Here is a 144,179-nt window from a genome sequence, read left to right on the forward strand (position 1 = left end):
GTACGGCCCAGTACATCACTGGGGCAAAGCTCCCTGCCATCCAGGACCTCTATACCAGGCGGTGTCAGAGGAAGGCCCTCAAAATTGTCAAAGACTCCAGTCACCCTAGTCATAGACTGTTCTCTCTGCTACCGCACGGCAAGCGGTACCGGAGTGCCAAGTCTAGGTCCAAAAGACTTCTCAACAGCTTCTACCCCCAAGCCATAAGACTCCTGAACAGCTAATCATGGCTACCCGGACTATTTGCACTGCCCCCCCACCCCATCCTTTTTACGCTGCTGCTACTCTGTTAAGTATTTATGCATAGTCACTTTAACTCTACCCACATGTACATATTACCTCAACTAGCCGGTGCCCCCGCACATTGACTATGCAACGGTACCCCCCTGTATATATAGCCTCCCTACTGTCACTTTATTCTATTGTATATATAGCCTCCCTACTGTCACTTTATTTTTTACTTCTGCTCTTTTTTTTCTCAACACTTTTTTGTTGTTGTTTTATTCTTACTTTTTTGTTTAAAATAAATGCACTGTTGGTTAAGGGCTGTAAGTAAGCATTTCACTGTAATGTCTGCACCTGTTGTATTCGGCGCATGTGACCAATAAAATTTGATTTGATTTGATTTGATTTGAACAGGAAGCCAGAGGCTAGCACTGGAGTATTATTATAATTTTTTTTGTTTCTAGTCAAGATTCTATCAGCCGTATTTTGTACTAGCTGAAGCTGATTTAGTGCCTTATCCAGGTAGCCGGAGAGTAGAGCATTGCAGTAGTCTAATCCTGAAGTGACAAAAGCATGGATTAGCATTTCTGTATCATTTTTGTACAAAACGTTTCTGATGTTTGCAATGTTACAAAGACTGAAGAAATCTGCTCTTTAAATATTTTGTATACGTTCGTCAAAAGAGATCTGGGTCCAGAGTCATGCCGAGGTCACAGTTTTATTTGAGACAAGTTCACATCCTTTGAGATTCATTGTCAGATCCGACAACAGATCTCTTCGTTTTTTGGGACCTAAAACCAGCATCTCTGTTTTGTCTGAGTTTAAAAGTAAACATTTGCTGCTATCCACTTCTTTATGTCTGAAACACAGGATTACAGGGTAGTCAATTGTGTTGCATCACCATGTTTCATGGAAATCTACAGCTAGCTGTGTGTCGTCTGCATAGCAATGAAAGTTGACATTGTGTTTCCAGATTACATCACCAAGAGGATGCATATACTGTATATTGAGAACAATAGTGGTCCTAAAACCCTGAGGAACACCGAAACGTACCTTTGATTTATCAGACGACAAACCATCCACATAAACTAACTGATATCATTCTGAAAGATAAGATCTAAACCAGGCAAGAACTTGTCTGTGTAGACCAATTAGGGTTTCCAATCTCTCCAAAATAATGTAGTGATCGAAGGCGGCACTGAGGATCTAGGAGCACGAGGACAGACGCAGAGCCTATGTCTGGTCCCTAGTGCGGTCTTAGTACTATGATAAGGTCTAAAACCAGACTGGAGTGTTTTGCATATATAATTTTTCTTCAGGAAGGCAGTGAGCTGCTGAGAAACAGCTTTTTGTAAACATTTTGAGAGGAATGGGAGATTCGATATAGGCTGATAGTTTTATAAATGTTCAGGATCAAGGTTAGGCTTTTTCAGGAGAGGCTTTATTACTGCCACTTTTAGTTTGGTACATAGGGAGGCATTTATAATGTTCAAGCGCAGGACGTAGCTCTTTCAGTGGTTTAGTTGGAATAGGTTCCAGTAGACAGCTGGAGGGTTGAGAGGCCATTACTATTTTTTATTGATTACATTTTTTCTTTTTTGGGGGGGGGGGTTGATCAGCTTAATATTGCAGATAGATTGTAAGTTCCATCAATGTAATTGTTTGCATCACTTCCACTCCCCCATGTTTTTTATATATATATTCCCCTTTATTACTTTCCTAACCCGCCACCCTTTCCCTACTTGGGCTAAACTAGTGAACAACAATGCTTAGGCCTCTACTTCCAGCTTATACTTACTATCTATATTTTATGGACACATTTTATATATTTATTTATTTATTTTCTCCTGAACTTCTTCTACTCTCAACCTCTCCGATCATTTTCATGATTTCCATCCGGATTGCTTCTATATGCCATATCTTTCTAACTGTGCTCTTTCCCAAAAGCTCCCAACATACAACCTATATACTTATTATGGACACAGTATGCTTACATTATTAGTTATCTTGTTATTATTTTGTTGTTAGTTGTTATTAGTCCCATTCTTCAACTCCATTCAACACCTCCCATCTATCTCTTAACACCATCCATATAGGATTTCTATTTGATGTTTTACAAAAATTCTGAACCTTTCTATTCTCATTGTTTCAACAGATTGTGAATTCAAAATAAACATTTTTGCTAAAAGTATTATAATATTATTGATCGATTGACTATGACTTTTCAGATCACCCAGTAATGCTATCTGCAAAGTTAGCTCCAGGTAAATATTGCAATCCTTTAGCCATTCCTGGACCTTTGTCCAAAAACAAGCTACAAATGGATAGTACCAAAACAAATGATCTAATGATTCTGTCTCTTCGCAGCAAAATCTGCAGAGCTGGGAAGATTGTATCCCCCATATAAATAACATTCTATTGGTAGCAAGAATTTTATATAATAATTTAAATTGAAAGATTCTAATTTTTGAATCCGGTGTCATTTTGCGTATCAGTTCATAAACACTATGCCATGGGATCGGTACGTCAAAAATCTCTTCCCAACTATTTTGCAATCTATATGGGACGGCTGTCAATCCTTTGGTCCTTAAATGAAACTGATATACTTTTTTATTTATCACAGTTTTCCTTAACCAATTATGTTCTTTAATGCAAGGACGACAGACAAGTTCCTTACTTTCTCTCCCTTCCACTTTCCTCTTCCATTTTTGCGGTAAGGCTGCAATTATTTGGTTGTAATTTTGGGTCGAGCAGACATTTCCATATGTTTTTGTTAGCTGCATGTGCGACATAACTCCACCAGTCCTACTGATGATATCATTTACGAAGATTATACCTTTTTTAAACATTTTGTCAATTCTTTTTTTTTTTTATCAATTAGTATATTTGAGTTTAACCACAATATTTGTTGCATTAGGCCATTTACTATTTTAATGAATGTGTCGAGACGCAGGATAAAAACACTCAAGTGTCTCCACTGCTTCTGGCACCTTCTGGACAATGCTTATCCTACATTAACCAGGATGACGGATAATGATTTCACCGCTCGTTGTCCGTTTTCTGTGTTTTCAAGTAAGATGAAATTGACAGATATCGTCCTTTTTCATTCTCCGTTCTTTCACTTCAGATATCGGAAAGCAAGCACTATCAAGGTAGCCGGGGAAAAGGGAGGGTGCTGACGAACTGGGTGCATTTGATTTTGTTCCTAGTGCAGTTAACGTTAGCTAGCTAACATTAGTGTAGCTAGCTAGCCACACAGTCTCAGGTGAGTGTAATTTGTGTTCGTGGCCAAATCATCACAACGTTTTGTGGCTAGACAAGCTAGCTAGCTAAAGTTATTGCATCTAGCTAGCTAGTGTAACAGTGTTGCTTCCGTCCCTCTCCTCGCCCCTACCTGGGCTTGAACCAGGGACCCTCTGCACACATCGACAACAGTCACCCTCGAAGCAACGTTACCCGTCGCTCCACAAAAGCCGCGGCCCTTGCAGAGCAAGGGAAACAACTACTTCAAGGTCTCAGAGCGAGTGACATCACCGATTGAAACGCTACTAGTGCGCACCGCTAACTAGCTAGCCATTTCACACCGGTTACACCCACCCCCCTTTTGACCTCCTCCTTTTCCGCAGCAACCAGTGATCCGGGTCAACAGCATCAATGTAACAGTGTTACTTCTGTCCCTCTTCTCGCCCCTACCTGGGCTTGAACCAGGAACCCTCTGCACACATCGACAACAGTCATCCTCGAAGCACTGTTACCCTTCGCTCCACAAAAGCCGCAGCCCTTGCAGAGCAAGGGAAACAACTACTTCAAGGTCTCAGAGCGAGTGACGTCACCGATTGAAACGCTACTAGTGCGCACCGCTAACTAGCTAGCCATTTCACACCGGTAACACTAGCTGGCTAGCTACACATTCTCAGGTGAGTGTATTTGTGTTCGTGGCCAAATGATCACAACTGTTTGTGGCTAGACAAGCTACCTACATAGTTGAGTGACTCGATAATGGTAATGTAGCCAGCTAACGTTAACCTAGTGGCTGTTAACATAACATAATTCTCTAGCTAGCATTTGAGGCTAGCTAGCTAACCACTTGATATTGTATGTGTTTGATTAGTTGGATACGATTCCATTTATTCCATTCCAGCCATTACTATGAGCCGGTCCTCCCCAATTAAGGTGCCACCAACCTCCTGTGGGTACAGCCATCACAGATAAGACACAGGTAGAGGAGGAACTTTGAGATGGGGGAGAGTCTTAGAGTCGGACTTTCTAAGTCTGTGCTTACTGTTACTGTTTCTGTTTTGTCTTTCCAAACAGCCTACCTGTCTATGAATCTGGAGACACTGGAGCAGAACCAACATGAGTTAGTCAAGGTAAGCCAGTCTGAACCGGCCGAAACCGGTCCACACAGGCTACACCCGTCTAGACCATCTTACAAAACCTTATTACACTAAAACATAAAAACTCCACAACGTTTAATTCCCATCAGTCCTCTCCTCTCAGCTTCAGGACCACCAATTGGACAGGAAGTGTCACATGGTCCAGCATGATGGACAGCTGGTGGTGAATAAAGCCACTACTTTGAGAGAGTTGAGAAAGTGGGAAGAGGTGTGTGTGTATGTGTGAGGTAAGGGAGGAGCATGTGTTTCCCGATGTGCTCTGTTACAGGTTACAGCCTTCAGGTACATACAGTGGGGAAAAAAAGTATTTAGTCAGCCACCAATTGTGCAAGTTCTCCCACTTAAAAAGATGAGAGAGGCCTGTAAATTTCATCATAGGTACAACTATGACAGACAAATTGAGAAACAAAAATCCAGAAAATCACATTGTAGGATTTTTAATGAATTTATTTGCAAATGATGGTGGAAGAAAAGTATTTGGTCACCTACAAACAAGCAAAATTTCTGGCTCTCACAGACCTGTAACTTCTTCTTTAAGAGGCTCCTCTGTCCTCCACTCGTTACCTGTATTAATGGCACCTGTTTGAACTTGTTATCAGTATAAAAGACACCTGTCCACAACCTCAAACAGTCACACTCCAAACTCCACTATGGCCAAGACCAAAGAGCTGTCAAAGGACACCAGAAACAAAATTGTAGACCTGCACCAGGCTGGGAAGACTGAATCTGCAATAGGTAAGCAGCTTGGTTTGAAGAAATCAACTGTGGGAGCAATTATTAGGAAATGGAAGACATACAACACCACTGATAATCTCCCTCGATCTGGGGCTCCACGCAAGATCTCACCCCGTGGGGTCAAAATGATCACAAGAACGGTGAGCAAAAATCCCAGAACCACACGGGGGGACCTAGTGAATGACCTGCAGAGAGCTGGAACCAAAGTAACAAAGCCTACCATCAGTAACACACTATGCCGCCAGGGACTCAAATCCTGCAGTGCCAGACATTTCCCCCTGCTTAAGCCAGTACATGTCCAGGCCCGTCTGAAGTTTGCTAGAGTGCATTTGGATGATCCAAAAGAGGATTGGGAGAATGTCATATGGTCAGATGAAACCAAAATATAACTTTTTGGTAAAAACTCAACTCGTCGTGTTTGGAGGACAAAGAATGCTGAGTTGCATCCAAAGAACACCATACCTACTGTGAAGCATGGGGGTGGAAACGTCATGCTTTGGGGCTGTTTTTCTGCAAAGGGACCAGGACGACTGATCCGTGTAAAGGAAAGAATGAATGGGGCCATGTATCGTGAGATTTTGAGTGAAAACCTCCTTCCATCAGCAAGGGCATTGAAGATGAAACGTGGCTGGGTCTTTCAGCATGACAATGATCCCAAACACACCGCCCGGGCAACGAAGGAGTGGCTTCGTAAGAAGCATTTCAAGGTCCTGGAGTGGCCTAGCCAGTCTCCAGATCTCAACCCCATAGAAAATCTTTGGAGGGAGTTGAAAGTCTGTGTTGCCCAGCGACAGCCCCAAAACATCACTGCTCTAGAGGAGATCTGCATGGAGGAATGGGCCAAAATACCAGCAACAGTGTGTGAAAAACTTGTGAGGACATACAGAAAACGTTTGACCTGTGTCATTGCCAACAAAGGGTATATAACAAAGTATTGAGAAACTTTTGTTATTGACCAAATACTTATTTTCCACCATAATCTGCAAATAAATTCATAAAAAATCCTACAATGTGATTTTCTGGATTTTTTTTCCTCATTTTGTCTGTTATAGTTGAAGTGTACCTATGATGACAATTACAGGCCTCTCTCATCTTTTTAAGTGGGAGAACTTGCACAATTGGTGGCTGACTAAATACTTTTTTCCCCCACTGTAACCTGTGTGTGTGTGTGTGTGTGTGGGGGGGAGGTGAGGAGGCAGACTGTGTCATACCCACTGTCCTCTCTGAAGGGGTTAGTGTGTGAGGACTCTAACCTGCTGCGGCTGAGGCTGCTCCCTCTGAGGAAGAACATCCCGGAAATCATGACCTTCCTCTCCTTTGACCAGGACACACATCTCTACCTCCACATACACTAAATATGTGGACACCCCTTCAAATTAGGGGATTCGGCTATTTCAGCCACACCCGTTGCTGACAGGTGTATAGAATCGAGCTAGAATGGCCTTACTGAAGAGCTCAGTAACTTTCAACGTGGCACCGTCATAGGATGCCACCTTTCCAACAAGTCAGTTCGTCAAATTTCTGCCCTATTAGAGCCGCCCCGGTTAACTGTAAGCGCTGTTATTGTAAAGTGGAAACATCTAGGAGTAACAATGGCTCAGCCGCGAAGTGGTAGGCCACACAAACCCACAGAACGGGACCGCCGAGTGCTGAAGCGCGTAGTGCGTAAAAATAATCTGTCCTCGGTTGCAACTGCCTCTGGAAGCAACGTCCGCACAATAACTGTCAGTCGGGAGCTTCATGAAATGGGTCTCCATGGCCGAGCAGCTGCACACAAGCCTAAAATCACCATGTGCAATGCCAAGCGTTGGCTGTAGTGGTGTAAAGCTCATCGCCATAGGACTCTGAAGCAGTGGAAACGCGTTCTCTGGAGCGATGAATCACGCTTCACCATCTGGCAGTCCGACGGACGAATCTGGGTTTGGCAGATGCCAGGAGAAGGCTAACTGCCCCAATAAATAGTGCCAACTGTAAAGTTTGGTGGAGGTTAAATAATGGTCTAGGGCTGTTTTTCATGGTTTGGGCTATGCCCCTTAGTTCCAGTGAAGGGAAATCTTAACGCTGCAGCATACAATGACATTCTAGATGATTCTATGCTTCCAACTTTGTGGCAACAGTTTGGGGAAGGCCCTTTCCTGTTTCAGCATGACAATGCCCCCGTGCATAAAGCGAGGTCCATACAGAAATGGTTTGTGGAGATTGGTGTGGAAGAACTTGACTGGCATGCACAGAGCCCTGACCTTAACCCCATCAAACACATTTGGGATGAATTTAAACACCGACTGCGAGCCAGGCCTAATCACCCAACATCAGTGTCCGACCTCACTAATGCAATTGTGGCTGAATGGAAGCAAGTCCCTGCAGCAATGTTCCAACATCTAGTGGAAAGCCTTCCCAGAAGAGTGGAGGCTGTTATAGCAGCAAGGGGGGGACCAACTCCATATTAATGGCTATGATTTTGGAATTAGATGTTCGACGAGCAGGTGTCCACATACTTTTGGTGATTTAGTGTATGTGAGTGTGACTGTGTGTGTGTGTGTGTGTGTGTGTGTGTGTGTGTGTGTGTGTGTGTGTGTGTGTAAGTTGTCAAGTGCAAGTGCCGGTTAAGCGTATTTATTTTTAAAGTATTATTATTTTGGGGGGGAGTCGAGGTGAGGAGGAGGATTATTTAAGATACTGTTTGAGAGGAAGATCAGTTCTGTCTTGTCGAGGTTGAGCTTGATGTGGTGGGCAGACATCCAAGTTCAGATATCTGCCAGGCACGCAGAGATGCATGTCGCCACCTGGGTGTCAGGAAGGGGGAAGGAGAAAAGTAGTTTAGTGTCATCCGCATAGCAATGATTAGAGAGACCATGTAAGGATATGACGGAGCCGAGTGTCTTGGTGTATAGAGAGAAGAGGAGAGGGCCTAAAACCAGTAGTGAGAGTACGAGGTGCAGACACAGATCCTCTCCACGTCACCTGGTAGGAGCGGCCTGCCAGGTAGGATGCAATCCAAGTGTGCATAGCCTGAGACGCCCAACCCTGAGAGGGTGGAGGGGAGAATCTGATGGTTCATGGTGTCAAAGGCAGTGTGAACTGCTGACTGCTCATAATTTGCAGATAGTTGTTGACACATCAACCAGGATCAAGGGGCAGGGCAATTTTTGACTTGTTTTGGTAATCAGTGGCTGTATTGGAGGGGGAGTGGTTTCACCTCTCCTAGGCAATCAGCAATTAGTACAGGGAGGTGTGCTCTTCACCTGTGCTAGGCAATTAGCAATTATTGTTAGTTATTCAGTCTCCTCCGGTTTCTCAGCGGCAGCTGTAAGCGGCGGTCGTGTCAGTCGCGGTTTTGTCCCAAAACTAAGTCTGTCGCCGAAACATTTTACATTTACATTTACATTTTAGTCATTTAGCAGACGCTCTTATCCAGAGCGACTTACAGGAGCAATTAGGGTTAAGTGCCTTGCTCAAGGGCACATTTACGTCATTTAGCAGACGCTCTTAACCAGAGCGACTCACAAATTGGTGCATTCACCCTATAGGCAGTGGGATAACCACTTTACAATTTTTTTTGGGGGGGGGGGGGGTAGAAGGATTACTTTATCCTATCCCAGGTATTCCTTAAAGAGGTGGGGTTTCAAATGTCTCCGGAAGGTGGTGAGTGACTCCGCTGTCCTGGCGTCGTGAGGGAGCTTGTTCCACCATTGGGGTGCCAGAGCAGCGAACAGTTTTGACTGGGCTGAGCGGGAACTATGCTTCCGCAGAGGAAGGGGAGCCAGCAGGCCAGAGGTGGATGAACGCAATGCCCTCGTTTGGGTGTAGGGACTGATCAAAGCCCGAAGGTACAGAGGTGCCGTTCCCCTCACTGCTCCATAGGCAAGCACCATGGTCTTGTAGCGGATGCGAGCTACAACTGGAAGCCAGTGGAGTGTGTGGAGGAGGGGGGTGACGTGAGAAAACTTGGGAAGGTTGAACACCAGATGGGCTGCGGCATTCTGGATGAGTTGTAGGGGTTTAATGGCACAGGCAGGGAGGCCAGCCAACAGCGAGTTGCAGTAGTCCAGACGGGAGATGACAAGTGCCTGGATTAGGACCTGTGCCGCTTCCTGTGTAAGGCAGGGTCGTACTCTCCGAATGTTGTAGAGCATGAACCTGCAGGATCGGGTCACCGCCTTGATGTTAGCGGAGAACGACAGGGTGTTGTCCAGGGTCACACCAAGGCTCTTCGCACTCTGGGAGGAGGACACAACGGAGTTGTCAACCGTGATGGCGAGATCATGGAACGGGCAGTCCTTCCCCGGGAGGAAGAGCAGCTCCGTCTTGCCAGGGTTCAGCTTGAGGTGGTGATCCGTCATCCATACTGATATGTCTGCCAGACATGCAGAGATGCGATTCGCCACCTGGTTATCAGAAGGGGGAAAGGAGAAGATTAGTTGTGTATCGTCAGCGTAGCAATGATAGGAGAGGCCATGTGAGGATATGACAGAGCCAAGTGACTTGGTGTATAGGGAGAAAAGGAGAGGGCCTAGAACTGACCCCTGGGGGACACCAGTGGTGAGAGCACGTGGTGCGGAGACAGCTTCTCGCCACGCCACTTGGTAGGAGCGACCGGTCAGGTAGGACGCAATCCAGGAGTGAGCCGCGCCGGAGATGCCCAGCTCGGAGAGGGTGGAGAGGAGGATCTGATGGTTCACAGTATCAAAGAAACAAAGACTGTTCTGCAGAGTTAACTGAGGAAGGAAAGAGAAGGGAGGCTCCACACCACTCTCACACTTGAGTATCTTACGTAGTTATTTTCTGATTATCTCATTTTGCTCTTTTGTAGCTTTGTCAACTATGTGTGTGTTTTCTATAGCTGTTCGCACCTCTCCACTTTAGGCTTTACAGACGCTCCACACTCCTTGGCTGCAACCCTTCTAATTTAGTGTACCCTGCGCGCACAACCGATGTGGAATTCCGGGTCTCTGGCAGCGTTTGGAACTGCCAATCTATGGTCAAGAAAGCTGAGTTCATCTCAGCCTATGCTGCCCTTCAGAACTGCCCCTCTTTTTGGCCGTGACGGAGACATGGATCACCCCAGAGAACACTGCTACTCCAGCTGCTCTTTCTTCTTCTGACTATGTTTTCTCTCATAGTCCGAGAGCATCTGGTCGTCGCGGTGGTGGCACATGGCTACTCATTTCTCCTAAGTGGAGATTTTCTATTTTCTCCCTCTCTCACCTGTTCGTCTCCTCATTTGAATTCCATGCTGTCACTGTCACTTGTCCACATATTATTGTAATCTATCGCCCGCCAGGTGCCCTTGGAGAGTTTCTCAATGAGCTTGACACCTTGATAAGCTCATTTCCCGACGATGGCTCACCGCTCTTCGTACTTCAAAAGAGACTTCAACCTCTCGACGTCTGCCTTCGATTCATTTCTTTCCAACTCTCTCTTTCCCCTCCTTGTCTCTTTTGATCTCACCCTTTTCCCAATCCCCTCCAACTCACAAGGCAGGCAATACGCTTAACCTCATCTTTACTAGAGGCTGCTCGCCTACTAATCTCACTGCAACCCCCATCCAGGTCTCTGATCACTAATTTGTTTCCTTTTCTGTCTCCCTTTCCGCCAACCCTAACCACTCAGCCCCTACCCAGATGTTCATGTGCCGTCGTAATCTTCGCTCTCTCTCTCCCACTACTCTCTTCTCTTCTATCCTGTTATCTTTCCCTTCTGCTAAATCCTTCTCCCTTCTGTCTCCTGATTCTGCCTCTCCTCCCTTTCCACATCCTATGACTCGCACTGTCCCCTTTCCTCCCGGCCGGCTCGGCCCTCCCCTCCCCTCCTGCTCTGTGGCTGAGTGACTCATTGCGAGCTTGCAGAACATGGCTACGGGCAGCTGAACGAAAATGGAGGAGAACTAAACTTCTGGAGGACCTATCATCCTTTCACTCCCTCCTCTTTACCTTCTCTTCCTCTGTATCCGCTGCTAAAGAACTTTCTACCACTCTAAATTTCAAGCTTCTGCCTCTAACCATAGGAAACTCCTTTCCACCTTCTCCTCCCTCCTTAATCCTCCACCCCCTCCCTCCTCCCTCTCTGCGGACAACTTTGTCAACCACTTTTTTCTTTAAAGGTTGACGACATCCTCTACTCATTCACTCAGCCTATTGAGTCCACTGGTCTCACTCACACAGAACTACCCTACGCCTTGACCTCTTTCTCCCCTCTCTCAGGGAGGTGACCAGGAAGCTGATGGTCAATCTGACAGAACTTCAGTTCCTCTGTGGAGATTGGAGAATCTTCCAGAAGGACAACTATCTCTGCAGCACTCCACCAATCAGGCCTTTTATGGTAGAGTCGTCAGATGGAAGCCACTCCTCAGTAAAAGGCACATGACAGCCTGCATAGAATTTGCCAAAAGGCACCTAAAGACTCTCAGACCATGAGAAACAAGATTCTCTGGTCTGATGAAACCAAGATTGAACTCTTTGGCCTGAATGCCAAGCGTCACGTCTGGAGGAAACCTGTCACCATCCCTATGGTGAAGCATGGTGGTGGCAGCATCATGCTGTGGGGATGTTTTTCAGCGGCAGGGACTGGGAGACTAGTCATGATCGAGGGAAAGATGAACGGAGCAAAGTACAGAGAGATCCTTGAAAACCTGCTCCAGAGCGCACAGGACCTCAGACTGGGGCGAAGGTTCACCTTCCAACAGGACAACGACCCTAAGCACACAGCCAAGACAACGCAGGAGAGGCTTCGGGACAAGTCTTTGAATGTCCTTGAGTGGCCCCGCCAGAGCCAGGACTTGAACCCGTTCGAACATGTGCAGCGACGCTCCCCATCCAACCTGACAGAGCTTGAGAAGATCTGCAGAGAAGAATGAGAGAAACTCCCCAAATACAGGTGTGCCAAGCTTGTAGTGTCAAACCCAAGAAGACTCGAGGCTGTAACTTCTGCCTATGGTGATTCAACAAAGTACTGAGTAAAGGGTCTGAATACTTATGTAAATGTGATATTTCAGTTTTTAATTTTTTATACATTTGCAAAATTTTAAAAAACCTATTTTTGCTTCGTCATTATGGGTTATTGTGTGTAGATTGATGAGGGGGAAAAAACAAAGTAATCAACTTTAGAATAAGGCTGTAACGTAACAAAATGTGGAAAAAGTCAAGGGTTCTGAATACTTTCCGAATGCACTGTGTACTGAACAACAAATAGAATCGCAACAAGTGTTTGTCCCATTTTTTTATGAGCTAAAATAAAAGATCCCAGAAATTTTCCATATGCGCAAAAAGCTTATTTCTCTCAAATTTTGTGCACAAATTTCTTTACATCCCTGTTGGTGAGCATTTCTCCTTTGCCAAGATAATCCATCCACCTGACAGGTGTGGCATATCAAGAAGCTGATTAAACAGCATGATCATTACACAGGTGCAACTTGTGCTGGGGACAATAAAAGGCCACTCTAAAATGTGTAGTTTTGTCACACAACACAATGTCACAGAGGGAGCATGCAATTGGCATGCTGACTGCAGGAATGTCCACCAGAGCTGTTGCCAGAGAATTGGATGTTCATTTCTCTTCGTCGTTTTAGAGAATTTGGCAGTATGTCCAACCGGCCTCACAACCGCAGACCACATGTAACCACGCCAGCCCAGCACTTCCACATTTGGCTTCTTCACCTGCGGGATCGTCCGAGACCAGCTACCTGGACAGCTGATGAAACTGTGGGTTTTCACAACCAAAGAATGTCTGCACAAACTGCCAGAAACCGTCTCAGAAAAGCTCATCTGCATGCTCATCGTCCTCACCAGGGTCTTGACCTGACTGCAGTTCTGTGTCGTAACCGACGTCAGTGGGCAAATGCTCACCTTCGATGGCCACTGGCACGCTGGAGAAGTGTGCTCTTCACGGATGAATCCCGGTTTCAACTGTACTGGGCAGATGGCAGACAGCGTGTATGGTGTCGGGCGGGCGAGCGGTTTGCTGATGTCAACGGCCGGTTGGACGTGTAGGTGGCAGGTAGCGTTGCGGTTACGAGCGTTGGGCGAGTAACCGATAGGTCGTTGGTTTGAATCCCCGTGCCAACTAGGTGAAAAATCTGTTGATGTGCCCTTGAGCAAGGCACTTAACCCTAATTGCTCCTGTAAGTCTCTCTGGATAAGAGTGTCTGCTAAATGACAAAAATGTCAACAGCATGCCCCGCGGTGGGGTTACGGTATGGGCAGGTATAAGCTACGGACAACAAACACAATTGCATTTCATCGATGGCAATTTGAATGCACAGAGATACCGTGACAAGACCTTGAGGCACATTGTCATTCCATTCATCCTCCACCATCGCCTCATGTTTCAGCATGATAATGCACGGCCCCATGTTGCAAGGATCTTTACACAATTCCTGGAAGCTGAAAATGTCCTAGTTCTTCCACAGCCTGCATACTCACCAGACATGTCACCCATTGAGCATGATTGGGATGCTCTGGATTGACGTGTTCAAGCCAATATCCAGCAACTTCGCACAGCCTGCTGCCCGCAGGAGTGGGACAACATTCCACAGGCCACAATCAACAGCCTGATCAACTCTACGCGAAGGACATGCATAGCTATATTCATGTGAAATCCATAGATTATGGCCTAAGTAATATATTTCAATTGAATGATTTCCTTATATGAACTGTAACTCAGTAAAATCTTTGAAAGTGTTGCATGTTGCGTTTATATTTTTGTTCAGTGTATGTAGCCTACAAATGAAAAAACTTAAACACCACAGTGTTAAAATCCATTAAATAAACACCATCACAAACATCATTATTAATTCGTTAAGGGCTGTCTTAAGGAACATTATGAATTTCAGAAAATGCATTTCAAAAGAACAGAATGGCATATTTCGAGTTTAAATATATTACTGAGCTGTTGTGTTGCGAGTGCAAGTGCAGGGAGCGCATGGAATCACGTTAATTCTGCCCAAAAGTTATATTTTGAAGTAAACTTCAAGGGTCATGCTTCAAACATATTACTTTGAAAAGAAAAGGTAGGTTTAGGCTATACTCATGTCATATTATCACACTAACAGCTACCAGAGACTATAGGAACTGATATTAATGATACTAATGCTACTAGATGAGGACTATCCAGATGTGTTGTGGTCATGGCTCACATCAACACCATTATCCCAGAAACCCTAGACCCACTCCAATTTGCACCTGTTGTATTCGGCGCATGTTTGCCAATAAAATTTGATTTGATTTGATCTGAGAGGAGACCGTTATAGCTACAGCGATCAAGAACATAGTTGATATTTATATTACTGGCATCCTTGTTTTCTGTATCCTCTGTTTAGTGATTCTAACTTAAATTGTGGTTCAGATTTTCTCTGCAATTGCTGATTCAACACCCTTGTGTGTTTCAGGGGTGAAGACAAGTGTGAGGTATTCTTCAAGACTGTCACACTGCTGAGGAAAAACCTGAAGACAGACAATGTACCTTCAGGTACAGTGCCACCCTATTCACAAACACATTCAGTATAAGATCAGCAGAAGATTATTGGTGAGAAGAGGAATGATGAACCTTGCAATTGGATGTGAGTAATGACAAACGACTATTCAAGCCTATAGAGATGGTATGACAAAATACTATTCAAGCCTATAGAGATGGTATGACAAAAGACTGTTCAAGCCTATGAGATGGTATGATCGCTGTAATGGGCCTGGCTACCTACTGTATCTCCAGGTTTAATTCATGTTCTGTTTCAGTTTGCTATAGTGATAGCTAAGGCATGTCTACTGAGAAATAGACAGTCCGTGCTGTGTTTGAATGTCTCTGGATATTTCTACTTACTCAAGATGTAGCAAAGTCTTGTGACATCATCTCTTGCACCCAAACTGCTACTGAGCTCACAGATATACGCTTCTATGTAATAACCCAGGAATGTTTTACACTGTATCTGAGTCTGATCAGGCTCAGCGGTGGTGGACTGGCCGGCATTCATTGAGCTGTCTCTGACCAATGTGGGGGCTATGACCCCGGCCTCCTGGAGGGGGTTTTGCACTCCCAGTGGGGCTGATTATATTGGCTCTACACAGTCTGCAGATTGTTGAGCATTTTCTGTGTAATTCCACTGCTCTCTCCAGTTTTGTGAGTGTCGGTTCTTTGTTTCAATGGAGATCATGTACATTTACCATCTAACTCAGGTACACTGTATTCTTGAGTGACTTGCAAGTCCTCTCAGTCTTCTAACCCAGGGTTTCCCAAACTCGGTCCTGTGTAGTGCTAGGGCAAAAAACAAAACGTGGACCAAGGGGGGCCCCAGGACCGAGTTTGGGAAACAATGCTTTAACCTGTTCATTTGCCCTGTACAGTCAGTGAGCTTTAAGAAGAGGGAGTCTGTGGAGGCTGAGATGTCACTGTCAGTGGTGGAGCCGTGGCTAATCAGGTGAGCTCCATCTCTCGTCGCCATGTAATTACTGTGTATCAAAAATGGCTTGTTTATTCATGTCTAACACAATTATCTAAGTTTCTTCTAATGAAAGGACAGAAAATTAAGAACGGGAATGCACACATTGCATGGCCACATTAAGCTACTTTCATCGCTCTATATCTTTATTGTCTTTGGTTTTGTTCAGTATTTCATCTGTGTAGTTAAGGATCTTTTGTTTGTTTCCTGAACTTCCTGTATTATGTCACCTGTTAGGATGACCTCAGCTCAGGCCTGTGGGTGGCTTCTCTCTCCAAGGCTGCGTGGTGTATGAGCTGGACTTTAACGGCCTTCCCTCTGGTAATTCCATCTAGTCATAATGGGGGAATGAATAGCTGTGAATGTGTGTTTACAACAATCTGATCCCCACATCTCTTTCCTTCACCTCTTCACTCACAGGTGTGAAGGGCAAAGTGCAGCGCAACCTATTCAAGATAATCACAGTCAAACACAAATTACTTCATCCAGGCCCCAGCCTGCCAGGTCCAAACTGACTGGGTGTAGATGTGATTAGGGCTATGGCGGTCACGAAATTTTGTTAGATGGTGATTGTCAAGCAAATAACTGCCGGTCTCACAGTCATTTACCGTTAATTATAATTCCCTTCTCCTTGAGTGCTGCGTGCTCCAAAGCACATCTCACTCACATGGCTCTCCATCACATGACTGGGTCTTTCTGACAGGCTACAAGTGAAGACAGACACATCTGGGATGCAACTGTGTGCGTCCTTATCCAATTCTGAGGTGCATATTGAAGATATCGGAAGAACTGTCCACATTTACTTTTCGTCAGCCAACAAGATGAGTAGGCCTAACGAACAGCAAAAGCACTAGCCTATTTCAATCTACTATCCCCCATAGTACAAAAGTTGACCTATTCTATTCTGTGCAATAAATAAATATTCCAAACATAGTCTGGGACAGTTGTGGGATGCGATAGATCCCAAATCAATACAAATTCTCGCATCAAAAAACTGTTTTACGCGATGAGGCTGACGCAACAGATCAGAACGTTTAGCTTAAAATGTTGATGAACTATTAGGCTATTTCTTCACATTATAAGCGCAGCAATGTGCACACGGCAGTAGGCTATAAGCGTGAATGTTCCATTAACGGGAAAACACCATTATCAAAAGTGACCTCAAATGCGATTATGCATGTAATGCTTTTATTATGAAGGTGCATTTTTATGGTGAAAATTATCTTCCCCAAACTTGAAACTCACGCGTTGCTATGTATGCCAGTTAGGCTTTACACCCCTTGTAAAGCGGATTAATGTGCTTCATTTTAAGAAGTTATTTGGCCACTTTAGATGTGATACAAACCTTATCAAAACATATAGGCCTATGGGCTAGGCTACATGAGGTGTGCAACTATGTTTCGAAAAAGTAGCCAAAAAAAAGGCTTTGTTTCTGGCCTTACGCTGGGCATCATTCACAAGTGATATATAATTCACAAGTGATAGACTAATAGTGTCACCCATCAGACTATTCTTGATTTAATCATTACATATACGAAATAATATATGTGTGAAATTTTGTTTTGATTTAGAATGGAACGTTATCATGCACCTGTCTCGAAACAGGGGCAGGGGAAAAAATACATGTCATCTCTGCACTTAAATAGCAAATGGAGGACGCTTTTCCCATGGTTCATTTTCATGCCAGCCAGGTAGGCTATGCTCCTGTTGTAAAGAGAAGCAATGTGCTTAATATTAGGAAAGTTGAGAAATAAATATAGTAGGCCCAGCCTATAGAAAGCTGATGGGATCCTCCTCTTTTTAATAGCCATCACTCTGTTTTCTCATGCAATTGCATAGCCTATAGAAATGTTGTGCAACATGAGCTCATGGGCAATCATGAAGTGTTTGATTCGATTTTCGAATACATTTGCATTGATGTCAGAGTGATTAGAGGGACAATAGAGTGCTGAGTACCAGACAGTTAGCAAGTTTGGTAGGCTACTAATGACCATCAGCAGCAACAGATCTTGGAGAAGCCTAATTACCGTGACTAAACGGCCACGAGGAATTCGACTGCCTTCATGACTTATGACCGCCAGTGTGCCGGTAATATGTTCACCACAACAGCCCTAGATGTGATTAGGGAGTAGACTTAATCAAACAGCTCTAAATTAGACATCAGAACACAACTCACAAAAGGAGACACAAACATGACTAGTGAGAATGTTTTGGGTATCTCCATTGTTCCCTACCATCTAAAATGGTTTAGTCGCTGTCTTTATTATTGGTCAATAAAAACAACATATTCAAGTAAACTGTACAATAATTTCCTAGGTAGAAATCCAGATGTAGGATGATTAACCCAGTATCACAGATTATTGTGAAATAGACACAAATTGCTTATTGGAAATGCATGACAGGACACGAAAAGGTAGTTTTTTTTTCATGTGCAGTACACGATTTTGTATACAGTGCATTTCAATCACAGATAAAGACAGTAGGTATCTTAACCCATGAAAAATAAAGCAGGTTAGGGGGAATAGACACCAATTTACAGGTAACTGCCAAAATAAAGGAAACAACAACATACAGTGGCTTGCGAAAGTATTCACCCCCCTTGGCATTTTTCCTATTTTGTCGCCTTACATCCTGGAATTAAAATGGATTTTGGGGGGGGGTTGTATCATTTGATTTACACAACATGCCTACCACTTTGAAGATGCTAAATATTTTTTATTGTGAAACAAAGAAGAAATAAGACAAAACAACAGAAAACTTGAGCGTACATAACTATTCACCCCCCCCCCCCCCCCCCCATCTCTGATCTCGCAGATTTTTTTGCATGATATCTACTTTGTTGCCAAATAGCATTTTATTTTCTGAGAGTAAATAGAGGCAAATATATTGATAAAGGTAATCACGCCAGGGTAAGCCTACACGTAACACAGACCTTAGTTGTGGTGCTTGTAAAATCCCTAAAGGGAATATGACTGGAAAACCAATATTGTAACCTGGGGGCATGCTGAGGGGGGCGTTACTTCTGCGTTGTTACCATTTGTAAAAGGGGTCTTTCTCAACCACATTGCAGTTTCCTGCTAGATCTCACAACATATCAACTAACAATGTGTGTGCAGTGCGACTGCAAGATAGTTTGACTGGAACAGACCTCTCTCTCTTTCTCACTGTCAGCTGACTGCCTCCTGCCCTACTACTCACCATGTGTGACAGACAAGCAGAGGGGAGCTTTCACACGCAGGCCTCCAGCAGAATATCATCCACCATCAGAGCAGCCAATATCAGAAAAGTGTTTTGTTAATATTGTGGATATTACCAATTGATACTGAATGTAATAAAAACCTGGGGTAAAATGAGAATGAAACTTGAATAAAAAAATGGTGGATTTGTACTTGTGGTTTTGCACTTGCATGCATATTGAACACAGAGGTTCACTATTTAGACATTAAGGCACTGAGGCTTCTTCAGCGAGCAGCAAGCAAGCCAGATGGTGAGTCCTTCTGTGGTAAAGGTCTTCTCAGAAAACTGAAGCAGCACATGCTAACGACTTATTTTCCTACACTCGCCGCAAGGATAGAGCCACACAACGGCAGAATGTTTCCTCCAGACAGCATCTGCCACCAGCTCATTACACACTGCTCTGATGATACAGTGGCTGTGTGTGTGTTTGAGTATGCATTTTAAGGGCTTTCGATGGGGCCCATGTCATGTGACCAGTGATGTTGTGGTCAGAAAATGTATCAGTAAACACTGATCACCATTCGTGGGGAATAAAGTAATGCTCTCTATATTTCCAATTCATTTTTCAGCAATAGGTGGGTAACCGCTCTCTCAAAATACACTGAACAAGCATATAAACACAACATGCAACAATTTCAAAGGTTTTACTGAGTTACAGTTCATATAAGGAAATCAGTCAATTTAAATTAATTAGGCCCTAATCTATGGATTTCACATGACTGGGAATACAGATATGTGTCTGTTGGTCACAGATACCTTTAAAAAAAAAGGTAGGGGCGTGGATCAGAAAACCAGTCAGTATCTGGTGTGACCACCATTTGCCTCATGCATCGCGACACATCTCCTTAGCATAAAGTTCATCAGTCTATTGATTGTGGCCTGTGGAATGTTGTCCCACTCCTCTTCAATGGCTGTGCAACGTTGCTGGATATTGGCGGGAACTGGAAGATGCTGTCATACACGTCGTTCCAGAGCATCCCAAACATGCTCAATGGGTGACATGTCTGGAGAGTATGCAGGCCATGGAAGAACTGGGACATTTTCAGCTTCCAGGAATTGTGTACAGATCCTTGCGACATGGGGCCGTGCATTGTCATGCTGAAACATGAGGTGATGGTGGCGGATGAATGGCTTGACAATGGGCCTCAGGATCTTGTCACGGTATCTCTTTGCATTCAAATTGCCATTGATAAAATACAATTGTGTTCATTGTCCGTAGCTTATGCCTGCCCATACCATAACCCCACCGCCACCATGGGCACTCTGTTCACAACGTTGACATCAGCAAACACGACGCCATACACGCTGTCTGCCATCTGCCCGGTACAGTTGAAACAGGGATTCATCCGTGAAGAGCACACTTCTCCATCGTGCCAGTGGCCATCGAAGATTAGCATTTGTGTGATGTGTCTGATATACAGTACATGAATAAAAATGTATTCACCCTGGACATGCATTTATTATTTTATACCTTTTTAATCATAAGCTCTAAGTGTTGTCTTCATGTTTTAAGTTACCACAGAAGTGTGAAGACCAACATGACAAGCATGCTTTGAAAAAGTTATTGTTTTGTAATCTAACAATAAAAAAAAAGAAAATTAGTTGTTTATACCAAAGGTTGGAATCGGTTCGTGGAACAGAACAGAAAACCAGAAAATAACAAAATGATTTGAGGAACAGAACCCAAACCGAAAACGAAAGTGATCTATACTGTTCCGGAACAGAACCTTTATTTTAAAATCATGGGAACCTAAAAAAAAATCCAGTCCCACAGAAATCGCAACAAAGCGCCTATGCAAAGCCCTCACTCTGTCACTCAGAAACTCATTTCAGCTCTGCCTGCCAGCTGGAAATCTTTGCCAGTGGGTGTGTGTGTGTGTAGGCTACCTGCCCCTCCCCTCTGAAGCATAGGTTACTGTAGCCTACTGACGACGATACAAGCGTAAATCAGAAATTACGAAGGGATGTTTACTTAGAGAAGAATAGATTGACTTTTTAATGATAGTTAAGGATACTATAGTTATCACAATTCACATAGGATTTATTAACTACAAAAAGGTACGTTTTAATACTAGTGCTGCTCTGCACACACAAGCTTGTTAGCTAACGTTTGCTCTGGTCCAATGTTAAACCAACTCAGAAGTTCAAAGACATTCAAAGTTCCTTCATAGAAGCGGCTTCTCCGTAGGTATGATTCTGTGGACCTAATTCAGATAATGCATGTCGTAACAAGATGCCTAGCACTTCAAGGCAAGCTTCCTCCATCCTCTCTCCTCACCCTCAAAATGTCAATTGCATCTCGCACCCTACCCTGTGACTGGCAGCACATTGTGTGTGTTTGTCTCTCATTATGATAAACCATGCTTTTACGGCAAAATACAATTAACTCTTAACGACTTTCCTATACAGATTAAATCGCTTACCCGCTCCACAGCAAGCTGCTCTATCCGCACTGATTGGTAAAGTAATTTAATGTCGAGCTAAATGTCAAAAAATATATATCTCAGAGGTTTAAAAAGGAACAGAAAGGAACAATATAAACTAGTACTTATTTGGGGGTTTGGGGAACCGGTTCAGAAATTTATTTTGCTGGCCGGCACAGTAGAACGGAACGAAAAAAATAATGGTTATATTCAGAACAAAACGATTGGAAAATACATTTGGTTCCAACCCTTGGTTCATACAAAACTTTATTGCATTTGGTCATCCCCAAAATGTGGCCTTTATAGTTGCATCCTTCCTCAGGGAACTGTGTGGATAGCTGACAACAGGGTGGCAGGTTTGTTGATGTGCTGCTCTAGAGTTCCATAGCCTAGCACACTCAACTGGGGATAGGGACATGTTCGTTTTTATAAAAGTCTGGGAGACTTTTACAGGGAGGAGAGAGCATGAGTTTTGGAGTGAGTACTATAAATCCAATCCAACCAGTGGCCCTGGATAATATGCTATGTCGTCACATAGGCAGACTGCCATAGTGAAGGAGGTTTACATACAGCGCATTCGGAAAGTATTCAGACCCCTTCCCTTTGTCTACATTTTGTTACATTACAGCCTTATTCTAAAATTGATTAAATATACTTTTTTTCTCATCAATGTGCTCACAATACCCCATAATGCCAAAGTGAAAACAGGTTTTTAGAAATTTTAGCAAATGTATTAAAAATAAGAAACAGAAATACCTTATTTACATAAGTATACAGACCTTTTGCTATGAGACTTGAAATTTTGCTCAGGTGCATCCTGTTTCCATTGATCATCCTTGAGATGTTTCTACAACTTGATTGGAGTCCACCTGTGTTAAATCCATTGATTGGACATGATTTGGAAAGGCACATACCTGTCTATATAAGGTCCCACAGTTGACAGTGCATGTCAGAGCAAAAACCAAGCCATGAGGTCGAAGGAATTGTCCGCAGAGCTCCGAGACAGGATTGTGTTGAGGCACAGATCTGGGGAAGGGTACCAGAAAATGTCTGCAGCATTGAAGGTCCCCAAGAACACAGTGGCCTCTATCATTCTTAAATGGAAGAAGTTTGGAACCACCAAGACTCTTCCTAGAGCTGTCCGCCCGGCCAAACTGAGCAATCGGGGGAGAAGGGCCTTGGTCAGGGAGGTAACCAAGAACCTGATGGTCACTCTGACAGAGCTCCGGAGTTCCTCTGTGGAGATGGGAGAACCTTCCAGAAGGACAACCATCTCTGCAGCACTCCACCAATCAGGCCTTTATGGTAGAGTGGCCAGACGGAAGCCACTCCTCAGTAAAAGGCACATGATAGCACGCTTGTAGTTTGCCAAAAGGCACCTAAAGGACTCTCAGACCATGAGAAACAAGATTTTCTGGTCTGATGAAACCAAGATTGAACTCTTTGGCCTGAATGCCAAGCGTCACGACTGGAGGAAACCTGGCACCATCCCTATCGTGAAGCATGTTGGTGGCAGCATCATGCTGTGGGGATGTTTTTCAGCGGCAGGGACTGGGAGACTAGTCAGGATCAGAGGGTAGTGCGTACGGCCCAGTACATCACTGGGGCAAAGCTCCCTGCCATCCAGGACCTCTATACCAGGCGGTGTCAGAGGAAGGCCCTCAAAATTGTCAAAGACTCCAGCCACCCTAGTCATAGACTGTTCTCTCTGCTGCCGCACGGCAAGCGGTACCGGAGTGCCAAGTCTAGGTCCAAAAGACTTCTCAACAGCTTCTACCCCCAAGCCATAAGACTCCTGAACAGCTAATCATGGCTACCCGGACTATTTGCACTGCCCCCCCACCCCATCCTTTTTACGCTGCTGCTACTCTGTTAAGTATTTATGCATAGTCACTTTAACTCTACCCACATGTACATATTACCTCAACTACCTCAACTAGCCGGTGCCCCCGCACATTGACTCTGCAACGGTACCCCCCTGTATATATAGCCTCCCTACTGTCACTTTATTTTACTGTATATATAGCCTCCCTACTGTCACTTTATTTTACTTCTGCTCTTTTTTTCTCAACACTTTTTTTGTTGTTGTTTTATTCTTACTTTTTTTGTTTAAAATAAATGCACTGTTGGTTAAGGGCTGTAAGTAAGCATTTCACTGTAATGTCTGCACCTGTTGTATTCGGCGCATGTGACCAATAAAATTTGATTTGATTTGATTTGATTTGATCTAGGGAAATATGAACGGAGCAAAGTACAGAGAGATCCTTGATGAAAACCTGCTCCAGAGCGCTCAGAACCTCAGACTGGGGCGAAGGTTCACCTTCTCACAGGACATCGACCCTAAGCACACAGCCAAGACAACGCAGGAGTGGCTTAGGGACAAGTCTCTGAATGTCCTTGAGTGGCCCAGCCAGAGCCCGGACTTGAACCCGATCGAACATCTCTGGAGAGACCTGAAAATAGCTGTGCAGCGACGCTCCCTATCCAACCTTACAGAGCTTGAGAGGATCTGCAGAGAATAATGGGAGAAACTCCCCAAATACAGGTGTGCCAAGCTTGTAGCGTCATATTCAAGAAGATTCGAGGCTGTAATCACTGCTAAAGGTGCTTCAACAAAGTACTGAGTAAAGGGTCTGAATAAATTTGTTATTTCAGGTTTATTTTTATACATTTGCAAACAATACTGTTTTTGCTTTGTAATTATGGGGTATTATGTGTAGATTGATGAGGGGAAAAAACTATTTAATCCATTTTAGAATAAGGCTGTAACGTAACAAAATGAGGAAAAAGTCAAGGGGTCTGAATACTTTCCGAATGCACTGCAGTGCAGCAAGTATACTATCATGGGTATAGCTTACTTCTCTGTGCTCTGGAGAGATCGCTGGTTGTTGGTCAGAAGGCTCTGGAGGTCCTTGGACCATTCTTTCTTTGTAGCACCTGGAGAGAGATGAATAGAGTTAGCGAGTGTGCTAGAAAGAGAGAGAGCCCTCTCCCCTGACCTGCCACTCGCCCAGGGCCTCCTGCCAAACCCTCTAATCACAGTCTTTTTGACAGAGAGTTACTAAGGAGTAGACAGGTGTATGGTGCATAGGGGTTCTTTACTCCTTATGAGTGGAATATTAGTACTCTTGATATAGATCATGCAATGTAAAGGAAAACAATAATATCACAGAGTGCTCCATGTTCCTGCTGGTAGCAAGCCTCAATCTGCATGCAGAGAAATGTCCTGCCTTGTAGTATGGTTGCATCTATCTCCACCAGGCTCTATGAAATCAGATGACAAACCTGCAGAGATTAACAAAATAAAATAGTTACTTTATTTAGGGTTCAGTTTGCCTACTTCACGTTCATGTCTGTAAATGACAACAATAGAGCTGATTAAAAGTATGCATGCCATTTTGTGATATAAGCTACGACAAATTACGTGGGATAAATAGGAATTTATAGCTAAGCTATTATTTATATTATGGCACAACGTCTCAGTAACAATTGCTAAGGCAAACAGCACATTCCACTATTGTGGCTAATACTTATTTTTCTAGCTTGACATATGTGACTTATTCCATCATGAAAACATCATGCTCCTCCTGCATTGTTTCTGACACATGCCACGATCCTGCTTGCTTTACATCTGACAGATATAGCTAACATAGCTAGCTAGCTAAGTGTAAAACAGAATTTGTCTGTAAAACGCAGCTTGCAAACTCACCAACTCGACTTTATCAGATGTAGCCAAGCTAGCTAGCGTGACACTCACTCAGTAACGTTAGCTTACCATGCTTTTCTGGCCAACTCGACATTCCTCTCGCCAATCCCGGTCGACTCCTCCTTGCCTACTCCCGTCTCTCAGTCTTCTTCAAGGTTCAAAACTATATGGCTGTAGTCCGGTGCCTCGTTATAATGTTCTATTTGTTATTTGTGTGTGTTTATATGGTGTGTGTGCGGCACAGCAGCATATCATCTATTTAATCTCCAATTTCCAATGTCGAAGAAAAAAAAGTGACATATATGATATTGATACATATACACACAATATACATTATTGTTTGGGGGGTGCTAATGTGAAACGTTGAACACTTATGTCACACTGAACGCACCCCAGGCACATGCAATCGAGCAATGCGCCGTGGCATTGATCAACCAATTGTGTGTTAGATACCACCCACATACTTTTGCTTGACACCCCCTCATTATCATATTGGAGGAAGACTACAGAAATAAATAAATGAATAAATAAAAGTGAATAAAATGAAAGAAAGTGGGTGGTTATTATGTATCTATTTATGTGTGCATGCATTCATAATTGTATTTGTGAGCATTTTTTAATGTACATATTTATATATGCATTTATTTATTGATGCATTTATCTATTTATGTGTGCATATATTTATTCATTTATTTCTAATTATGGCAGGTTTGGTCCTCCATATATCTTGGACCCCAAGAGAGATTTTAGTCTCACTCTTGGATATAGTAACTTGAAATTAAATGTACACTACACTTCATATACTGACTATGAGGGTTCCATGTAATAATGTGCTGCATGTATGGTTGACCGTTTCTATATTGACAAAAATAAAGAGTAATTAATACAACAGGCTAATGAGCTCTGATAAGGGCACACATAGTCCAACTGTACTTCACCTGGAAGAGCAACTATAACAGCTATCAAGAGCATACAGAAATCATAGTTTATATGCCTTTTGGTTCACATTATATCTTACACCGACCCCAAACCGGCCACGTTGGTTGTGAAAGCGTTGCAAAAGAATTTAACCAGTACATGTTAATAAGTCGTTTTAACCACACTGCTCGCGAGCATCTGCTTTACCGAGCAGATGTTTGACGCTTCGGCTTAAATTGCAAACTCCACGATCCAAACTCCATAGAAAGATGTCTGGCGGCCAGTTTGGGGTCCGTATTATGGGCAATCTGATTAGTTTGGTAATTCTGCCATCTGGTGATATGTTGTGGTATATGCATGGATGTCCTACACATCACTGAGCGATCCTTGAGTTTGATGATTGTTCAAAGTGGGACCAAGTACAGATGTCGTATCCTAATTGTATCACTCTGTTGTCCCAGAGGATATTCCTGTGCTGCAGGAAATTCAAATGAGCCTCGTGATTTACATAAATTCACTGAAAACCCAGAGTTATCCTTCTCTCTCTCAAACTCTAAAGCACCAGACAGGACAAATGTCCTACTACTGCAACATTCAAATATAAAAAATGTATCTGAAATGCAGCCATACACATCAACAACCTTTGTTTTATATAGCTTAATAACACAAGATAGATATTGGTCTCTACTACGATATACAAGTGTATCCAAAATGCAGCCGTAGGCTACACCTAAACTATAGCCTATCAGAACTAATTTCCTGTTAGAAATGATGAACATTTTCGAGAATAATCAAATCCTCCTGCTGCAGGATTATTTTACTCCTGCGAAGAAACTGGTCAAATTAAGATCTGACATCTGCATCATTGTCAGTATATAGTCATACTGTACTCCTACAAAGGTGTATACAATTATTGTTTTCTATTCCCTGCCATATAGACTTTACCATCTGTACTGTTATCTGTACTGTGCTACTTTGAAACCATACAATCATCTATCAAAAGAATCCAAACAAAATGTATTAAATATACAAGCAATCGTATATTTGTACTTTACTTTTCCGCTATAGTTCTCTTACCCTAACCGAATTAAGCCGACAGAGGTAGTGTCCTGTTTAGACAGTGGTTGCATTATATTTACTGATGAATAACAAGGATCCCATGGGGCATAAGAAAACTGAGATATTGTTCCGAAATTTAAAAAATACTGTCTTTGGATTGTTTGCCCTTTGAATGACTATTAATGAGCGAAGTAGGTAGACATCATCTTCCTGTTGGAAAAACCGTCTGCTCACGTCAATGACAATTTGAAGTCCTGAGAGAAAGATAAGTGCAAGCATGCTTAAAGGGTACTCCAAACAAATATCATGAATTTAAATGGTTGGCATTTAATGAACTTCAAAATAATAAAACCATGAGGATGGTTACTTTATCATTGTTTAGATGTTATCAACATAGAAATATGTGCCTATCAGATTGAGTTTGTTCTGGATGTTATTTGTCTGGCATTTTTATCTGTCATGTTTGTGTTTGAGTGTGTGAAACCTATAACCCACCCCTAGTACCCAATACAATTATGTGGGGATCAAAATAGACTAATCAAAACAAGCCATGTGAAAAATATTGCAACTTTATTCATTTCATTAATACGTAACAGTATTCACTTTACATAAAATATGAGCTATGAACTGAGTATCTCAACACTTGAAAATAAAACATTATTAAAATACAGCTTTAGTTTGATGCAAGAATCGACCTACAAAACATTATGGAGCGGGATGTAGACTCTCTTGGTAGATAAAAGGGTCTGCAGTTTACCATGAGGTAATCTACACTGAGTATACAAAACATTAAGGACACCTGCTCTTTCCAGGTGAAAGCTATGATCCCTTATTGATGTCACTTGTTAAATCCACTTCAATCAATGTAGATGAAGGGGAGGAGGCAGGTTAAAGAAGGATTTTTAAGCTTTGAGACAATTGAGACTTGAATTGTGTATGTGTGCCATTCAGAGGGTGAATGGGCAAAACAAAATACATAAGTGCCTTTGAACGGGGTATGGTAGTAGGTGCCAGGCACACTGGTTTGTGTCAAGAACTGCAACGCTGCTATGTTTTTCTTGCTCAACAGTTTCCCGTGTGTATCAAGAATGGTCCACCACCCAAAGGACACCCAGTCAACTTGACACAACTGTGGGAAGCATTGGAGTCAACATGGGCCAGCATCCCTGTGGAACGCTTTCGACACCTTGTAGAGTCCATGGCCCGACAAATTGAGGCTGTTCTGAGGGGAAAAGGAAGGAGGTGCAACTCAATATTAGGAAGGTGTTCTTAATGTTTGGTATACTCAGTGTATTGTGTAGTGATAAAGAGGAGGAAAAGGAGGAAAAGCTAAAGAAATCGGCAAAACAATCCAATGTACAAAAAAGAATGTGGTAATGCCCCACATTCTTGATAAAAAGCTGTTCCATTGAGTTCAGAACTTCAGAGTGAGGTTTGTCTAAACATTACAAACTTTAAAAGCCTCCTCATCCCCAGCAAGCCTAATTAACATATTTAATAATATTATCCTATGTACTGAAAACATGTTGCAACATTTCCTCTGCAGTGGTTTTATTATAGTTTCAACTGTGTGTGAAATATTGCAACACAAAATCAAGTAATGACAAAAACATACCAATCTACAAGAGCATATTATCATGTTTTACAAAAGTTTTGCATTGACATTTGCAGTATCACATTATGTAAAGTGTGTCAAGTTGTTTTAAAGTTTAAAAAATTCATCATAGTATGTAGGCCAACACTTTTCTGAAAATGTACATGATTCTTGATGTGGAATTATGGAATTGAATAATGGATTGATAATCAATATTGAAGTGCAATTGAATCAACATCATTAGTTCCAATGTGCAGCTGGTTCCATATGTTTTAATGCATATGGTGTGTTGTAACCATGACTATGTACAGCGGAGTGTTTGTCAGGGTTGGGGTCAATTCGAATTGAAGTCAGTCAATTCAGGAAGTAAATAAAAGTTCCAATTCAATAATAAATTGACCCCAACCCTGTTGTCTGTAGAACCTTACAGATGATGAGAATATAACCTTAGGTAGTCAAAGGCAGTATGAAATAGTCTGATGTTTAATAAAAAATATATAAAAGTATATTTTTCAGGCCATACAAGTAAACCACAAAAGAGATTGAGCAGTTGAATTTGTTTCAAGCAATTCTGCTGTCATATTATGCAACCTGTACATCCTTTTAATGCCTATTTCACAACTTAAAGGGATAGTTTACCCTAATTACATATAGTAATTGTGCCACACATGCTAAAAAGTTAGCATTTGAAGACAGTGGCCAGGTAAACAAAGCCAAAGCATAGATTGCTGTCTTAACTTGTCCATAGACTACTTACAGGGTAATAAAATACATTTACTTTTGTAATTTGGGTGAACTATCCCTTTAATGCATTCACTTTGCTATTCATTCCAATACTCTTGAGGTTTACACATGTGGCCAGTGCATGTTCCCCTCACTATGGTAAACAAATAAAAGCCATGTATATGGACAAGCTGCCATAAGGTCAGATAATTTCCTTTTCACAGGGCGCAAACCTATCACAAGAGAAGAAGCTCAGGGCTCAATTTTCGGCTGGAGCTACGGCAGCATAAGTGCCAAACGCACTATTTCAGTATGTAAAAATGTCCACCCCATGTGCCAGGTTCAGCAATGTATCAGTCTAATATCAGCTCGCTTGCGCTGTGGCAATATTTGAGGTGTGCCCTTGAAAACAAGCACAAAAGTGACAATTTCATGCAGCGCATATCGGGAGATTTAAGACCAATGAAAAGAAGGTCTTAGCGGTAACGCGGTTGGTAATGGCAAGGATTTTGTGAGCGGAAGTGCAACCTATCCAGTGCCTTTATGCTCATGGAACAAGAGAGGAGATGTGCTTTTTGTGCAGGTAATTGTATTATTTGGTTTCATTTTATTAAAAACTGTGCATATAGCCTCCCCTCCTCTCAATGAAGGCTGTTTTTTTTGTCCTGCCCAATGCGTTCGCCAAGTAACCAAGTCAATCAATAAAGGGTTTGGCTCATGAAACTGCTTTGAAATAAATCTTAACCACCAAAGCTTAATTAAAAATTCAAGTTTGGGCGCAGCAAAACAGTAAGTGGCCTCCCCTTTTTATATATGTATTGTGTAGGCCTATTATATTTTAGCCAGCTTCCGTTTTGGACGTGCTTAAAAAACCCTCCATATAGGCTACATGTGTCCATCTGCCCATCATGAAACGAGAGATGAGTTGATGCTGGTGACCATTTAGAACTTATTTTCCTATAACAATTGCTTGTTTTCTGTTTCATATGATTAAAAACCAAGCCCTCCTGTAGGCTACCCTTAAAGGGAAACGTCACAATTTTTCCAACTTCATATTCATAATCTCAAGCATCACTGTAGCTAATTTATAATGAAGGCTGGTTCAACAGCAATCCATAGTCTTTTTTGTCCTGTCAATTTTAATGATATCATGCTTCTGACCTCAAGCTATTTAGACATATAGTTGTTAAAAAAAAATTATTTGATAAAAAACCAAACTTATTAAAATGATTCACCGGCCTGGCTTTAGGATGAGAACGTTCAGCTCGCATGCAATGGAATTTAGGAGCCGTCTGCTATTTCTGGAGAAGTGTGAATGCGATCTGTAAAATGGTTCCGTTATGTTTATAAAACATATTTGGGAGCAGTATAACGGTGAGTGGACATTCTCTTTATATCGGATCTTTGTCCAGCTTCTGTGCCTTAATATTATATGCCGAAGGGGAGCAATTATGGTGCCTAACTGTATTTAGACATAGCCTACTTAAAACACCTTGTTGTTTTGTTTTGATTAGAATTTGATTAGAATTATTCACTCTCTTTTTAGGCCTTATCAATAGTGAATTTTATCTTGCTCATTGACAACCTTTGGCATGTCCATGGCTCAGCCATAATGACATTTACAGTAGGCCTAGCTCCTATATCAGTGTGAATGCTATGTTTAACAAAATATGTCCATATTTAAGCAATACAATTACTTAGAACAATGTGGACTGCCAACATGTTCAACGTATTTAGCAAAGTTATTTTGTTTCTGTAGGCTATTTAACAAACTAGGCTATAGCGGACAAACATTCAAATTGGCATTGATGACAATGCACAACATAAAAGACTGTAAATACACAACTTGAAGCAACCACATATTTAGCAATGGAGCACGTTCTGATTGGCCAGTGAGGGGTCAAGCCTCCAAATTATTTATTAATCAAAATCCAGCCCTTTCGCGCTACTGCGCCCATATTTCCTGCAGTGAAAATGTCTCGTTATGATTTTATTTTGTGACAGAGGACTAACTAGTGTAAAATGCTCTTCACTCTCAATTCTCTTTTACATGACTGACTGTGAGTGACTAAAAGAGTATGTATCCTCCATTCCATTAAAACTAAGCTGTGTTGGTAATGCTTGAGATAATGTAATGCTTAACTTGGCGTTACATGCTCAGATTTCAGGTTAGGATTCTGGCCTGTAATGTTAAGCCTGCCACAGTCACATCAGAATTCAAATCCCCCATATCTTCCTGAAACTATTCAAGCCCTATAATCACAACCACAGGCCTCTGACCAGGGATGCTAACGTGGTACTTTATTTCTCTCAAAAACCCAGACGCACGCCCACAGCACTCGTAGAACGTGCTTGATTTGATTAATTAGTTTGTTCAAGCATAGATGTTACTCGCTTGCGCCTGAGAGGCTGGGTTGTCGAGCACCACATGCCACGTTCGCTTTCGGGAAACTCACCCCAGATAAACTATATACCGGTACTGTACAGTCTCTCACATGCTCGGAATGTACGTGATTGCTTTATCCCATATTAGCAACTAGCAATATTGTACATTTCACTTTATTTACTGAGGGTCCTGGATTAGAGCCCCATTTGATCTGGCAGTCCTTTATAATATACAGCTCCTGTTTAAGTGAGGCCCTGTCTTCCCATTGTTCTTCCACCAAGCCATTTATTTTAATTGGTTTCACACAGTGGTCATACAAACCAGTCTGGAAACTACAGACTACACAAGAGCCTATCAACAACAAAGTCTTACATTACTTAGTTGGTTCCGTTGCACAAACAAATACTGCACAAGGCGATTACATCTAGATTCCTACTGTGCCAGGAGCCTTGCCTTCAATAAACCAATGGTTTTGGTTTTTAAACAAGAATGGTCTTGTAATATTGGGAATCAGCCATGGCCTGAGGCACTGAGCTCCTCTCTGCCATCTTTGTTTGTCTAAGCAACGTAGATTCATACTGCATGCACACCCACACAACGGGCGTCTATATTCTGTAGTCTTTGGCCAAGAGTTTGGTGTGCATGGTGTGTTTCTGGGACACTGCCATGAGGTCTCCAGAAGCGGTATTCCAGCTTGCAAGCGATCTGGGCCTTCTTCCTCCTACCCCCACTCTACAGTCTACCTCTCTGCACTGATCTTATAGCGCAGCACAAAGTATGCGAGGAGGCGGAGGCTCACAAAGAACATGCCGAGCACTATGAAGTCAAGGTACAGTTTGGCATCTTCCACGTCAAGCTCTTTCAAGATGGCCTCCGACTTCTGGAAGTGGCAGGTTTCATCCTTGTCGCAGTGGAGGTCCTCCCGGTCCAGGCCGTAGATGGAGAGGATGACACCTTCAAAGCCATACCTACAAAATAATAGGAACTGCTTTATGGTGCTGCTAAAGAGGACGAACAGTAGGGGGGAGTGGGGTAAGTTGAGCCATTTTTTACATTCAGCATCCCTACGTAAATGGAAATACACTGAACAAAAATATAAAAACGCAACATGTAAAGTGTTGGTCCCATGTTTCATGAGCTGAAATAAAAGATCATAGAAATGTTCCATACGCACAAAAAGCTTATTTCTCTCAAATTTTGTGCACAAATAGTTTACATCCCTGTTAGTGAGCATTTCTCCTTTGCCAATATAATCCATCCACCTGACTGGTGTGGCATATCAAGGAGCTAATTAAACAGTATGATCATTACACAGGTGCACCTTGTGCCTAAGGACAATAAAAGGCCACTCTAAAACGTGCAGTTTTGTCACACAACACAATGCCACAAATGTCTTCAAGTTTTGAGGGAGCATGCAATTGGCATGCTGACTGCAGAAATGTCCACCAGAGCTGTTGCCAGATAATTTACCATTCATTTCTCTACCATAAGCCACCTCCAATTTTATTTTAGAGAATTTGGCAGTATGTCTAACTGGCCTCACAACAGCAGACCACGTGTATGGCGTCGTGTGGGCGAGCGGTTTGCTAATGTCAACGTTGTGAACAGAGTGCCGCATGGTGGCGGTGGGGTTATGGTATGGGCAGGCATAAACTACGGACAACAAACACAATTGTATTTTATCAATGGCAATTTGAATGCACAGAAATACCATGACAAGATCCTGAGGCCCATTGTGAGGCCCATTTTTTTTAAGGTATCTGTGACCAACAGATGCATATCTATAATCCCAGTCATGTGAAATCCATAGATTAGGGCCTAATTTGACTGATTTCCTCATATGAACTGTAACTCAGTAAAATCTTTGAAATTGTTGCATGTTGCGTTTATATTTTTTGCTCAGTATATATAATTATTTCTAAGAAAGATATCTACATATATTTCAGGATGTAGGAAATAATCAGAATTAATGTAAACATAACAGTTTTTAAAACATAGCTTGTCCAAAAAAAGTGGTCACTTGGCACAACTTACCCCGGGTATGGGGTAAGTTGAGCATAGGGTCAGGGTAAGTTGAGCCGCCTTGTGGTAAATTGGTGATGGTGTCCTGTGGGTGATGGTGCTGGTAGGTCAAAGTTGAATTCATGGAATGAGGGTGTGGTATATTGTATATATCTTAAATGTATGCCTACAGTCAGATATACAGTAGATCTCTCTGTTCCCTTCCATACCCATCCATTTCTTGACCAGTTGTCTGAGAAAGGGATGTTGTTTCTAAGTGCCAATTTGTAGGCAAGTTCTCTGAGGCTACTAAGGCTACTAAGCCCATGAAACACTACACCCATGAAACACTACACCCATGAAACACTACACCCATGAAACACTAAGCCCATGAAACACTACACCCATGAAACACTAAGCCCATGAAACACTAAGCCCATGAAACTGGTCCACGAGATTCGTGATATGTTTAAGAAGCTCAGACTCCATGTCATCAGACAAGACCTTGTGTGCCTCTGCTCCTCTATCATAGACACTCTTTCGCACAGATGCATGTTCGGTTTCTTTTTTTTCAATGTACCTCTTCAGTGTCATTCAGTAAATTTTTTCATCCCTTGCTGCTGCTCGAATGGACTTCTTCACTTCTCTCACTTCCTTGGCTGCTCTCTCAAGAACCTCAATTGGGACTAGACCCCTGCTTGTTTTATATTTGTATACACGGCGCATGATGATGTCTGCTCTATAACAATAAAAATGCACTATCTTGAATTCATATGCATGACACATTGCAAAAATACTATGCATAAAACAGATTTTTGGGGGGGCTCAATTTATCCCATGGCAATTAGCTCAACATACCCCAAGGCAAACATTTTGACTATATTAGCCCACACAGTTACAAGGATGCACTTTCATGCTAGGTTTAGGACCTCACATTGTAGCTTATAGAGACCCCAACTGATGTATAAAACAATCTTAAAACTATTTACTTCGGTTTAGATACAAGCATCATGAAACCTATAACACAATCAATTCATTTGAATTTGTGAAAATCTGTTTTTTGGACCTAACTTGCTTGCCACTTTTTCCATATTGTTTCTTCCTTCACATACTTAATGAAATGATTACCACTTCCTAAATATTTGGTCACATTATTAATTTTGTGTATGGTTTCCTAGAAACAAGGAGTGGCTCAATTAACCCTTTGGCTCAACATACCCCACTTTCCCCTGCAAGTGCTGAATACATGGTACCTTCTCAGTATTAGGGGCAGGTCACATGGTCAGGAAGAAGTCAGGGCCCTTGTATGTCTGAAAAGTATCTGAAAAACTATTTACCTGACATATGAAATGTATGACATCCACTGAAGATACCACGGAATTGTGTCAAAACTGACGAAGAAGCCAGAGAAAAGTAGTACGGGTATGGCAGTCACCGGACCTACAAACGTGGCAACCTGAGACATGGACAAGTGCAACATACTGCGGTTAATAGTGTCTGCTTAGAATAAAATTGGGTACCATTCAGAGAAACATATAATTATATTAATATACTATAGGTGGGTACTGTGTAAATACAATGTGGTTGGTGTGATTGTGCCAGGAAATATAGTAAAAAATGTATAAATATTTGTTTAATTAATTTTAAAAAGTTGTATTTACAGATACAAGGTATAAATGTAGATGGGGGGACAGATGAAAGGAATACAGCAGAGAGAGTGAGAGGTGGAACAGGGGATTGAAACACTGCCTCCAAGGGCACATGTGGTACGGGGCGGCACTACCCTTAGACCAGCCCCAAGCACAAAATATATTTTTTATGAGCAAATAATATCAATACTCAGCCGGAATTTGCTAATAATAACAATACTCAGCCGGAATGGTCACAATAGAGTTTATTTGCAATTCTCAAGCTGCAAACAATAGGTATAGCAGTTGTTATCGTGTGTTAGTATTGAGAGAATGGAGGACGTACCTGTAGTGAGGTGGAAGCCGCTCCTATCAGCAGGCCCAGAGACTGGGCGACAAGAGAGGTTAGGACTCCCAGGGCCAAGAAAAGTATGAAACGCACAGCATCAGGTGGCTGGGACGTCATCCAGTAGACGATGCTGCAGTAGGCGACTGGGAACACTATCTGTGAAGAAAAATAAGAAAAGACTTGATTGTCCATTTGTGGACACAGAAATTGTCCTGTCAGCTTTTTTTCTCTCGACCCCCAACACACGCATGTACGGTTCCACACAAGCCCAACCACACAGTGACAGATTGGAAGGACAGTGTCAGAGCAGCACCCCCAGGGTCGTGTAGGTGGTTAAGTGCCTTGCTGAAGGGCACAACAGCAGGATAAGCTGTTGTTATCTAGGATTGTGATATGGCCACATCACATTCCTCATGTTCAGCCAACAATATCTCACCATGGAAAACACATTGAGTATCATTAAAACATCAAACTAAAACACTTTTCTTCATGTGGAGAATCAAAACCAAGCGTTTTGTGCTTTGAAATAATCCTTTTGTATTGTTGAAAAAAGCCAAATTAGGTTCAATACAATACAAATTCAATACAATAAATGAAAACATGCAGTAAACCTTTGTCACTTTTAATTTAGAGCACAGGGCGATGTCTGGTGACACGTAAAGCCTTCTTATGTAATGTTATTGTGGAATTTGTCTAAATCTGACGGACAGAATTGCTTTTTGACCTCGATGCTAAAGCCACTTTCAGCTCCAATAACATTCTTCAGTTACAATACCTTTGCTCTTTTCAGTGAATGCTAGAACCGTAATGTTTTTTTTCTTTTTTTTCTCGCAACTTTTTTACATTTTGATGAAATACCAATTTACAGATTTTTTGGGACACGACACACTACTAAAAATGACCCTCCAGAGTTCTATGTGACATTGTAATTACCTGGAAGGGGAGGTCCGCCATAGTCTTGGCCAGATAGTAAGCCTTCAGGCTGTACCAGTAGTTCAAGTGCTCTCTTAGGAACACTCCCATCTCCAAAGGGACTGCATTAGAGAGACAGAGAAAACAGCGTCATAGTAATCAGAAACAATGCCAAGGTAAATCTCAGCACAGTCTACTCCTAACATACTGTATGCAATGGCTTACGACTGTTGTAAATTCATGCACTAAAACAATGCATGCAGATGTCTGTCAGTAAGAAGAGCTGAGAACACTTACAGGTCAGAACAGTAGGCATGAGAGCAGCAAACATGAGGAAGAGCATGGAGAAGAAGAGGAAGCCGGAGTTGCTGAGCACTTTCTTGGCATCGTTGCCAATGCCCAGGTAGAGCAGGCCAATCAGAATCCCAATCCCAATGTGAGAGGAGATTCTTAGGTGAGTCAGCACCTGTAGGGCCAGAACAGGAGAAGAAGAGAAATAATGTTTTGTTGATATATTTTCCTATCCATTGTGCTTCTGCATCTGCATTGCTTGCTCTTTGGGGTTTTATGCTGGGTATCTGTAAAGCACGTTGTGACAACTGCTGATGTAAAAAGGGCTTTATAAAATACATTTGATTGAGAGGAAGCGGAAGGATGGCGTAGAGGAGTAGATGAGAAGGGGAAATGGAGTGGTTATGATAGTGGAGGATGAGCAAAGTATGGTATGAATAGATGTCTTTTTTATTTCTGTTATGATGTTCTCATACCAATTTGTTGAATTTAGTTTTTTCCTCTGTTATCCTTTTGATATGCCTTGAATCTTATTAAAGTGTTTGGGGTTCATTACGTAACATTTGGCTATTTTAAAAAGGAAGCTGTTGCAGTACAAAGTCTGTCTTACCGTATCTCTAATGATGCATTGAAACGTCCTTTTGAACAGGATGCAGAACTGAGTCAGACAACTGGCCGAGAAACCGTGGCAGCCCTCACCGGAAGAGGAGTCCTGAGAGGATTGGAGAGGGTTGGAGAGAGATAGAGAGAGAGAAAAACAGTGACTGAACAACCTGACGTGGTAAGGCCTCTCAACATCTCTTTCCTGAAACATTGAAATGAAATGCTTTGACTCTGAAAATATAACTTCAATAAGATTCTTCATTTCAACCCACTGAGAGCTGTAGGAATACACTAATCCCCCTTTTACCTCCTCAGAAGATTTGTGCCACAGGAAGGGGTTGAGGGGTCCATTGTTCATGTCTGTCTTGTAGACCTGCTCACATTTCCTCTCCTGCACAGCGTTCACCAGACGAGCCGTCTGATCTCCGTACTGCCCAGACGCCACCTCCATCACTGGGATCAAATGGAGAGAGAGGTACGCATGTCACAGAAACCCCAGTGAATATTGCATGAGGAACCATCTGTAAAAGTTATTCTGAGAAAATGAATTTTCAGTTGAACTAATAGATAGAATAGTTTCTAGAACACTTTATACCAAAGTATACTAAAATAACTTTCAGGGACAGTTATTCTAAGAAGATAAGGCAGATTCCCGAATACACTGATATACATGTGTAAATAAGGTGATTATAACAATGATGAAAACACATTTGACTTGTTTCTCATTAAACTGGTAGGAGTTTCTCACCAAAGTCTGCAGGGTTGTGGTACGTTGGGCAGTTGAGCCCCAGCTCTCTAAGGTAGGGGACCAGGTTAGCCACTTTCCCTCTGTAGATACACTGGCCCTGGCTAAGGACATACAGCTAGGGAGGGAAACACAGGGGCACGAAGCAATCAGGATACAGTACATTCATTTTGCAGACCATTCATTTAGTTATTAAAATAACTTAGTTCAATTCAGTTAGCATTGGAATCATTGGCATTAGGGGCAAAGCAACAAGTAAAGACGACCCTGTAGTTGCGCTCTTTTAGGTAAGTCACACTAGGTACTGTATATACATTTACATTTACCAAGCACACATAGTTTGTATTTAGGTATATACCAAGCACACATAGTTTGTTTTTACTTTGTTAAACAACTACATTAGCCTGTTGATGTGTTAACTTGTTGGGGACCATGCATAAGTATTACGCCACATGTCTAGCTAGCTACATATCTAATTTCCAACCGTGATCCTGTGGTATCATTGTGCCTTTCATAGATTCCCATGCATTACGCTAGCCTGAATCCCAGATCTGTTTATGTTGTCACGCCAATGACGTAGGTGTTGGTAAGACAACTCAAACAGATCTGCGACTCAGGTTGGAGGCTGACCTTGTTGAAGAGCTCAAAGAGCTTGGCGCTGGGCTGGTGGATGGTGCAGATGACGGTGCGGCCACCATGCGCCAGGGCCTTCAGCAGAGACAACACCTGGAAGCAGGAGGAACTGTCCAGGCCACTGCAAAACAGGGTATAGCGGCCAGGGTTAGCGTATAGGGGACAATGTCAAAGCGAAGAATAGATTGGCTTTTGCACACCTACAGTAACATCATAGATCTTCAATGCGGAGGAGAAGCAAACAAGTGAAGTGAACTGGTAGAAGGACTCCAGCACATTGCATAAACTTGCACTATTTGGCACGTTTATGACAAAGCAACAAACACTCTCTCGTGTCCATGTCTTTCTTGAAGAACTGTTTCTTGGGGTAAAACGTTATCGACAACTAATGTGAGTTGGTACAGAATCCTGTAAAGTCCTTTCCATGAACAGCGTTTGGTGGTTACCCCTCATCTTTTTTTCTACAACTGTTTCAAGGAGCCTGCAATCAACAAGTGCTCAGAGTGGGCACTAAGGGGGCTTTTCACAATGACTAACGTTAGCTACTTCTTTAACATGTGGGTTTTTTGCACACCTTCACCTTCACGTTCGTTCTTGTATGTGATCTAATGGTCCCATCACTGGACACTGATATGAATCAGTCAGTGATTTTGACCAGGTGAGAAGACTCTTTGGATTGAGAGTGTATTACAGTGCAGTTAAGCAGTCGGAGGTGGCTAAGAGACAGGATAAAGAGGCAGATGAAGTGTCCGTCTTAGAAGGCATCAAGAGGATTGGGCATCAGGAGGAAATCCCCTTAAGAGACGCTACACGCTGCTGCTCTCAGAAACTATGACGTCATTCCAGTTTCAGACCATGGTCAATTCGAATTGAAGCCAGTCAATTCAGGAAGGAATTTGAACACTTTTAAATAAACAGTTTCTCCTTTTTGATTTATTAAAAAGTAATATAAAAAAATAAGATATATTCTCAAACATTGAATTGGAATTTCAGTTTACTACATGAATTGGCTGACTTCAATTCACATTGACACATCTCTAACTCAATCACAGTGTACAATGGACCCTAAAAACGACATTGAGCATTAAATAACAAGAGCACTTCAGAACGTTTATAGTAAGGTTAGCAAATGTGGTAGCTTTACAGTACTCTACTGTTTATTGACTTTCCGTCTTCCCTATCTCAGTCCCATATGTTGTCAGTTTGACTTTAGAAGATACCATTTCAGACGCTTGGAATATTTATGGTGCCTATAGAAAGTCTACAACCCCCTTGGATTTCTTTACATTTTATTGTGTTACAAAGTGGGATTAAAATGGATTTAACCCCCTAGAGTCGATGTCCCCATAAAAATCCATCAGTTTAAGCTAGAGATATCAGTTTTTTTGCATTGGATGCATCTCAATCCACCGCAATGTCGAACTTGCGGTTAAAGGTGACAGAGCTAGAGCAGTGTTTGTCAGACCATGAGGCATCCCGAAAATCCTCTATATTATGACCCCTCTATGGAAAGATGAGACTCTCACGAACACGATGGTGTTCTCCGATTTGCTCAAGGCCCCCCCCCCCAAAGTGTCAAATCAAATCAAATCAAATTGTATTTGTCACATACACGTGTTTAGCAGATGTTATAGCGGGTATAGCGAAATGCTTGTGCTTCTAGCTCCGACAGTGCAGTAATATCTAACAAGTAGTATCTAACAATTTCACAACATATACCTAATGCACACAAAACTAGTAAGGAATGCGATTTAAGAATACATATATGGACAAGCAATGACAGAGCGGCATGGACTAAGATACAGTAGAATATTATAGAATATAATGCAGTATATACATATGAGATGAGTAGTGCAAGATATGTAAACATTATTAAAGTGACTAGTGTTCCATTTCTTAACGTGGCCAGTGATTTCAGTAGGCAGCAGCAGCCTCTAATGTGCTAGTGATGGCTATTTAACAGTCTGATGGCCTTGAGATAGAAGCGGTTTTTCATTCTCTCGGTCCCAGCTTTGATGCACATGTACTGACCTCGCCTTCTGGATGATAGTGGGGTGAACAGGCAGTGGCTTGGGTGGTTGATGTCCTTGATGATCTTTTTGGCCTTCCTGTGACATCGGGTGCTGTATGTGTCTTGGAGGCCGGGTAGTTTGCCCCCGGTAATACATTCGGCAGACCGCACCACCCTCTGGAGAGCCCTGCGGTTGCGGGCGGTGCAGTTGCCGTACCAGGCGATGATACAGCCCGACAGGATGCTCTCAATTGTGCATCTGTAAAAGTTTGTGAGGGTTTTAGGAGCTAAGCCAAATTTCTTCAGCCTCCTGAGTTTGAAGAGGCTCTGTTGCGCCTTCTTCACCACACTGTCTGCTTGGGTGGACCATTTCAGTTTGTCGGTGATGTGTACGCCAAGGAACTTGAAGCTTTCCACCTTCTCCACTGCGGTCCCGTCGATGAGGATAGGGGGGTGCACGCTCTGCTGTTTCCTGAAGTCCACGATCATCTCCTTTTTTTTGTTGACGTTGAGTGAGAGGTTATTTTCCTGGCACCACACTCCCAGAGCCCTCACCTCCTCCCTGTAGGCGGTCTCGTCATTGTTGGTAATCAAGCCTACTACTGTTGTGTCGTCTGCAAACTTGATGATTGAGTTGGAGGCGTGCTTGGCCACGCAGTCATGGGTGAACAGGGAGTACAGGAAGGGGCTGAGCACGAACCCTTGTGGGGCCCCAGTGTTGAGGATCAGCGAAGTGGAGATGTTGTTTCCTACCTTCACCACCTGGGGGCGGCCCGTCAGGAAGTCCAGGACCCAGTTGCACAGGGCGGGGTTCAGACCCTCGAGCTTAATGATGAGCTTGGAGGGTACTATGGTGTTGAATGCTGAGCTATAGTCAATGAACAGCATTCTTACATAGGTATTCCTCTTGTCCAGATGGGATAGGGTAGTGTGCAGTGTGATGGCGATTGCATTGTCTGTGGATCTATTGGGGCGGTAAGCAAATTGAAGTGGGTCTAGGGTGACAGGTAAGGTAGAGGTGATATGATCCTTGACTAGTCTCTCAAAGCACTTCATGATGACAGAGGTGAGTGCTACAGGGCGATAGTCATTTAGTTCAGTTACCTTTGCTTTCTTGGGTACAGGGACTCATCTGAAGTCGGTACAGCCGATCTGCCAACTTCTGTTTGTAGCGTCCGAAACAGTTTGGACTACACACTAACATGACCCATCTGTAGAAAGGTTTTGCTCTAGGGCGCCCACAGGCCTCACAAGACTCGTCTGAAGGTCCCCCGGTACCAGTTGAAAAATTGAATGGAAGTACAGTGCATTCGGAAAGTATTCAGACCCATTGACTTTTTCCATATTTTGTTCCGTTACAGCCATATTCTAAAATGGATTAGATAAAAAACAGAAATACCTTATTTACATAAGTATTAAAACCCTTTGCTATGAGACTCGAAATTGAGCTCAGGTGCATCCAGTTTCCATTGATCATCCTTGAGATGTTTCTACAACTTGATTGGAGTCCACCTGTGGTAAATTCAATTGATTGGACATGATTTGGAAAGGCACACACCTGTCTATACAGTGGGGGAAAAAAGTATTTAGTCAGCCACCAATTGTGCAAGTTCCCCACTTAAAAAGATGAGAGAGGCCTGTAATTTTCATCATAGGTACACGTCAACTATGACAGACAAAATGAGATTTTTTTTCTCCAGAAAATCACATTGTAGGATTTTTAATGAATTTATTTGCAAATTATGGTGGAAAATAAGTATTTGGTCAATAACAAAAGTTTCTCAATACTTTGTTATATACCCTTTGTTGGCAATGACACAGGTCAAACGTTTTCTGTAAGTCTTCACAAGGTTTTCACACACTGTTGCTGGTATTTTGGCCCATTCCTCCATGCAGATCTCCTCTAGAGCAGTGATGTTTTGGGGATGTCGCTGGGCAACACGGACTTTCAACTCCCTCCAAAGATTTTCTATGGGGTTGAGATCTGGAGACTGGCTAGGCCACTCCAGGACCTTGAAATGCTTCTTACGAAGCCACTCCTTCGTTGCCCGGGCGGTGTGTTTGGGATCATTGTCATGCTGAAAGACCCAGCCACGTTTCATCTTCAATGCCCTTGCTGATGGAAGGAGGTTTTCACTCAAAATCTCACGATACATGGCCCCATTCATTCTTTCCTATACACGGATCAGTCGTCCTGGTCCCTTTGCAGAAAAACAGCCCCAAAGCATGATGTTTCCACCCCCATGCTTCACAGTAGGTATGGTGTTCTTTGGATGCAACTCAGCATTCTTTGTCCTCCAAACACGACGAGTTGAATTTTTACCAAAAAGTTATATTTTGGTTTCATCTGACCATATGACATTCTCCCAATCCTCTTCTGGATCATCCAAATGCACTCTAGCAAACTTCAGACGGGCCTGGACATGTACTGGCTTAAGCAGGGGGACACGTCTTGCACTGCAGGATTTGAGTCCCTGGCGGCGTAGTGTGTTACTGATGGTAGGCTTTGTTACTTTGGTCCCAGCTCTCTGCAGGTCATTCACTAGTTCCCCCCGTGTGGTTCTGGGATTTTTGCTCACCGTTCTTGTGATCATTTTGACCCCACGGGGTGAGATCTTGCGTGGAGCCCCAGATCGAGGGAGATTATCAGTGGTCTTGTATGTCTTCCATTTCCTAATAATTGCTCCCACAGTTGATTTCTTCAAACCAAGCTGCTTACCTATTGCAGATTCAGTCTTCCCAGCCTGGTGCAGGTCTACAATTTTGTTTCTGGTGTCCTTTGACAGCTCTTTGGTCTTGGCCATAGTGGAGTTTGGAGTGTGACTGTTTGAGGTTGTGGACAGGTGTCTTTTATACTGATAACAAGTTCAAACAGGTGCCATTAATACAGGTAACGAGTGGAGGACAGAGGAGCCTCTTAAAGAAGAAGTTACAGGTCTGTGAGAGCCAGAAATCTTGCTTGTTTGTAGGTGACCAAATACTTATTTTCCACCATCATTTGCAAATAAATTCATTAAAAATCCTACAATGTGATTTTCTGGAAATGTTTTCTCTCAATTTGTCTGTCATAGTTGACGTGTACCTATGATGAAAATTACAGGCCTCTCTCATCTTTTTAAGTGGGAGAACTTGCACAATTGGTGGCTGACTAAATACATTTTTCCCCCACTGTATATTCAATGTCTGATTTGTTATTGTTACCCAACAGCCAATCACTGCCCTTCTTTATGAGGCTTTCGAAATGCTCCCTGGTCTTTGTAGTTGAATCTGTGCTTGAAATGCAATACTTGACTGATGGACCTTACAGATGTTGTATGTATGGGGGACAGAGGAAGGGGTATTCATATTAATTTTTTACTTCTTAACTATTTTAGGCAATTTTTTGATATTGAATTTTTATTAATTTGTAAAAATGTGTAGAATGTTCTTTTCACTTTGACATTATGGAGTATTTTGTGAAGATCAATGACAAAATTACAATTAAATCTATTTCAAATCGCACTTTGTAACGCAACAAAATGTGAAAAAGTTCCAGGGGGTGTAGAGTTTTTATAGTCACTCTATAAACTCAATCCCAGACAACAAATACAACAACAAATGTACTTTACTCTACGGTCATTTTCACCCTCGATTTATCACAGTGCCAAGAGACAGATTAGTGTGAGCTTCAGGAGTAGGCTAATCCCTACAGATGGTAGAAATCTAAACCAAAGGGAGACAAACGGCTGCTTTTTGGTCATTAAGGACATTGGGAGTCATTTGTGTCCCCTGGTGAGACTCAAGTCTTTCCTAACCAGAAGCCAACTGGGAGAGACGATATTCAATTGCATCCTCTGTTCCAAAAGAGGATAGGTTAACCTTGGAACTTTTCTTTCAGATTTCTTTGGGGGGGGCGGACACAAGCACACACAAAATGGAACACAACAACACATACACTCAACAACGACGTCGTATTGCCTGTACATCTCATGAAAGAATAGTATTGATTCTAAATATGGACTGTACAGTGTGCTTAGACCGTGGCACGTTATAATCCATTGTCATGTCAGGACTTTCCTTGCCACTGACACACATGCATGTGTTCTATACGATGTGCAATTGGAGCTTCTGACCTGGTGGGTTCGTCAAAGAACATGATGGGAGGGTTGTTGACAAGCTCCAGGGCGATGGCCAGCCTTTTCCTCTGCCCCCCTGAAAGATGTGACGTTCGGGTTTTCGCACACTCAAGCAGGCCCAGGGCCGTCAGGATCTCCCTCACCTAAAAACAACACAGGAGGGTTACAAACACCTATAACCACATCCCTCCCTCTCAGCAACTTGACGTATACGTCTACATTAATTACAGATCTAGGGTCAATGCTAACTAGAGTTAGCGCTATGACTGGAAGTCTATGGGTATCTACTAGCATACTAGCAGATACCCATAGACTTCCAGTCATTGTGCTAACACTAGTTAGCATTGGCTAGCAAAATTACGTCTAACTTCCTTCATACTGGACACAGAGACATAAAAATAGTATCCACTAGTTCATCTGACTCTGGGGAAGTAGATAAAGGGCTTCATTTTCAAAATCCCGAACTATCCCTTTAAGCATAAGGGGGAGGAAATAATATCTGACCCTGTATCAGTGGTTAGTAGCAACCTCTACATACTTACTCCTTCCCAGCCACCCTCATAATATCACTTTACATCCATTCTAGCCTGTTTAAAGCCAGTACTGACTGCACTAGTGGCAACACTCCAGTGCTGAAATAGTAACTGGTACTGATTTCCAGTTCAAGGGTCAGGGAACATGCAGGAGATTAAGGTAAGGGAAGAATTTGAAGCCGTTCCCATGCAACTCTCTTACTATGTCTCTCTTGCCCTCATCCTTTTCCTGGAGCTTCAGATTAGCAGACACCTAGGAGACAGAGAGGAAGATTTAGTTCACACTACGGTTGCGTCCCAAATAAGAGAAACGAAGCCTACGTGTGCAGGTGCATAGAATCTTTCATGTCTCAGAAGCAACCATGTAGAGAGAAGATGTATCTTACCAATGTGAAGAAAGCCCCAGTTTAGGAGGGCACAATGTTACATAGAAATGCATTGTGTAGAACAGACATCATGTGGAATAATGAATTATGACGGCTCTAATACATAGTATTTTTATCTGCAGCTTTACAACCGTTTCACCTCTTTAACCTATTGTTTACTTCCGGAGCATGAATTTCCATTGTGTATGCACTGTAATGTGTTTGATCTATTGACCTGCCCTCTTGGCCAGGTCTCCTTTGTAAAAGAGGTCTTCTGACCTCAATGGGACCTCCTAGAGAAATAAAGGTTACATTGATTAGTTTTTTATTACCATCATGGCTTCCTGTACTGTGAGGTGAGGCAGAAGCATGTCATCCTGCATGATGTAGCACGAGACCTTCCTGAAAGAGCGCAGGTCACGAGGCTGCCCATTGATCAAGATCTCCCCGTTCATCCCTGTCTCCCTACAGACAGAGGGCAAAGCCATACCTGGGTTACGCATTTGATCCATATGATAGAATTGATTTATTTCTGGGTTTAAAGAGAAATGAACAATTGAAATAGAAACAATAGAGAACAGATAAGACATTAATGTAAACAACATGAACAACATGTATTTCCAAAGTGGTCATCAATTGGAAGACGACTAACCGGTTCAAAACATGAAAACATACAATAGAAATTGAATATATACAGAAATACATTGTTAAATGATTGCAAATGAACTTGGCGCTTGGCGTCACCCTGCGAGAATCACAGCCAGGTAATGGCAACCTGCAGCAAGGCATTTTGAAATGACAACTTTTTCATGCCCAGAACTGTAGGTGTGGCGTGATTCTTGTTAGTATAAGTTACTCGTCTATCAGCGACCTTGTACACCTCTTGGTTGTTAAGTGTCGGGCCTGTGGCTCACCTGTAGCCGGCCAGAATATTCATCAGGGTAGATTTCCCAGCTCCTGAGGGACCCATGATGGCCACCAGGCCGCCACTGGTGAATTTCCCAGAGATCCCTTTCAGCAGGGTCTTGTAACCTGAGAGCCGAGTACAAAAGAAAGCAGAACCATATAAAACGCTCCATCAGCCTCACAATGGCATTTCAGGCTTTCAGCTTCACACAGTACCTGCTTAAACCTGTCTCCAAACCATGCATTCTCTCCCCCTCAGATAAAACCCTCTTTGTGTTTCGGGTTAAAAGGAGGTATTTGTATTTTAATGTGTTTTCTGACTGAATGTACCCATCTGGTTGGGTGTCTATTACATTGTAATCTCCTCATGCTCACCTTTCAGACGCCAGAACATGCTTGTATTTGCACATGGTGTGAATCAAATCAACCCACAATGTGGGAGTAAAATGTTTTGGGGTGCTTATTGTGAAGCACTTTGAGCTGCATTTATAAAATATGCTTTATAAATAAAGTTATCCTTATACATTTTAGAATTCATTCACATTTTACATGAGCTATTCTGTTTGAACACCACATTTGTGTAAACGGTGAACACACTGTTGTTCCAGCCCAGAACCACCACACCCGATTCATGACCTCGATGATTTGCATCCGGTGTGTTAGAGCTGGGCTAGAACAGAAATGTGCAACCCAGTGACCAAAGTCTCAGTACTAGAGTTGAGAAACACTGTCTCACTCTAAATCTTAATCTATCGTATATGATAACACTGTAAATAAAATGGAAATGAAATCATCGCCTTGCCATAAGCACGCAGAAAGGAGTGGAATGGCCTATAGTAACCTGCGATTTACCTAATGGACACAGCTATCTGGACGCTAATCCAGTTGATCGCAGTGGCTGCCAGTTTAATTGGATTTTCTGGCATAATCCTTCAGAGCGATACACAAATACCTCCAACCTTTTCTGTCCTATTTTAATGGAACCCTAGTGTTCCCTGCTAGGAGGAGAGGATGCACTTTAGTAACCTCTCCCTTGTGTAAGCCATGCAGTGGTTGCACAGACAGTAATTGCCTGGGTCAGGAAGGGCATGTTCATAACTTCTTCATTTCACGGCTTAATTCCCATACGGGTGAAGCATTGATTGATGATATAAATGCACTAGGATGTGGATCGGGGGGAAAAAATCACTAAACACAAAACAAATCTTGCAGTATGTTATATGTCTAGTTGGTGTTGAATCCCACTATAATGGTAACTACACTCTTCAACAGACAAGTGAAAAGTTATGCAAACCCTGTGTCACTATACTCATGTGATGAGTAACCTTTTGTCTGAGACTAAAGCTAATGCTTAGTCTTTAGCTCAGCAGGCTAACATTGTTTGAGTCGTGACAATTGTCTGCATGTTACAGCAAGAAAACTGAACAAACATGTGAGAAACAAATTCAAGTTCCATCGATCTATCCTAGTCTGAAAGGGAGAACAACTGAGTTGGAGGTAAACAAATCATCATGTATTTACAAAATCAATTCCATTCAATTATTTGAGTCCAAAGCATGACAACATGGAACGTCATAGTTGTCGGTGTCCATATTTGCATGGTATTGTCAGTAGCTGAGTGTAGATGCGGTGTGGAAATCAAGCGCAGGAAACACGGGCGTTCGTGAACAGACTTTAGTAAATGAAGTCAGCACCAAACAGGCGAACAGCCAACGACGCGGAGCAGGGCGCGTAGGATGACCCCGATGGAACTCGGTCAGCAGGGACAGGTCTAATATGTCCCTCCTCGGCACCCAGCACCGCTCCTCCGGGCCGTACCCCTCCCACTCCACGAGATATTGGAGACCCCCCATCCGGCGTCTCGAATCAAGGATGGACCTCACAGTGTACGCCGGAGCCCCCTCGATGTCCAACGGGGGCGGAGGAGTCTCCTCTATCTCATAGTCCTGGAGTGGACCAGCCACCACCGGCCTGAGGAGAGACACATGGAACGAGGGGTTAATATTCCTGTAATCAATAGGCAGTTCTAACCTGTAACACACCTCGTTCAACCTCCTCAGGACTTTGAATGGCCCCACAAACCGCCGACCCAGCTTCCGGCAGGGCAGGCGGAGGGGCAGGTTTCTGGTCGAGAGCCAGACTCGATCTCCAGGTGCGTATACAGGCCCCTCACTGCGGTGGAGATCGGCGCTCGTCTTATGCCGACGGATGGCCCGCTGCAGATGAACGTGGGCAGCGTTCCATGTCTCCTCCGAGCGCCGCACCCACTCATCCACCGCAGGGGCCTCGATCTGGCTCTCGTGCCAAGGTGCCAGAACCGGCTGGTACCCTAACACACACTGGAAAGGGGTTAGTTGGGTGGAGGAGTGGCGGAGAGAGTTCTGTGCCATCTCGGCCCACGGAACGTATCTCGCCCACTCCTCCGGCCGGCCCTGGCAATAAGACCTCAGAAACCTACCCACATCCTGGTTGACACGTTCAACCTGCCCATTACTCTCCGGGTGGTAACCCGAGGTAAGGCTCACCGAAACCCCCAACCGTTCCATAAAGGCTCTCCACACTCTGGAGGTGAACTGGGGGCCTCGATCAGACACTATATCCTCGGGTACCCCGTAATGCCGGAAGACATGGGTAAACAGAGCCTCAGCGGTCTGTAGGGCAGTAGGGAGACCCGGCATGGGAAGGAGACGACAGGCCTTCGAGAACCGATCCACAACGACCAGGATGGTAGTATTCCCCTGTGAGGGGGGAAGGTCTGTAACAAAGTCCACCGAGAGGTGGGACCAGGGTCGTTGTGGAACGGGCAGGGGTTGTAGCTTACCCCTGGGCAAATGTCTGGGTGCCTTACACTGTGCACACACCGAACAGGAGGAGACATAAACCCTCACATCCCTGGCTAACGTTGGCCACCAGTACTTAGTGCTAAGGCAGTGAACTGTCCGGCCGATACCTGGATGTCCAGAGGAGGGGGACGTATGAGCCCAATAAATGAGGCGATCGCGTACCTCGAGCGGAACGTACGTCCGACCCACTGGACACTGTGGAGGACTTGGGTCGGTGCGTAACGCCCGCTCGATCTCTGCATCGACCTCCCATACCACCGGTGCCACCAGACAAGACTTTGGTAGTATGGGAGTGGGCTCAACGGACCTCTCCTCCGTGTCATACCGCCGAGACAGGGCATCTGCCTTCCCGTTCTGGGACCCAGGGATGTAAGTGATTTTAAACACAAACCGGGCTAGAAACATAGTCCAGCGGGCCTGGCGAGGATTCAGTCTCCTAGCTGCCCGGATGTACTCCAGGTTACGGTGGTCCGTCAAAATGAGGAAAGGGTGTTGAGCCCCCTCAAGCCAATGCCTCCACACCTTTAGGGCCTGTACCACGGCTAACAGCTCCCTGTCCCCTACATCATAATTCCGCTCCGCCGGACTGAGCTTCTTAGAATAAAAAGCACAGGGGCGGAGCTTAGGTGGTGTGCCAGACCGTTGTGAGAGGACGGCCCCAATACCGGCCTCGGACGCGTCTACCTCCACCTGGAATGGTAAAGCGGGATCCGGATGCGCCAACACCGGCGCCGAGGTAAACAGGTCCTTCAGTCTCCCAAAAGCCCTGTCCACCTCAGCTGACCACCGCAAGCGCACCGGATCCCCCTTCAACAGAGACGTTATGGGAGCTGCCACCTGTCCAAAACCCCGGATAAACCTCCGGTAATAATTCGCAAAACCCAAGAACTGTTGCACCTCTTTCACAGTGGTTGGGGTTTGCCAATTACGCACAGCTGACACCCGGTCAACCTCCATCTTCACCCCTGACGCAGACAACTGATAACCCAAAAAGGAGACCGACTTCTGAAAGAACAGGCATTTCTCTGCCTTGACATATAGGTCATGCTCCAACAGTCTCCTCAACACTCGGCGCACCAGGGCTACATGCTCAGCTCGGGTAGAACTGTACACCAGAATATCGTCTATGTACACGACTACTCCCTGCCCCTGCATGTCCCGGAAAATCTCATCTACAAAGGATTGGAAGACTGAGGGAGCATTCATTAACCCATATGGCATGACGAGATACTCGTAATGACCGGAGGTCGTGCTAAATGCTGTCTTCCATTCATCGCCCTCTCTAATGCGCACCAAGTTATATGCGCTCCTGAGATCAAATTTTGTGAAGAACTGAGCACCGTGTAATGACTCCGTCATAGTCGCAATCAGAGGAAGTGGATAACTGTACTTCACCGTAATCTGATTGAGACCGCGGTAATCAATACACGGGCGCAAACCTCCATCTTTTTTCTTCACAAAAAAGAAGCTTGAGGAAGCGGGTGAAGTGGAGGCCCGTATGTATCCCTGTCTCAGAGACTCAGCGATGTAAGTTTCCATCGCCTTCCTCTCCTCTTGAGACAAGGGATACACATGGCTCCGCGGGAGTGCCGCTCCTAACTGGAGATCTATCGCACAATCCCCCCGTCTATGAGGCGGCAGCTGCGCCGCCCTTGTCTTACTAAACACCAGTGTCAAATCCTCATACTCGGGGGGAATATGCAGTGCGGACATTTGATTTGGACTCTCCACCGAGGTCGCCCCTATGGAAACACCCAGACATAGCCCCTCACACTGAACAGACCACCCTTTAAGAGCTTTCTCTCGCCACGAAATAGTAGGATCATGGGTAATCAACCAGGGAAGTCCCAGCACCACCGGATACGCAGGAGAGTCAATCAGATAGAGCTGAATCGTCTCCTCATGACCCCCCTGCGTCTTCATCCTAAGGGGCGCTGTAACTTCCCTAATTAACCCAGATTAACCCAGATCCTAACGGACGGCTATCTAGGGCATGTACAGGGAAAGGCTTATCAACGGGAAGGAGAGGAATCCCTAACTCTACACAGAACTGGCGATCTACAAAATTCCCAGCGGCGCCTGAATCCACTAGCGCCTTATGCTGGGAACGAGGTGCAACCTGTGGAAAACAAACAGGCAAGGTTATGTGAACGACAGAAAGCTCTGGGTAAGTAGGACGCCTACTCACCTGGGAGGACTCCCCAATGCGTGGCCTGCCTTCACCTCCACCGGGGGACCTTCCCCAACACCTAGCCGCGGTGTGCCCTCCACGGCCACAGTTGGTGCAGGGAACGGCCCCCCTCGGGTTCCTACTCCTCCGTTCTCTAGCGCCAGCACCTCCGAGCTCCATAGGGCTCGGCTCGGAGGTGCCGGAAGGTGGAATGGGCAACCCCCACCCGGGACGTCCACGGGTGGCGAGCAGGGTGTCCAGCCGAATGGCCATGTCGACCAGTTGGTCAAACGACAACGTGGTATCCCTGCACGCCAACTCTCTCTGGACGTCCTCCCGGAGGCTGCAGCGGAAGTGGTCTATGAGGGCCCGCTCATTCCACCCTGCATCTGCCGCTAGAGTCCGGAACTCCAAAGCAAAATCCTGTGCGCTCCTCATCCCCTGTCGGAGGTAGAATAGACGCTCCCCCGCCGCCTTCCCTTCTGGTGGATGGTCAAACACGGCACGGAAGCGGCGGGAGAACTCCGCGTAGGTAATAGTAGCGGCGTCTATTCTCCTCCATTCGGCGTTGGCCCACTCCAACGCCTTGCCGGTGAGACAGGAGATGAGGGCGGAGACGCTCTCGTGTCCCGAGGGCGCCGGGTGTACGGTGGCGAGGTAGAGCTCCACTTGCAGCAGGAACCCTTGACACCCGGCAGCGGAGCCGTCGTACGCCCTCGGGAGCGAGAGCCGAATCCCGCTGGGTTCCGGAAGGGGGACAGGAGGACTGACCGATGGGGATGGTCCGGTAGGTGGGGGCGTGGGTACCCCGCTGCTTTCCCATCGGTGGAGAGTGTTCATCACCCGATCCAGGGCGTGACCGATCTAGTTGATCCTGTCCTCCTGCCCACGCAGACGGTCCTCCATGATGTCCGTTGGCGTGGTTGCTCCTGCTGATTCCATGGGTGAGATGTGTGATTCTGTCAGTAGCTGAGTGTAGATGCGGTGTGGAAATCAAGCGCAGGAAACACGGGCGTTCGTGAACAGACTTTAGTAAATGAAGTCAGCACCAAACAGGCGAACAGCCAACCCAACCGGGAGGCAAAATACAAATTACGCACAAAATACAACGTGCGTAAAAGGCAATAGCGCACACAGTGCGGGCTCTCGAAAACAACAAAACACGAGAGTAATAACGAGAGCAACAGCTAGACAATAACCAATCACACATAACACCTGACCCAACACACGATAACTAAATAGGAAACCAAATCAAACACTAACAAGGGACAGGTGTACAAACAGACAAAACCAAACAAACATGAAACATCGAACGGTGGTAGCTAGTACTCCGGGGACGACGACCGCCGAAGCCTGCCCGAACAAGGAGGAGGAGCAGCCTCGGCCGAAACCGTGACAGGTATCGGACAGAAATTGTCAAAAATACTTGTAAGCCCCTCAGAATCAAACGAACCTGGTAAAAACAAGGCAGGTAACCAAATTCTGCAAAGACTTGTATTACACCCAATGAGCACATGTAAACAATAGGATGAATCACAGTTCATTGGATTGCATTCACTGAAAGACCAATGTTCTTGCCCTTTGGCAAGATAATGACAGAGTAGGTTATACAGAAAAGTCGAAATCACACACTCTGCATAAAATCTGAGCTTTGGAAGAGGATAACAAGTATTTATTATCAATTTAATATGAGTTGAACAATTTGGGTCAACAGGTTTTAGGGTGGGAATGTTTTGGCAGATAAATAAGTGGGTTGGATTATCTTAATACATACTCCCTTGAAGTTCAGCTAAGTAAATTATCCATAAACAAATAAATAAATAAATGCAATAAAGTTGCATTAAGTGCTTTCCAACTGACCTGTACGGTTCAAATATATATTTCAAATGTGTGTGGGGGAAATTAAAGATGGTCTAAAAAGAGGTGAAAGAGTTCATATTTAATGCATTAGACGAGTCGTAACGAGACGAGTCGTAACGCCAAGAGTCATTCCACTAACTTAGAGCCATGATATTTCAAGAGCAAGAAACGGTCAGCCAGGATTTGATTAAAAACTTTTGAATTTCTTTTAATTGACCGTACAGCAATTGCTAAGTTAGGCCTACTCAATAAATACAAGCTACAGTTCCTTTTTAGTTTTTTGCTTCCTGTATCATAACAGCACTCCGAAAGTGGACTTGGCGGTAGAAAATGCTGTTTGTTATCAAAGGTACAGTGGGGAAAAAAAGTATTTAGTCAGCCACAAATTGTGCAAGTTCTCCCACTTAAAAAGATGAGAGAGGCCTGTAATTTTCATCATAGGTACACGTCAACTATGACAGACAAAATGAGAAAATAAAATCCAGAAAATCACATTGTAGGATTTTTAATGAATTTATTTGCAAATTATGGTGGAAAATAAGTATTTGGTCAATAACAAAAGTTTCTCAATACTTTGTTATATACCCTTTGTTGGCAATGACACAGGTCAAACATTTTCTGTAAGTCTTCACAAGGTTTTCACACACTGTTGCTGGTATTTTGGCCCATTCCTCCATGCAGATCTCCTCTAGAGCAGTGATGTTTTGGGGCTGTCGCTGGGCAACACGGACTTTCAACTCCCTCCAAAGATTTTCTATGGGGTTGAGATCTGGAGACTGGCTAGGCCACTCCAGGACCTTGAAATGCTTCTTACGAAGCCACTCCTTCTTTGCCCGGGCGGTGTGTTTGGGATCATTGTCATGCTGAAAGACCCAGCCACGTTTCATCTTCAATGCCCTTGCTGATGGAAGGAGTTTTTTTTTCTCTCAATTTGTCTGTCATAGTTGACGTGTACCTATGATGAAAATTACAGGTCTCTCTCATCTTTTTAAGTGGGAGAACTTGCACAATTGGTGGCTGACTAAATAATTTTTTTCCCCACTGTATGTGTTACTCATAACAAAACATGAAATGCATACATGTAGTAGCAGATCAAAATAGTTAGGACAAAAGTCAAAGTGACAGTAGGATGTAGAAGTGGGTCAAAAGGTGTTCCAAAACAATGTGGCAAATGAACCCAACCGATTCTAGTTTAGCATGAGTGTTCCTGTGTAGTGGGGTAATATTTATTATATGCATATTATATATCCTTCACATGCGACCAGTAATAAGACTATGTAATTAATATGTCTATAAAATGAATTGTCAGTGTCCATGAAGATAATTTAGCAATATGCAAGCAGGACTATTGTTGCGCTAAAGTAATAGGCAATCAAGAAAGGTCTGAGAATGGAATTCTAAATACAAGTGTATTTAATTACCTTGTAAAATGAATGAAATCCCATACAAGGCATAAAGCTTAAGTTACAAGGCAATACTGACATTAACAAGGCATTTAATATCTAGGCATGATCAGACAGTGAGAGAGAGAGAGAAGTCATGCCCCAAGAGTCCCTGGAGAGGAGACAGAAAGAGAGTTTCTCACCACACTAGGTCAGGAACAAAGAAAGAGAAAGAAAATGAATCTAAGACCCTTTTATAAGCATCTGACTTGTTTGGATTCTAAATCTGAGTTGTTGACCAACAGTATTACAGTAAAGTTAACCTACAATCAGATATCAGACCCTGTGTCACCTACAGGATGTTATCACAACAGAACCTCTGCTACCCAAAGGTGTGAGACAATGGAAGTTGGAGAGATAATGCAGCATTCCTAAGACAACACAAAGGAAATCCTTGCATACAGTGTAAAGAGTCACTTTGGTGGCTGGACCACCCTACACCTACAAATGCAGGCACACAGTACATGTTGGTGCTGAGTGAGTTATTGATGCCAGACCAGTCATGGTGCTCTTCATCTTTTCCTTTAATCTGATCAGTTCCATGTTTCGTCTGAAGAAGGATTACATCTTGGGGTGTATTCATTAGTGTACACTGTAGCAAAATGTTTTTCAATCCATTTGGTTCATAATGAATACACCCCTAACAAAACTGCACTGCCCTTTTCCATCAAGGGATGCTTGTTTCTTTTTCTGTTCTGTCAAATCTCCCTAATTGAAAATATCAATGAAAACATTCCACGATGGAATATGAAATATGCTATATTGCAGGGTTTAAAATAGAAATGTCACTATAGTGGCATGTATTTTATTCTATGCATTGCCTGACAGCAGCAAAACAGACATACATTTCAGCTCCAATAAAGCAAAATAGTAAAGAGAGTTCTCCCATATATCCAACGGCCAGACTGTTACATAAAGTGCATTTGGAAAGTATTCAGACCCCTTGACTTTTTCCACATTTTGTTATGTTACAGCCTTATTCTATAATGGATAACATTGTTTTTTTCCCTCATCGATCTACACACAATACCCCATAATGACAAAGCAAAAAAAGGTTTTTAGAAATGTTTGCACATTTATTTAAAATAAAAAATGGAAATATGACATAAATATTCAGACCATTTACTCAGTACTTTGTTGAAGCACCTTTGGCAGCGATTACAGCCTCAAGTATTCTTGGGTATGACACTACAAGCTTGGCACACCTGTATTTGGGGAGTTTCTCCCATTCTTCTCTGCAGATCCTCTCAAGCTCTGTCAGGTTGGATGGGGAGCGTCGTTGCACAGCTATATTCAGGTCTCTCCAGAGATGTTCGATCGGGTTAAAGTCTGGGCTCTGGCTGGCCACTCAAGGACATTCAGAGACTTGTCCCGAAGCCACTCCTGTGTTGTCTTGGCTGTGTGCTTAGGGTTGATGTCCTGTTGGAAGGTGAACCTTCACCCCAGTCTAAGGTCCTGAGCACTCTGGAGCAGGTTATCATCAAGGATCGCTCTGTACTTTGCTCCATTAATCTTTCCCTCAATCCTGACTAGTCTCCCAGTCCCTGCCGCTGAAAAACATCCCCACAGCATGATGCTACCACCACCATGCTTCACCGTAGGGATGGTGCCAGGTTTCCTCCAGACGTGACGTGTGGCATTCAGGCCAAAGTGTTCAATCTTGGTTTCATCAGACCAGAGAATCTTTAGGTGCCTTTTGGTAAACTCCAAACGGGCTGTCATGTGTCTTTTACTGAGGAATGGCTTCTGTCTGGCCACTCTACCATAAAGACCTGATTGGTGGAGTGCTGCAGAGATGGTTGTCCTTCTGGAAGGTTGTTCCATCTCCACAGAGGAACTCTGGAGCTCTGTCAGAGTGACCATCGGGTTCTTGGTCACCTCCCTGACCAAGGCCCTTCTCCCCCGATTGCTCAGTTTGGCAGGGCGGCCAGCTCTAGGAAGAGTCTTGGTGGTTCCAAACTTCTTCCATTTAAGAATGATGGAGGCAACTGTCTTTTTGGGGATCTTCAATGCTGCAGACATTTTTTTGTACCCTTCCCCAGATCTGTGCCTCAACACAATCCTGTCTCGGAACTCTACAGACAATTCCTTCGACCTCATGGCTTGGTTTTGCTCAGACATGCACTGTCAACTGTGGGACCTTATATAGACAGGTGTGTGCCTTTCCAAATCATGTCCAATCAATTGAATATACCACAGGTGGACTCCAATCAAGTTGTAGAAACATCTCAAGGATGATCAATGGAAACAGGATGCACCTGAGCTCAATTTCGAGTCTCATAGCAAAGGGTCTGAATACTCATGTAAATAAGGTATTTCTGTTTGTTATTTTTCATACATTTGCAAAAGTTTATAAAAACCTGTTTTCACTTTGTCATTATGGGGTATTGTGTGTTGATTGATGAGATATTTTATTTATTTAAATCCATTATAGAATATAATGTGGAAAAAGTCAAGTGGTTCGAATACTTTCCAAATGCTCTGTAGGATCAGGTCCCCCCGTCCTATTTATTGTGATCTGAAAGGCAAAACTGATTCTAGATCAGTAGGCTACTCCTACTCTGAGAGACTTTAAGAATATGGGCCATCAAGGGGATGCTGCTGCACTGCCTAAGTCACAGCACATCATGGTCAGGGTGATGTGTCTGTCGCCTCCAGTCACGGATGATAGAATACACCGGAAGAGCAGCTCAGCAGCCAAAAACCTTCTTCAGAAAATCTACAAAATCAGAGCTAGTTATAAAAGACAAGTGCGAGTTCAAAGACAAGTGTGACTCTCTCACTCACCATCTCTCTCTTTCTCTTACTGCCTGAGTGCTATAATGAGGTATTAATTTCACACTCATCTAACTGTAGATCTGAACACCTTGCTAAAGTCGCCAGGATATCGCAGGGATCCTCAGTGGCACAAATCTGAGAGTAATCCAACCCTGGGCCCCAAGCGCAGGTAGATGCTGACATCTCTTAGTGACAGTTACTCAGTTGTACTACCCTGTTATAAATCTTTCCCATGATCCTGAAAGATCGTTGAAAACCCTATTGAGATTGTAACCAGGGCAGAGCTCTTTTTCTTTTCAACCAAAGCTGACATAAAAAGAGTCTGTGACTCAGTTGTGTGAATTCTATTAAAAACCAGGGAGCAGACCCCTTACACAAACATTTCTAAAAAAGCTATATAGAGCCATGCCAACAAACAAAAGCTTACAGTGGCCTAATGCTTGAATATTAGTCCTCTGATGTGCTTTAAAAATGGGGAGTAAAACATTTAGTAATGCTCGCTCATGCACACGCACACACACAGGCACAGACATGCATGCAAGCTAGCACACACACTTTCATCACCACCAATACTATTTGGCGTAAACGGCAGAGTAACGGCATGTCTGTATGTCTGGAGGGTTCAGCCTAGGTGAAATGCATCAGGTCTTTTAAGCGCTAACTGACACGTCATCTAAAGGATTTCCAGGGTGATAGTCATGCCTCGTCATCCTCTCAGTCAGACAGATGGTCAGTCAGCAAAGACAAAGTCAGGTCACAGCCATGCACTAAACTGTAGGTCTGAGTCTAGTTAATAGGACATTTAATATTTATGTTTTGTAGTAAAAAAAATAAAGCAAGATACGTTTTTTCAATGGCATCCTCTGGTGTGAATCATGTGATTTTAACCAATTAGTAGGCAATTAGTAGGCATTGACTACTCATAATTGGTTGAAATCACATGATGCACACCAGATGATGCCTTTGGAAAAATGTATCTTCCTCTATCTTTTGACTACAAACATAGAAACGCGCCATTTTCACATACTCTACGTTGTTGATGTTGGTGTAGTGCTGGAGATTATGAATATTAAGGTTGAAAATGTGTGTAATTTCCCTTTTAAGCCATCATCACAACTATGCAAATACAGTGGGGAGAACAAGTATTTGATACACTGCCGATTTTGCAGGTTTTCCTACTTACAAAGCATGTAGAGGTCTGTAATTTTTATCATAGGTACACTTCAACTGTGAGAGACGGAATCTAAAACAAAAATCCAGAAAATCATATTGTATGATTTTTAAGTAATTAATTTGCATTTTATTGCATGACATAAGTATTTGATACATCAGAAAAGCAGAACTTAATATTTGGTACAGAAACCTTTGTTTGCAATTACAGAGATCATACGTTTCCTGTAGGTCTTGACCAGGTTTGCACACACTGCAGCAGGGATTTTGGCCCACTCCTCCATACAGATCCTTCAGGTTTCGGGGCTGTCACTGGGCAATACGGACTTTCAGCTCCCTCCAAAGATTTTCTATTGGGTTCAGGTCTGGAGACTGTCTAGGCCACTCCAGGACCTTGAGATGCTTCTTACGGAGCCACTCCTTAGTTGCCCTGGCTGTGTGTTTCGGGTCGTTGTCATGCTGGAAGACCCAGCCACAACCCATCTTCAGTGCTCTTACTGAGGGAAGGAGGTTGTTGGCCAAGATCTTGCGATACATGGCCCCATCCATCCTCCCCTCAATACGGTGCAGTCGTCCTGTCCCCTTTGCAGAAAAGAATCCCCAAAGAATGATGTTTCCACCTCCATGCTTCACGGTTGGGATGGTGTTCTTGGGGTTGTACTCATCCTTCTTCTTCCTCCAAACAGTTTAGACCAAAAAGTTTAGACCAAAAAGCTCTATTTTTGTCTCATCAGACCACATGACCTTCTCCCATTCCTCCTCTGGATCATCCAGATGGTCATTGGCAAACTTCAGACGGGCCTGGACATGCGCTGGCTTGAGCAGGGGGACCTTGCGTGCGCTGCAGGATTTTAATCCATGACGGCGTAGTGTGTTACTAATGGTTTTCTTTGAGACTGTGGTCCCAGCTCTCTTCAGGTCATTGACCAGGTCCTGCCGTGTAGTTCTGGGCTGATCCCTCACCTTCCTCATGATCATTGATGCCCCACGAGGTGAGATCTTGCATGGAGCCCCAGACCGAGGGTGATTGACTGTCATCTTGAACTTCTTCCATTTTCTAATAATTGCGCCAACAGTTGTTACCTTCTCACCAAGCTGCTTGCCTATTGTCCTGTAGCCCATCCCAGCCTTGTGCAGGTCTACAATTGTATCCCTGATGTCCTTACACAGCTCTCTGGTCTTGGCCATTGTGGAGAGGTTGGAGTCTGTTTGATTGAGTGTGTGGACAGGTGTCTTTTATACAGGTAACGAGTTCAAACAGGTGCAGTTAATACAGGTAATGAGTGGAGAACAGGAGGGCTTCTTAAAGAAAAACTAACAGGTCTGTGAGAGCCGGAATTCTTACTGGTTGGTAGGTGATCAAATACTTATGTCATGCAATAAAATGCAAATTAATTACTTAAAAATCATACAATGTGATTTTCTGGATTTTTGTTTTAGATTCTGTCTCTCACAGTTGAAGTGTACCTATGATAAACAATTACAGACCTCTACATGCTTTGTAAGTAGGAAAACCTGCAAAATCGGCAGTGTATCAAATACTTGTTCTCCCCACTGTAAATGCATGTTCTAAATAAAGTGGCGTAATGAATTGAAATGTGGTTGAGGTCAATTTGACATCTAAAATTAACATTATAGGTGTATTATTATTAGTGAATTTTATGATGCACACAGCTCCATCGGTCAATTAAGAATTGAAGCATTAGACATATTTGTTACTGTAAAAAACTCACTAGCCATTACTCTTTTAAGAGATGAAAGGCAGCTCACGCAGCATCCTTTTTAGTTTGTATCTTCGTGAGTACAAAGCCCATGGCATCCTGCTGTGTTATCATCAGCCCCACCCCCACTGCATCTGGGTTACTTTAGTTTGCTGACCGATGGTAACCAGCTGAGAGCAGCTCAGACTCTCTTAGTTGATGTGTTTTTTTTTTATGTAGAATACATGTGCGTCACTGCATCTTACTGTAGGCTGCCTTTTAATGATTAGGTTACATGTTAGATTAGATTACATGTTTGTATTCTCTGTACTTCTTTATCTTAATGTTGTTTGTATGTTTTTCTGATCTAGTCTACGCTTCGAGAAGGAGACAGACGGACAGACGTACAGACAGACAGACAGACAGATGCCAATGACCATCCAGATGGAGACTGCTAATGAAGACAACAGTGCTTTGCTGTGATGGGAAGAGGGCCTCTCCAGTGAAGACATGCCAGAGTAACTAGCCAGCTGTGCAGTTGCGTCAACACGGATTCACAGAAACACTACCACCAGCACCCAATCCCAAACATAAAGCAACCTCGCTAACGACTCTCTCTCTCTCGGGTCTTGTGGGAGAGCAATCACTTACCCAGAGGGAGTAAGGATGTGGTATTCAAAAGGCTAACAAGTAATAGCTTACTTGGTTTACAGTAATTTGTATGATGGCACGTCTTTGAAGCAATAGCCTTCCATCCCACTCAACATCAAACCAGACTTTTATAATGGTTGGTGATTCTTAAAATACTCAGTGGGATTGGAGTGTTGTCAGGCAGCTGATTCCTCTAAAAGGTGATTTGAGGTCCCTAACTGGAGCTGATACTTGTTATGTGTTATCTGAACACTAAATGGTAAAAGCTTCACTGAACCGCAAAATAAGATCCCTGCTAAATCAATCCGATCTAGCGGCTATTTCTGCCTACAAATATGCAAATCCGCATTTATATATGATAATCCACCAGACATAACAATCATTATGTCTAATTTAATAAATGTTGTATTTAATTTTAAGGCAGCAAAATGTGAAGACTGTGCAAAAGGTGTGTAGACTTTCACTATGCACTGTAGATTGCAGTTTTCTGTAGTGCAGAGGAAATTAAAAACAATTTTTTAAGTTGGAAAGGTTGGTACAGAATTGTAACAATTGACCTACTGTTGATTGTTTTAATATTCTTCGAAACTGGTGCAGGGAATGCAGGGAAACTGAAATCTGTTTTACCTCATTTTTACCAGCATGTCACGTTTGCATCTAGAGGTGACAAAACTCTTGATCACCTTTACTACACACATAGAAACGCATACAAGGCTCTCCCTCACCCTCCCTTTGACAAATCTGACCATAACTCTATCCTCCTTTTTCCTGCTTACAAGCAAAAACTCAAAAAGGAAGTACTAGTGATCCGTATTGAGCGCAAGTGGTCTGATGAAGCGGCTGCTAAGCTACAGAACTGTTTCGCTAGCACAGACTGGAATATGTTCTGGGATTCATCCAATAACATTGCCACATCAGTCACCGGCTTCATTTATAAGTGCATCGATGTCGTCGTCCCCACAGTGACGTACGTACAGTACATATCCCAACCAGAAGCCATGGATTACAAGCAACATCCGCACTGAGCTAAAGGCTAGAGCTGCCGCTTTCAAGGAGCGGGACACTAATCCGGACACTTATAAAAAATACCTCTACGACCTCCGATGAGCCATCAAACAGTTCCTCGGTGTACACATCACTAAGGACATGGTCCACACACCAACACAGTCGTGAAGAAGGCACAACAATACCTCTTCCCCCTCAGGAGGCTGAAAATATTTGGCATGGGCCCTCAGATCCTCAAAAAGCTCTACAGCTGCACCATTGAGAGCATCTTGACTGGCTGCATTGCCGCTTGGTATGACAACTGCTTGGCATCCGACTGCAAGGCGCTACAGAGGGTAGTGCGTACGGCCCAGTAAACCACTGGGGCAGAGCTCCCTGCCATCCAGGACCTCTATACCAGGTGGTGTCAGAGGAAGGCCCTAAAAATTGTCAAAGACTCCAGCCACCCAAGTCATAGACTGTTCTCTCTGCTGCCGCATGGCAAGCAGTACCGATACAGTAAATCTGGAACCAACAGGACCCTGAACAGCTTCTACACCCCCACGCTATAAGACTGCTAAATAGTTCAAGTGGCAACATGTAACTTTTTGGGCAACCCGACCAAACTCACATAGAAATATGAGTTATAGATCTATCATTCTACTTGATAGCAAGTCTAAGAAGCGTTAGATCTGTTCTATGTGCGCTATTTCTATGCTTCCCGTTTTTTTTGCGTCTTTTACTTTCGGTTTTGTACACCAGTTTCAGACAGCTGAAACAATAATATTTTTGGTTATGGGAAATATATTCAACAGCGGCTTAGATGGTACAATGATTCTCTACACTATACTAGCTTATTTTGTCACATAAATTGAAATTAGGCGAACTATTAGAGTTTTAGCAACCAGGAAATGGCGGAGTGATTTCTGCATAGTGCAACTTTAACCAAATAGCTACCCGGACTATCTGCATTGACCCCCCTTTACACTCTTTTGACTCATAACATACGCTGCTGCTACTACTGCTTATTATCTATCCTTTTGCCTAGTCATTTTACCCCTACCTATATGTAAATATCTACCTTAATTACCTCGTACCCCTGCACATCGACTCAGAACTGGTACCCCGTGTATATAGCCAAGTTATCCTTACTCATTGTGTATTTATTCCTCGTGTTACTATCTTTCTATTATTGTTCTATTTTTCTCTCTGCATTGATGGGAAGGGCCTGTAAGCATTTTACTGTTAGTCTACACCTGTTGTTTACGAAGGATGTGACAAATAAAATGTGATTTGATAAATACGATTCCTGAGAAACGCCTATAATGCACCCACCTTTCTTTCTCCACCATGGTCCCTCGGGAACTGAATAGCAGACATCTTTGAATTCAATGTTAACTGCTGGTCGACGTGGCAGGTAGGAAAAACGTTGGGCTTCAGTTAGACTGTTCTCCACTTTCTTGAGATGCCCGTGTAATAATGGAGTCTGTTGACTGCTCACATGATTGGATACCACCTCATCGATAGATACACATACAGTCCTGGGGTCCAGCATCAGATCAGGAGGCCCATTGGTGTTCTGGTGATGATGGAGAGAGAGGTAAAACAGGTGGTTTGGGGTATAAAATGATTTAATTAGCAAAAAGTTAGCAAACAAAGTGGGGTAGGTTACACCATTAAAACTGGGAATTGAAAAAATGGCAGCCTCGCCACTTGTTTTGATATACAGAGTTGAGGGATGAGACTAAGAAAATGTAACCAATGCTTGTGATGCAAGGAATGACAGTCTATGACATCCAAATGATAGGTTCAAACATTTGAGGCTATACATTGTTGTTTACGATCTTGATATTCGTAAACAATGGAGTAAAAAAAACATATACTTTGGGTTATGATAGACCAAGACAGTTGTGCTGAGCCTGAGGCTTTTATAAGTTATGTTCTTCAAGAATCAAGGTCAATAATTGTAATTTGACCACTGAAAAGATCCCAGACTGTAGACAACAATCAAACTTGAACACAATAAAGATATTTTATAACACAATGAATTGATATGACACACTGTGCATGTACATTTTCGATAATTTCACCTTTCAGAATATGATTTAGACAAAGTGCATATTGGCATAGGCTACTGCAGGCTACTAGGCTACTGCAGGCTACTAGGCTACTGCAGGCTACTAGGCTACTGCAGGCTACTAGGCTACTGCAGGCTACTAGGCTACTGCAGGCTACTACAGAGTCACCTAATCTGTTTCTATCTATATGCAGAATGGCGGGGTTACTATCGGACAAAGCTTACTCTGCGCACAAAGAAAAACAACAGCTATGCAATAATTAGCCTGATACTGATGAACTACATGGTATGTGTTAACTACATATGCAAATTGATTAATTCAATATTGATTATTGAAGAAAGACGGCAGTCATTCAATCTATGGTTCATTCACAAAAAAATGCTGGGTTGTTTGGTTGACCCAACTGCTGGGTTGCAGGCGTTGGGTCACTTTGTTGGGTTGTTTTCTTTAAAAAGAGCAAGGTTGGGTTGTTGATGCCGGGTTATTGCGATATGTACAATAGCTTCCATGAGGCTTACATTAGTGTATGAGTTCGCTAAAGGCCTATACAAATCACACTGTTGGGATAGATACCACCTTATTATAATATGTAATAAATAATCGTAATATTCTAGAAGAATGTGTAAAATGATAAACATTTTAAGGAACATTTTGTATTTGCTGTATGTAAACTTAACATGGTAAACAGGAATGACATTTACTCTCACGGGTGGCCATTAATAAGCTCTATCTGAAAGCCACACGCTAATAAGCCACACCTCCTGAAAATAACCTAGGGATTACATTTTTTTTTAAACAGCTGCTAGGTCAACCCAGTATGAAAGTAAAAGATACCCAACTGATGGTTAAATTAACCCATGTTTGGGTAATCCCAACAACCCAACATGTTGGCTTATTCACACAACCCAACTGGCTGGGTCAAAATAACCCAGCATGTGTTTGTCCAATATTTACCCAGTGCTGGGTTACCAAATAACCCAAATTGGGTTGTTTTTAACCCAGCATTTATGGCCATCAGATTAAACAAAACTGCCTAAATGAAAAACTTGCAGATTTATATTATCATGTTGCCTAATAAATCAGCAAATATTGTTATCCTTATTGTAATTACCATGATTTGAAAACGCAAAACCTCTATTAAAGTATTTCCCACATAGTATTAACGCAATCATAATGCATTTCAATCATTTGGAGAGGGGTTATCACAGTTCATCTTCTCATCTAGGCTGCCTATTATGATGAACAATTTTGGACATTATGATGAACAAGCAGAACTGATAACAAAATGCTGATCAGACATTTAAAGAAATGCACTGAAAGAAATGCACAACTTGCCATGCCGTCATTGTAAATAAACATTTGTTCTTAATCAACTTGCCTGGTTAAATAAAAGGATCAATATTATCACAATACATTGACACAATCACATTTTCATTTTTAATGAATAAGTGAGTTGTCTTACCATTATGATGGAGTTAGTGACAGTGGCGTTATTTACAGAATAGGCTGCCATAAGACATGCCATTCCCCCTCCAAACTTTTTTCAATAAATGGACAAAAATATCCCACCTAAAAACCTGCACACGTCTGTTGCATCGCCGCTTTGTGTGCGCTGAGCTCCTAAAAAAGGTGTTCACTCTTCCTAGTTATGTTCTCTCCCGCGTGTCTTGCTGCCCTGTGCCAGGACGAAATCAGTAGCCTATTCCTTAGAAGCGCACAACCAGCCACCGTGTTAAGAATGTGACGTCACAGACCGGAACGGCGGCGACTGGAAGTCTACGGGTGGAAGGAGCAACCGTGCACAAAGATGCTCGCCTCTCTCCAGGTTACTGTTCAAGGAATGTGGAATAGACTGTGCCCAGTGGGGTAGGCCAATCAACAGATGGCCACTCAATGTTGTTGATATCAAATCACTCGACCAATTATCAATAGGCCTACTAAACTCTGCCTCAAGAGAACGGAGTTGAACGTTCCTCAGCTACTAAGGAAAATGTGATAACTGCGCAAGATGGGGAAGGGAAATTGTTATAAAAAAAACATATAAATTATGGTTTTGATGATATTCCCATGTAATATCACATAGGAAAGGATAACCCTAAGACTATAGGTAACATTCATGTTGTGTTCTCTTGTGATAGGCTATATAATATATTTTTCATGGACAAAAATGTTATTTGTTATTATGGGGAACAGGGCTCCCAGGTCAGTCAACAGGTTTAGAATTGAGGACAGTAATCTTAACACTCCCTCTTGTGGATAGTTGTGCAAACAACCATCTCAGCAATCATGTTTGCCTAGTGTTCATTAATATTTATACCAGGGACTGCAACTATACTAAACAAACATATAAACGCAACATGCAACAATTCAAACTAGTTACAGTTCATATAAGGAAATCAGTAAATTGAAATAAATTCATTAGGCCCTAATCTATTGATTTCACATGACTGGGCAGAGGCACAGCCATGGGTTGGCCTGCGAGGGCATATGCCCACCCACTTGGGAGACTGGCCCACCCACTGGGGAGCAAGGCCCAGCCAATCAGAATACGTTTTTCCCCACAAAAGGGCTATATTACAGACAGAAATAGTCCTCAGTTTTATCAGCTGTCCGGGTGGCTGGTCTCAGACGATCCCACAGGTGAAGATGCAGGATGTGGAGGTCCTGGGCTGGTGTGGTTACACGTGGTCTGCAGTTGTGAGGCCGGTTGGATGTACTGCCAAATTCTCTAAAACGATGTTGGAGGCGGCTTATGGTAGAGAAATGAACATTCAATTCTCTGGCAACAGCTCTGGTGGACATTCCTGCTGACAGCATGCCAATTGCAAGCTCCCTCAAAACTTGAGACATCTGTCACATTGTGTTGTGCGACAAAACTGCACTTTTTAGAGTGGCCTTTTATTGTCCCCAGCACAAGGTGCACCTGTGTAATGATCATGCTGTTTATTCATCTTCTTGATATGCCACACCTGTTAGGTGGATGGATTATCTTGGCAAAGGAGAAATGCTCACTAACAGGGATGTAAACAGATTTGTGCGCAACATTTGAGAGAAATAAGCTTTTTGTGCATATGGAAAATGTCTGGGATCTTTCATTTCAGCTCATGAAACATGGGACCAACACTTTACATGTTGCGTTATATTTTTGTTCAGGGATGGAACATAATTATAATATTGTTAATCTTAATGCTTATAATATTTATTTTTTTAACAAGCGGTCTTTGTATTTAGCAAAAACTGTTCATAATGTAGATTTTAATTCAGAATGAAAATTCTAAGTCAAATATTAGGAGTAACCACAATGTCAGGGATGTGTAGGCTGCTAATACAGTTGTAAAGGGCCTATTTTGTAGCAGTGCTCTACCCCTCACTGGGGGGGCTGTGCATGTGGAAGAGGCAGCCAGTCATGGGCCTCTGCTGCTGATGCTACTGCTGCCTGCGATGGGTCCTGAATAGTACATTTCTGCTGACAAGGCTGTGCATAGTTCTCCACAGCTACACCTGTTTATTGTTATGTTGAAATCTGCAGTGACTCTCAGATATGAACGTGAAACTATCCTAAGAACTGGTGATAGAATAAAGAGGGACTACCATGAGACAGATTTGGGACTATTCATATTTAGTATAAATCCTATCTTATTTCACTTATGCTCCATATCCAAATATGGGTTTTGCAAGCTAGGTGACATAAAGCAAATGAAAGCTAATCAGGTATTTTGGCTCAAATGTCCAACAACAGAAAAAGAGGTGTAGTGATCATCAGCAAACATTGGATCTACAAAAGACAAAACTAACACTGTATCATTTCTCCCTATTTGGTATAGAGATTTTATTTTATTCTGGGAAAACAAAAATGCTTGAACACAAAATAGCCTACAGTACAAGTCAAATTGATCACAGCAGTATTGATCAAATTGATAACAGTCTTTAGGTCCTCCTCTTCACAACCATTGTAGCCTGTGTATTTTGTCATGTCTTGAGTCTCACACTCATTCAAGATGATGAAGAAAATGAAGAATTAAAAAGAGGATGATAGGTGTTGATGCCAAAGACTGTGTAGGCCCTACATTATTAAATACCTAAAACAGATGCTCATAAGCACAAGTATCATAGGATGGTGATTGCAATTAGCAAACAAATATACCCATTGTTACATGGGCAAAATATATCTTGCCAGCCCAACCTGGTGAAGGCTGGCCATTGTTTACTGGAGGAATAACAGAGGCTATACAGTTAATTATATTGGGTTAAATGGTACTTTAAATGACTAAATGGTGAACCCATCATTATCTGATGTATTGGTGAAGAAACAAAATGTTCTCATGGTATTTCACAGAAAACTTTGATTTTGAATAAATGACTGGGTGTGAAAGATGTGTGAAACCCCAATGAATGCACAATCAAAGGTTCTGAACATAAGATAGGGGGCATTACAAGTGTTATCAGTTTATAGTGTTGTACTAAGGCTCTATTCAATCATCTGCTTTAGCCGACATACGCATAGTGTTTGTTTTGACGGTGTAGGTGGAATTGCGGTCAAATCCACAATTGGCTCCGGTTTTAGTGGCTCCAGGTAATAATACTAAAGCGGACATACATTGCCATTGGCTGCACGGAGTCACATGAACAGAAATCCCATGCAGCCTTGTTTACAAATTCGAACACTGGAATGTGAGATGTAATCTACACCTCGATTAGGATGATAGAAATCCTCATTATTTTCTGTAATTTATTTCACTTTGAGCGTAATTATTTATATATAGCCTACACTTGTACTGGACTTATAACGCGAGTGGGGCGGGTGTGGCTTCGTGACATTGATCACAAGAGCAGCTGCTCACCGATTTCACCACTCCAACACCACCAAAACATCCACTATGCGTGTGTCTGTATCACCGGTTAACGCTTGTTCTGATTGAATTCAGGCCCTAGACAGATAGTAAAAACTGTGTGTATTACTTTCATTTAATGTTTGCACTAACATAATGATTCACAGCACCAGATACCAGTAGCGGTGCTGGTATTCCCCCCGTCTTATTGCATTGTTTCCTGTTAATTCATATACTTTGCGACCGTGATATATAGGCCTAAAAGCCAAGACAATAAGAAGACAGTGGCAGAATAAATTCAACCACACCTTTGTTTTATCACAAAACCGGATAGCAACTTCTATCTGGTGAAGTCCACGACACATATTGCATGTAACAGACAGTTACATGACCTACAGCATGGTTAAGCAAGTTAATGTTTCCGAAATTTTTGGACCATTAAACAACTATTGATTTAGAACCACAGTTACCGCAAGTCGCAAAGAAAACAGGAGCTACCTCCACTTTTCCAGCACCATTTCATCAACTTCAACATCATCAAATCGCCTCTGCTTAGTCTAATACAGTGACAACTAAAAGATACCAACAACTATTTAGTAAAATCAAAATTAGCTAAATATGATGTGGCTGTCCATGTTTCTGATTTCTGTTTGCGCATGTGTGTATGCGCGTCTTCCTGCAAGTAGAAAAACATGTTGACTCACCCTACCTGTAGAGAAATGCCAATACCATCCTCCTGTCTTTCATGTTGACAAAACGGTCTATCACTCTGTCATACAGTACACGCCTTCTACATCTAGCTACTGTACATATTGAACTTCCATCCTCTCAGGCCAGGGGCACAACAATGTATGAATTAATGGTTGGATCAGAATCGCCATTATAATCATTGGCCAGTATGGAGAATTAAGTAAAACCACAAGTCCACATCTCCATCCATGGCTAATTTAGGAAAGGGCCAACACAACTAGATGCAACAATTTAAGTTGTTTCTGTTAATGATGTATGCTCTCAAAGCGATTTGATAGGAGAGACGCCAAATCCAAGCTGGCTTCCCTTGACACTTTTTTCCCGCCAGGACCATTCACAGTTGAGCTAGCTCTGTTTAGCTCAATGATGATTGGCAATTATTTTATACTTTTTTTGTCAAGGGAGGCCAAATGCTCGCTGGCTTCCGTTGCATTCAAAGCTACAGGTGGCAACAATGTCATACTCGTTTCAGACCAGACAGTATCAGATAGATGGCCTACACGTAGAGAGACAGAGGGGCCGCTGTTTCGCTCGCTCAGATGCTTTCTCCTGTGAGATACATTCAGCCTCTCGCGAATTGAGGGAAAATTATAAAACACAGAGAGACAAAATATACTTTTAAAAAATTTATTTATGTATTTTTTGATACAGTTTTTGGAGAAGCCTGGCTTACCTTGGCGACCATGAATACAAGCCACTGCCAGATACCAGACCATCCATGACAATTAAGTTAAAACATTTTACTGTAGGGCTAAATCAGGGTCACACAGAATGTTTCTTGGTAGTCTTAAACAAATCTACTTTGAAACAAAATTATACACCTTACACACATGGTTATGGGCTTGAAAGTAAAGAAGACACCTGTACCAAGTCAGATATAGAGTTTAAATGTATTCCATTTTGAGTTTGCATCCCAATATCACACTTTATAAACATCACAGAAGTCTGAAATATAACAAAACCGTTTGACATATACTGAACAAAAATATAAACGCAACATGTAAAGTGTTGATCCCATGTTTCATGAGCTGAAATCAAATATCCCAGAAATGTTCCATACGCACAAAAAGCTTATTTCTCAAAAATGTTGTGCACACATTTATTTACATCCCTGTTGGTGAGCATTTTGTCCAACCGGCCTCAAAACCGCAGACCACATGTAACTACGCCAGCCCAGGACCTCCACATCCGGCTTCTTTACCTGCAGGATCGTCTGAGACCAGCCACCCGGAGAGCTGATGAAACAGGAGCATTTCTGTCTGTAATAAAGCCCTTTGTGGGGAAAAACTCATTCTGATTGGCTGGGCCTGGCTCCCCAGTGGGTGGGCCTATGCCCTCCCAGGCCCACCCATGGCTGTGCCCCTGCCCAGTCATGTGAAATCCATAGATTAGGGCCTAATTTATTTATTTTAATTGACTGATTTCCTATGAACTGTAACTCAGTAAAATTGTTGAAATTGTTGCATGTTGCATTTACATTTTTGTTCAGTATAAAAACACCGGATTTTCAGCGTAAAATAAAGAAACAAATGTTTATTAATTATGAAATTATGAAACATATTAATAACTTTCCACCCATGAGGCCACTAGGTCATTTGACTGCAGGAAAGGGCTACTGGATGCCCTTGACACTATTTGCCCCAGCTCCACTGCTCTGAGTACATGCAACAGTGGAAGGGTTAGGCCGGGTCAGGTGCCTCATCCCCTCCCCACAAGTCAGTGGGCCAGGCTCTCTCTCTCGCTGAGTGTTATTGGTGATTATTGTTGATTCCGTTAACTCCCATAACTCCTCCCCTTGGGAGGTGAAATTATGTATATAATGCAGCCTCAACGGAGGCAGGCACAGTGCCTGAGGAGTCAGGGGTTTATTGAAGAAACAGAATGAGGAGACTGGGTTTGGCCATGCTAGTTCTGCTGCTGCTGACAGCAGTGCAAGGTATTGTACACTTCAAGATTAACAGAGTGGCATCACTCACAATACAAGAACTCAACATGTTGGTTATGAAGGGGCACTTCCATTCATTCCAGTGAAGTTTTGAAAATACATCTTTGTTCTATTTTTCTTACAGCTGATGACACAGAGGTTCAGGGCTGGACCTGTGGCTACAGAGGGGCTTGCCGCAAGTACTGCTATGCCCAGGAGTACATGGTTGGCTACCATGGCTGCCCACACAGATTAAGGTACTATAGTGTGTGTCATGATGCAGACCTGTATCAAGCATATTTCTAAAATACTTTCAAAAACTTGGTGTGTGTGATTTAGGAGTTTGCACATTTGGGACTACTCTATTGGTTCAATTGTACCAGCTGAGCCAAATCAAGGACAACTCAAGTATTTCATAAATATTTTTGACCCAGGTCTGGAATAATGCCGGAAAATGGATAAAGCATCATATTAAAGGATTGAAAAATCAAGTATAACATGTGACTCTAACCCCTCATTATGCAGATGCTGTGCGTTGCGATTCTAACCTGACATGATATATGACTGCAGGAGATCAATATAAACAATCTGGAGCCAAATTCTGTGTCCTTTTCAAAAACGTAAAAATATGTGACCTTTCTTTTATCAGAGTGCATTTGGGAACTAGGAATATTAACCTATACTTTAACCGCTATGAGGATCCCATTTCATATCAAAATAGTGAACATATAATGCATCTCTGCCTAGTATTGTCTTTAATTGGATTAGAGAAGTCAAAGCAGCTCTAGTTTGATGGTTGTAACGCCATGCCCGGCATTGTGGAGTTCCAGGACAATAACAATTCACTGACCCAGATTCTGTCTGGCAGCCCTATGCATACGATTAAAATAACTTTCAAGTTTGTTGTTCATAGATATTACTGGTGTGAAGGAAATGTTTGAAGCTTTTTCCTTGTGAACTCTTATATTTGTGACAATACATTTGATTCATTGTATTTCGTTCATTATCTGACTGTATTAGTTAAAATACAATAAAATACTTTTTACTGTTCATACAGTTTGTTTCATAGTGTGATTGTAATATAATTTCGTTGTAACAGAATGCTTCAATACATAATGCAGCTGCTGAGCAAGAATTGTCATTAGGACAAATGAAAACAATGCTGTCACACTTGTTGGGCTCTATTTGCTTTTGAACTTGGTAGTGTAACAGTACAGTAACACAGCATTATTTTTGTGAAAAGAATGAGCACAATATTGAGTAGCTTTCTGTATATAAATATAAACACAGAATATATTGGTTTTCCTATCAACAGTCTAGGTCAAAACACTGAGAAGAGGACAACTTTTGGGTTTTTCATACCCAAATGTAACATTTTGAAATCTTATTTTTGCAATAAATGTTTGGTCAACAAGAAACCGCAAAAAATACACAGTATGCCACAATAATGCGAGGGTCAACTATAATAATATGATAATAATAATATGCCATTTAGCAGACGCTTTTATCCAAAGCGACTTACAGTCATGCGTGCATACATTTTTGTGTATGGGTGGTCCCGGGGATCGAACCCACTACCTTAGCGTTACAAGCGCCGTGCTCTACCAGCTGAGCTACAGAGGACCACATGATTTTAAGTTAAGTTTGAATGGCTGTGTCAAGCTTTGTGCTCAGGGCAGGGGCATTTGTCATGAAAGTCTGGTCGAGGCATTTTGTCACACTGACTTCGGGACATGTTGTCACATGTGAAACCTATTGAAGCCTCTTCCCTGCATATCAATTGCATGCGACTGAAGGCTCACCTTTAGCTAATGTGAAAACTCTTACTCTCTCTCTCTCTCACACACACACATCTCTCTCTCTCACACACACACACACATCTCTCTCTCTCTCTCTCACACACACACACACACAGATTTATGAATTAAGGCCTAACATGTTCTTAAAGGCCAGTATGTATTTACAGTGGTGTGAAAAAGTGTTTGCCCCCTTCCTGATTTCTTATTTGTTTGCATGTTTGTCACACTTAAATGTTTCAGATCATCAAACACATTTAAATATTAGTCAAAGATAACACAAGTAAACACAAAATGCAGTTTTGAAATGAAGGTTGTTATTATGAAGGGAAAACAAAATCCAAACCTACATGGCCCTGTGTGAAAAAGTGTTTGCCCCCCCCTGTTATAACACAACTCAACTGTGGTTTATCACACCTGAGTTCAATTCCTCTAGCCACACCCAGGCCTGATTACTGCCTCACCTGTTCTCAATCAAGGAATCACTTAAATAGGACCTGCCTGACAAAGTGAAGTAGACCAAAAGATCCTCAAAAGCTAGACATCATGCCGAGATCCAAAGAAATTCAGGAACAAATGAGAAAGAAAGTAATTGAGATCCATCAGTCTGGAAAAGGTTATAAAGCCATTTCAAAAGCTTTGGGACTCCAGCGAACCACAGGGAGAGCCATTATCCACAAATGGCGAAAACATGGAACAGTGGTGAACCTTCCCAGGAGTGGCCGGCCGACCAAAATTACCCCAAGAGCGCAGCGACGACTCATCCAAGAGGTCACAAAAGACCCCACAACAACATCCAAAGAGCTGCAGGCCTCACTTGCCTCAGTTAAAGTCAGTGTTCATAATAATATAATAATATAATAATAATAATAATAATAATATGCCATTTAGCAGACGCTTTTATCCAAAGCGACTTACAGTAATGCGTGCATAATTTTTTTTTGTGTATGGGTGGTCCCGGGGACTCCACCATAAGAAAGAGAGTGGGCAAAAATGGCCTGCATGGCAGAGTTCCAAGACGAAAACCACTGCTGAGCAAAAATAACATTAATGCTCGTCTCATTTTTGCCAGAAAACATCTTGATGATCCCCAATACCTTTGGCAAAATACTCTGTGGACTGACGAGACAAAAGTTGAACTTTTTGGAAGGTGTGTGTCCCATTACATCTGGCGTAAAAGTAACACTGCATTTCAGAAAAAGAACATCATACCAACAGTAAAATATGGTGGTGGTAGTGTGATGGTCAGGGCCTGTTTTGCTGCTTCAGGACCTGGAAGACTTGCTGTGATAAATGGAACCATGAATTCTGCTGTCTACCAAAAAATCCTGAAGGAGAATGTCCGGCCATCCGTTCGTGACCACAAGCTGAAGTGAACTTGGGTTCTGCAGCAGGACAATGATCCAAAACACACCAGCAAGTCCACCTCTGAATGGCTGAAGAAAAACAAAATGAAGACTTTGGAGTGGCCTAGTCAAAGTCCTGACCTGAATCCTATTGAGATGCTATGGCATGACCTTAAAAAGGCAGTTCATTCTCAAAAACCCTCCAATGTGGCTGAATTACAACAATTCTGCAAAGATGAGTGGGCCAAAATTCCTCCACAGCGCTGTAAAAGACTCATTGCAAGTTATCGCAAACGCTTGATTGCAGTTGTTGCTGCTAAGGGTGGCCCAACCAGTTATTAGGTTGTAGGGGGCAATCACTTTTTCACACAGGGCCATGTGGGTTTGGATTTTGTTTTCCCTTAATAATAATAACAACCTTCATTTCAAAACTGCATTTTGTGTTTACTTGTGTTATCTTTGACTAATATTTAAATTGGTTTGATGATCTGAAACATTTAAGTGTGACAAACAAATCATGAAGGGGGCAAACACTTTTTCACACTACTGTATTTTAATCATTTTGTTGTTTTACAACATACCCTACAGAAATGTAGGCTATACACGTGCTCGCTCACACTCCACACACACACACACCACAAACACACAGCTTTTTAAATTATTCATGTTTTGTTCTAATATGTTTTAATAAAGAAACGTTGACATTGTCATTTATTATCGTGTTCATTTTTAAGGACTTACCACAATAAAGTGTAATTATCTCCAATAAGCAGTGAAATTAGATATACTTGCAATCATGTAGTTCAGCTTTTTTTTAGAATATTCTTACTTCAAATAGTATCAAGTGATGAGTAATGCTTGAACTGTTGGCACTAAAAGCACAGATAACATTGTGACAGCTTGCCCCATACCCACTACATGGCAAGTTGCCACAACTGCTCAGAGTGTATTCTATCAGTAATAACTTAATTTTGCAATAACTTATGAGAAAAGTAAAAGTGCTAAATCTTAGGTAAGACCTTGATCTATTCATCAATATTTAAATTGGTCTTAATTGATATACCAATGCTAAGAAATCTACACTTAAGTGAAAAGTGTGACAACATGCCCCGATCTCCCTTAAATTAGGCCTCAGGTGAAATCATTGTCAAAAGCACAAGAGATACTGTTGCATGTGGGTCTAGATGGGTTGATCATATAGAAATATCAAACTCCAAAGCAATTGCCTGTCTATGGCGCAGGAACCACTGACTCGCTGCCTTTTTCTATATCAAGACACCTGCTGGTAACTCAACTGTTTAGGACAGCTCATGAGGTCTCCTATATATCTGTCGACTAGGTGGGACTCAACTTGCATAGCTTTTATTTTCGCCAATTGCCAAAACATTGAAAATATTCCATTGTCTCTGTCTGGTCCACATTGGGTAGACATCAATAGAAAAATAGGAAATTACTATGAAATAATAAAATATTTCAGTTGTGTATATTACTTCGTTTTTATTTGATGACTTTGTTATTTTTCATTCCTTAAAGTCATCATCTCATCTCTGCTCAGGCAGTAGCAGCCAAACATCCAGACAATGTTCTCTGTGCTCCTGATACTGTACTGTCTTTAGTCATCCTATTTACACTGAACAAAAATATAAACGCTACATGTAAAGTGTTGGTCCCATGTTTCATGATCTGAAATAAAAGATCCCAAACATTTTCCATACGCGCTAAAAGCTTATTTCTCTCAAATTGTGTGCACAAATTTGTTTACATCCCTATTAATGAGCATGTCTCTGTTGCCAAGATAATCCATCCACCTGATAGGTGTGGCATATCAAGAAGCTGATGAAACAGCATGATCATTACACAGGTACACCTTTTTCTAAGGACAATAAAAGGCCACTCTAAAATGTGCAGTTTTGTCACACAACACAATACCACAGATGTCTCAAGTTTTGAGGGAGCGTGCAATTGGCATGCTGACTGCAGGAATGTCCACCAGAGCTGTTGCCAGAAAATGTAATGTTAATTTCTCTACCATAAACTGCCTCAAACGTCATTTTAGAGAATTTGGCAGTACGTCCAACCGCAAACCATGTGTATGGCGTTGTGTGGGCGAGCGGTTTGCTGATGTCAACATTGTGAACAGAGTGCCCCATGGTGGCGATGGGGTTATTTTACATTTACATTTTAGTCATTTAGCAGACGCTCTTATCCAGAGCGACTTACAGTTAGTGAGTGCAAACATTTTTTCATACTGGCCCCCCGTGGGAAACGAACCCACAACCCTGGCGTTGCAAGCGCCATGCTCTACCAACAGGAATCAGGACTAATAAAGCCAATGCAACAGCCTGGGCCTAGCACATGGATGGGCATTCATAACATTCTATTGTAGGCTGATGTGGTTGGCTACACCCCAGTAAGCACGAGCAGACATCTTTTGGACTTCTTTCTTTGGTCCTGTCCAGACGTCTTTTTTTTGTGTTTTACAAACGGTAGGCTTACCACATAGATGGGCATTCATAAAATTACATTTCAGGCAACACTGCAGACTACACCTCAGGAAGCACGGGCTGATGCCTTTTGGACTTCTTTTTTTTGGTGCAGTCCGGACTGGCCTTGATTTCCACATCCACGGACATAGGTTTTTCGTCCGGTCCAAATCTGAACCAATCATAGACGTCTGTGTTTGGTTCAAATTTTGTCTGGTCTGGACCAGCCTTGATTTGGCCCTAACATAGACATCTATAAATTATGTATTTTCAACTTATATTCAAACCAAAAATGAGCTTGATTTCAACATCAGGAAAATACATATTTTCAAGGTCTGGAAAATACGTATTTCCAACTTTCATTCAGAACCAAAAATGAGCATGATTTCAACGTCCGGAAAATACGGATTTTTCAACGTCTTGGAAAATATGTACACTAGCCTTTAAAGTCCTCCAGAAGATAGTGGATCCGTCAAGACAGGTAAATAGCGACCACTAGCGGCTGGCTGGATAACAACATACTGCAAACTCCGATAACTCAACGTTTCTACCGAGAAAATGGGCGCCTCAGACAATGTCCTCAATGTGCTAGCTAGCTTCGTAGATGTTCGTCGCCATTTTTTCCCCGCTCCTACAACAACCTCATGTGTCTTCTTACGTCTGCCGGGTTATGGTATGGGCAGGCATAAGCTATGAACAATGAACACAATTGTATTTTATCGATGGCAATTTAAATGCAGTGATACCATAATAATAATAATAATAATATGCCATTTAGCAGACGCTTTTATCCAAAGCGACTTACAGTCGTGCGTGCATACATTTTTGTGTATGGGTGGTCCCGGGGATCGAACCCACTACCTTGGCGTTACAAGCGCCGTGCTCTACCAGCTGAGCTACAGAGGACCACGACCACCATGACGACATCCTGAGGCCCATTGTCGTGCCATTCATCCGCTTCCATGACCTCATGTTTCAGCATGGTCAATGCACAGCCCCATGTCACAAGGATCTGTACACAATTCCTGGAAGCTGAAAATGTCCCAGTTCTTCCATGGCCTTGTCACGATCGTCGAACAGAGATGAGGACCAAGGCGCAGCGTTGCAGGCAAACATACTCTTTATTAGAGACACGATCAAAAACAACAAAACGAAAACGTGACAGTTCACGGTCTAACACAACCGACTAGAAACAAGATCCCACAAACTCTGTGGGGAAACAGGCTGCTAAAGTATGGTTCTCAATCAGAGACAACAAGCAACAGCTGAATCCCGTTGCCTCTGATTGAGAACCACACTGGCCAACATAGAACAACAATACTAGAAAGTGAAACCTAGAACAAAACACATAGACTTTACACACCCTGGCTCAACATATTAGAGTCCCCAGAGCCAGGGCGTGACAGTACCACCCCCTAAAGGCGCGGACTCCGACCGCGCCCACCAAATACCACAGGGGAGGGACCGGGTGGGCACTCCGCTTAGGCGGCGGATCCGGCTCCGGGCCTGATCCCCGCTCCCTCTCCAACCCCCCAAAGTACCCCTGGTCCGGTCTGGCCCCGCTGGCCGGAGCTGGACTGCACACTGGTGGAGCGGATTGCTCTAGCTCCGGCGTGAAGCATCTGACCGGTGCCGGACCAGCCACCGGTGGAACAGGCACGGGCCGTGCCGGACTGACGACGCACACCACTGGCTTGGTGTGGGGAGCAGGAGCGGGCCGAGCCGGGCTGACGAAACGCACCACTGACTTGGTGCGGGGAGCAGGAGCGGGCCGGACCGGGCTGACGAAGCGCACCACTGACTTGGTGCGGGGAGCAGGAACGGGCCGTGCCGGGCTGACGAAGCGCACCACTGACTTGGTGCGGGGAGCAGGAACGGGCCGAGCTGGGCTGACGAAACGCACCACTGAATTGGTGCGGGGAGCAGGAATGGGCCGGACCGGGCTGACGACGCGCACCACTGACTTGGTGCGGGAGCAGGAACGGGCCGGACAGGGCTGACGACGCGCACCACTGACTTGGTGCGGGGAGCAGGAATGGGCCGGACAGGGCTGACGAAACGCACCACTGACTTGGTGCGGGGAGCAGGAATGGGCCGGACTGGGCTGGCGACGCGCACCACAGACTTGGTGCGGGGAGCAGGAACAGGCCGGGCCGAGCTGGCGATGCGCACCGTAGACTTGGTGCGAGTGGCAGGAACAGGCCGGACCGTACTGGGAACACACACCACTGGCCCTACGTGGGGATCAGGAACAGGCCGGACCGGACTGGCAACACACGCCAGTACCTCTCGCCGTGCCTCTACATCCTCCTTCCCCCTGGTGACCAGTGACTCCCGTAACCTGGCGGCCTCCTGCTGCCCCGTCGTCCACGGCGTTAGCCCCCCCCTAAAAAATTTATGGGCTTCACTCCTACCCGTGGACCAGGTCTCCATGCTTCTCGCCAGCCTTTCGCCCTTCTGCCTCCACGTCAAGCCCCTCTCTTCCTCACATGGCTTGACCCAGTCGAGGAGGCGAAGGAGATCCGCTAGAGATCTCTCAGGCGATGGCTCCTGGACTTGCTGCTTGGTCCAGTCTTGGTGGGATCTTCTGTCACGATCGTCGAACAGAGATGAGGACCAAGGCGCAGCGTTGCAGGCAAACATACTCTTTATTAGAGGCACGATCAAAAACAACAAAACGAAAACGTGACAGTTCACGGTCTAACACAACCGACTAGAAACAAGATCCCACAAACTCTGTGGGGAAACAGGCTGCTAAAGTATGGTTCTCAATCAGAGACAACAAGCAACAGCTGAATCCCGTTGCCTCTGATTGAGAACCACACTGGCCAACATAGAACAACAATACTAGAAAGTGAAACCTAGAACAAAACACATAGACTTTACACACCCTGGCTCAACATATTAGAGTCCCCAGAGCCAGGGCGTGACAGGCCTGCATACTCACCAGACGTCACCCATTGAGCATGTTTGGGATGCTCTGGATCGACGTGTACGACAGCTTGTTCCAGTTCTCGCCAATATCCAGCAACTTTGCATAGCCATTGAAGAGGAGTGGGACAACATTCTACAGGCCACAATCAACAGCCTGATCAACTCTATGCGATGGAGATGTGTCGCACTGCATGAGGCAAATGGTGGTCACTCCAGATCCTACTGGTTTTCTGATCCACGCCCCTACTTTTTTTAAAAGCTATCTGTGACCAACAGATGCATATCTGTATTCTCACTCGTGAAATCCATAGATTAGGGCCTAATTAATTGATTTCAATTGACTGATTTCCTTATATGAACTGTATCTCAGTAAAATCTTTGAAATTATTGCATGTTGCATTTCTATGTTTGTTCAGTATAGCTAGGCTAGCCTGCCTAAGTATAGTGCAGAGCTGTCTGACTAAATCATTTGACTAGTTCTTCGAAGTATGGAAGACATACTTTCACAAACTGTCTCTGTCCCTCTCTTCTTGTCCTTGTGTTGTGTACATTCCTCTATCATGCAGTCTCTGTGTATCTAACCTAACAAGTTAATTGCTTTGCCACATTTTTTGCAGTATTACTTTAGTGCCTTGATGCAAACAGGAATATGTTTTAAAGTCACAATTGGCCTCATGACAAAAATCTCTGAGCAGTTTCCTTCCTGTCCGTCAACTGAGTTAGGCAACTTTGTAGTGACATACCATCCAAAGTGTAATTAATAACTTCTCCATGCTCAAAGGGATATTCAATGTCTGTTTTTTGTTTACCGATCTACCAATAGATGCCATTCTTTGCGAGGCATTGGAAAACCTCCTAGGTCTTTGTGGTTTAATCTGTGTTTGATATTCACTGCTCGACAGAGGGACCTTACAGATAATTGTAGGCCAGTGACACAAAATCTAAATGTAATCAATTTTTAAATTCAGGCTGTAACACAACAAAATGTGGAAAAGTCAAGGGGTGTGAATACTTTCTGAAGGCACTGTATATCATGTGAATTAAGCCTTGTGAAATCAGTCATAAGCACAAAAGATAAGCCTACAGTTGCATGTACAGTGGGGAAAAAAAGTATTTAGTCAGCCACCAATTGTACATGTTCTCCCACTTAAAAAGATGAGAGAGGCCTGTCATTTTCATCATAGGTACACGTCAACTATGACAGACAAAATGAGAAAAAAAATTCCAGAAAATCACATTGTAGGATTTTTAATGAATTTATTTGCAAATTATGGTGGAAAATAAGTATTTGGTCAATAACAAAAGTTTCTCAATACTTTGTTATATACCCTTTGTTGGCAATGACACAGGTCAATCGTTTTCTATAAGTCTTCACAAGGTTTTCACACACTGTTGCTGGTATTTTGGCCCATTCCTCCATGCAGATCTCCTCTAGAGCAGTGATGTTTGGGGCTGTCGCTGGGCAACACGGACTTTCAACTCCCTCCAAATATTTTCTATGGGGTTGAGATCTGGAGACTGGCTAGACCACTCCAGGACCTTGAAATGCTTCTTACGAAGCCACTCCTTCGTTGCCCGGGCGGTGTGTTTGGGATCATTGTCATGCTGAAAGACCCAGCCACGTTTCATCTTCAATGCCCTTGCTGATGGAAGGAGGTTTTCACTCAAAATCTCACGATACATGGCCGCATTCATTCTTTCCTTTACACGGATCAGTCGTGCTGGTCCCTTTGCAGAAAAACAGCCCCAATGCATGATGTTTCCACCCCCATGCTTCACAGTAGGTATGGTGTTCTTTATATGCAACTCAGCATTCTTTGTCCTCCAAACACGACGAGTTGAGTTTTTACCAAAAAGTTATATTTTGGTTTCATCTGACCATATGACATTCTCCCAATCCTCTTCTGGATCATCCAAATGGACTCTAGCAAACTTCAGACAGGCCTGGACATGTACTGGCTTAAGCAGGGGGACACGTCTGTTACTGCAGGATTTGAGTCCCTGGCGGCGTAGTGTGTTACTGATGGTAGGCTTTGTTACTTTGGTCCCAGCTCTCTGCAGGTCATTCACTAGGTCCCCCGTGTGGTTCTGGGATTTTTGCTCACCGTTGTTGTGATCATTTTGACCCCACGGGGTGAGATCTTGCGTGGAGCCCCAGATCGAGGGAGATTATAAGTGGTCTTGTATGTCTTCCATTTCCTAATAATTGCTCCCACAGTTGATTTCTTCAAACCAAGCTGCTTACCTATTACAGATTCAGTCTTCCCAGCCTGGTGCAGGTCTACAATTTTGTTTCTGGTGTCCTTTGACAGCTCTTTGGTCTTGGCCATAGTGGAGTTTGGAGTGTGACTGTTTGAGGTTGTGGACAGGTGTCTTTTATACTGATAACAAGTTCAAACAGGTGCCATTAATACAGGTAACGAGTGGAGGACAGAGGAGCCTCTTAAAGAAGAAGTTACAGGTCTGTGAGAGCCAGAAATCTTGCTTGTTTGGAGGTGACCAAATACTTATTTTCCAGCATAATTTGCGAATAAATTCATAAAAAATCCTACAATATGATTTTCTGGATTTTTTTGTCTCAATTTGTCTGTCATAGTTGACGTGTACCTATGATGAAAATTACAGGCCTCTCTCATCTTTTTAAGTGGGAGAACTTGCACAATTGGTGGCTGACTAAATACTTTTTTATCCCCACTGTAGGTCTAGATTATTTATGGGTTGATCATATAGAAATATCAAAACAATCTTTCAACGACTCCAAAGCAATTGCCTGTCTATGGCGCAGGAACCACTGACTCGCTGCCTTTTTCTATATCAAGACACCTGCTGGTAACTCAACTGTTTAGGACAGCTCATGAGGTCTCCTAAATATCTGTTGACTAGGTGGGACTCGACTTAAGAGGCTTCATGCATACCCATAAGAGTAGAAGTAAAATATCTCTATTCTCAGCACTTAGGACCACTTTTCTACTCTGAGACGCTTTGTGGATACAGGCCCAGATCAGCACTTCTATTAATTGAGACACAGACCAAAAGAGTAGACAATGTAAAAATGCCTTCTAACTTTATTTTTTAAACTAATATGAAGAACAGGCACGTACAATAAGGTTGCTAAAGCCAAACATCTACGGACAAAAACAGCGAAGTCTCTGTAGCACTCACTTTTAAAGTCATACTACAGAGAAATAAACTTTATCCAGGAAACCTTTACAATATAAATAAAGTCTCAAAAATGTTTGCTTGTGTGTGTATTCAATATTCTGTGAGACTGGAAATTGAAAACCAATGGTCATGCACTCCTGAGTGAGGATAACTGATCAATACTATTTCATTTTCAAATCGTTTACAAAACATGTACATCAAAACAATTATCCCTGCTTTAAAGCTGAGCAGCGAAAGGTGAAACAGTGCCACTGGTCACCCCCAGGCCATTTATTGTTTTTGAAAAGGAGGAGATGAGCATCCAGCAACATAAAAAAATATATACAAATAAAGTACATACAGTACATACTCTGTGGGTCTTCTCTGCGTGCAATGATGTTCAATATCTTGAGGGGATTTATTTTATTTTAAGTAACGTCTTTGTTGTAATATCGCAAAAGGAAGTGGCAGTTTAACCAAAACGGATTCCAACTTTAAAGAAATACTTCCAACAAACCATGTACTGAAGAGAGGCATGGTGACGAATACCAAATGTGTTGATACAGTCCCTTTTCAGATCGTTTATTTTGCCCTTTAAAGCCTTATGGTAACTACAGTGGCTTGCGAAAGTATTCACCCCCCTTGGCAATTTTCCTATTTTGTTGCCTTACAACCTGGAATAAAAATGGATTTTTTGGGGGTTTGTATCATTTGATTTACACAACATGCCTACCACTTTGAAGATGCAAAATATTTTTTTATTGCGAAACAAACAAGAAATAAGACAAAAAAACAGAAAACTTGAGCGTGCATAACTATTCACCCCCCCAAAGTCAATACTTTGTAGAGCCACCTTTTGCAGCAATTACAGCTGCAAGTCTCTTGGGGTATGTCTCTATAAGTTTGGCACATCTAGCCACTGGGATTTTTGCCCATTCTTCAAGGCAAAACTGCTCCAGCTCCTTCAAGTTGGATGGGTTCCGCTGATGTACAGCAATCTTTAAGTCATACCACAGATTCTCAATTGGATTGAGGTCTGGGCTTTGACTAGGCCATTCAAGACATTTAAATGTTTCCCCTTAAACCACTCGAGTGTTGCTTTAGCAGTATGCTTAGGGTCATTGTCCTGCTAGAAGGTGAACCTCCGTCCCAGTCTCAAATATCTGGAAGACTGAAACAGGTTTCCCTCAAGAATTTCCCTTTATTTAGCACCATCCATCATTCCTTCAATTCTGACCAGTTTCCCCGTCCCTGCCGATGAAAAACATCCCCACAGCATGATGCTGCCACCATGCTTCACTGGGGGATGGTGTTCTCGGGGTGATGAGAGGTGTTGGGTTTGCACCAGACATAGCGTTTTCCTAGATGGCCAAAAAACTAAATTTTAGTCTAATCTGACCAGAGTACCTTCTTCCATATATTTGGGGAGTCTCCCACATGCCTTTTGGCGAACACCAAACGTGTTTGCTTATTTTTTTCTTTAAGCAATGGCTTTTTTCTGGCCACTCTTCCGTAAAGCCCAGCTCTGTGGAATGTACAGCTTAAAGTGGTCCTATGGACAGATACTCCAATCTCCGCTGTAGAGCATTGCAGCGCCTTCAGGGTTATCTTTGGTCTCCTGTAGCTCAGTTGGTAGAGCATGGCGCTTGCAACGCCAGGATTGTGGGTTCGATTCCCACGGGGGGGCAGTATGAAAAATGTATGCACTCACTAACTGTAAGTCGCTCTGGATAAGAGTGTCTGCTAAATGACTCAAATGTAAATGTCTCTTTGTTGCCTCTCTGATTAATGCCCAGTCCGTGAGTTTTGGTGGGCGGCCCTCTCTTGGCAGGTTTGTTGTGGTGCCATATTCTTTCCATTTGTTTTAATAATGGATTTAATGGTGTTCTGTGGGATGTTCAAAGTTTCTGATATTTTTTTATAACCCAACCCTGCTCTGTACTTCTCCACAACTTTGTCCCTGACCTGTTTGGAGAGCTCCTTGGTCTTCATGGTGCCCCTTGCTTAGTGGTGTTGCAGACTCTGGGGCCTTTCAGAACAGGTGTATATATACTGAGATCATGTGACAGATCATGTGACACTTAAATAAAGTCCACCTGTGTGCAATCTAACTAATTATGTGACTTCTGAAGGTAATTGGTTGCACCAGATCTTATTTAGGGGCTTCATGGCAAAGGGGGTGAATACATATGCACGCACCACTTTTCCGTTATTTTTTTTTCATTCCACTTTTCCAATTTGGACAATTTTGTGTAGGTCCATTACATGAAATCCAAATAAAAATCCACTTAAATTACAGGTTGTAATGCAACAAAATAGGAAAAAACGGCAAGTGGGATGAATACTTTTGCAAGGCACTGTACATAGTTAAAAAATCCATAAACAGAAAAATACATGTAGAATTGCAAAGCTTTTAAAAGACAGTAGTTACATTGATTAAGGCTTTCAGGACAAAAAAAACAAACACCATCATTTCCAACAAAACTTATCCGGTCATTCACTGCATGCATTATGTAAGGCTTTGTCCTACAGCATAAAATGTGGGGAAGAAAAGTTAAAAAAGGACCATTCTCTGTTCATTTTTAGAACAGCCATTCAATGGTGAAGATAAAAAAATATTTTTTGCACCACCCAAGTTATTAATCTTTGTTTTGAGTTGTCTTAAGGGTCCTTAAAAGCAATGTCTAGCTGAGACTTGTATCAAGGTAAACATAGGGGGAAAAAATGTAATGGACAACAGTCATACATTTATTGGACAAATTAAACAATGGACAACAAATGCTGGCGTGCAGACTTCTATAACAACCAATAGCTAATTCAAATGCACCCAGGACCGTACAATACCAGTGTGCTCTACTGCGATTTCTGCCGGTGTGGCGCAGCATTGTAAAGAAGGCTATGTCTGATCATTTTTATTTTGTCTTCTTTGCAGTGGCCAAGGTGTCATGGAGTTTTGACACACACTTTTCAAACTGGTCCATGACCAGTGTTCCATTCCTGTCAAAGAAAGCCCCCACAGACTTTATGATCTCTTGCTCCCGCGTGTGTCTGGACTTCCCATCTGTGAAGGACACTCTTAGTGTGTACTGGTCATCAAACCTGCAGAGAGTAGAAGTCACAACACACACTGTCAACTCTTGGAAATGAAAACAAGAACACAATTTGATATGCAGGACTTTTCAATATCAGATCAATTAAAAACATTACCAGGCATCATCTCTCAGAAAATTTGATGGTACCAAAAAAACTGCACAAAAAGTTACCCATAAAAAAAACTACCTTTTCAGACTAGATGAAAGCTGCCAAGTGTGGTCAGGGTCCATGCCAGCGGGGTCTTTCTGGACAGAAACGAGGAAGATGTTCTTTTCTTGGTAGGAGGTGTATAAGGTTAGAATGCCCATCATTATGAAATACGTAAGGATCGGTTAGGGAAAACATGGATATATCAATTCCAGAATCAAATAATGAACACTTTTGGAAGGACAATTAAGTTACTAAGCCATGAGAATGTAAATTTGGGTAATTAAAGATTTGAGGTGAGTAATAACAGCCTATCAAAAACATGTTATCAGCATCAGTCTGTAAATATCAAAATAAGTAACTGTAGAGGCCTTCAAAGCAATATCGACAGTTGGATGAATTGTTTTATGAAAGCAATAAAGGCATGTTAGGTTGTGCTGTGTTACAATTGCATTACACCAATGGAATGTAGAGATTAAATGACATAGAATAAAGTTTACTTGCACAACGATGGCACAGTTCTAGATCATTTAGCACAATGAACACTGCCATCATTCCTTCACACACTTCCCACAATTAATATTCGCTAACTTCTGTTGGATCATGTACAGTCGTGGTCAAAAGTTGAGAATGACACAAGTATTGGTCTTCACAAAGTTTGCTGCCTCAGTGTTTTTAGATATTTTTGTCAGATGTTACTATGGTATACTGAAGTATAATTACAAGCATTCCATAAGTGTCAAAGGCTTTTATTTGCAGTGTTGACCCTTCTTTTTCAAGACCTCTGCAATCCACCCTGGCATGCTGTCAATTAACTTCTGGGCCACATCCTGACTGATGGCAGCCCATTCTTGCATAATCAATGCTTGGAGTTTGTCAGAATTTATGGGTTTTTGTTTGTCCACCCACCTCTTGAGGATTGACCACAAGTTATCAATGGGATTAAGGTCTGGGGAGTTTCCTGTCCATGGACCCAAAATGTTGATGTTTTGTTCCCCGAGCCACTTAGTTATCACTTTTGCCTCATGGCAAGGTGCTCCATCATGCTGGAAAAGGCATTGGTCATCACCAAACTGTTCTTGGATGGTTGGGAGAAGTTGCTCTCGGAGGATGTGTTGGTACCATTCTTTATTCATGGCTGTGTTCTTAGGCAAAATTGTGAGTGAGCCCACTACCTTGACTGAGAAGCAACCCCACACATGAATGGTCTCAGGATGCTTTACTGTTGGCATGACACAGGACTGATGGTAGCGCTCACCTTGTCTTCTCCGGACAAGCTTTTTTCCGGATGCCCCAAACAATCGGAAAGGGGATTCATCAGAAAAAATGACTTTACCCCAGTCCTAAGCAGTCCAATCCCTGTACCTTTTGCAAAATATCAGTCTGTCCCTGATGTTTTTCCTGGAGAGAAGTGGCTTCCTCGCTGCCCTTCTTGACACCAGGCCATCCTCCAAAAGTCTTCACCTCACTGTGCGTGCAGATGCACTCACACCTGCCTGCTGCCATTTCTGAGCAAGCTCTGCACTGGAGGTGCCCCGATCCCGCAGCTGAATCAACTTTAGGAGACGGTCCTGGCGCTTGCTGGACTTTCTTGGACGCCCTGAAGCCTTCTTCACAACAATTTAACCTCTCTCCTTGAAGTTCTTGATGATCCGATAAATGGTTGATTTAGATGCAATCTTACTAGCAGCAATATCCTTGCCTGTGAAGCCCTTTTTGTGCAAAGCAATGATGACGGCACGTGTTTCCTTGCAGGTAACCATGGTTAACAGAGGAAGAACAATGATTTCAAGCACCACCCTCCTTTTAAAGCTTACAGTCTGTTATTCTAACTGAATCAGCATGACAGAGTGATCGCCAGCCTTGTCCTCGTCAACACTCACCTGTGTTAACGAGAGAATCACTGACATGATGGCAGCTGGTCCTTTTGTGGCAGGGCTGAAATGCAGTGGAAATCTTTTTGGGGGATTAAGTTCATTTTCATGGCAAAGACGGACTTTGCAATTCATTGCAATTCATCTGATCACTCATAACATTCTGGAGAATATGCAAATTACCAACATAAAAACTGAGGCAGCAGACTTTGTGAAAATTAATATTTGTGTCATTCTCAAAACTTTTGACCGCGACTGTAGATGGGCATATTGTACAGTGGTAAGTGTGAGGAGGAATCATGGCGGCGGTTGTAGTACTAAATTACCTAAAACTGTAGGCAATCATGCCATCTTTATGCATGTCTTCTATTGTGACAAAGCAGTAATTTCATTATTTTCCCCTTTAAAAGGATATGATATGACACAGATTGCCAGGACTGGCTTGGACTCAGGGAATGGATGAAGGAAGTCCCAAATTAAAGCTACGATGGCGAAAAGGCAGGAGACTGTGCAAATAAGGAGACGCCCATCTACGAGATTGAAGTTCTCTGCATAACCATACTTCTCCAAGAGGACCTGATGAATGTTGGAAAAATATGATCAAAACAGATGTAAAATATCAAAACCATACACTAACATACAAGAGACTGTTGAAATCAGCTAATCATTGTCTGTGTGTACATTTCCCCCCCTGATTGTACTGTATTCAAACCTTCTTCGCTGCATCATCAAGAGAATTCTTGACAGCTGCACCATCCCATTTGTCAATCTTCACAGGTTTCTCATCAATCCTCCACTGAAAACAAATGACAATGGTCAATAGTATGAGCAACACAGTTCTTGACAGACAGTTTCCTCCTGTACCAAACTCCTATTGCAGATGAGTATGAATCCTTGTTCACACTAGCAGGCCTTAATGCTCCAATCCGTTTTGGACTACTGGACTGTCCAAACAGCAAGCTACAAGTGACCGACTCGGATGTGTGTGTGTGTGTTCAGACAGCAGTCATTTGCTGACAATGCTAGTTGTCAAAGTAACGAGGGGTGTGTGTGCAGCTGTGTAGGCTGATTGGTGGTGGTGCTTGTGCTTCCTATCACTCAGAAGTTATGTAGCAAGCTAAGGTGACAATGCCTGCCATGGACGATTCCCAGTTGCTTTGAGTGTTCAAAATCCTAGGGTAAGAACACTGTTAAAGCCACAAAGGATATAAAATGATCCAACTTTCAAAACAAGTCCTAGCTAGGTAGCGTTTAGCTTTCTAGCACATTCACAATTAACAAGCTAGTTAGCTACCACATGTTCTTGACAAACTGTCAGAGTAGTTAGCAAGCAACAAGATATGCCAAATAAGTCTAAAAAAAACACTTGAGCAAATAAATCAGATTTGACCGTTCAGACAAGTCACATGGACAGGAATCAGATTTGTATCTGACTTCAAACCACCTACGAAGGTGGTTTGAAATGTGGCTTGAAATATCCGATTCCATGTGCCTTTTGGCTGTTCAGAATGCAGGAAAAATAACAGATTTGAATTGGATATGCAAATAAATAGAATTTAAGTCACTTCAAACTGCCAATGTGAACACGGCTGTAGCTAAGCTATATGTACACTGACATTCATTCATCCAGGCCTAAAATGGCAATTTGATAATCCAAACTAATTATTACAAAATATTTAGATAAATGATCTTTGGTCATACATTATAAAAGCAGTTGCCTGCAAACCCGACATTAAATTGCATTGAATTCTACGTCGGTCAGAAATGAGCGTTTAAATATACAAGCCAGAATGTTGAATAAAATTATATTTAGAAATGTGAGACAATATATCCACAGGAAAGTATAATTACATCAACTTTTCAAAGCGCCGGTAGTGCGTTCAGATTTCTATCACCTGACGCATGCACAGAACCATATAAAAACACACGCACGAGCTCAGCAGGTATGCATGTGTCTGGTGCATGTATTTTTTATATTGTGTGCATGCTTCAGGTGATAGAAATCTGAAGACACTACCAGCGCTTTGAAAAGTTGATGTCATTATACTTTCCTGTAGTGCTGAGTGATTAACCAACATTTAGTTTATTTCTGGTTATTAAACAACTAATTGACCAACATCTGTTCAATTACTTGAATTCCATTTAGTTCTTTTTTGTGTGTGATGGTCGTTGTGGGATACTGGGCTCAACCTAGTTCAGCGCAGAAACTTGGTAATTAACTACAATGACCAAAATCCATTGGACCTTTTTTCCCAGCTTGGACTGAGATGGATACACTTTTACGCCTGCTATGTTAGGTTAGATACACACAGATTGCATGAGAGAGGAATGTACACTATGAGAGAGAGGGAATGAGACAGTTCGTGAAAGTATACCTTATCTACTTTGAAGAACTTGGCAAATGATTGTCAGACAGCATGCTTAGGCAGGCTAGCTAAATAGGAGAACTAAAGAGAGTACAGCAGGGTTCCACAACTGGCAGTGGTTTTCTTTGGCCCCCCCAGGGTTTGAGATTTAAAAATATATATATACACACACACACACACACACACACACGCTTGCTCTACCGGTCAAAAGTTTTAGAAGCCCCCATTTTTCCAGTTTTTATTGAGATCTAAGCAGTTCAAGTCCATTGAATAACCTGAAATGGTACAAAAGGTAAGCGTTAAACTGCCAGAGGTAAAAAATAAAAAAAAATAAAAAAAAGTTTAGGTTACCAAAAACAGAAAAATTATGTACATTTCAGAGTTAAGAAAATGCTTTTTTCAGGGAACAAGTAATGGGTTAACAACTTTCAGCTGTTCTGCCGCAATGGAATTAAATTAAGCCTTGAAAGTTGATGCTAACAATTTCTACAGGTGTCCCAACTTTTGTTAATTACTTACAAACCCTCTGTCTGTATAAAAGCAGTGTTGGAACAGACTGTTACTACACCCTCTAAAGCATTATTTGGACAGTATTGTACTGCAGGTAGTAGTATATTGCTATCCTAATGGCGAGAAAAAGACAATTAACAAAAGAAAGAAAGACAGACCATTATAACCCTTAAAAGTGTAGGGCCTTCCTTTAGAGAAATTGCAAAGAACGCCAAGGTGTCAGTGAGTACAGTTTCCTACACCATCAAAAAGGCAGTTGGAAACTGGAGGAAACTCTGACAGGAAGAGGTCTGGCCACAACAGATTCAGAAGATAAGTTTCTGAGAGTCAACAGCTTGCGTGATAGGCGGCTCACAGGACAACAGCTTCAAGCACAGCTTAACACTGGTCGAAGTAAGCAAGTCTCAGTTTCAACTGTGAAGAGAAGACTTCGAGCTGCAGGTTTGACAGGTGGAGTGGCAGTAAGAAAGCCATTGCTAAGATGGCAAAATAAGAAAAAAAAGGTTTGCCTGGGCCATGAAGCACCGCCAGTGGACTACTGAAGACTGGCTGAAGGTCTTATGAAATCTTCGGTTCATCACGCAGGGTTTTTATATGCCGCCGAGTAGGCGAAAAGGATGGTTCCTCAGTGCGAGACACCAACTATCAAACATGGAGGAAGACTGATGGTCTGGGGCTCTTTTGCTGGATCCAGAGTCGGCGATTTGCAGAGCGAGTGGCACCCTGAACCAAAACGGCACCACAGCATTTTGCAGCGCCGTGCAATACCATCTGGTATACGACTAGTTGATCAGGGGTTCCTACAGCAAGATAATGACCCAAAACATACCTCCAGGCTGTCAGAACTACCTTCAAATAATGGAATGGCCAGCACAGTCTCCAGACTTAAACCCCATTGAGCTGATTTGGGACGAACTGGGCAGAAGGGTGAAAGTAAAGCAACCTACAAGTGAAACACATTTGTGGGAACTTCTGCAACAGTGCTGGGAATAACTTGCCGAACAATATTTGATTTCCGTTGTAGAAAGAATGCCACGAGTGTATTTGGCTGTTATGTATGCAAAAGGTGCCTACTTCGATGAGTCAAATTTAGATTACATTTTGTTAAACAAAACGATTCCATTATTAATTTTGTCTCCAATTGCTTATTTGTTCTATGCTTTAATTTCAGAGTACATTAAGACATTAAACTGTGTGAATTTCAATAAAAACTGGGAAAATTGAGGTGTTCTAAAACTTTTCAGAGGGAGCGATATATATATATATATATATATATATATATATATATATATATATATATATATATATATATATATATATATATATATATATATATATATATACATACATATACACATACACACACACACATACATATATACACACACAAACAAACACACACATACAGTGAGGGAAAAAAGTATTTGATCCCCTGCTGATTTTGTACGTTTACCCACTGACAAAGAAATTATCAGTCTATAATTTTAAAATGGTAGGTTTAGTTGAACAGTGAGAGACAGAATAACAACAAAAAAATCCAGAAAAACGCATGTCAAAAATGTTATAAATTGATTTGCATTTTAATGAGGGAAATAAGTATTTGACCCCTCTGCAAAACATGACTTAGTACGTGTGGCAAAACCCGTGTTGGCAATCACAGAGGTCAGACGTTTCTTGTAGTTGGCCAACAGGTTTGCACACATCTCAGGAGGGATTTTGTCCCACTCCTCTTTGCAGATCTTCTCCAAGTCATTAAGGTTGAGGGTGATGTTTGGCAACTCTAACCTTCAGCTCCCCCCACATATTTTTTATGGGATTAAGGTCTGGAGACTGGCTAGGCCACTCCAGGACCTTAATGTGCTTCTACTTGAACCGCTCATTTGTTGCCTTGGCCGTGTGTTTTGGGTCATTGTCATGCTGAAATACCCATCCACGACCCACTTTCAATGCCCTGGCTGAGGGAAAGAGGTTCTCACCCAAGATTTGACGGTACATGGCCCCGTCCATCGTCCCTTTGATGCGGTGAAGTTGTCCTGTCCCCTTAGCAGAAAAACACCCCCAAAGCATAATGTTTCCACCTCCATGTTTGACGGTGGGGATGGTGTTCTTGGGGTCATAGGAAGCATTCCTCCTCCTCCAAACACAGCGAGTTGATGCCAAAGAGCTCCATTTTGGTCTCATCTGACCACAACACTTTCACCCAGTTCTCCTCTGGGTTCATTCAGATGTTCATTGGCAAACTTCAGACGGGCATGTATATGTGCTTTCTTGAGCAGGGGGACCTTGCGGGCGCTGCAGGATTTCTGTACTTCACGGCGTAGTGTTACCAATTGTTTTCTTGGTGACTATGGTCCCAGCTGCTTTGAGATCATTGACAAGATCCTCCCGCGTAGTTCTGGGCTGATTCCTCACCGTTCTCATGATCATTGCAACTCCACGAGGTGAGATCTTGCATGGAGCCCCAGGCCGAGGAAGATTGACAGTTATTTTGTGTTTCTTCCATTTGCGAATAATCGCACCAACTGTTGTCACCTTCTCACCAAGCTGCTTGGCGATGGTCTTGTAGCCCATTCCAGCCTGGAGAGCTCTTTGGTCTTGGCCATGGTGGAGAGTTTGGAATCTGATTGATTGATTGCTTCTGTGGACAGGTGTCTTTTATACAGGTAACAAGCTGAGATTAGGAGCACTCCCTTTAAGAGTGTGCTCCTAATCTCATCTCGTTACCTGTATAAAAGACACCTGGGAGCCAGAAATCTTTCTGATTGAGAGGGGGTCAAATACTTATTTCCCTCATTAAAATGCAAATCAATTTATAACATTTTTGACATGTGTTTTTCTGGATTTTTTTGTTGTTATTCTGTCCCTCACTGTTCAAATAAACCTACCATTAAAATTATAGACTGATCATTTCTTTGTCAGTGGGCAAACGTGCAAAATCAGCAGGGAATCAAATACTTTTTTCCCCTCACTGTACAAACATACACACAACCGTTCAAAAGTTTGGGGTCACTTACAAAATGGACAATGACCAAGCATACTTCCAAAGTTGGGGCAAAATGGCTTAAGGACAACTAAGTCAAGGTATTGGAGTGGCCATTACAAACCCCTGACCTCAATCCTATAGAAAATGTGTGGGCAGAACTGAAAAGGCATGTGCGAGCAAGGAGGCCTAGAATCTTGACTCAGTTACACCAGCTCTGTCAGGAGGAATGGGCCAAAATTCACCCAACTTATTGTGGGAAGCTTGTGGAAGGCTACCTGTAACATTTGACCCAAATTAAACAATTTAAAGGCAATGCTACCAAATACTAACTGAGTGTATGTAAACTTCTGACCCACTGGGAATGTGATGAAAGACATAAAAGCTGAAATAAATCACTCTACAATTATTCTGACATTTCATATTCTTCAAATAAAAGTGGTGATCTAACTGACCTAAGACAATTAAGTTTTACTAGGATTAAATGTCAAGAATTGTGAAAAACTGAGTTTAAATGTATTTGGCTAAGGTGTATGTTCCGACTTCAACTGTACATACACATACAGTGCCTTCGGAAAGTATTCATACCCCTTTACTTTTTCCACTTTGTTACGTTACAGCCTTATTCTAAATTGGATTTAAAACAATAATCCTCAGCAATCTACACATAATACCCAATAATGAAAAAGTGAAAACAGGTTTAGAAATATTTACATAAGTATTCAGAGCCTTTGCTATGAGACTCGAAATTGAGCTCAGGTGCATCCTATTTCCATTTATCTTTCAGATCTTTCTACAACTTGGAGTCCACCTGTGGTAAATTCAATTGATTGGACATGATTTGGAAAGGCACACACCGGTCTATATAAGGTCCCACAGTTGACAGTGCATGTCAGAGCAAAAACCAAGCCATGAGGTTAAAGGAATTGTCCGTAGAGCAACGAGATGAGGCACAGATCTGGGGATGGGTACCAAAACATTTCTGCAGAATTAAGGTCCAAGAACACAGTGGCCTCCATCATTATTAAATGGAAGAAGTTTGAAAGCACCAAGACTCTTCCTAGTGCTGTCCGTCCGGCCAAACTGAGCAACCGGGGGAGAAGGGCCTTGGTCAGGGAAGTGACCAAGAACCCGACGGTCACTCTGACAGAGCTCCAGAGTTCCTCTGTGGAGATGGTAGAACCACCAATCAGGCCTTTAATGGTAGAGTGGCCAGACAGAAGCCACTCCTCAGTAAAAAAAGGCACATGACAGCCGGCTTGGAGTTTGCCAAAAGGCACCTAACGACTCTCAGACCATGAGAAACAAGATTCTCTGGTCTGATGAAACCAAGATTGAACTCTTTGGCCTGAATGCCAAGCGTCACGTCTGGAGGAAACCTGGCACCATCCCAACGGTGAAGCATGGTGGCAGCATCATGCTGTGGGGATGTTTTTCAGCGGCAGGGACTGGGAGCGACTAGTCAGGATCCTTGATGAAAACCTACTCCAGAGCACTCAGGACCTCAGACTGGGGCGAAAGTTCAACTTCCAACAGGACAACAACCCTAAGCACACAGCCAAGACAACGCAGGTCTGGCTTCGGGACAAGTCTCTGAATATCCTTGAGTGGCCAAGCCAGAGCCTGGACATGAACCCGATCTAAAATCTCTGGAAAGACCTGAAAATAGCTGTGCAGCAACGCTCCCCATCCAACCTGACAGAGCTTGAGAAGATCTGCAGAGAAGAAATGGGAGAAACTCCCCAAATACAGGTTTGCCAAGCTTGTAGCGTCATACCCAAGAAGACTCGGGGCTGTAATCGCTGCCAAGTACTGAGTAAAGGGTATGAATACTTACGTAAATGTGATTTCAGTTCGTTAATACATTTGCAAACATTTCCAAAGATCAGTTTTTGCTTTGTCATTATGGGGTATTGTGTGTAGATTGATGAGGAAAAAAACAATTTAAATTAATTTTAGAATAAGGCTGTAACCTAACAAAATGTGGAAAAAGTCAACGGGTCTGAATACTTTCCGAAGGCACTGTATGTATGCATGCATGCATGCATGCATATACACTGCTCAAAAAAATAAAGGGAACACTTAAACAACACAATGTAACTCCAAGTCAATCACACTTCTGTGAAATCACTGTCCACTTAGGAAGCAACACTGATTGACAATAAATTTCACATGCTGTTGTGCAAATGGAATAGACAACAGGTGGAAATTATAGGCAATTAGCAAGACACCCCCCAATAAAGGACTGGTTTTGCAGGTGGTGACCACAGACCACTTCTCAGTTCCTATGCTTCCTGGCTGATGTTTTGGTCACTTTTGAATGCTGGCGGTGCTTTCACTCTAGTGGTAGCATGAGACGGACTCTACAACCCACACAAGTGGCTCAGGTAGTGCAGCTCATCCAGGATGGCACATCAATGCGAGCTGTGGCAAGAAGGTTTGCTGTGTCTGTCAGCGTAGTGTCCAGAGCATGGAGGCGCTACCAGGAGACAGGCCAGTACATCAGGAGACGTGGAGGAGGCTGTAGGAGGGCAACAACCCAGCAGCAGGACTGCTACCTCCGCCTTTGTGCAAGGAGGAGCACTGCCAGAGCTCTGCAAAATGACCTCCAGCAGGCCACAAATGTGCATGTGTCTGCTGAAACGGTCAGAAACAGACTCCATGAGGGTGGTATGAGGGCCCGACGTCCACAGGTGGGGGTTGTGCTTACGGCCCAACACCGTGCAGGACGTTTGGCATTTGCCAGAGAACACCAAGATTGGCAAATTCGCCACTGGCGTCCTGTGCTCTTCACAGATGAAAGCAGGTTCACACTGAGCACGTGACAGAGTCTGGAGACGCCGTGGAGAACGTTCTGCTGCCTGCAACATCCTCCAGCATGACCGGTTTGGCGGTGGGTCAGTCATGGTGTGGGGTGGCATTTCTTTGGGGGGCCGCACAGCCCTCCATGTGCTCGCCAGAGGTAGCCTGACTGCCATTAGGTACCGAGATGAGATCCTCAGACCCCTTGTGAGACCATATGCTGGTGCGGTTGGCCCTGGGTTCCTCCTAATGCATGACAATGCTAGACCTCATGTGGCTGGAGTGTGTCAGCAGTTCCTGCAAGAGGAAGGCATTGATGCTATGGACTGGCCCGCCCGTTCCCCAGACCTGAATCCAATTGAGCACATCTGGGACATCATGTCTCGCTCCATCCACCAACGCCACGTTGCACCACAGACTGTCCAGGAGTTGGCGGATGCTTTAGTCCAGGTCTGGGAGAAGATCCCTCAGGAGACCATCCGCCACCTCATCAGGAGCATGCCCAGGCGTTGTAGGGAGGTCATACAGGCACGTGGAGGCCACACACACTACTGAGCCTCATTTTGACTTGTTTTAAGGACATTACATCAAAGTTGGATCAGCCTGTAGTGTGGTTTTCCACTTTAATTTGGAGGGTGACTCCAAATCCAGACCTCCATGGGTTGATACATTTGATTTCCATTGAACTCTTGGCATTCTCTCAACCAGCTTCATGAGGTAGTCACCTGTAATGCATTTCAATTAACAGCTGTGCCTTGTTAAAAGTTAAATTTGTGGAATTACTTACCTTCTTATTGCGTTTGAGCCAATCAGTTGTAACAACGTAGGGGTGGTATACAGAAGATAGCCCTATTTAGTAAAATACCAAGTCTATATTATGGCAAGAACAGCTAAAATAAGCAAAAAATAAATGACAGTCCATCATTACTTGAAGACATGAAGGACAGTCAATCTGGAAAACTTCAAGAACTTTGAAAGTGCAGTCGCAAAAACCATCAATCGTTGTAATGAAACTGGCTCTCATGAGGACCGCTACCGGAAAGGAAGACCCAGAGTTACCTCTGCTGCAGAGGATACGTTCATTAGAGTTACCAGCCTCAGAAATTGCAGCCCAAGTAACAGACATCTCAACATCAACTGTTCAGAGGAGACTTTGTGAATCAGGCTTTCATGGTCAAATTGCTGCAAAGAAACCACTACAAAAGGACACCAATAAGAAGAGGAGACATGCTTGGGCCAAGAAACACAAGCAATGGACATTTGACCGGTGGAAATTTGTCCTTTGGTCTGGAGTCCAAATTTGAGATTTTTGGTTCCAACCGCTGTGTCTTTGTGAGACGCAGAGTAGGTGAACGTATGATCTCCACATGTGTGTTTCCCACCGTGAAGCATGGAGGAGGAGGAGGTGTGATGGTGCTTTGCTGGTGACACTGTCTGTGATTTATTTAGAATTAAAAGGCACACTTAACCAGCATGTCTACCACAGCATTCTGCAGAGATACCCCATCCCATCTGCTTTGCGCTTAGTGGGACTATCATTTGTTTTTCAACAGAACAATGACCCAAAACACACTTCCAGGATGCGTAAGGGCTAAGAAGGAGAGCTGCATCACATGACCTGGCCTCCACAAATCACCTGACCTCAACCCAATTGAGATGGTTTGGGATGAGTTGGACCGCAGAGTGAAGGAAAAGCAGCCAACAAGTGCTCAGCATATGTGGGAAATCCTTCAAGACTGTTGGAAAAGCATTCCTCATGAAGCTGGTTGAGAAAATGCCAAGAGCATGCAAAGCTGTCATCAAGGCAAAAGGTGGCTACTTTGAAGAATCTAAAATATATATAAACTCAGCAAAAAAAAGAAACGTCAGTTTTTCAGGACCCTGTCTTTGAAAGATAATTCGGAAAACTCAAAATAACTTCACAGATCTTCATTGTAAAGGGTTTAAACACTGTTTCCCATGCTTGTTCAGTGAACCATAAACAATTAATGAACATGCACCTGTGGAACAGTCGTTAAGACACTAACAGCTTACAGACAGTAGGTAATTTAAGGTCACAGTTATGAAAACTTAGGACACTAAAAAAGGCCTTTCTACTGACTCTGAAAAACACCAAAAGAAAGATGACCAGGGTCTCTGCTCATCTGCGTGAACGTGCCTTAGGCATGCTGCAAGGAGGCGTGAGGACTGCAGATGTGGCCAGGGCAATAAATTGCAATGTCCATACTATGAGACGCCTAAAACAGTGCTACAAGGAGACAGGACGGACAGCTGATCGTCCTCGCAGTGGCAGACCATATGTAACAACACCTGCACAGGATCGGTACAGCCGGACATCACACCTGCAGGACAGGTACAGGATGGCGGCAACAACAACTGCCAGAGTTACACCAGGAACGCACAATCCCTCCATCAGTGCTCAGACTGTCTGCAATAGGCTGAGAGAGGGTGGACTGAGGGCTTGTAGGACTGTTGTAAGGCAGGTCCTCACCAGACATCACTGGCAACAAACCCACCGTCACTGGACCAGACAGAACTGGCAAAAAGTGCTCTTCACTGACGAGTTGCGGTTTTGTCTCACCAGGGTGATAGTCGGATTCCTGCAAAACAGGAATGTCAGTGTTCTGCCATGGCCAGCGAAGAGCCCGGATCTCAATCCCATTGAGCACGTCTGGGACCTGTTGGATCGGAGGGTGAGGGCTAGGGCCATTCCCCCCAGAAATGTCTGGGAACTTGCAGGTGCCTTGGTGGAAGAGTGGGGTAACATCTCACAGCAAGAACTGGCAAATCTGGTGCAGTCCATGAGGAAGAGATGCACTGCAGTACTTAATGCAGCTGGTGGCCACACCAGATACCGACAGTTCCTTTTGATTTTGACACCCCCCTTTGTTCAGGGACACATTATTCCATTTCTGTTAGTCACATGTCTGTGGAACTTGTTCAGTTTATGTCTCTTGTTATGTTCATACAAATATTTACACATGTTAAGTTTGCTGAAAATAAACGCAGTTGACAGTGAGAGGACATTTCTTTTATTGGTAAGTATATATAAGTATTTTTTAATTTTTTTCTTGGACATAAGGCTGTAAAAGCATGAGGAAATCAGCTACAAGTGATTTTAATTCAAGAAACCTGTTCCCAAGTATTCTCACACAGAGAGCCATGTGATCGTATACAAATGTAAGCAAAGTTTTACATTATTATGTTTTAGTCAAACATATCTATTTGGGCTTCTTGCGGTCAATAAGCAGTCCGGCACCCCGACTAACCAGCAAGAAAAAAAATATATAAATCAGTCCGCAGCTGAATCTAGTTGGTGATCCCTGCAGTACCGTATGGGGAGCACAGAGAACGTTGTCTGGCATTTGGCTGCTACTGCCTGAGCAGAGATGAGATGATGACTTTAAAGAATGAAAAATAATAAAGTAATCAAATAAAAACAAAGTAATATACTCAACCAAAATATTTTACAATTTCATAGTAATTTCCTATTTTTCGATTGATGTCTACCCAATGTGGACCAGACAGAGACAATAAAATATTTCAAGGTTTTGGCAATTGAATGTTCACTACACTACATAACCAAAAGTATGTGGACACCTGCTCGTCGATAATCTCATTCCAAAATCATGGCCATTAATATGGAGTTGGTCCCCCCTTTGCTGCTATAACAGCCTCCACTCTACTGGGAAGGCTTTCCACTAGATGCTGGAACATTGCTGCAGGGACTTGCTTCCATTCAACCACAATAGTATTAGTGAAGTCGGGGCACTGATGTTGGGCAATTAGGCCTGGCTCGCAGTCGGCGTTCCAATTCATCCCAAAGGTGTTCAATGGGGTTGAGGTCAGGGCTCTGTGCAGGCCAGTCAAGTTCTTCCACACCGATCTCGACAAACCATTTCTGTATGGACCTCGCTTTGTGCACGGGGGCATTGTCATGCTGAAACAGGAAAGGGCCTTCCCAAACTGTTGCCACAAAGTTGGAAGCACAGAATCATCTAGAATGTCGTTGTATGCTGTAGCGTTAAGATTTCCCTTCACTAGAACTAAGGGACCTAGCCCGAACAATGAAAAACAGCCCCCAACCATTATTCCTCCTCCACCAAACTTTACAGTTGGCACTATGCATTGGGCCAGGTAGCGTTCTCCTGGCATCCGCCAAACCCAGATTTGTCCGTCGGACTGCCAGATGGTGAAGCATGATTCATAGATACTCCAGAGATGCTTGCCACTCCAGCCGACTCTTGGCATTGCGCATGGTGATCTTAGGCTTGTGTGGGGCTGCTTGGCCATGGAAACCAATTTCATGAAGCTCCCGAAGAACAGTTATTGTGCTGACGTTAATTCAAGAGGAACTCGTAGTGAGTGTTGCAACTGAAGACAGACAATTTTAACGCGTTACAGCACTCGGCAGTCCCGTTCTGTGAGTTTGTGTGGCCTACCACTTCACAGCGGAGTGGTTGTTTGCGCCTAGACGTTTCCACTTCACAATAACAGCACTTACAGTTGACCCGGGCAGAAATTTGACTAACGGACTTGTTGGAAAGGTGGTATCCTAAGACGGTGCCACGTTGAAAGTCACAGTTCTTCAGTAAGGCCATTCTACTGCCTATTTTTGTCTATGGAGATTGCATGGCTGAGTGCTCGATTTTATACACCTGTCAGCAACGGTGTGGCTGAAATAGCCAAATCCACTAATTTGAAGGGATGTGCAGATAATTTGGGATATATTGTGGCAGGTAGCTTAGTGGTTAAGAGCGTTGTGCCAGTAACCGAAAAGTCGCTGGTTCTAATCCCCGAGCCGACTAGGTGAAAAATCTGTCGATGTGCCCTTGAGCAAGGCACTTAACCCTAATTGCTCCTGTAAGTCGCTCTGGATAAGAGCGTCTGCTAAATGACTTAAATCTAAATCTAGCGCGTAGTGTTAACATCTGACTAGCCAACAACAACCAGGAAGAATATTAGATAGCATGCTAGGCTAGCCATAGCTTAGCCAAGTTAGCTAGCTGGTCAATCAGCTTCCCTCACTTCAAAGAAGATCTGCGTTCCTCTTGAAATTACAACATACAAATAATGTTACCGCTAAAGCCCACGTTATTTGCATAGCCAATTCCTTTATTTCCTTCCAACAAATAAAACTACAGTAGCTTGCTAACAACTACTGTTAACGTTAGCTTAAACTCAAAATGAACGGTCTGTCTGGTAGACATACTTGCCGTGGAGTAGTACAATATTGGCTAGGCGGCCAACTAGTGAAAAAGACCCAAGCATGACAGGTTTGATTACCGATCCCTGTGTCTTATAAAATGAACAATGTCGGTGTACAATTAATTAGTGTAAAATAAATCTTACTTTCTCAAGTAGACCATTCTTCCCATTTCTGGCTGCCATCTTTCCTTCCTCTTCATTTGCTGTGTGTATGTGTGTGTGACCTGGGACAATGTGATTGGCTATGATGATAATTTTTGCAGCCAACCAAATTAACTAGGAATTACGTACGTATACGGAAGCGGTTTGGACGCTTCAAATGATTGGTCAATGTTTTCATTGGCACACGGTTGAAACGAAGAATGAGGATTCAATGTGCAAATTCGATTATGCTGAACCGCAGTTTATCTGAATATGGCCCGTGACATGAACGGGCAAAAGCGGTGAGGGAGGAGCACAGATTTCAAATCAGTAATATGCGCCGCTCGGTCATGTTGTCAACAAAGCAGCATGGTGCATCAACCAGAAACATACAAGATCTCTTTTACATAAAATATATGTTTGAATTTTTTTATCAAAAGCAATCACTTTTGCATGTGAATACACAGAATCCTACTCATTACTCCACGTGCTTAATTACGTCACTTTTGTTTTGAGCCTACTTCGCCGTGGGCTTTGAACGGGGCACCTGGCTCGCGCCCGGGAGGCAGCCCGGTTGCAAAACGAATACAATCACTGTCAACAGATGAAAAACACGCATACCCAAGCGCCCGGGCCAGATTAATCGATTCCCTTCATTTTAGGGCCGTCAACTATCTGGGCACGCGGCAAAGTCATAAACCCCGACCATTTCTACAATTGATCGTCTTAAAATTTGTTTTGAAACCTAACCACACTGCTAAACTTATGCCTAATCCTTACCTTAAATTAAGACCAAAAAGCTCATTTTAGTTTTCATGATGAAATCGAGGGGGGACTATGGACCTTTCTCTGTCCTAGTATGTATGTATGTATGTATGTATCACAGGAGGTTGGTGGCGCCTTAATTGGGGAGAACGGGCTTGTGGTGATGGCTGGAGCAGATAGATGGAATGGTATCAAATACATCAAACACATGGATTCGATTTTGATGAAACTTTGGTAAATGGTGCCATAGAGATCCGGCATTTACAAAATTACACTGATTGGCCCAAGGTGGGCGCTATAGTAATAAACTGAAATTCGAAACTTTGAGCAAGCATATCTCCTGTCCCATTTGAGCTACAGTCATACATATATATATTTTTTTACATATATGCATCTCCACATGAGCAACAAGTTTCCCATAAGGACCTATAAACTCGGCCCATTACATACAGAGAGGGGGGAAATACTTGATTATATACGCTGCATCATTTCTGGGGGACTTCATGTTTACTGTTGCCTTGTATTGACTTTGCACTTGCCCATCTAATGGGAACCAGTACCGGGTGGGTTGAGTTTGCACTGGTTTAAAAGTGATTGCATTTGTTTTGTAACCAGGCTGCCTCCAGGCCATGAGCCATATGCCATAGCCCTGTGCACCCCAGTTCAGTCTAATTGTGCATGCATTTTGCAACCTGCAGCCGCCCGACTTTTGCCTGGGTGGGCGCAGTGTTGCCAGATGGGGTGAGGGAAAAAATGGCTTTGGGCGGGTTGAGATGTTTTGAGCTTCCTTTAGCTGCATAGGTAGGTTTCTGAGAAGTTCATAATATAGAACAAGTCCCTCTCAGTCACATTTCAATCTCGATCTCCCGCACTCCACTTTGGGCTTCTCTCTAGGTCTGCTCGTTTTGCACGCCGGGAGACTCCTAAGGACTTTTACTCCACTAAACGTACTCCGTAACCATTTTGTGACTTCATTACATACTCTAAATAAAATATATTGGGCCCTCAAATATAAAAATGTCACCCGAGTTGGGAGGTATGGAAGGTGGGACACCTTCGACTTATCCAAACCTCTGAGCATCTCTGAAGCTTGGGGTGGAGTTGAAGGTCAACTGCCCCTTAGAACCAACTTATCTGGTTTTAAACAGACTATGTGGCATCCATATGAGTCAGAAACATAAATTCTAGTGTCAAAACTGACTACAAAGTGTAAATAGGATAATTTGGTCATAATGTCAGTCTAGTCCAAAACAGAGTTTTGTGAGTCCGTCACAATTTACTGGAGGGTTGGGTATGGATTACTTACATGCCCACTTTTGCCAATGATGCCCAATTGCCCATCCATGGTCTCACAACAAATAAGCATCCCAGAAGAAAAGTGCTCAAAATAGCACACGTTAACATATGTAGCTTAAGAAACAAGGTTCATGAAATCAATAATTTGCTAGCAACAGATGACATTCATATTCTGACTATCTCTGAAACTCACTTAGATAATACCTTTGATGATACAGTGGTAGCAATACAAGGTTATAACATTTACAGAAAATATATTAATGCCAATGGTGAAGGTGTTGCTGTTTATATTCAGAACCACATTCATGTGAAGATTAGAGAGGATCTCATGTTAAATACTGTTGAAGTAATATGGCTTCAGGTTAATCTGCCTCACCTAAAGCCCATTCTGGTGGGAAGCTGCTATACAGTCGTGGTCAAAAGTTTTGAGAATTACACAAATACTAATTTTCACAAAGTCTGCTGCCTCAGTTTTGATGATGGCAATTTGCATATACTCCAGAATGTCATGAAGAGTGATTAGATGACTTGCAATTAATTGCAAAGTCCCTCTGTGCCATGAAAATGAACTTAATCCCCAAAAAACATTTCCACTGCATTTCAGCCCTGCCACAAAAGGACCAGCTGCCATCATGTCAGTGATTCTCTCATTAACACAGGTGAGTGTTGACGAGGACAAGGCTGGAGATCACTCTGTCATGCTGATTGAGTTAGAATAACAGACTGGAAGCATTAAAAGGAGGGTGGTGCTTGAAATCATTGTTCTTCCTCTGTTAACCATGGTTACCTGCAAGGAAACACGTGCCGTCATCATTGCTTTGCACAAAAAGGGCTTCACAGGCAAGGATTTTGCTGCTAGTAAGATTGCACCTAAATCAACCATTTATCGGATCATCAAGAACTTCAAGGAGAGAGGTTCAATTGTTGTGAAGAAGGCGTCAGGGTGCCCAAGAAAGTCCAGCAAGCGCCAGGACCGTCTCCTAAAGTTGATTCAGCTGCGGGATCGGGGCACCACCAGTGCAGAGCTTGCTCAGGAATGGCAGCAGGCAGGTGTGAGTGCATCTGCACGCACAGTGAGGTGAATACTTTTGGAGGATGGCCTGGTGTCAAGAAGGGCAGCGTGGAAGCCACTTCTCTCCAGGAAAAACATCAGGGACAGACTGATATTCTGCACAAGGTACAGGGATTGGACTGCTGAGGACTGGGGTAAAGTCATTTTCTCTGATGAATCCCCTTTCCGATTGTTTGGGGCATCCGGAAAAAAGCTTGTCCGGAGAAGACAAGGTGAGCGCTACCATCAGTCCTGTGTCATGCCAACAGTAAAGCATCCTGAGACCATTCATGTGTGGGGTTGATTCTCAGTCAAGGGAGTGGGCTCACTCACAATTTTGCCTAAGAACACAGCCATGAATAAAGAATGGTACCAACACATCCTCCAAGAGCAACTTCTCCCAACCATCCAAGAACAGTTTGGTGATGACCAATGCCTTTTCCAGCATGATGGAGCACCTTGCCATAAGGCAAAAGTGATAACTAAGTGGCTCGGGGAACAAAACATCAACATTTTGGGTCCATGGACAGGAAACTCCCCAGACCATAATCCCATTGATAACTTGTGGTCAATCCTCAAGAGGCGGGTGGACAAACAAAAACCCATAAATTCTGACAAACTCCAAGCATTGATTATGCAAGAATGGGCTGCCATCAGTCAGGATGTGGCCCAGAAGTTAATCGACAGCCTGCCAGGGCGGATTGCAGAGGTCTTGAAAAAGAAGGGTCAACACTGCAAATATTTACTCTTTGCATAAACTTTTAATGTAATTGTCAATAAAAGCCTTTGTCACGTATGGAATGCTTGTAATTATACTTCAGTATACCATAGTAACATCTCACAAAAATATCTCATAACACTGAAGCAGCGAACTTTGTGAAGACCAATACTTGTGTCATTCTCAAAACTTTTGACCACGACTGTAGACCACCAAGTGCTAACAGTCAGTATCTTGATAACATGTGTGAAATGCTTGATAATGTATGTGATATCAATAGAGAGGTATACTTTCTGGGTGATTTAAATATTGACTGGCTTCCATCAGGCTGCCCACTCAAGAGAAAGCTTCAAACTGTAAGCAGTGCCTGCAACCTGGTTCAGGTTATCAATCAACCTACCAGGGAAGTTACAAACAGTACAGGAATTAAATCATCAACATGTATTGATCATATCTTTACTAATGCTGCAGAGATTTGTTTGAAAGCAGTATCCAAATCCATTGGATGTAGTGATCACAATATAGTAGCCATATCTAGGAAAACCAAAGTTCCAAAGGCTGGGCCTAATATTGTGTATAAGAGGTCATACAATATGTTTTGTAGTGATTCCTATGTTGTTGATGTAAATAATATATGTTGGTCCGTGGTGTGTAATGAGGAGCAAACAGACACTGCACTTCACACATTTATGAAATTGCTTATTCCAGTTACTAATAAGCATGCACCCATTAAGAAAATGACTGTAAAAACTGTTAAATCCCCGTGGATTGATGAGGAATTGAAAAATTGTATGGTTGAGAGGGATGAGGCAAAAGGAATGGCAAATAAGTCTGGCTGCACAACCGATTGGCAAACGTATTGCAAATTGAGAAATCATGTGACTAAACTGAATAAAAAGAAGAAGAAACTACACTATGAAACAAAGATAAATAACATAAAGAATGATAGTAAAAAGCTTTGGAGCACCTTAAATGACATTTTGGGCAAAAAGGCAAACTCAGCTCGATCATTCATTGAATCAGATGGCTCATTCATCACAAAACCAACTGAATGCCAGCAACAATTGCTGACACTACACATCCAAGTATATCTGACCAAATTATGAAAGACAAATGTTGTAATTTTGAATTCCGCAAAGTGAGTGTGGAAGTGGTGTAACAATTATTGTTGTCTGTCAACAATGACAAGCCACCTGGGTCTGACAACTTGGATGGAAAATTACTGAGGATAATAGTGGACGATATTGCCACTCCTATTTGCCATATTTTCAATTTAAGCCTACTAGAATGTGTGTGACCCTAGGCTTGGAGGGAAGCAAAAGTCATTCCACTACCTAAGAATAGTAAAGCCCCCTTTACTGGCTCAAATAGCCTACCAATTAGCCTGTTACCAACCCTTAGTAAACTATTTGAAAAAATGGTGTTTGACAAGATACAATGCTATTTTACAGTAAACAAATTGACAACAAACTTTCAGCATGCTTATTGAGACGGACATTCAACACATTCAAAATACTTCACCAGGGAGTATGACTTAGCCACAGAGGATCATTATCTTATTAAATGTTTTTTTTGCTGTGGATTGTTTGGGAAGCCCGCGATTTTGGTAGTGCGCGTGGCAGTAGGTCTATCTGATTATGTTGCGGCTGTCAGTGAAAATAGTCTAAAATACTGTGTGTGTGAAGATAATGTGTCTTGACTATAATTAAAAATGTTGCATCAAGAAGAAGGGGAGGGTGTGGCGAAGATATGGTGCGTCTCTCTCCAGAATGCATGCATTTGTAGGAAAGCGCCCATTTGGCAATGTCTTATTTCTGATTGTCTTAGCTCACCATGTACACCACTCATTTTTTTCTTCGCCTCACACAAGTCAACGGGTCTGTCCCTCCCTCTGTGATATAGGAGCTGGGTCGGATATAGGAGCCGAATTCGGGTCCTTCATATCTGTGAGGAGAGGGGCCCGGAGCTGATCTACGCTGCCATGCTCATCAGGCGTTGGCAAACACCTCAGAAGTACCAAAAGGTGATTACTATACTGAACAAAAATATAAACGCAACATGTAACAATTTCAATGAGTTACAGTTCATATAAGGAAATCAGTCAATTGAAATACATTGATTAGGCACTAATCTATGGATTTCACATGACTGGGCAGGGGCGCAGCCATAGGCCCACCCACTTGGGAGCCAGGCCCACCCGCTGGGGAGCCAGGCCCAGCCAATCCTCAGTTTCATCAGCTGTCCGGGTCGCTGGTCTCAGATGATCCTGCAGGTGGCAGTCCTGGGCTTGCGTGGTTACACGTGGTCTCCGGTTGTGAGGCCGGTTGGACGTACTGCCAAATTCTCTAAAACGACATTGGAGGTGGCTTATGGTAAAGAAATGAACATTCAATTCACTGGCAACAGCTCTGGTGTAAATTCCTGCAGTCAGCATGCCAATTGTGCGCTCCCTCAAAATTGAGACATCTGTGGCATTGTGTTGTATGAAAAAACTGCACATTTACGAGTGGCCTTTTATTGTCCCCAGCACAAGGTGCACCTGTGTAACGATCATGCTGTTTAATCAGCTTCTTGATATGCCACACCTGTCAGGTGGATGGATTATTATTATTATCATTATTATGCTTACTAACAGGGATATAAACAAATTTGTGCACAAAATTGGAGAGAAATAAGCTTTTTGTGCGCATGGAAATTGTCTTAAATATTTTATTTCAGCTCATGAAACACGGGACCAACACTTAACATGTTGCGTTTATTTTTTTGTTCAGTATAGTTCTAGGATTTGTCCCCCGGGAAAGATAACAGCGGACATAAAGAGAGACGAGGCAAAACTAGCCAGTTATATAATATTGTGTTGTAGGACAGCTGAGCTGACTCAAGACCAGGCAGTTTATGTACATGTATGTACATGAGGTGATGAAACGTTGAAACTAAGTTGCAAGCTACTTTCATAGCAAGGTGTTGTAGAACGAGTGTCTTATGAAACACCTTCCTGACACTGGCTCTTGCTATCTTGCCATAACTGATTTGATAGAGAAATATCAGCTGTATAGATATGATAGCCAGCTGCAGCTATCACCAGGCTATGTTAGCTAGGTGCTGTAAGCTTGGCTAAACAAGTTGGTCAGCGCAGGCTTTAGCCTACACATAGAACTGAATTAGCTGACTATCTTGAGATGGCGAGTCAGTCAGGACTGTAGAAGTCCTCAACTTCAAAACTTTGTTAGCTGTGATTGAATGGCAAAGAAACACCCAAGAAACACCCACATCAAACCACACCCCCAAGACAACTCTTGTTTGCCTTCAGTCATGCCCGGTAGCATTTCTTAATGAGCATTGATGAAAAACAAGGCCAAATCTGGAAGTGCAGTCGCCCATTAATATTGTTTTCTATGGCATATAATTGTTGGTGTAGTAATGGCCAGGGGGACCTGGGGTACCAATGTACTTGGAGGGAGTTGCTCTTAGGTGGTGTGTGATTAAAGATTTGCAGAGCTACGCCTCCCCTGTCTTAGGTGATCCTTCCCACCAAATACAGAACCGTATTGATTGGAAACAGCTTGTGTCAATTAAATAACATTTCCTAGGATTTTATACTTGCACAAACACTAGTAGATATTGCTGGGAATACTGGTAAAAGCAAAGTGCTATAAAAAAAAACTGAAAAGCATGGCCCTAGATATAGTTATAAGACAATTAGCTTGAAGAAAAATAGAAGCTTAAAGATTGTAAGATTTTTTGAATTTTGCTAGAAACTCAAGCTCAAATGAATTATTTGAAGCGATAATAACTCATGTTCATTTAAAGCATTTTTAGAGTTTTATGTATGACCTCCAATGAGTTGAAATATAATTGCAAACCAATGATTTTAATATTATGTGAGGGAGATTACAAGTCTTTGCTGTCATTGTGTTGAGTTAAGTGGTCAAATCAATGTCTTGGAAAGCCATTCAGCATTCAAACATTTCAATACCAGATACCGGGGAAAAAACCCAGATACAGAATAACATACTTGCCAACTTCTTTACATATTTAAAGTGAAAGATAAAACAAGACAAGCGCTTGAATGAAAATAAAAAGTCAGTCACCTCTCATTTGCATTTGAATGTGTTATTGTGTTTCACAGTTCCTTCAGAATGTGGATGGACATGATCAGAACAAGTTGTTTCCTTCAAAGTACAGTGCTGTCAATGAATCAATCATGTAGGCTATACAAGTGGTACATTCTGATTACTATAAAGAATCAATAACCTAATCTTTAATCAGGAAAGTAAACAAAAAACTGCAGATGTATGACAGTCGACAGAAATCAGCCATTTGGCACTAACCTATTTCTCCCCTCCAATACTAAAATATGCATCTGAGTATTTATACTGTATGTACAAAGTATTTGTGTACATAATAATGTGAAAATGTATATTGCAATATTTTATACTTAAAAAAAGTTAAGTAGTAATGGACATTAAAGCTCATATTTTTGGCATATGCCATTGGAAAAATATACATCTTTAGGAAAACAAGAATCAAATAGAATATGAAAGACATTTCTGAAATAAAATATAATAGCCCTTTGAATAAGCATCTCAAACAATATAATAACTACAACTCAAAGATTAGAAAAATAACAATGCTGATGAAATATATTAATGTGGAATCTCCAATAGAAATATTACATAAAACAATTATGCTAATTAATACCATACTATAGCAGTCAACCCATGATTAATATACATCAAAACTATAAAGCTCTGGCAGTGCTACAGCTTTATAAAGCTGTGCCATACACATGCATAGAGCCGTTTTGGTTTGTGGTAGCCAATAAGAGGGCATAAATCATTTGAGAGAAAAGCAACAACGCAACAGTGAGTGTAGAGGTAGAAGTGTGGGCATAAGATTGACAGAAAATACATACTGGTATTGAATTTGATCAGAAAATCACCATCCAAAAAACATGTTCATGTTGTGCCCCTTTCCAATATTACTGTAATAGTTTTCAGCAAAGAGTTTACACATATTGCATATATTTAACCTGGCCACACTAACCAGGAGCTGCGTTGCAACCGAAGATTTTAGATTGTGAGCGACTGTACACCTCAACACCCACACTTTTCAGGCTGCCTGCATTGCAGTTGTTCTGTGCAGATTTTCAGATTTTTAAATCTTATTGATGGGGTTTCTGCAATGTTAACCATTACTCTGGCAAATACTGTCTTAACATTGACAGAACCCAATCAATATGACTTAACAATTTGATCATCTATGCAACTCTTTGTGTCGCAAGACACCCTGCTGTTCATGGTAACATCATATTGCTGAATCTACCTTCAACTAAAAAGAATACAAAATTATACAAAATATATTCTGCTAAGAAAGGCAATGAGATATAAAGCGATTGAGGTGCTAATGGACACTGTTTGTGAGCAAAATATTTTAGCTGAGCCAAGGATATAAACTGGGCAAGGTTTCACAGCAATGGAATTTACCGTAATTTTCGGATTATAAGCTGCGCCTTTTTTCAAATTTTTCGACCCTGCGGCTTATATAACGGTGCGGCTAATCTATGGATTTTTACAGCTAACGGCCACTAGAAGACCTCCTAAATCTATGGATTTGACAGGTTACAGTCCACCAACTTTAACTCTATGGGCTCTATGACCGGTCCGCGCCCCCCACCTTTAAGCGGCGGGCTCCAGCAGGAAAAGCTGGAGGCCGGAAAAGAGTGAGACAGGTAGCACGCAAAAGTAAAAGTGGAACCGAGAGTGGTACGAGAGACAGAACGAGAGCAAGACAGACAGACATTACGAGAGCGAGACAGTTTGTCTCTTTCCCGACAATCCCCTCTGTGCACGAACCCTTACATATGGTAATTAAACATTAAAACACCTGCGGCTTATAGTCCAGTGCGGCTTATATATGTACACATCATTCAATTTAGCTGCTGCGGCTTATACTCCGGTGCGCCTTATAGTGCGGAAAATACGGTACATTTTACGAGTGTTTTAACAATGCATCGTTCCTAATGCTCGAAGATGTAACAAGTGTTTCCCAAAACACCACGTAGAGGTGCTAAGTGCATCGTTGCAGCAGAAAGGAACAATGTGGATCATTAAATAATAAATAGGATGGCAGTGCAGCTCTTGGATCAGCTTTCACTATTCAAATGTGTACAACACTAACACTGAATCAGCTGCTGAGGTCTGAGTTCAATTTGATCATAGAAATTACTGGTGATTTGCATCTGGCACTGAGCTGGGCGCTGGAGGAAGGTGTGCTGTCCTAAAACATTACATGATTCCCTTATAATTTCCTAATCCTACATATGATATAGCTGAACGTTCTGTGAAGTACAGCACAATCCTAGGACAAAACATACTATTTCTGAAACCCCTGACAAATACTGTTGAATGCCTGAGCATGAGAACATTTCATTTTCCGATTGATCGCTATGTTTAAGAGGATGAGCCAAACTTCTGTTGGCGTCTCCATATTCTCAGAATGGGGGACAGCTATGGTCCCATGGGAAACGGAATACGACCCAGGTGTTACTCCACCGGGTTAATGGGAATCTGAATGAAGGGTTTGACAAAGTAATAATACTATATCTTGTGTCCACATCCTTGGCTGAGCTAGAATCAGAATCATACATGAGCCTGAACACAAAGATTTTCAAGTGTCTGCACAGTATGAATCTCAACACAACTTCATACTGTGAATAATTATTTGCTTTCTCTCACAGTGCATTAACTGCAGAAATATATGACGTAGTGTATTTAAAAATGTTCATGAGTAATTGCAAACGAGAAGAAAATAAATAATGATAGTACCTGACGTTTCAGCAAAATCATGTTTGTAGAAACTAAATCTAATAGGAATTCGTCAAAATGAACATTAACAATTTATGAGATAGGCTACCTAGGGCTTAGTTAATCTTTAAAAGCAATGCATTTTGAACCTGGGCAACAAATGCAGTATAGTTATTGTATGCAAGAAGTTGGCTGACTGAATTATTTAAAAAAGCACAAGAATAACCATTCAATAATTGCAATTAAAGTGCTAATTATTTTTGGAAATTCTTCCTGATCTGCGTGGATTGGATTTGATTATGTTTTCACTGGACATGCAGGACCGGAGAAAGTACTTGTCAGGACTGGTCTTTTGCTTGTCTATTTGTTGCTGTTCCCTGTCAAACTGTCTTTGAAGATTCAACGCTAGCTCTCTGTCCTCTCTCTCTTGCTGTACCTGTTGAATGTACAGGTCAGTCTGTGCACACTCTATATTGAAACCATCTTGCCTCTGTGATATTGGCCTCTTGAGTCCAGACTCTGTCTCCTCCAGGTGTTTGGTCTTCTGGCTCCTCTTCTTGCCCCTCCTTGAGGTAGGTCGGTTCTGGGCACAGTTTCTATTGTCCAACTCTTTCCTCTGATCCTGTGAGTCCTTTGATTTAAGTTTGCAACTCCTTACACTGGCATTCATATCATGTGGGACTAATGTCAGATTTTGATGAATTGAAGTTGGTCCACAATGTGATTCAGGTACCACCACAGACTCAGAAGAAACCCCACATTCTTTTACAGTCTCCTCACTGGTTAAAGCTACAAATGGAGTATGAAACTTTGTGAATTGTTTTTGATGGAAGGTGGTCTCTCCAATGGCCTGGTCAAATATCAGTCTTCGTTTATTATGTATGCAAGTTCTTTCATTCTCTTGCCCAGAGGAATCAGTCTTGGCACACATACCCAAGTGTTCTTTTCCCTTATTTGCTGCTGGAGCGCAGCTACAGGGCTTGCCGTGCTTCTCCTCTATGGGGCTTGGTTTGAAGACAAGGTCCTCGTTCATGGGGCTGGTCAAGGTGCCCTTCGAGGTCACTTTGACAGACTGACGGTCCACCTCGATCTGCTTCCATTTCTGGAGGATTGTAGGGCTGGCTTCATAGCTGGTGAGCCTCTGCAGGCTGCGGAATAAGTTCCGGGGGGTGGACTTCACAATTGTGGGTTCCATCACTCGGCCGTCAGGTAGTCGCTTTGGTGGGGTGCACGGCGAGCACACTATTGGCTTGAAGTGATTCAGCTCCTCAGAGATACTGTCATTGCTCTCAGGGCTAATGGACCTCTCCTGTTTCGACTGGGGGACCATAAAAGGTGTTGATGATGCCATGATGACACCTCGCCAGCTATGCCTCTTGTCTTGGACAATGATGGGTGCCGAAAGAGATCGGCTGTTCTCAGAGGACAGAAGGATTCCTGCATTGTAGCTGTGAGCAATACTTGCCTGTACAGAGACAACAAACCAACAAAAACAATAAGAGCAATGTTTTAAAGGTCACGAACAGTCAAAATCATATTTTTCTTGGAATGTGATGATTTTTGGATGAAACCAGATCAAAGTATGATGACCAAAGCATGAAAAATGACAGTTGCTTCTACATTGATCAAGTTTGATCTTAAAGTTACTTGTCCCCTCCCCCATGTCAAATACTTAGATTCAGGAGGGGTGATTATTAAAGGGATAGGGTGACATCACCAATGTTCCCTCAAATTTTAGGTCTTGTGAGCGTAAACTGGAATGTTGTGAGAATTTTGGCAACCTCCCGCTCCTGTTTACAGTGAACACTAAGGCTGTACAACCTTACAGTTTTAGACAGTAGCCAATATGCTATTTGAGCATGATGTAGACCTACCAAACAAAACCAATGGAGCAAATTCCATAACATTTTCACATGGAAATAGCTTTTATTTCTATGATATAACCTACAGTAGCCTATACAGTATGTGGTGTTCAATTCAGGCCTACATTGCATGACACTTTAAAAAACGTTTTTACATTATGAAAGGCTTGACATTAATGACTTTTTACTTAGTCTGTAACACCATGGGCCAAATAGGTGACTGTAAATTGCATTGTATTGTGTTGTATGATGCAAGAAACCACTTTACAAAATAAAATACATTATTATTACCATACAGAGAATTAGACAATGTAGGCTACACCTCTGCATATTGGCTTATTTGCATATTCAAGCCTGTCTCAAAATACAACACTGTCCCTTTAATTAAGACATAAGCTTTTTACCTGACTCGCTTTCAAAGACAGCTTGAAATGTAGCCTACAGGTTTTGTACTCTTGTAGGAAGCAGTAACTCTCCATTGCTGACCTATACTTATCTATAACTAGGCTAATAACTCGCTAACTAGCAAAGAATATCAACAAATGTTCACACGCATGGCTCTGATCTGAACTGATCTGAAAAGCACATTAATTCACTTGCAGGTGATTAAAAGACAAGGGACTGATATAATGTTGATTCGATCACAGAAAAAAATTCTATATAGTGCAAACTAATGCGGTGAACTCAGTTAAGTTCAATCTCTTGCGCCTCTGCGCGGCCTGGCATTTCTTCTGCCCGGCAGTCCTGGAGGTGGTGCGCCGCCTTGCACAGGCGCAGCTTAGAGGGAACATTGGACATCAACCTAACTCTCATTTTAATGCACCAATGGTACCTAATTCTCTTACCTAATTTAAATAAGTACCGCCTTGTAACCAACAGCTGAGAAGGCGTGTTTGCAGAGGGGCGTGGTTTGTATACAGTGCCTTCAGAAAGTATTCATACCCCTGGACTTATTCCACATTTTGTTGTGTTACAGCCCGAATTCAAAATTTAATAGATATTTTTTCTCACCCATCTACACACAATACCCCAAAATAACAAAGTGAAAACATGTTTTTAGACATTTTTGCAAATGTATTGAAAATGAAATACATGACCAAAAGTATGTTGACACCTGCTCGTCAAACATCTCATTCCAAAATCATGGGCATTAACCTGGAGTTGGTCCCCCCTTTGCTGCTATAACAGCCTCCACTCTTCTGGGAAGGCTTTCCACTAGATGTTGGAACATTGCTGCAGGGACTTGCTTCCATTCAGCCACAAGAGCAGTAGTGAGGTCGGGCACTGATGTTGGGCGATTAGACCTGGCTCACAGTTGGTGTTCCAATTCATCCCAAAGGTGTTCGATGGGGTTGAGGTCAGGGCTCTGTGCAGGCCAGTCAAGATCTTCCACACCGATCTCGACAAACCATTTCTGTATGGACCTCGCTTTGTGCATGGATGCATTGTCATGCTGAAACAGGAAAGGGCCTTCCCCAAACTGTTGCCACAAATTTGGAAGCACAGAATCATCTAGAATGTCGTTGTATGCTGTACCGTTAAGATTTCCCTTCACTGGAACTAAGGGGCCTAGCCCAAACTATGTAAAACAGCCCCAGACCATTATTCCTCCTCCACCAAACTTTAAAGTTGGCACTATGCACTGGGGCATGTAGCTTTCTCCTGCCATCCGACAAACCCAGATTTGTCCGTCGGACTGCCAGAGGGTGAAGGGTGATTCATCCCTCCATAGAACGGGTTTCCACTGCTCCAGAGTCCAATGGCAGCGAGCTTTACACCACTCCAGCCGACGTGTGGCATTGCGCATGGTGATCTTTGGCTTGTGTGCAGCTGCTAGGCCATGGAAACCCATTTCATGAAGCTCCCGGTGAACAGTTAAAATCTGTCAAGTTGGTAGTTGATCACTGCTAGACAGCCATTTTCAAGTCTTGCCATAGATTTTCAAGCCAATTTAAGTAAAAAATGTAACTAATCCCCTCAGGAACATTTAATGTTGTCTTGGTAAGCAACTCCAGTGTATATTTGGCCTTGTATTTTAGGTTATTGTCCTGCTGAAAGGTGAATTTGTCTCCCAGTGTCTGTTGGAAAGCAGACTCAACCAGGTTTTCGTCTAGGATTTTGTCTGTGCTTAGCTCTATTCTGTTTCTTTTTATCCAAAAAAAAACTCCCTAGTCCTTGCCGATGACAAGCATACCCATAACATGATGCAGCCACCACCATGCTTGAAAATATGAAGAGTGGCACTCAGTGATGTGTTGTTTTGGATTTGCCCCAAACATAACGCTTTGTATTCAGGACATAAAGTTCATTTCTTTGCCACATTTTTTAAAATGTTATGCCTTATTGCAAACAGGATGCATGTTTTGGAAATTTCTGCACAGACTTCCTTCTTTTCACTCTGTCATTTAGATTAGTATTGTGGAGTAACAATGTTTTTGATCCATTCTCAGTTCTCTCTTATCACAGCCATTAAACTCTAATTGTTTTAAAGTCAATCACTGATCGGTTTCCTTCCTCTACGGCAACTGAGTTAGGAAGGACGCCTGTATCTTTGTAGTGACTGGGTGTTAATACACCATCCAAAGTATAATTAATAACTTCACCATGCTCAAAGGGATATTCATTGTCTGCTTTTATTTTTTACCAATCTACCAATAGGAGCCCTTTTTGTGAGGCATTGGAAAACCTCCTTGGTCTTTGTGGTTGAATCTGTATTTGAAATTCACTGATCGACTGAGGGACCTTACAGATAATTGTATGTGTGAGGTACAGAGATGGGGTAATCATTCAAAACTCATGTTCAACACTATTATTGCACAGAGTCCATTGCAACTTATGTGACTTGTTAAGCAAATGTTTACTGAACTTATTTAGGCTTGCCATAACAAAGGGGTTTAATACTTATTGACTCAAGACATTTCAGCTTTCAATTTGTAATTAATTTGTAAACATTTTAAAATTATATATTTCCACTTCGAGATTATGGGGTATTGTGTGTAGGCCAGTGACACAAAAACTCAATTTAATCCATTTTAAATTCAGGCTGTAACACAACAAAATGTGTAAAAAGTTGAGGGGTGTGAATACATTCTGAAGGCACTGTAGGTAGATAGCTACTCTACTGGTGCCAACATTTGACTGTAGGGTGTCTGCAAATATTATTAAAAGTTTATGCTATTCATTTTTTTATTGTTTAATTTTAGTCATTTAGCAGACGCTCTTATCCAGAGCGACTTACTACTAATCTACGGCAAAGATACCTATACAGTGCATTCGGAAAGTATTCAGACCCCTTGACTTTTTCCACCTGTTGTTACAGCCTCATTCTAAAATGGATGAAATTGCTTTTTTTTCCCCTCATCAATCTACACACAATACCCCATAATGACAAAGCAAAAACAGGTTTAGAAATTTTAGCAAATGTATTAAAAATAAAAAACTGAAATATTACATTTACATAAGTATTCAGACCCTTTACTCAGTATTTTGCTGAAGCACCTTTTGCAGCGATTACAGCTTCGAATCTTCTTGAGTATGACGCTACAAGCTTGGCCCACCTGTATTTGGGGAGTTTTTCCCGTTCTTCTCTGCAGATCCTCTCAAGCTCCATCAGGTTGGATGGGGAGCGTCGCTGCACAGCTATTTTCAGGTCTCTCCAGAGATGTTCGATCGGGTTCAAGTCCGGGCTCTGGCTGGGCCACTCAAGGACATTCAGAGACTTGTCCCAAAGCCACTCCTGCGTTGTCTTGGCTGTGTGCTTAGGGTCGTTGTCCTGTTGGAAGGTGAACCTTTGCCCCAGTCTGAGGTCTTGAGCTCTGGAGCAGGTTTTCATCAAGGATCTCTCTGTACTTTGCTCCGTTCATCTTTCCCTTGATCCTAACTAGTCTCCCAGTCCCTGCCGCTGAAAAACATCCCCCCATCCTTCACCGTAGGGATGGTGCCAGGTTTCCTCCTGTGACGCTTGGCATTCAGGCCAAAGAGTTCAATCTTGTTTCTCATGGTCTGAGAGTCCTTCAGGTGCCCTTTGGCAAACTCCAAGCGGGCTGTCATGTGCCTTTTACTGAGGAGTGGCTTCCGTCTGGCCATTCTACCATAAAGGCCTGATTGGTGGAGTGCTGCAGAGATGGTTGTCCTTCTGGAAGGTTCTCCCATCTCCAAAGAGGAACTCTGGAGCTCTGTCAAAGTGACCATTGGGTTCTTGGTCACCTCCCTGACCAAGGCCCTTCTCCCCCAAGTGCTCAGTTTGACCGGGCGACCAGCTCTAGGAAGGGTCTTGGTGGTTCCAAACTTCTTCCATTTAAGAATGTTGGAGGCCACTGTGTTCTTGGGGACCTTCAATGCTGCAGAAATGTTTTGGTACTCTTCCCCAGATCTGTGCCTCGACACAATCCTGTCTCTGAGCTTTACGGACAATTCCTTTGACCTCATGGCATGGTTTTTGCTCTGACATGCACTGCCAACTGTGGGACCTTATATAGACAGGTGGGTGCCTTTCTAAATCATGTCCAAACAATTGAATTTACACATGTGGACTCCAATCAAGTTGTAGAAACATCTCAAGGATGATCAACGGAAACAGAATGCACCTGAGCTCAATTTCGAGTCTCATAGCAAAGGGTCTGAATACTTATGTAAATAAGGTATCTGTTTTTTATTTGTAATAAAATGTGGAAAAAAATCTAAAAAACTGTTTTAGCTTTGTCATTATGGGGTATTGTGTGTAGATTGATGAGGAATTTTTATTTATCTAATCAATTTTAGAGATAAGGCTGTAACGTAACAAAATGTGGAAAAAGTAAAGGGGTCTGAATACTTTCCGAATGCACTGTATGTCTCCCCTTTCATCTGTGTCTGGTGTTAGCTAGTTACTGGCTAGCTAGGTCTTCAGCCAGCATGGAACAAAAGGGGGGGGTCGTTCAAAACTATGACGCAGTTGTCATGTCAACACATCCGTTAGTGCGGCTGTGAACCGCATCACAAGAGACATGCCAATTTCAATGTTGTTTGAGTTCCTTTGTGTAACACCCAAATTTGTTTGAGAAGATTTGACTGCAACACTGCTCACTGCATCCAAGTTTCTTGACATAGGTGTTTCAAAGAGCTGTCAGTCTCAAGGCGAGCTCATGAATATAAGCTCCCCGCCCACTCAGCCTCTTTTCAAACTTCCTGGTAGTTAGCCATGAAAGGGAAATTAGCCATGAGAGAAAAAAAAAAATATCTAAAATGTTTAGCATTTCTATCCCCCAAATATAGTAAGGGGTCTACAGTATTTTAGTCACTCAAATGGCTACTTTACATGGGAATCAGAATGACTGTTTGGGACCTTAAAGCACTTCAAACAGCTCTGACCATTTTAGGGATTAAAACCTTCCTTTAAAAGCACAGCTTCATACCTTGTCCAGTCCAGGAAGATGAGTAGACAACCTTATTTTTCGCCTTCCCTCCTCTGTATCAGTACAGCTCTGGCTTCTCTGCACCACATTGGTCTGTAGACCTCTGATGGAAAAGGGGACTGAGTAAATAACTGAATTAAAATCGCTAAAAACATTCAATGTAACATCAATTGTTCAATGGCTTTGCAAATAATCAACACTGCAGCATTAACAAAAAAAAAATTTTGCAACATGATTGTTCATTACTGTTATATGAGAACATTATTGCACAGTTACAAGCAGCCCTCAATGTAAAAAATAAACAAACGCTGATATCTTTGTTCTTCTAACAAACGCAGAAACATTTCTGGTTCTCTTCCCAATGGGTTCTTCATTCTCCGAGTCTGACAGCAACCCATAGAACTGGAAGAGAGGGTTGCATTTCTCAGCATCATGTTTACACTTATTCATCAATATGTTGGCATACCATTCTGAGCAACAATCTATTCAACAATCTATTCATAAGAGGGTTACAAGATAAACAAACGTACAGGATCTTGAAAGCGCTTGAGAGTTCCACATCCCTCTCTGTGGTGGAGGACTTTCCTCCTCCCCTCTTCTTTCTCTTCATTCATTGGTACCTGAAAAAGAAAAATCACTTCTTACTGATAGTAACTGAACCCATGGTTGTTTAAAATCAATGTGTTGTGTGCCCATCTACAACAATGGAATTTGTGATAGGAATAAAATTATATCAATATATTTGTATTTTCTCTAATCCAAGTCTCAAACACATAGTTATCTCCTTTTGAGGGGTTTAGGGGTATTGTACAATGTTTAAAAGGATGCACTATGGGACACAAAACTCTACTATTGTATATAAATAATCAACAATTGTTATAATAACCCATATTACAATATTACCTTTACTTTTTGCTTTCCATACTCCAGTCGGATCTCTCCTGATACCTGAGCAGGCGTGCGGAAAATCTCTGGAGAAAAAAATATGTAAATTATAAAAATCACTCAAAAAGATTCTGAATTCAAGAGCTGGGTCAAAAAGGTTTGGGAACCACTGTATAGAACAGGTATACACACAATTCTATAACATATTACATTTAAAGACACCCCAGACAGTACAGATTGTGTCAATAGAGTAGCTCCTCCCACAAAAAGCTCCACAAGTCTGGGCAAGTCACAGCGAAACTTTCTATGCCTAGACAAGTCTGGTATATCAAAACTGACTGGTCTGGTTCTCCTGCCTTGTGCAAGAGCCTATTGGTTCAATAGAATGACCATCAAAGACGGGAGAACGCATAGCGCCGAGTTGAATAGCATTTGTTACAATGTAACAGAAACCCTTCTAATTCCTAATGATATCGTTGTAACAACAAAATAGCACACTATTTTAAACTAGAACAAGACTTTCAACATGAAACTGTATGCACTGCAGTTGTGTTACCAACACGGAATGACAGCACCGCTGTCAGTTACAATGTTTGCCGCGAATGAAAATGATAGGCCAATATGCTTTCCTACTTTGTGTTCGTGATCATAACCTATAATTGGAAACAAATTAAGTAGACTGGACAAAATCCTTACGACATAAACAAATGTATGCACCCTAACCCAATACAACACCAAACAGCATAGACTAAAACGGAATTGTAATAACTGTTGTTGTCAAAAAAGCATACCTTCTCCACCAGTCTCACAGTCTCTCTGCTCCATTCTCCTCTTGCATCGTTGTGGATAACTCTTTCTAACCATTTCCCAGAGTTCGATGTTAACTAGGCTTTTCTCCCGGGACTGTTTACGGGCCCAGCTGGATACTCGCAGCCGGCAGAGGGGACAGCACAAACTGGTAAATTCCACTGTCCGCTTGAAACAGTGCAGACACACCGAGTGGCTACATGGCATAGTTACGGGCTCTAATAAAATCTCCGAACAAACCGGACACCTTGCCTCCTCCAGGGTCAGCAGCTGTGAAGGTGTCCGAGTTTTCAGCATATCGGCGGGCCTGGTTTTGCATTTGTGACCCAATCCACTAGTAGATCTGGCGGAACCTGTCGCCGCCATTTTCATTGGTCTCTCCCTACCAAAGATGGTGGATACATGGAGATACGTTACTCAGGCCGTTTACCATTGAAAACAATGGTCAGTTCTGGTCTGCTTAAGGGGGTGGTTCCAGAGACACCAGTGCGATAGCAGCTCGGTCAGGTCTACTTAGTTCATTGAGTCATGCAAAGACCTTTTGGGGAGCATGTGCTCAAACTAAAAAAATGGCACCCCCAAAAAGAAATTCCCCCTACCGCGATCACGGATTTGTTGAGCAATTATTACAAGAAGAGGGGAAAGAAGCACAATCTGATTAGCAAAACTATTTTGAACTGGAATAAATGCTGCACTTAATAACAATGATCAACTCAATTCCAGTCAAAATAGAAGATTGTAAGAAATACTGTAGCCTACCATTACTATATCCAACCCAACTCCATTTGTTGCCACTATCATGTATTCAAACATTTTGACCAGCAACCCCCAAAAGAGAGTGGTAAAACACTTGTGACCCCCGTGCATGCACGCACGTGTGCACACGTGAACACACGTGAACATGACCCCACAATGCTGCCCAAATGTATAGCCTGTCATTACAGCCATAAACAGTTATGCATTTTGAAAACTCAAGATAGGCTACAGAAATATAATGCGTTTAACACCTGCATTTGGAGCTGAAACCCATTAATGTTAGCAGCCAATATAGAGTAGGGATATATCATGTCACTTCTCTGAAGTCCAGAGCAAGCAAAATCATACAGCCTACTTGTAGCAGAGGTTGCAGTATTGGATGCAAAGCATATTCTGTCTGCACCATGCCATCACTTTGGAGGGCAGCCTGTCTGCAGAGTGCTAGTTCAAGGTGCCAGCCTGTAAACCCTGTTCTTTCTCACAAATAATGTAATAACGTCGCCAGAATATGTTACATCTTCATCCCATAATATTGAAGGCAATGCGATTTTACAGATGTTTATCTTTAGTCATATAGCCAGTAGCCACCCAAACTAGGTCTATCTGAAATATTAAAATGATCAATCAAATCGTCAGGTAGCCTATTGTTCTGGCTATGAGTGAGTAGTACATTTCTAAACTGTATTTTATATTTATGATAACGTAGGCCTACTCTGTTTTTGCCTGGAAAAACTGGAGGAAAGAAACAAGTTCTTTCTGGTCACTAATCTGGATATGAACACATGCATTTGCGCGCCAATAGAGATGAATGGTCATTGGTCAACAATCAAGACACGCGTTTGGTTCTCAAGCATAGATGATAATTTAACGACGATTTGCTTACAGTGGGTTCAGAATAACAAGGACAACAACATTTATAGCATTTTTTTTCTACTACCACCGAAAAGGGCACTGGAAGGACAAAGGGGCATTTGCTCTGCACAGGTAGAGCCCTATCTGTGCACGTGCCTGATTGACTGTAATTTTAATCCGGAAAAATGAGGCAGTGGGGTGTCTCGCTTCCTCTTCAGTCTGCGTCCCTATCTCTAGGTTTGAAAACAATCCCCGCCCAGTCACTCAACGCATAAACCGCAGCGGAATACAAATTGGGTGTGCTTGATTTAGCTTGCCGGATGAGCGGAGTTCGCGCCTTGGAATAGCCTACACGTGCCGCCCTAGTGCAGGGTTTCCCAAACTCACCCCAAGTGGTGTACGTTTTGGTTTTTGCCCTAGCGCTACACAGCCGATTCAAGTAATCAACTCAAATCAAATCAAATCAAATTGTATTGGCCACATGCGCCGAATACAACAGGTGCAGACATTACAGTGAAATGCTTACTTACAGGCCTTAACCAACAGTGCATTTATTTTTAACAAAAAAGTAAAAATAAAACAACAACAAAAAAGTGTTGAGAAAAAAAGAGCAGAAGTAAAATAAAATAACAGTAGGGAGGCTATATATACAGGGGGGTACCGGTGCAGAGTCAATGTGCGGGGGCACCGGCTAGTTGAGGTAGTTGAAGTAATATGTACATGTGGGTAGAGTTAAAGTGACTATGCATAAATCATTAACAGAGTAGCAGCAGCGTAAAAGGATGGGGTGGGGGGGCAGTGCAAATAGTCCGGGTAGCCATGATTAGCTGTTCAGGAGTCTTATGGCTTGGGGGTAGAAGCTGTTGAGAAGTCTTTTGGACCTAGACTTGGCACTCCGGTACCGCTTGCCGTGCGGTAGCAGAGAGAACAGTCTATGACTAGGGTGGCTGGAGTCTTTGACAATTTTGAGGGCCTTCCTCTGACACCGCCTGGTATAGAGGTCCTGGATGGCAGGAAGCTTGGCCCCAGTGATGTACTGGGCCGTACGCACTACCCTCTGTAGTGCCTTGCGGTCAGAGGCCAAGCAGTTGCCATACCAGGCGGTGATGCAACCAGTCAGGATGCTCTCGATGGTGCAGCTGTATAATTTTTTGAGGATCTGAGGACCCATGCCAAATCTTTTCAGTCTCCTGAGGGGGAATAGGCTTTGTCGTGCCCTCTTCACGACTGTCTTGGTGTGTTTGGACCATGATAGTTCGTTGTTGATGTGGACACCAAGGAACTTGAAGCTCTCAACCTGTTCCACTACAGCCCCGTCGATGAGAATGGGGGCGTGCTCAGTCCTCTTTTTTTTCCTGTAGTCCACAATCATCTCCTTTGTTTTGGTCACGTTGAGGGAGAGGTTGTTGTCCTGGCACCACACGGCCAGGTCTCTGACCTCCTCCCTATAGGCTGTCTCATCGTTGCCGGTGATCAGGACTACCACTGTTGTGTCGTCTGCAAACTTAATGATGGTGTTGGAGTCGTGCCTGGCCATGCAGTCATGGGTGAACAGGGAGTACAGGAGGGGACTGAGCACGCACCCCTGAGGGGCCCCCGTGTTGAGGATCAGTGTGGCAGATGTGTTGTTACCTACCCTTACCACCTGGGGGCGGCCCGTCAGGAAGTCCAGGATCCATTTGCAGAGGGAGGTGTTTAGTCCCAGGATCCTTAGCTTAGTGATGAGCTTTGAGGGCACTATGGTGTTGAATGCTGAGCTGTAGTCAATGAATAGTATTCTCACGTAGGTGTTCCTCTTGTCCAGGTGGGAAAGGGCAGTGTGGAGTGCAATAGAGATTGCATCATCTGTGGATCTGTTGGGGCGGTATGCAAATTGGAGTGGGTCTAGGGTTTCTGGGATAATGCTGTTGATGTGAGCCATGACCAGCCTTTCAATGCACTTCATGGCTACAGAGGTCAGTGCTACGGGTCGGTAGTCATTTAGGCAGGTTATCTTAGAGTCCTTGGGCACGGGGACTATGGTGGTCTGCTTGAAACATGTTGGTATTACAGACTCAGTCAGGGACATGTTGAAAATGTCAGTGAAGACACTTGCCAGTTGGTCAGCACCAGTGGCGGCTCCTGAAAAAATTCTCAGGAGGGGCAATTTTTCTGATGATTTAGGTGACCTACACACATTTAAAAAAAGATATGTCCAGCAACAACATGAAGACAGGGGCAGCATATAAGTCAATACCAGAAGCATTTATTGACTGATCTCAAAAGTGTTGGCTTACCAGGGTTGGTGGAGCCCTCAGTTTCATCTTTGCCTCGCAAAGCTAACTCAAACACTCCGCAAAACTTCACACACTGGATTAGCCGGCTGAGGATGTGGCGGTTCTTGCTAATGTCGTAGTAAATATATTTGTTATAGTGAATATGGAATATGATATGTTGAGTAAAATGTTGTGCTAAGATCTATTTAGGTCAGGAGCTGGTTATAAGTTCTGTTCCTATCCAATAACAATGGACAAAAGGGTCCTATCTTGTCAGCCTTGTCAGCAGGTGGCCAAGGACAACACCCACGCCATAGGCCTCTCAGTTCTTCCAACTCACGAGTTCTTGCTCTGAGGACACACACACACACAAACACACACACACACACATCATCACTGTTAAACACACACACACACACACACACACACACACACATCATCACTGTTAAACACACACACACACACACACACACAAAAATCCCCTCTCTTAGGCTGAACATTTGAAGACAGAGAACCCGACTCAGAGCCAATGCAACAGTGACAGTAGCCTGCAGGGGACCTCGCCCAACTCATCAGGACCAATCAGAAGATCAGAACTACTAGATTGAACCTACTTCATTTATTGCATAAAATGTCTGCACACAATGTTTCGGGGCTCTCTTCAGATAATAATAATAATAATAATAATAATAATAATAATAATATGCCATTTAGCAGACGCTTTTATCCAAAGCGACTTACAGTCATGCGTGCATACATTTTTGTGTATGGGTGGTCCCGGGGATCGAACCCACTACCTTGGCGTTACAAGCACCATGCTCTACCAGCTGAGCTACAGAAAGTGGATACTCATGGATGCGCATTGCAATTGTAAAATGTCAACACAATTGGAGACACCACGTCATTTTTGGAGACATGTTATTGACAGTAAACTATTGTAGATGCGACTGCTAACTAACTAAAACATTTTAGCTGGCTAGCTAATCATCTTAGCTAAATGTGGGGCAAACAATTCAGTTATTTACCGTTAATTTGAGGGATTGGGGTGAAAGAAATCGAGTTACATAGTGATACTTTACGATATACTGTATTGACAATATCGCAATATTTTAGCGCTAGTTGGCTGTACCTGCACCAAAACACCATTATTGTTCCTTCATAGCTTGTTCTCAATCTTTTCACATTGGGAGGCAATTTGTTTTCAGCACTTTAATTTCCATGACTGATCAAAACTCGTTCTCATGGCTTTCTGATCCCTCTGCAACAGACATATGGTGCGCAATAAAATCACAGTATCGAATCGCAATACGTATAGAATCATGAGACTCGCAATGCTGATGCATATATCTTATCGTGAGGTTCCTGGCAATTCCCAGCCCAAGTTCATTTGCCACAACAAATCTCTTCGCTAGCAAACGCGATGTCTTCTCCAAAACGGCAATGTGTCTCCAGCAATGTTTACTTTTTTGACGTTCTATGGCATCTCCACTTTCCAAGCATATATGACCACATGTAATATTTTGGTAAGTGATGCAAATAGTGAACTATGTAGGGCCAGGATGTAAAATATATGTAGCTGCAGCAATTTCTCTTATCTGATATGGTAAGTAATGGGGCTTAATTTATAGCTCCCTAAGAGTTTGACGAACGGGTCCGTGAACGCGATTCCAGATATATTTACCTCTGAATAAACTGCCTTTATTACACCATATCCACATCCAGTAAACTTGTGATTATCAACACTAACCTCATCGTTGTGGCGGCGGACAGCTAGCCTGTATCCCTCGTCATCCAGTTGAGTGAGTGGCAATGTCTTTTTTCGTTCGTACCAATTTTTGGAAAATCCTCGGGTGTAGGACTTTCCGCCTTTAGTAGAAACCTGTTGAATTATTCAATTTGGTCTGGGAGGTCCTAATTGTTTCGTTGCCAATTTATCTTCATTTGTTCGCCGACAAAAAGGAACTTCTTTCAAACAATCCACTCTTTTCTCAGTTACGTTCATGGTTACGTAACGTATGACGAAAGCGCGTAAGTGCAAGCCCACAGACACCCATTGAGATTGTATTGAAGGCTCTGAAATTTGAAAAAAATAGATTTTACATGGGAGTCTATGACAGAAGTTCTGGGCGATTTTCAATCTGACTGAAATCGCCCCAAAAGGGGGTGGAGCCATTTGAAGCACGACTTTAGCCTGATTCGACATTTAGTGGCAGTGTGGCACTGTGGCAGATCAGACGTATAGATTACAACACTGATAACTACTGTTGCCGTGATATAATTGATTAGAAAAAAAATCCCTTCCTTTTCCCGTTTGGCAGTGCGTCGCCCATATCGCCCTATTGAACAGGCCGTCCCTGGTCAGCACATGCTCGGAGTACACGTCCTGGTAATCCGTCTGGCCCTGCGGCCTTGTGAATGTTGACCTGCTTAAAAGTCTTACTCACATCGGCTACGGAGAGCGTGATCACATAGTCATCCGGAACAGCTGGTGCTCTCATGCATGCTTCAGTGTTGCTTGCCTCGAAGCGAGCATAGAAGTGGTTTAGCTCGTCTGGTAGGCTTGTGTCACTGGTCATCAAGCTTTGATCATTTGAATCAGCTGTGTAGTGTTAGGGCAAAACCCAAAACGTGCACCCCTTGGAGTCCCGTGGTCCAAGTTTGGGCAATTATTTCCTTGCACAAACTCCACCTTCCCAGCAAGCCACAGGTAGGCTACTGAAAAAGCCTATAGAGTCACAGTACACAAAAAACCTAGCGGTCAAACAAGGAAATTGTTCCAATCATTCAATTTTCCCATTGCGATTTTAGTAACACTTAAAATAAGCGCAGTGTTTTGTGTAGGCTTACCCTGGCGTGACGTTTTGATAACCGTGTAAATCTCTCTAGGACAAGGTGACTTTTATCAATATATTCACCTGTATTTACCCCCCAAAACTGAAATGCTAATTATCTGCTGAAGTGGCTATCATAAAGAACTACAAAAGCCATGACGATCTGGAAGAGACTGCCGAATCGAGGCAAATGTAAGAATCTCTGGATTAACTATCTAATGTTGGCTAAATTTAGTAATGAATAAATTGGCCAAAAAAATATCAATTGACAATTCTGTGCACAATACCTGTTAGCAAAGGTGTCAGCTAGAGATGACGTGCAGGAAGTGGTGGGAAAAGTACCCAATCATCATACTTGGGTAAAAGTAAAGATACCTTAATAGAAAATGACTCAAGTAAAAGTGAGTTACACAGTAAAATACTACTTGAGTAAAAGTCTAAAAGTATTTGGTTTTAAAAATAAAAGTATAAATCATTTAAAATTATTGCATAAATCGTGCATGCATTGGATTGCAATGCTGGTTCGGTAAAATAATCCAGTCCAGTTTAATGAATTACAGTGTAGGCTAATCCAAGTGTAGGCTATGACACAATGTACATGGAGAAAAGGATAAAACATGGTCAGCGGCATATAAAAATAGTGGCAAGAAGTCTCCCGGTGAATGGAGAAGTTGTCCATGGTGCTGTCATTTAAGGTGCTTTATTTACCCTGTTCATAATTAGCACAGGACGGTTGCATTTTGACTTCTGCTCAGATGGATGAAGCCAGCAGGGAACACATGCAGCACACAGACACCACCAGCTACAGACCTACCGCATATCTTACTTGCAGTGGTGTAGTGCTATTTTTTTAGATGAGTGAGTGCAAAAAATATGCAAATGACATAATTTCCTCAAAGTTTGTACAGACAGATCTTTTTTTTTTTAACCTTTATTTAACCAGGTAGGCCAGTTGAGAACATGTTCTCATTTACAACTGACCTGGCCAAGATAAAGCAAAGCAGTGTGATAAAAACAACAACAACACAGAGTTACAAGTGCCTATTGAATAGCCTATCATGGCTCTCCCACCCTGTTCCTGGAGTGCTACTGTCCTGTAGGGCTTCAGTCCAACCCCAGTTGTAACTAACCCGATTCATTTTATAAACCAGCTAATTATTAGAATCAAGTGCGCTAGATTAGGGTTGGAATGAAAACCTACGGGATGGTAGTTCTCCAGGAACAGGGTTAGAGAGCCCTATTATAAAATATGCATAAAAAGCATCCTCCAATTACAATATTTGCCTATGCTGGTAGATGTTTTAAATCTACCTGCCACATTGGCTGATGTACCAAAAAGAAAATGTTTGGCCCTGGCCGTTAGCAAGTGGTGGCACTCAAAAAGGTCAAGGCGACCATTCTTCAGTGACTGAAGAGGGAGGGTGAAGCAGAGAAAGTGAATGCTGGGGAACACACACACATTCTTTATTGTATATTATTGTGTTATGTTGTTTAATGGGGCAGCTGGTGGTGGAATGTAATGTCGCTAACTTAAGTTCATTCAGTAACCAGTTCAAAATAACATTGTTCTCTCTTAGATATATTGTATACATGGGGTTAACATGTTCACTTAATAATAATAATAATAATAATAAAGAATGTATTGGATGTTTGTCTGTTTTCATTAAGATGCTAAAAGGTTTTTTCTTAACAAATGAAATGTATGTAATATAGACTGTCTGTATCTGTCTCAGAAATACACCAATTACTTTAAAAGCACTGCGAATGACCTAGACCCATGTTGGCATATCAAAACATACAAAAATAAGTATTTTAATTTTGGACGGTTCAAGTTCAGTTTGGGAAATTTGAAATTGCACTTCGGGATGGTGAGGAAAAAAGTTAGTCGAGAGCCCTGGAAACAGCAGTCATTAGGCGCAGGAGAAAAACTGAAGAGATTTAGAAGACGTGGGCGACACAGCATCTGAAAGAGAGAAAGAGTTATTAATAGTAGTACTTTACATTGGCAGCCACTAAATCAATATTCAACACAACATTACAGCATTTTGAAAAGTACACAACGTAGCTCTCAAAAACAGAGCCTATGCATCACATTTTATGTGCACACTACTACAGTCATTTTATAACATTAGTCAAGGTAACAAACATACACAAATCCTTTAGCACATCCAAAAGGTCCAAATGGTAGTTCTGCTGACAGGCAGACAGCACGGCAGACCCCACTGTAGTTTGAGCATCCCCATGGAATTGGAAATGCAGCTGCCTCATTTACATCACCTGTCATTTAAAAAACAGGAATATTTTTTTTTTTTGCATTTGTATAATTTTAAGTATTTTCATTTCATTCAATTACCTTTCACACTTTCATGAAATGTAGGTACAGTATTATAAATAGTTTCTTAGATGTTTTTAGCAATTACGTATATCGCCAGAGAAAATTTATCTGCTGAGCAACTATTAATAGTTTCACAGTTTACAGTTTTGTAACAGTTTAAAGACATGCAAATTATGGTCTGTGGTAAAACTAAATAGCAAAATATCACTCAAACAGCTAGATGAGTCAATCATAATTTCAGTAATTCTGACCTTGTCTGTTTCACAAGAGGGTAGTTTTCAAGACTTACATGCAATGGCCAAGAACGCGAGGAGCACCAAGAGCATCGTGCAGTGATATTTCATGATGATTTGCTGATGTTGACTGTTCTTTAGAATAGTTGCAATGCGACAGTTTCTCTCAGGTTTAGTCTATTCTTTGCAATCAGTCCCAGTTAACTTAATAAGACTAGTAGTCATGAGTCAGAGCTTGTGCTTCAAATAAGGAGGTGAAAAAACTGACCTGGAACATGGGGACCAGTGGGCACTACATGTTGAATTGAATCGTATCATGTGTAATTACATTAGCCTACTCCTAGACCTGCCCTTCTTGTTTGAATAATGTTACAGAGCTACTAGTGAAAGAAAACATTGATTCCACTCAATGTAAGACGTATGTCTCCCCACTTAATTTAAACACTCAAGGAACCAATCAGGGCTGCATGACAATCATCTAAATTGACTCCCTCATTCCATTCCTTTCATCTGCACTGATTTATAAATACTACCAGTCCTGTTTTTTCAGGTCAGTGTAGATGGAGGGAAATTGACATGAAGGTGGATACCACCTCTACCCCCAACACCCAGGCCTGGTTCAGGTACTTATGAAATCAACAGTGGTGTAAAGTACTTCAGTAAAAATACTTTAAAGTACTACTTAAGTCGTTTTCTGGGGTATCTGTACTTTACTTTACTATTTATATTTACATAAAAATATGACAACTTTTACTTTTACTTCACTACATTCATAAAGAAAATAATGTACTTTTTACTCCATACACCCAAAAGTGCTCATTACATTTTGACAGGAAAATGGTCCAATTCCCAAAATGGTCCAAATGGCCAACTCACTTAACACAAATGCTTTGTTTGTAAATTATGTCTGAGTGTTGGAGTGTGCCCCTGGCTATCCGTCAATAAAAATAAAATAATTGTATTTACTTTTGATACTTAAGTATATTTAAAACCAAATACTTTTAGACTTTTACTCAAGTAGTATTTTACTGGGTGACTTTCACTTTTACTGAATCATTTTCTATTAAGGTATCTTTACTTTTACTCAAGTATGACAATTGAGTACTTTTTCCACCACTGAAAATCAACGTATCATTGTCTCCATATCCTGGATCGAACAGGCCAGATGGGTGAAAGCAAGGGGTTCCATTAACTTTCACAAATCCACTATTTGCCTACCAGATTTTTGCCTTAGGGAAAGGAGGAAGGAAGTATGTATTTTCAAAGTAAATATTTTCTCTCTGATGTTGTTCGAACAATAAAACGCCAGAGGGCGGTAACGTGGCCCTCTGTACCTCATTTCAGAAAGGCTTGCGGTTACAACCCCGTCCAGTTGGTGGCGATAACGCACCACTCAGCTGGTTGAACCGCCACTAAAGATAAATTAACGATTCTAATATGGCTGCGCCCATGGCATGGATTTCAAGGATGTACACTATTGATTATGTCGCCAATGTCCAGTCATTAACAAACAGACTACAAATGATGATGACAATTTAACAATAGTCGACTAGCTACTTTCAACGTATCTGCCCCCATCTACAAGTTCCCGACACTGGATAACTTTGAATCATGGAGCCAGGCATTATCAGACAGTCAAAGGATGCAAAGTTCGTTGTGAAAGAGGCGAGCTGCATGGTCTATGTTACGGTACTTTGTCTTTCACAATAGAAACTTGGCATTGTCTGTCTTCTGAAAACCTTGAATAAGGAGTTAACACTCAATTATCATCAAAAATGCACCCTTCAAAAGCAGCAGTTGAAGTGATCCAGTTGGGTCGTATTTCCTATGCGCGTGCATTACAAGTACAGCAACTCTATATCAGGAGACATCTGGATTCTAAAGACAAATTGCACAATGCTCTGCTACTATGTGAACACCAGCCAGTCTACACCATTGGAATCAGACAGGCACTATACCCATTCGAAGAGGAGCAAAGACTCAAACTCCTTGGTGCTGAATTCTTTCGTAGCAACCGTGGCGGACTCATAACTTTCCATGGCCCAGGGCAGTTGGTGTGCTACCCAATACTCAACTTGGGCTGCTTCAAGAAAAGCGTGCGATGGTACGTCTGTGAGCTGGAGAGGACTGTCATCAACCTTTGCAGAAAGTATGGGATAAAAGCATCCACCTCCCCAGACACTGGGGTCTGGGTTGGAGACAACAAGATATGTGCCATAGGTAGGTTAACCTTCTGATTTAAAGATTACCCAATTTTTGCAACGTTTACAGCAACAATGTGTCATTCATGATATTACAGTCAAATGTTTCCTCTTTCAGGAATCCATTGTGGGAGATACATAACATCTCATGGCTTGGCACTGAACTGCAACACAGATATGGGCTGGTTTGAAAACATTGTGCCATGTGGGATTGTAGGGAAAGGTGTCACATCCCTCAGTCAAGAACTGGGAAGAGATGTCTCTATTGAAGAATCCATCCCACGACTGCTGGAAACTTTCAGTGAACAGTTTGACTGCACACTGCATCATGGAGCATATTCTAATAACAATTAATAAACAATGCACAGTAAATAAAACATGTATATTTTCACAATCATAATTTTGTTTTCTCTCTCTCTCCCGGTCTCACCTGTCAGCTAAGAAACTACGTTTCCCAAATTGTGCTAGTGAGGGCGTGCGCCAGCTGTTCATGTTATGGTGGTCGCAAATGTAGCCGCGCGACTGAAGGCTACTAGTTGGTGGTCACAGGTTACCACAGTCACAGTCATAATTATGGCTAAACCCCGCCTATTTCTAAAATGTAACAGATTTTTAAACTAACCTTAACCACACTGCTAACCTTATGCCTAACCTTAAATTAAGACTGAAAAGCTCATTTGGTTTAATGATTTTTTACGATATTGCCAATTTTGACTTTGTGGCTGTGGTAACCGAACCTCTGTCTAGCAAGGACTAAGACTATAAGTAAGTAAGGTAGCTAGCTAACTAGTTTAACATTAATAAAGACAACTTGAGTGCCAAGATAGGACACGCGTGGTAATGAGGGGCCATTATGTTGCTACGCTAGATAACTAATTATAACTATCTAGTTTGCTGTTTTTCAAGGGTGATTACGCCAGCCAGATGACCACTGCAGATAACATGGGGTAGCTAGCTAGCTCGGTCGCTCAACACCACCAGTGCCACTCTTGAGTCAAGCAAGCTAACGTTAGCTAGCGTCCTAACGGTTTGTTAGACAATACATTTCCCTTATATTTTAGCTATGTAGCTAGCTAGCTATATCGGTTTTGTTAGTTTCGGTAGCCAAAGCAAACAGACAACGTCAAGACCGATAACTAGGGACGTTCTGTCCTGCCTGGCCTATTGCTAGCTTGCTAGTTTTGTAAACTAACGTTGGTTAACGTTAGCTACGTAGCTAGCTAGCTTGATGTTTTGCTGCACAATATCCTGCTATGGAGAACAACGGAGACCTGGACCGAAATTGCCGTGCGACTTGATAAGGCTATTTACCAATGGATAAGGTCAGTCAGTCAACTGTCAGTGTCATCATCATAGCTAACACTTTTTATGGACGGTGCACTAACTTGGTGCAAATGCCATATGTTCTTCAGCTCGGTGGTCTTCTGAAAGCCCTGCATTGTGCGTGTGTCCTGCCTACTAGTAGCGGTTAAGAGCGTTAGGCCAGAAACCGAAAGCATGCTGATTCGAATCCCCCAGCCGACTAGGTTAAAAATCTTAACCCGAATTGCTCCTATAAATCGCACTGCATGAATGCTAAATGACTAAAATGTAAAATACAAATAATAATAAAATACAATTGTAATGGAGGGCAGGACCTAGCCTGGTGCCAGATCTATTACAATTGAACCTATTTTTCTTATTACAAATGGAAAAGTACAGAGCCAGGCTCATGCAGCCTCTACTCCACCCCCAACACTTGCACTGTAGCCCTAGTTTAGAAAGGGTGTAAAAGCAATGGATCTGTCTGACCCCCCACTCTCTAAATGTCAGACTCCTTAACCTGACATGGACTGTCAGATGCAGCATGGAACTGTAAGGGCCCAGATCTATGTCTAGATTTAAGAGGATATTATGTATAAACAAATGCTGATTGAACAAACAAGATTAGGCTACATTTAGCAACAACCAAGATTATATTTTTGTTCAGTTCCAGTGTAGCTCAACCATAATGCTAAAGCAGTGGGTATTGTATATTTGACTCAAGCAAGTCAGTGGTGTGTAACTGTTGACATGCCATTAACAATGTAATTAAGAGAGTGCTGAATGTGTAGCTAATTTGGGATGTTGTTCTTTCCCATTCAGAATCCATGGACCAGAGCTCAGATAGAGGCCCTGTTACAGGATAGGCAAGTGGAGGAGCTGAGGCGTAGGCTGTGCTCCAGGAAGGGGTTTGGGACGGCAGGGCTGAGGGCAGCCATGGGCGCAGGCTTTGCCTCATTAATTACATTTACATTTTAGTCATTTAGCAGACGCTCTTATCCAGAGCGACTTACAGGAGCAATTAGGGTTAAGTGCCTTGCTTAAGGGCACATCAACAGATTTTTCACCTAGTCGGCTCGGGGATTAGAACCAGCGACCTTTCGGTTACTGGCACAACGCTCTTACCCAGTAAGCTACCTGCCGCCCCAACTTACCAGGCATTAATGACCATCATCCAGTCCACACAGGTTAATAATAGTTTCCTTATATGAGCAAACTATTCTGGCACAAGTTATGTTAAATGTATAGACTCACTCAGCTATATGACATCATCGTGTACAGCAGAGCGACTTCTTGGTTACAGATCTCAACAACAACAAAATTGGCAGAGCTGAGGTCCTCGGTGGCAGTAAATCATCAACCTTGGGTTTATACAGTGCATTTGGAAAGTATCAAATCAAATCAAATTTTATTTGTCACATGCGCTGAATACAACAGGTGTAGACCTTAAAGTGAAATGCTTACTTACAAGCCCTTAACCAACAATGCAGTTTTAAGAAAGAATACCAAAAAAAAATCACACAAAAAAAATCACATAAAAAATACAATATAAAATAATACGAAATAAAAGTAACAAATAATTAAAGAGCAGCAGTAAAAAATAACAATAGCGAGGCTATATACAGGTGGTACCGGTACAGAGTCAATGTGCGGGGGCACCGGCTAGTCAAGGTAATTGGGGTAATAGGTACATGTAGGTAGAGTTGTTAAAGTGACTATGCATAGATAATAGAGTAGCAGCAGCATAAAATAGGGGGGTGGGGGGGCAATGCAAATAGTCTGGGTAGCCATTTGATTAGATGTTCAGGAGTCTTATGGCTTGGGGGTAGAAGCTGTTTAGAAGCCTCTTGGACCTAGACTTGGCGCTCCGGTACCGCTTGCCGTGCGGTAGCAGAGAGAACAGTCTATGACAAGGGTGGCTGGTGTCTTTGACAATTTTTAGGGCCTTCCTCTGACACTGCCTGGTATAGAGGTCCTGGATGGCAGGAAGCTTGGCCCCAGTGATGTACTGGGCTGTACGCACTACCCTCTGTAGTGCCTTGCAGTCGGAAGCCGAGCAGTTGCCATACCAGGCAGTGATGCAACCAGTCAGGATGCTCTCGATGGTGCAGCTGTAGAACCTTTTGAGGATCTGAGGACCCATGCCAAATCTTTTCAGTCTCCTTAGGGGGAATAGGTTTTGTCGTGCCCTCCTCACGACTGTCTTGGTGTGCTTGGACCATGGTCGTTTGTTGGTGATGGGGACACCAAGGAACTTGAAGCTCTCAACCTGCTCCACTACAGCCCCGTCGATGAGAATGGGGGCGTGCTCGGTCCTCTTCTTTTTCCTGTAGTCCACAATCATCTCCTTTGTCTTGATCACGTTGAGGGAGAGGTTGTTGTCCTGGCACCACACGGCCAGGTCTCTGACCTCCTCCCTATAGGCTGTCTCGTCGTTGTTGGTGATCAGGCCTACCACTGTTGTGTCATTGGCAAACTTAATGATGGTGTTGGAGTCGTGCCTGGCCATGCAGTCATGAGTGAACAGGGAGTACAGTAGGGGACTGAGCACCCACCCCTGAGGGGCCCCCGTGTTGAGGATCAGCGTGGCAGATGTGTTGTTACCTACCCTTACCACCTGGGGGCGGCCCGTCAGGAAGTCCAAGATCCAGTTGCAGAGGGAGGTGTTTAGTCCCAGGGTCCTTAGCTTAGTGATGAGCTTTGAGGGCACTATGGTGTTGAACGCTGAGCTGTAGTCAATGAATAGCATTCTCACGTAGGTGTTCCTTTTGTCCAGGTGTGAAAGGGCAGTGTGGAGCACAATAGAGATTGCATCATCTGTGGATCTGTTGGGGCGATATGCAAATTGTAGTGGGTCTAGGGTTTCTGGGATAATGGTGTTGATGTGAGCCATGACCAGCCTTTCAAAGCACTTCATGGCTACAGACGTGAGTGCTACGGGTCGGTAGTCATTTAGGCAGGTTACCTTAGTGTTCTTGGGCACAGGGACTATGGTGGTCTGCTTGAAACATGTTGGTATTACAGAACTCAGTCAGGGACCGGTTTAAAATGTCACGTCCTGGTAATCCGTCTGCGGCCTTGTGAATGTTGACCTGTTTAAACGTCTTACTCACATCGGCTACGGAGGGCGTGATCACACAGTCATCCGGAACAGCTGATGCTCTCATGCATGTTTCAGTGTTGCCTCGAAGCGAGCATAGAAGTAATTTAGCTCGTCTGGTAGGCTCGTGTCACTGGGCAGCTCGCAGCTGTGCTTCCCTTTGTAGTCTGTAATAGTTTGCAAGCCATGCCACATCCGACGACCGTCGGAGCCGGTGTAGTATGATTCGATCTTAGTCCTGTGTTGACGCTTTGCCTGTTTGATGTTTGATGGTTTGTCAGAGGGCATAGCGGGATTTCTTATAAGCTTCCGGGTTAGAGTCCCGCTCCTTGAAAGCGGCAGCTCTACCCTTTAGCTCAGTGCGGATGTTGACTGTAATCCATGGCTTCTGGTTGGGGTATGTCCGTACAGTCACTGTGGGGACGACGTCATCGATGCACTAATTGATGAAGCCAGTGACTGATGTGGTGTACTCCTCAATGCCATCGGAAGAATCCCGGAACATATTCCAGTCTGTGCTAGCAAAACAGTCCTTTAGCTTAGCATCTGCTTCATCTGACCACTTTTTTATTGACCGAGTCACTGGTCCTTCCTGCTTTAGGTTTTGCTTGTAATCAGGAATCAGGAGGATAGATTTTCCAAATGGAGGGCGAGGTAGAGCTTTGTACGCGTCTCTGTGTGTGGAGTAAAAGTGGTCTGGAGTTTTTTTCCCTCTGGTTGCACATTTAATATGCTGGTAGAAATGAGGTAAAACGGATTTAAGTTTCCCTGCATTAAAGTCCCCACTAGGAGTGCCGCCTCTGGATGAGCGTTTTCCTGTTTGCTTATGGCCGTATACAGTTCATTGAGTGCGGTCTTAGTGCCAGCATCGGTTTGTGGTGGTAAATAGAAAGCTATGAAGAATATACAGTTAAGGTCGGAAGTTTACATACACCTACCTACATACATGTAAACTCAGTTTTTGACAATTCCTGACATTTAATCCTAGTAAAAATTCCCTGCTTAGGGCAGTTAGGATCACCACTTTATTTTAAGAATGTGAAATGTCAGAATAATAGTAGAGAGAATGATTTATTTCAGCTTTTATTTCTTTAATCACATTCCCAGTGGGTCAGAAGTGCTTTGTGATGGCCACTCCAATACCTTGACTTTGTTGTCCTTAAGCCATTTTGCCACAACTTTGGAAGTATGCTTGGGGTCATTGTCCATTTGCGACCAAACTTTAACTTCCTGACTGATGTCTTGAGATGTTGCTTCAATATATCCACATAATTTTCCTTCCTCAGGATGCCATCTATTTTGTGAAGCAGCCCCCTTTTTCCTCCAAACATAACGATGGTCATTATGGCCAAACAGTTCTATTTTTGTTTCATCAGACCAGAGGACATTTCTCCAAGAAGTAAGATCTTTGTCCCCATGTGCAGTTGCAAACCATAGTCAGGCTTTTTTATGGCGGTTTTGGAGCAGTGGCTTCTCACTTGCTGAGCGGCCTTTCAGGTTATGTCGATATAGGACTCGTTTTACTGTGTATATAGATTATTTTGTACCTGTTTCCTCCAGCATCTTCACAAGGTCCTTTGCTGTTGTTCTGGGATTGATTTGCACTTTTCGCACAAAGTACGTTCATCTATAGGAGACTCCTTCCTGAGTGGTATGACGGCTGCGTGGTCCCATGGTGTTTATACTTGCGTACTATTGTTTGTACAGATGAACGTGGTACTTTCAGGCGTTTGGAAATTGCTCCCAAGGATGAACCAGACTTGTGGAGGTCTACCATTTATTTTCTGAGGTCTTGGCTGATTTCTTTTGATTTTCCCATGATGTCAAGCAAAGAGGCACTGAGTTTGAAGGTAGGCCTTGAAATACATCCACAGGTACACCTCCAATTGACTCAAATGATGTCAATTAGCCTATCCGAAGCTTCTAAAGCCATGACATAATTTTCTGGAATTTTCCAAGCTGTTTAAATGTCAGACCCACTGGAATTGTGATACAGTGAATTATAAGTGAAATAATTTGTCTGTAAACAATTGTTGGAAAAATTACTTGTGTCATGCACAAAGTAGGTGTCCAACCGACTTGCCAAAACTATAGTTTGTTAACAAGAAATTTGTGGAGTGGTTGAAAAACTATTTTTAATAACTCCAACCTAAGTGTATGTAAACTTCCGACTTCAACTGTATATGTATATATATACAGCTCTGGAAAAAATTAAGAGACCACTGCAAAAATATAAGTTTCTCTGGTTTTACTATTTATAGGTATGTGTTTGGGTGAAATTAACATTTTTGTTTTATTTTATAAACTACTGACAACATTTCTCCCAAATTCCAAATACAAATATTGTCATTTAGAGCATTTAATAACTGAATCACTTGACATTAACACCGGATCGCAACTAGCTAACCGCAACCGAATTGGATGTTGCTGTTTGGCTAATCACCACTGCCCCTGAAGCAAGCACCAGTTAGCCTTGAGCTAGCTTTGAGCCAGGCCCATATCCCAGCTATCTACCTCTCTGTCTACCGGACGGGAGTAGCCAGCTAACTTGCTACTTGCCATTAGCCACCGCTAGCGGTTTCTCACCATTGTCCGTGGCCTGCACTACCTACCAGCCAGCTCTAGCCTGGACTATTATCGGCCAGTCTGCACTGTCTGCACAGCGCGTTATCGACCCAGAACATATCGGTTTTTCTGCAGGAATCACTGATTCACTGGACCTTTAACACCGGATCATCGTAGCTAGATAGCTGCAATCAAATGGACGTTGTTGTTGGCTAATCAGCCTTGAGCTAGCCGCGAGCCAGGGCCTTCTCCCGGCTATCTACCTCTCTGTCAACCGGACGGGACCTCCTAGTGTTGACACGGAGCCCCGCCGATCCAACACGACTGGTCTGCTGACGAAATCGTCTGATGTGATTACAACAGGTTTCCCGTTACGACGTCGACCACGAAGATCCATCTGCAACCCCGGCCCGCCAGCACATGCTAGCCGTGGCCTCTTGCTCGCCAGTGCTATAGCAGCCCCCGAACTACCTCCGAACTTTCCTTTTGCTGTTCACCGGACCTTATGATAACTCAGCTATACAGCTGATGCCTGCTGGACTGTTCCTTTATACGGTACCGCATCCTGTTTCTGTTTAGCCTCAGCCCAAACTTTGTCGCCATTACCAGCTGTTGTCTTAGCTCTCTCGAATAACACCTGTGATTGCTTTATGCCTCTCTCCCATGTCAATATGCCTTGCTTGTTTCGGTTATTTGTTATTGTACTATTTCACTGTAGATCCCCCAGTCCAGCTCAACCTGCCATAGATAGCTCTTTTGTCCCACCCCCCCATACACGCAGAGACCGACTCAATCAGTGCCTCCAGTGCCTCTCTTTCATCGTTACCCAACGCTTAGGTTTACCTCCACTGTACTCATATCCTTCCATATCCTTTTCTGTACATAATGCCCTGAATCTATTCTACAAGGCCCAGAAACCTGCCCCTTTTTTTCTCTGTACCCAACGCACTAGAAGACCAGTACTTAAAGCCTTTAGCCGTATCCTTATTATACTCCTCCTCTGTTCCTCTGGAGATGTAGAGGTTAACCCAGGCCCTGTAGCCCCCAGTATCATTCCCCAGTATCACCCCCAGTATCACTCCCCAGGCGTTATCATTTGTTGACTTCTGTAACCGTAAAAGCATTGGTTTCTTGCACGTTAACATCCGAAGCCTCCTCCCTAAGTTTGAGTTATTCACTGCGTTAGCACACTCCGCCAACCCTGATGTCCTAGCAGTGCTTAGGAAGGCCACCAAAAATTCAGAAATGTCCATCCCAAACTACAACATTTTCTGTCTCTATAGAACTGCCAAAGGGGGTGGGGTTGCAATCTACTGCAGAGCTCTATCGTACTATCTAGGTCTGTGCCCAAACAGTTTGAGCTTCTACTTCAAAAAATCCACCTTTCCAGAAATAAGTCTCTCACTGTTGCCGCTTGCTACAGACCCCCCTCAGCCCCGAGCTGTGCCCTGGACACCATATGTGAACTGATTGCCCCCCATCTATCCTCAGAATTCGTACTGCTTGGTGACCTAAACTGGGATATGCTTAACACCCCGGCCAACCTACAATCTAAACTAGATGCCCTCAATCTCACACAAATTATCAACAAACCTACCAGGTACAACGCTAAATCCGTAAACATGGGCACCCTCATAGATATCATCCTGACAAATGTACCCTCTAAATACACCTCCGCTGTCTTCAACCAGGATCTCAGCGATCACTGCCTTATTGCCTGCGTCCGTAATGGGTCCACGGTCAAACGACCACCCCTCATCACTGTCAAGCGCTCTCTAAAACACTTTAGCGAGCAGGCCTTTCTAATTGACCTGGCCCGGGTATCCTGGATGGATATTGACCTCATTCCGTCAGTAGAGGATGCCTGGTTGTTCTTTAAAAGTGCTTTCCTCTCAATCTTAAATAAGCATGCCCCATTCAAAAAATTCAGAACTAAGAACAGATATAGCCCCTGGTTCTCCTCAGACTTGACTGCCCTTGACCAGCACAAAAAGATCCTGTTGCATACTGCATTAGCATCGAACAGCCCCCGCGATATGCAACTTTTCAGGGAAGTCAGGAACCAATATACACAATCAGTTAGGAAAGCAAAGGCTAGCTTTTTCAAACAGAAATTTGCATCCTGTAGCACTAACTCCAAAACGTTTTGGGATACTGTAAAGTCCATGGAAAATAAGAGCACCTCCTCCCAACTGCCCACTGCACTGAGGCTAGGAAACACTGTCACCACCGAGAAATCTACAATAATCGAGAATTTCAACAAGCATTTTGCTACGGCTGGCCATGCTTTCCACCTGGCTACCACTACCGCGGCCACCAGCTCTGCACCCTCCGCTGCAACTTGCCCATGCCCCCCCGCTTCTCCTTCACACAAATTCAGACAGCTGATTTTCTGAAAGAGCTGAAAAATCTGGACCCCTACAAATCAGCTGGGCTAGACAATCTGGACCCTTTCTTTCTAAAATTAGCTGCCGAAATTGTCGCAACCCCTATTTCTAGCCTGTTCAACCTCTCTTTCGTAAAGTCTGAGATCCCCAGAGATTGGAAAGCTGCCGCGGTCATCCCCCTCTTCAAAGGGGGTGACACTCTAGATCCAAACTGTTACAGACCTATATCTATCCTGCCCTGCCTTTCGAAAGTTTTTGAAAGCCAAGTTAAAAAACAGATCATCGACCATTTCGAATCCCACCGTACCTTCTCCGCTATGCAATCCGGTTTCCAAGCTGGTCATGGGTGCACCTCAGCCACGCTCAAGGTCCTAAACGATATTATAACCACGATCGATAATAGACAGTACTGTGCAGCCGTCTTCATCGACCTGGCCAAGACTTTCGACTCTGTCAACCACCGTATTCTTATTGGCAGACTAAATAGCCTTGGTTTCTCTAATGACTGCCTCGCCTGGTTCACCAACTACTTCTCAGATAGAGTTCGATGTGTCAAATCGGAGGGCCTGTTGTCTGGACCTCTGGCCGTCTCTATGGGGGTGCCACAGTGTTCAATTCTCAGGCCGACTATTCTCTGTGAATATCAATGATGTTGATCTTGCTGCTGGTGAAGCTCGGATCCACCTCTATGCGGACGACACCATTTTGTGTACATCTGGCCCTTCATTGGACACTGTGTTAACAAACCTCCAAACGAGCTTCAACACCATACAACACTCCTTCCGTAGCCTCCAACTGCTCTTAAACACTAGTAAAACTAAATGCATGCTCTTCAACCGAACGCTGCTTGCACCCGCC

General features: G+C 42.8%; 3 protein-coding genes and 1 pseudogene across 4 annotated transcripts; 1 reads left to right on the top strand and 3 right to left on the bottom strand.

Annotated features, from left to right (window-relative positions):
* Positions 1-32,568: 32,568 nt before the first annotated feature.
* Positions 32,569-66,122, bottom strand: LOC311101664 (ATP-binding cassette sub-family G member 1-like; the record flags this gene model as incomplete). Its single annotated transcript, XM_084142811.1, has 15 exons — positions 32,569-32,797; positions 35,168-35,286; positions 35,805-35,963; positions 36,741-36,841; positions 37,017-37,185; positions 37,621-37,722; positions 37,921-38,066; positions 38,362-38,476; positions 38,989-39,112; positions 45,115-45,260; positions 45,853-45,903; positions 46,348-46,480; positions 46,930-47,047; positions 63,855-64,098; positions 66,060-66,122. 15 exons carry the CDS (start codon positions 66,120-66,122, stop codon positions 32,569-32,571), a joined length of 2,019 nt encoding a protein of 672 aa, XP_083998937.1.
* A 20,405-nt stretch (positions 66,123-86,527) lies between these two features.
* LOC311101624 (signal peptidase complex subunit 2-like) lies at positions 86,528-103,008 on the bottom strand. Its single transcript, XM_084142750.1, has 5 exons — positions 102,925-103,008; positions 89,627-89,710; positions 89,330-89,490; positions 87,080-87,214; positions 86,528-86,899 (listed from the first exon to the last, which is right to left on the bottom strand). The coding sequence occupies exons 1-5, from the start codon at positions 102,961-102,963 to the stop codon at positions 86,713-86,715; spliced, it is 606 nt and encodes a 201-aa protein (XP_083998876.1). The 5' UTR covers positions 102,964-103,008; the 3' UTR covers positions 86,528-86,712.
* Positions 103,009-113,786: 10,778 nt separating this feature from the next.
* LOC311101480 (E3 ubiquitin-protein ligase RNF169-like) lies at positions 113,787-122,882 on the bottom strand (annotated as a pseudogene). The gene is made up of 6 exons (XR_014615750.1): positions 122,489-122,882; positions 121,716-121,783; positions 121,343-121,432; positions 121,120-121,214; positions 120,813-120,915; positions 113,787-115,022 (listed from the first exon to the last, which is right to left on the bottom strand). The product of XR_014615750.1 is annotated as an E3 ubiquitin-protein ligase RNF169-like (transcript).
* Positions 122,883-133,462: 10,580 nt separating this feature from the next.
* On the top strand, positions 133,463-134,338 carry lipt2 (lipoyl(octanoyl) transferase 2). Its single transcript, XM_084142936.1, has 2 exons — positions 133,463-133,986; positions 134,086-134,338. The coding sequence occupies exons 1-2, from the start codon at positions 133,542-133,544 to the stop codon at positions 134,319-134,321; spliced, it is 681 nt and encodes a 226-aa protein (XP_083999062.1). The 5' UTR covers positions 133,463-133,541; the 3' UTR covers positions 134,322-134,338.
* The last annotated feature ends 9,841 nt before the right edge of the window (positions 134,339-144,179 follow it).

Source organism: Coregonus lavaretus, assembly GCF_964263955.1.
Source record: "Coregonus lavaretus genome assembly, chromosome: 26".
NCBI lineage: Eukaryota > Metazoa > Chordata > Actinopteri > Salmoniformes > Salmonidae > Coregonus > Coregonus lavaretus.

What these genes read in the sequence shown, in the direction of transcription:
- lipt2 (XM_084142936.1), top strand. Translation starts at nt 133,542, where the DNA reads ATGCACCCTTCAAAAGCAGCAGTTGAAGTGATCCAGTTGGGTCGTATT. An exon ending in CAACAAGATATGTGCCATAG is followed by an intron (nt 133,987 to 134,085) that starts GTAGGTTAACCT and finishes TTCCTCTTTCAG; the next exon opens with GAATCCATTGTGGGAGATAC.
- LOC311101624 (XM_084142750.1), bottom strand. Translation starts at nt 102,963, where the DNA reads ATGGCAGCCAGAAATGGGAAGAATGGTCTACTTGAGAAA. An exon ending in AGAATGGTCTACTTGAGAAA is followed by an intron (nt 89,711 to 102,924) that starts GTAAGATTTATT and finishes ATTTGTTTTCAG; the next exon opens with TGGAGGATTGATGAGAAACC. An exon ending in CTTTCATCTAGTCTGAAAAG is followed by an intron (nt 86,900 to 87,079) that starts GTAGTTTTTTTT and finishes TACTCTCTGCAG; the next exon opens with GTTTGATGACCAGTACACAC.